Source organism: Patiria miniata, unplaced genomic scaffold (genome assembly GCF_015706575.1).
Source record: "Patiria miniata isolate m_02_andy unplaced genomic scaffold, ASM1570657v1 HiC_scaffold_28, whole genome shotgun sequence".
Lineage (NCBI taxonomy): Eukaryota > Metazoa > Echinodermata > Asteroidea > Valvatida > Asterinidae > Patiria > Patiria miniata.
Window position 1 is genome coordinate 8,593,054 of NW_024037067.1, and position 144,179 is coordinate 8,737,232.

At 41.1% G+C, this 144,179-nt stretch overlaps 4 protein-coding genes across 6 annotated transcripts; 2 read left to right on the forward strand and 2 right to left on the reverse strand.

Moving 5' to 3' along the window:
• Positions 1-2,300: 2,300 nt before the first annotated feature.
• On the reverse strand, positions 2,301-25,997 carry LOC119734815 (lipase maturation factor 1-like). The gene is made up of 11 exons (XM_038208385.1): positions 25,635-25,997; positions 23,070-23,382; positions 22,040-22,050; positions 20,644-20,792; positions 18,733-18,798; positions 17,785-17,955; positions 17,259-17,442; positions 15,975-16,128; positions 15,608-15,791; positions 4,106-4,218; positions 2,301-2,800 (listed from the first exon to the last, which is right to left on the reverse strand). Exons 1-11 carry the CDS (start codon positions 25,966-25,968, stop codon positions 2,578-2,580), a joined length of 1,902 nt encoding a protein of 633 aa, XP_038064313.1. The 5' UTR covers positions 25,969-25,997; the 3' UTR covers positions 2,301-2,577.
• Positions 25,857-44,697, forward strand: LOC119734816 (indoleamine 2,3-dioxygenase 2-like). Of its 3 annotated transcripts, none has more exons than XM_038208388.1 (13): positions 25,857-25,902; positions 27,989-28,084; positions 29,628-29,747; positions 32,288-32,421; positions 33,847-33,967; positions 38,336-38,432; positions 38,979-39,030; positions 39,761-39,836; positions 40,761-40,842; positions 41,629-41,721; positions 42,265-42,361; positions 42,697-42,776; positions 43,947-44,697. In XM_038208388.1, exons 3-13 carry the CDS (start codon positions 29,628-29,630, stop codon positions 44,024-44,026), a joined length of 1,032 nt encoding a protein of 343 aa, XP_038064316.1. In that variant the 5' UTR covers positions 25,857-25,902; positions 27,989-28,084; the 3' UTR covers positions 44,027-44,697. The 3 variants fall into 3 exon arrangements, with proteins under 3 accessions (XP_038064316.1, XP_038064314.1, XP_038064315.1); XM_038208386.1 differs by lacking the exon at positions 25,857-25,902 and adding an exon at positions 26,079-26,221; XM_038208387.1 differs by lacking the exons at positions 25,857-25,902; positions 41,629-41,721 and adding an exon at positions 26,079-26,221.
• A 4,655-nt stretch (positions 44,698-49,352) lies between these two features.
• On the forward strand, positions 49,353-79,553 carry LOC119734845 (serine/threonine-protein phosphatase PP1-beta-like). Its single transcript, XM_038208426.1, is given in 9 exon segments — positions 49,353-49,966; positions 53,408-53,492; positions 53,495-53,612; positions 65,982-66,089; positions 70,840-70,928; positions 74,087-74,235; positions 75,154-75,267; positions 77,554-77,697; positions 78,966-79,553. Coding segments are annotated over 9 exon segments (912 nt in total). The 5' UTR covers positions 49,353-49,900; the 3' UTR covers positions 79,005-79,553.
• Positions 79,554-97,316: 17,763 nt separating this feature from the next.
• On the reverse strand, positions 97,317-105,564 carry LOC119734812 (centromere protein P-like). Its single transcript, XM_038208383.1, has 8 exons — positions 105,394-105,564; positions 103,705-103,908; positions 102,864-102,927; positions 102,503-102,658; positions 101,095-101,316; positions 100,066-100,145; positions 99,021-99,112; positions 97,317-97,873 (listed from the first exon to the last, which is right to left on the reverse strand). Exons 1-8 carry the CDS (start codon positions 105,447-105,449, stop codon positions 97,755-97,757), a joined length of 993 nt encoding a protein of 330 aa, XP_038064311.1. The 5' UTR covers positions 105,450-105,564; the 3' UTR covers positions 97,317-97,754.
• Between the last annotated feature and the right edge of the window lie 38,615 nt (positions 105,565-144,179).

Consider the following 144,179-nt stretch of genomic DNA (forward strand, 5'->3'; position numbering starts at 1 on the left):
TGTTGTTGATCTTATCCTAAAAAAAAATCAGGTTGTCAAAAGTGATTTGCAAAATCATTAGTTTGTAATACATATAAACAAATTATCTATTTTGGTGTTCAGTTATTCGCATGTAACGTTTCCTATGTTTTGTATTATTTTTTATACGAAAAGTTTTATGCATGAAAGTTTATTTATAAGAAAATCAACAAACTATATTTTTCTTGTAATTTACCAAATCAGTATTTATTTTTGTATGATCGAACTAAACAAAACCAAAAAGATCTTTACTCATAATTTGTTTTTTAGTACTAGGTTCTAAATTAAAGTAAAACATTTACAAAGGGCAACTTTGAGTTTTGAGGGAAATGATCACATTAATGAGAAAAAAAATTAACAGACATAAAATGAAAGTTATGGAAGAAAGTAAAGTACTTCTATTGCAAACTTCTTTTTTGATAAAACAAAACACAGATCCTAAAAATAACCCTTGACCTTTAAACTGAACATCTCAGAATAGGATAAAAACACAACTAGGGTCACAACTTTCTAAACGTTTCTCAAAACAAAACGAATGTAAACTGTGTTTAAGTACTTTCATTAAGTAATTTAGCATGTTAAACCTTGCCATATTATGTTACTTCCAAAGTTATAACTTGTTCAGTATTTCAGAGTTTTGAAAAGTTCTTCAAATAAAAAAATATAACCTTTACTTCAAAGGAGAATATTGTTTTAATAACTGAATAAGGGAATAAATATGTGCTTGGCCCGGCTAGGGGCCTGAACGCGGTTTGGCTCGAGTGGCTTCGAGCCACTCTCCGTGAACAGGGCCCTAGCACGTTTTAAACGTACTTATTAAATACCGGCCAAGCACACATTTATTCCAATTGATAAATACCGTTTGGTCAAAAAGTCAAAACGTGTTGAAAATTCACAGATTTCCAACGATATTGTTTGACAATTTTATTTCAGGTTTTATGAAACACCCTCTGGCAATATCTATGGTATGTGCCTTGCATGCGTAATACTAAAAGTCCCCTTATTCGGAAATTGGCGCGTGCACTGCGCGTACTGTGCGATCTGGCGCTGGATGCAGCGGTGTTTTATCGGCTGTTAAAAACCACACACGTGACGGGCTCTCGACCAATAGGAATGGGTAAACTGTCTTGGGTATTTATGAATACTTTTTGTCCCGCAACATGGCAACCTTTATATAAAATAATGATGTCAAAGGTCACATTCCAAGGTAAAAGGTCATCTGATATGTAAAATAGGCTGAACATGTAAAATTGGTCTTATTTGAAAAGTTGAAGTCCAATTGGAACCAAACTTGGGTCCTAGATGCAACATGGGAACCTTCACATGATAATGATGTCAAAGGTCACACACCAAGGTCAAAGGTCACTCGGTAAAGAAAATTGCGAAAGCAGGCGAGACGCGCGGTTTAACCGCCTTGTTTAAGGTTGTCTCAACTTTACAAAGCGTGATAACAGAAAATAGAAACCAATTGTACCTCTTTGAGGCATGGGACTATTTACCTGACAACATAAGTTTTAAAATACATAAAGGGCATGCATCATATTATAATCTATGGTGATAAGTTGTCGCAACTTGCAATTTCAGCACAGTTTGGTTTAAAGAAAATTAAAGTCGTTTTTACCTCTGAGGCATGGTGACTATCTACTGGACCGAAAAAAAAAAGAATCAAAACTGAAGAAATTAAAAAAAGCCTTCTTTGCATGATACAGCCAACAGAACTAAACTTTGCACATACACATCTAAACTTTCATTTGGAATTTTACACTTTGAACTGTAAACTTCAGAACTTTAATATTCACACTAGAAAGCAGTGACTTTTTACCAAACTGAACCCGAACCCAAACTTGAGAGTTGACTTGCAGTTCTATCACATAGTTAAAGCCACCCCAAGATCAACCTTGCGATCGGCATCAGTTGGCACTTAAACAAACATCAACAGTCGCAAGAGTAGAACAAATAGAATCAATCGCATTCGACCTGTGTAAAGTTATGACGTCTTTTCTGCATGAAGATTCTTATTACATTGTGTAGCCTATCAGGGTGCAGCAAAAATGGCTGAATGAATAGATGTCGCCGTGGAAGGTCGTTTGATTGTTATCAACACACTTAAACGCCATTGTTAAAGAAGTCACATGCCTGTCTATGCCGTGGAATCATCGTCGCGTCGTGGGTGACATGAGCATGGCTGCACTTATTTTGTGTCGAGATGCCGCCTGTTCCATAAGAATTACACGATTTCTAAGTTTTGTGACATGAGTATTACTTTTCCGCTTGATGCCAACGGTTCTGTCATGGCGCAAGCAAATCGCAGGTCGACCTCGGGGCGGCTTAAGGTAAACTTTTGGTCAAAGAAATAAGAAACTTGAGGCCACTTCCAAAATCCTGTGTCTAGAGCTATTGTCTAGGTCCTGATGACAATAGATGAAGCCTTAGCTCAGGAAGACTGCTTCAGACAGGGTCTAACCCATCTGCCTTTATCTACGGCAACCCAGGGAAGCTACTGGAATGCACCCATCACATGACCTATACTTTGAATATGACCTTTGACATCTGACCTTTTTACCCCGACCTTCCCTTTTTAGCCCTCCTCTGCTCTCGTAGTTTCCTTTTTGCATACTTAGGCAGGTCCCAGCTTTGGCTCCGGATGTAACTCTCCAGGCTCTCCAGCGAGACCGGTGGGAGGTAGCTCTTCAGGAACTTCCTGGTCCACCAAGCGCCCTCCTGTGACTGCTTGCTGCCAATTTTGGTGTACTGGTAACGATAGTGCAGAGCTCGAACGAACCTGATGTGAATTGACATATTACAAGAACAATGAATTGAATGTCTGCATTACTGATTATACCTTGGACTGAAAAATAAAAAAATATAATAATTTATACATTTATACTGTGCAAATTCCATAAGAATATGATCAAATGCGCATCACAATTATTATCCCTGTTCATCAGGAATGAGACCCTGCAGCAGCTCGAGATCCGCGCAATATGGTCTCTACCTTCACAGGTACCCATTTATACACCTGGGTGGAGAGCAATCGTAGTAAAGTGCCTTGCCCAAGCGCACAAGCACCATGTTCCCCGTCAGGGTTCGAGCCCATGTACCACGGCACATGAGTCAAACATAGTAACCATTGGACCACAGCACCCCACAAAATAAAACCTAGTAGAGCTGCACACGATTTCACGAAGCGCTGCGACGCGTCGCAACCCGAGCTACGACGTGTAACACGTCGCAACTCATCGTATAATCCAGTTCACGAAACGTCCAATGTGTTTATCGCGTCGTAAGTTCCTTGACAATGGCTTAAAACACGTCGCAAGTTACGACGTGTCTAGTGGTCATTGCAAAATAAGAAGAGTCCTTTTCTTGGCCAGTTTTATGGCATAAAAAATACATAAACGAGACTTTAATACCAAGACAATGCTAAGTTGTAAATAGAAAATGCATTGAATAATTATGAATTAGCCTGGAATATTGCAGTTGAAATTTCAAAGTAGCTATACAGTCCACTGAGAGCTTGTTTTACTTTAGAAATTGCATTATAGATCCGCCATTTTGTTTTACGTTTTAACAATATTTCAAGAGGAGATCCAACGACTCTTTGGTGAATATCAGACAACTATTAACTGTACGCTGAATAAATACATAAAACAAAACACCAAGTTGTGCTATAAATACTCCTATGACGCGTCGCATTTACGACGTGTTTTGTGAAATGAATCGCAGGATGCGTCGCAGCTGCGAGGCATCGTAGGGATACGACGCGTCGCAGCGCTGCGATGCATCGTAAGTAACGATAAGTTTCATGAAATCAGGTGCTGGTTCCAGAACACACAAATTTCTATTCAATTGATTTAGAATGGCTATTCACTCTTTTCATGCATCTGGTATCTTGGCTGGATTAAACCCATTACTGGTAATCCTAAGCGATAGCACTGCCCGGCTCTTTTCACCAGCCAACAGCCAGGCAAAATCACAAGTGACAGTCAATCAGTCTGTCAGTGAGACAGGAACTGCGTGTCCAAAAAATAAATTAAATATAAAGTGCCTTTTCTTGCAGTGAACTGTCGAGAGCAGGCAAACCAACCTTGGCGGGTTGCCGTTCTGGAATGGGTTGTGAGCTATCAATGATGTCATCCCTTCATCGTTGTACAGGAACTTCCCAGCAAGGTGCACCAACCATGGATTGGACTCGTAACTCTGGTATGCAAGTAAAAAGAAATTAAGTTTACAATTGCACCATGTGACAAGTCTCTTTGTGAGTTTGTGGGGTTCTGAAAAGAACCGGGGGAAACTCAACATTTCGGGCAGTATGTTCTGCCCATCGTCAGGAGACTCCTGCTGATTGGCAGAGCATATACTGTCTAAAAATTTGAATTCTCCCGGTTCTTTTCCTAACCTCACAAACTCACAACGAGATTTGTAACATGGTGCAACTATAAACTTGATCTTATTGGGTGCGTCCGAGTAGCTCACCCGGATCGACTCGGGTAAAGGCAGACGGGTTAGCGACGACACCTGTGCTAATCGAACTCTCAAATGCGAACCATCATGATCTTCAAGTGACGTCTCACACTCTAACAAAACATGAAAAAGCAGGAGAAAAGGATTGGTGTACACTGGCTAGAAAACTATGACAGTACCAGACAACAAGCTAAAGATAGCTACATTATAATCCTTTTTCGGACTGAGTCTTACTTTCAGATTTACTGCTTTTCCGTCAATCGCAAAAAGTTTGGGCTCGAATTATAGCCTCTAAAGCCACAATGAGATCAATAATATTGTTTTACATCTCAAATAAAATTGATTTTTAGGTCCACTAGATCTTTTTTTCTGCTGTCTGGCTGCCATATTAGTCCATTTCTTGGAATGAACAATACATGCGTGTGACATATGTCCACCACTGAGTCTGTTCCACAATCAGGGTCTGTGGTGGCTGACCCGGGTGAACCCCGAGAAAGCAACAGAGCTAATCGAACGGCACGGGGCTAACCCGAGTCGACCCGGGTGAGCTATCGAACGCACCCACTGCTATCTTCGCCAAGGAAACCTTCACATCTTACATGAGTATAAAAAGATTTAAAAATGAGAATTTGAGGGGAAAACCTCCAAAAACGGTTCATCTGAATACAAATTCAGCCTTTTCCATTTGACTTGTGACTGACTGGACACCTTATCTGCTTGAGGCAACATACGTCGGTTTATATTTGAACAGATCATTCCAATGTTATTGGTTTGAACGTGCGACTACTGGAAATTCTTTGAACAATTTCAGACCCAACGTCTTTTTTAGAGTATGTGACCAGGCCCAAGCTTCAGCTTGAACTCTCCTAATAGAATTTGTCAGAAGTGAAGGTGGACAACCCAGAGCGGTTAGGAAAACTCCAAATGGATGGCTGCAAGGCAGACAAAGCCATTATATATTGAAGGTACACATTCATGTTTATACCTCAGCCTTTCAGATTTTGTCTGATTTCAAGTTGATTACATATTTCTTTTATAATAATTCTTAGTTGTTACCATGGTTTCATGTACCCTGCGTACATTTGTACAAATGTTCTGTTGTCTTTTAAATTATGGATTGTGCAATTTTGTTCAACTGGAGTGAAATACCCCACTAATTTGTTTTCATTTTTTTATAAGATTTTAGGCTTTCCTGACGATGACTAGAGCAGGCTAGTCGAAACGTTGAGACCACAGACAAGTTAGTTTAGAACTTGAAGCGGGACTGTTCTTATCAGAACTAAAAGCTACTTAGCGAAAGTTGATAATAAGCAGGACAAGTTATTTTCAAAACTAAATATGGCCGTGTCCGAAACGGGCTTCCAGAGCTACGGCTACGTCTATTGTCAGCGCATCCCAGCTTATTTTCATTGGGCGTGGACCTAGACCTAGCTCTAGACAGTTGATTCGGTTGTGTCAGCCTTTGCAGGTGATGGTGTATTATAGCGTGTGGTGGCTATATAGCTTGGCATTTGGGATGGGTATGCAGATCCCCGACGTCGGGGGGGGGGGGGGGGGGGGGGGGGGGGGGGTATTACTAATAAGGGCTGCCTTACAATAGATATTTTTTGCTTCATGGTTTCATGAAACTGTCCAAGTCTTCTTGTATATTTGACATGTTGCTTATTTAAGCAAGGACAGTTGGTCGGTATTCGGTATTGTTTGAAGTTGAATTTGAAAAACAAAATACCCCAGTACAGTATTGCGTTAATGTTGGTATTATTCTTATGCTCAAACCTAATTTGTTTATTGAGTGAGATCTAACCCTGACCATCTCGGCCATTACAAGTGATTTCTAACTAAATTAATTAAACATAAGAAAACACCACCTACTGGTAGTTTAGTGTCAGTGGTGTTCCTGCATTTCTGACATATTTGAGGTGTTCTCATTTTGACAGTTTATCATAAATATGTATTTGTTTATTCTTAAATTTAACTGGGCAGCCCATTCAGTGGAATCCACTGGTCTCCCATGGGGCCCAGTAAAGAGAAGACAATGTGAAGAAAGTACAGTTTAAGAGGTGGGAGGGAAAACCCCAGAAGAATATTCCCGGGAAGACCCACGGAATCAGGCAGGGACTGAAAGCCCAATCCACATGTCTACGTCACACATCTTACCTGTAGGGCAATCTACTTATTTCCGAAGACTGGCAGGTATTCATGCTAAGAGTTTACACAATAGTGCCCTCTGGCGTCCTACCCATAATGCCCCATGGCATGTGTGCCTCATGAGCATCCTCTTTTATCTTAGCGGCAGGTCGGGTTGGATGTATAATCACTTGTAGTATTATTCATTTTTGTACTACCCTTTATTGTTCAAGAGAAGTTTTTGATTATGAGAGAAGTTAGTAGTTGAGTTGTAGTGTTGTATAAGTTTCTTCGTGTGTTTTTCTGACATTATTTCATGAAAATGAAGCTTTTAGAGAAAGAAATCTCCCTCGGGGCAGACCAAGTTCTCGGGAGACTCTGCCGGTAGCGCTGAGCAGCTACCGCACAAGCAGTCTCAAAGAATAACCGAACAGGGGCGTACCAACAAGGTTATTAAAAAAAATACACTCCTGTGCCTGAGCCAAACCTACAAAGGGTCAGCAGGGTATTGACACAGCCTTGCCCCCCCCCCCCCCCAGTACAGTGGTGAACACCGCAGGGTGCCGGGATGGACTTTTGTACCGGCTAACGGACCGGGCAGCGTTCACCCAACCCATGGGGCTTGAGGTGCTGTCAGCCATGTATGACATTAGCAATGCAGAGCGGCCGCATGGGGGAACCTCGGACCGGCTGGCTCTATAACATCTCGCTCTGAGGGACCTGGTCTGTTCTCGACACCGGATTTTACCCGTTGTTCGGGGGTCCTGGTACCCCAGTTTTTATCAGAATTTTCATTCTTCGTGAAAGAAGAGTACGAAGTAAGAACTGTAAGGTGGGTCGACAATCACGCTGTTCTTCTTCAAGTTCGGACAAGTCGTCAGACTGATCCCACCTGGGCAAATGCTACAGGGGTGAGGACTCGTTCTCTACAGCCGATTTTATGCAAGCCTTCCAATTGTTTTGGCTTCATTGTTGGCCCTATCTGCTACCTGCCAGACAGGCACTATTGGTGGTGCGTCTGAAGTGGCGAGCCACGCTTTGTAGCTCTCAATCATTGGCCACAATTGGGTGGCTCAAGGACAAAGGGAGATACCGCACACGGTTAGCTGTGCTCTGGTGTCTCCTCCTGCATTGAACTTACACCTGTCTATGTCTATTGTCTTCAAGGGGGTTGCTCAACCACTGACCCGTGGCCCTGCGCATTGGGGTGGTTCATCTGATGACGATGAGGAGGTGGCCCAAATGCAGCGGCTGTCCATTGCAGAAACAGATTCCGTTTGGTGCGAAGAGACATGATATGGTTGTTACAGCCACCCTCATGTTCAACGCGACCCTCGCATTGGGGTGGTTCATCTGAAACAGAACTACGCTTGGTGTAAAGGGACATAATTCGGGTATAACAACTACCCTCTGCTGTTAAACCCAGCCTGAACATAAATTCTTCAAGCGTAGGAGGGATTCAACAACAAAAATAACATGTTCCCGATCCTTCCTTCAGATCAGGTGTGTGTGGATTGCTTTCTCAAGATTATGTTTACTGACAAATGGCAACCATTCGCCAAGAGAGAACGTGATTATTATCATTTCCCCTCTGCTGATTTTGATAATTTTTTTGCCATGCCTTCCCAATCCGACACAGCGAAAGACAAGCTAGCAGCGGATAAGGTAACCACAGCACCAAAGCGGCCATTCGCAGATAAGACTCGGGGCAAGCTTGAGGACACTCTAAAAAAAGTGGACTCTGCCTCCTGCCACGGCGTCGGGTCTTTTTCTTGCTCCTCCTCATGGAGTATTTAGTCTCAGGTTGTGAGGATGACTCAGCAGTTCCGGCGGACATGTTGACCCCCGTTTTCACTGCCTAGACCACAGTCTTCACTTAGTGCTCGATCAGTTTATTACAAGTGTCGATCCTGACGACCTCGGCCCACCAGGGTAATGTGCTGGATGCGATGCTTCTCCCATCACAGGGCACCTGCAAGAGATTCGAGACCCTCCCTCAAACGGGCAAGGATATTTTTTAGGGCGAATTTGAGGATTAAAATTGCAAGCTGAGGCAAAGCGGTTGAAGATTACTGAGAAGATCAATCTCAAGAAGCTGCCAACCCCCACAGCCAAGGTAGTGCAGGGTAAGAAAAAATCGTCATTTGTTATTACCCGTTGCAAACTGCTGAAGTCTAACCGTGGTAGTTTTCGTGGCCACACCGACATGTCTGGTGCATGTGCCCCATAGACTCGATCTTTCACCGGACAACAACGGCCCCATCCTGGCTGTGGTTTCCAAACGCCTGCTCCCTGTTATCCCGGAGGCTGGCATAAATGACTTGCCCAACTCGTGGCAAACTCCCACCATCGGAACAATACCGTCCCACCAAAGAAGGCGCTGCTCCATTGAGGAGGAGATCTGCTGCCTCCTTAAAAAAAAAAGGGGCAGTACACATATTTCCCTTGTGGAAACGCAATCAGGGTTTATGACGACCTTCTTCTTGGTGCCCAAGAAGGACACCAGCGTATGGCACCTCATCCTAAACTTAAAGCCCCAGAACAGATTTATTCGTCCGAAACACTTCCATATGGATGCACTCAAGATTATCCTCGAGTCAATCCACACGCCAGCATGGTGGGCCAGACTAGCCCTATAAAGCACTGAGAATTCCTCTGGTTCCAATACAAAGATATCCATTACAAATTCACGGTGCTCCCATTTGGCCTTTCCAAATCACCCTGGGTCTTTACCCGGGTAATGAAGGCGTTGGGGCTGTGATGCGGGGATGGGGAGTGATCATGTACCCTGACGATTGGATCGTCTTGGGTCAATCTCGGGAGACCACAAATGTGGCGCTTGACCTCACATGGCACCTCACATCGGACCTCGGATTAATTATCAACACCGAGAAGGGACAAAATTCCATACTCGGCCATCCCAATTCTCACCAAATTTTGAATCCCCGACAGGTTTAAAAAGTGGCGAAATTTATGTCAAGTAGGTTTATTCCAAAGTTGATGGAAGGGGTAAATCGCTGTAGTATCCCCACCCTGATACTGTTAGTATTATGGATTTTGTTTGCTATATGCAGGAAGAGCGTATTGGAAGATCAATAGCTGGGTTCGTTTCAACTACCTTCCACCTTATTATACTGGATGACTGAGAACATTGTTATACATAAATAGAACAGTATCTTGTGATCAAAGTATATAAGGGCTGGTGGAAGCTGCACAAATCATTCTGACAACATGTCTGAGCAAACTTAAAGATTAATTCGACTAGCGAGAGAGGTGCTGGCAAACTCCGCTGCCACCATTGAATTTTGCAAGGAACGGGCACTGATTGCTGCCACCCCTATGTCAAGGCCATTTTAATTTCCCTCGTGAGGGATACTAAAGTTCAATCTAATCTAATCTAATCTAATTTGTAGGGTATGCCGTAAGCTGTTGATTTGGTCCGCCAGAGCGGACTTGGTCGACGGCTTTTCCTAGTGATGCAATAGACGATCTTGCAGCAAACGGGCCCACAATTGCACAAATCAGCGTGGCAGCTGGTTTGCTGGTAGCCATATGTCACTTGACAAGATATTGGTTTTGACCACCTACTGCTGGGCCGCAACGGATGTCCAACATCGCAGCCATGCAGGAATTGAGCTACAACGGTGGCACTAGTAGTGAAACTGTTGTGGACTAGTTCACGTATTGCCGCGAAGTATGTCTCCATGCGATCCAGCAGGACACATCAAAGCAAATCCGCAGTCCAAACAAGACAGTAGAGCTTGACAAATTCAAATTTGGTCAACGAAAGTACAACCGTGGCCGTCTCGTCGAGAGTAAGTGGGTCCTAGGGGTATTTACCGTGAGACAAAGGAAGCCTTCTTTATAGAGGTGGCTAATCGAGATTCCGCAACCCTTGTTCCTCTTATCAAGGAATATGTGGCGGCAGGATCTACGATCTTGACGCATTGCTGGAAAGCGTATTGCCGCGAAGTATGTCTCCATGCGATGCAGCACACATCAAAGCAAATCCACAGCCCAGACAAGACAGTAGAGCTTGACAAATTCAAATTTGGTCGACGCAAGTACAACCGTGGCAGTCTCGTCGAGGGTAAGTGGGTCCTAGGGGGTATTTACCGTGAGCAAAAGAAACCTTCTTTATTGAGGTGGCTAATCAAGGTTTCACAACCCTTGTTCCTCTTATCAAGAAATATGTGGCGGCGGGAACTATGATCTTGACGGATTGCTGGAAAGCGTATTGCCGTGAAGTATGTCTCCATGGGATCCAGCAGCACACTTCAAAGCAAATCTGCAGCCCTGACAAGACAGTAGAACTTGACAAATTCAAATTTGGTCGACGAAAGTACAACCGTGGCCGTCTCGTCGAGGGTAAGTGGGTCCTAGGGGGTATTTACCGTGAGACAAAGGAAACCTTCTTTATAGAGGTGACTAGTTGAGATTCTGCAACCCTTGTTCCTTTTATCAAGGAATATGTGGCCGCGGGATCTACAATCTTGACGGATTGCTGGAAAGCATATGACTGCGTCGATAAAGAAGGATTCTAGCATTTCACAGTAAACCACTCCTTCAACTTCGTGGACCCAGAGACCGAAGCCCACCAATCAAAACTTCAAGTGCCAGTGGTGGCAGGTCAAGCAAAGTTTGCCGAGCACACACACAAGATCGAGCGTGAGCTTTGGCTTCTACCTGGCAGAATACAGGTGGCGCCAGAAGAACAAGGGGCGCGACGCCTTCGAGCAGATCCTCAGCGACATCGTATGGCTCTACAAGCCACCATTGAGGATACAACCCCTTCGAATAGATCCTCAGCAACATCGTGTGGCTCTACAAGCCACCAATGAGGATGTAAATGCTCCCCTTGCTCAAAGAGCAAATTCCAACTTGCTCAATGGCCTACTGCTTCGGCAGAAAAGCCAAACAATAAATAAAGGAAGGATTTGGTTCCCTTATCCCGAGTGCCAGACTCTAAAAAGGGGGGGGGGGTGGAATAATAAAATCTTAAGCCTGTGTATACAAGCGCTGCGCAGGCCCATTGTCAATGGTTTGGAATAAGCCACCAGAGCAACTTACAAGTGTAGTCCATTTTATGAATGAGAAACGTATTTAAATTGTTTAATCTTATTTAGAAATTGCCGACTTTTCCCGGAGCTTTTCTAGTCAAGATCTTAAGGTGTGTATTCCAAGAAACAAGTGCAACGTACAGTGGAGCCAATTAAGTGGTGCTTTTGGCTGTGATCTGGATGATATGTTCATGAATTCTCTGCCAGGAATCCAGACCAAAGCACCACGGCAACAGCATATTCGTATAATCATGATTTAGGAATTCATTCACCAATTCCAAACCAATATTGCCAAAGTGGCAAAGTGTGTTTGTTCATACTTGCGTGTTTCTATGTGTGTACATATTTGTATGTCTTTATATTCATCTATCTGTACATTAAACATGTTTTTTCTTATTAACGTAATTACATGTACTTGTCAGTTGCTTAACTTTGTTTTAATCATTGGTCGTTGATTACATTAAACTTAACAATTTTTTTAATGTGACTCAATTCTTTAATTTATTCTTTAGTTTACGGTTATGTTTAAATTGTTTGGTACCATTATTTGGTACAATTAGGCACGAACCATTAATCATTAACGCATTGGTATGTATTAAATGTATCAGCATCGTCATCATTGTTTGACTGTACCACAGGCGACCACAAATTTCTTCCAACGACTATGTTCACTGGCAAGGTTGACAAGTTGCCTTGGTTGGAGCAGAGATGAAATGAATGTATAAATATTTGTCTATACAATTTATGTAAAGACAAATATTTCTATAAAAAACTTTTAATGAATTCAATGAAAAATAGATGTTGAATCAATAATTGAACCCCCCCCTCCCCCAAAAAAAATATTGGACATGATATTTATTCCAAAACTGGGAGGTGTTAATCCGCCAGTGGCTAAGGATGGCTGATTCATTACCCTTATGTTTACTGCATCGTGGATAGCTACATGGGTTCAAATCCTGACTGTGGGAACATGGTGCTTGTGCTCTTAAGCAAGGCACTTTACCATTATTGCTTCGTCCTTCGGATGGGACGTGAAGCTGTAGGACCTGTGTGTTGTGTAATGCACGTTAAAGAACCCAGTAACACTTATTGCTAAGAGAATGGGTTTACCCCGGTGTTTCTGGCAGTGGCTGCAATATGCACCGCAGCACCTTGTAAACCCTTATAAGGTGCTACATAATGGGTCTTATATTTCTAATAGACTTCATTTACCTGTCTTTAATAATAGACATAATTTCCAGCGCCTTGAGTACCTAAAATTTGTTGGTAGATATGTGCGCTGTATAAGATTCCGGTATTATTATTATTATTATATAGATGGCATACACCTTCACATCTGGAATATTTCCATAGCTCTGTGTAAAGTATACATATGCAAAAAAAATATGACTTTCAGAATGGTGATTGTGTCCTTGGGCAAGACACTTTAATACAATTTTTTATATTACACTGTGTAAAGTGCAAATGTGAGCAATGAATAATAATTTATTTTAATGTTAATACAGCGCTTTCCATCGTGTCAACAATCTCAAAGCGCTTTACAATTATTCCCCCGTTCATAAGGCCATGAGACCACGCGGCAGCCAATATCAGCGCACATTCAGACCTCTACCCTCACAGGTACCCATTCATACTCCTGGGTGAATATCAGACATTACCAAGATGAGCTGAAAAAGGCAGCAAGCTTCAAATCACTGACGGGACAATCAAAGCATTCACTGCTGCTCAGAATAAATGACGGACAAAGGATTAAAAAGAAGAGGTATATATGAATGAGAGTAAAAGTCCTCACAAAAGATGACAAGAAGATAAAACAATAAACATGGATGTAATGGTGTCCTTGACCCTAAGAACTAACCCTACCAGGAAGGAGACACAGCAACTGGAAGGGTGTGCCGTTCACCCGCAATTTAAGGGGACTTCCATACCCAGCGGGCACATAACTTCACAGGTCACCATGTCCCAACCAGATCTAACCTACAGTAAACGCCATGACCTCGAGGAGACACATGAACAAGCTGGGGAAAAGGACTAGTGTACAACGGCTAGATAACTATTGACAGTACCAGACAACAAGCTAAACATAGCTATAAATTAGTCGATAGGTGTTGATGCACACGACACTTGAAGGCCACTAACTCACTAAATGGCCTCCAAAGCCACTGAAGGCCGGTTCATACTCAGTGCGAAAGCGAATGCGAATGCAAAATTTTGCACTGCGATTTCGCAAAAGTTGAGCACATCTCACAGCCGGCATATTTTGCAGCCTACATTTCACGACGTCAAACACAAATTTCCTGAGACTCTCTAAATTTCCTGAGACATAACCTCATAGTTCGCAACTTTAAACAACTGGCTTACAAGTCTCTTGTATGACCACTAATGCAATATGGTTCCGTTGTTCGGTACAAAAAAATCTCATCAGTCAACTGGAAAGACCCGGTAGTGCTGCGCTGTGCAGCGAGATTTGTCTCAAATTGTTTTCACACCTCAAGTGTCAGAACAATGCTTTAAATCTCTTCTGTGGCAAATTCTTGAGGAAAGGCGCAGCATTGCTAGACTAACCGTATTCTACAAAATTACTCACGGCCTGGTTGCCGTTAACATGCCATACAAATCCAAAAATCTAGATGTCCCCACTCATACAGAAAAACTCATATGCATACAAGAGCCCATCTTGTATTAACAGAGATTACCGTCGGATGTCTTTCTTCCCCTGCATCGCTACTCAATGAAATCAACTCCTCATTCCACACTAGAAGCACATCATTAGAAGTACAAACCTATCCTATTGAATAGTCCCGTAACGTCCAACTAGTTTTTTACTGTGCACACTCCATTCACATGCTGCTCACACAACAATGTGTCTCAGTCTTCAAAGTGTTCGAAATTGGCGCATAAATTGGAAGAAGAAGGCCTGAATGGCAGATAAGCCATAAAACCGATGAATCAATGAATGATCATCAGGAAAAATACCATATCAACAAGAATGTCAGCTTATTTGCAGAGCTGATCTGCTTGTCCACAAAAACAATCCCAAATACACATTTCTTTTCTGAGGGTTGCAGATGCCGAAACAGAAAAGGCAGGTTTTTCTTTAATCACTTCATCGAGATTATTTTTGCCGAAAATTTTGATATTCACAAAAGGCAAAATTTTCCAGCCAACTTCTGATATACAGCCAAACGCCACAAATACTGATTCGCAGGAGTCATTGCAACAGTATTTGTACGATATTTCTTGCCGAAAACTCATATATTTAAATACTCCAGGTGCGCACTGCAGCGTAAATTGTACGACAATAGGCTGTGCACAATGGCCAATTCAAGATCAACACACTGTCCGCCTCCACAGAGTTTGTGTGTGTGTACAAAAGGCACGAGGGATTAGCGTGTTTAGACGTCACCCGGACGCGAGTCGAGGCAATCTTGACGTCTTAACCCGTCAGCCGTGCCTGTGTATAAAAACAGCCAGGGCGTGTTATCACGTCTTCCAATGCGAACTGGTTAAAACAATAATCAAAAGGTCTAGGAGAACAAAATAAATTTACCGAAGAGTATACACAGCATATCTTAAAGTATCATTAAAAAAAGCTGGGAAATTACGGCAAAAACTACAAGCAAAAGCCTCTGCAATTGACTCCATGCACTGAGTACCCCCTCAACGGTAATAAAGAGAGAGTTGGGGGAGACCACTGGAAGTGGAAGATAAATTCAAATGCATTGCTGACGCCACATGAGGCTTCCACGAAACAGTCACAGCTTTGCCAACATTCAGCATAAAGTGAGTCGTGCGTACTTCGCGCCATAGCACGTGAACAAGTTTGCGCATGCGGCGCGTGCAACTCCCACCGGGGCTCTCGAAAGTGTTCGCAAAGTGTCACCTAGTGTTCATGCACAGAGTCCACTGCAGGGGTTGATACAAGGACTAAAACCTACCTGGAAGGCAGCGAACCACATGAGCCAGTCCAGCCGATAGTGATAAGGTGATATCAGGCAGGGTCTACGAGTCACGTTCCCCGGCTTGCATATAAACTCATACTCCAGCCAGACAGCGCTAGGGTCCTTGGGATTGGTTGCATACGTCCCCTCAAATATGACCTCAGTTCTTTCTTTGGTGATACTGAGGGGGAGAAGGGGGGGGGGTAAAATACAACTTCAGGGTTTGAATAACTGGAGTGATGTGGTAGGGACCAGTGTTTAAGTCACAAGTACAATTGGTCAATGTTTCTGTTCAATTCTGTTATCTCTCTGATGGCATGTTTCATTTCACAGAAGTCTAATTCTGTGCGAGATGGCAACTAACCTTCCGAAAGCTCCGTAGGTGTTGACAAGTCTCAATGGATCAAAGGACGTGTTCATGGCTTGTCTCGTGGACAGTAGGTTGGAGACTACAGGGATGCTCAGGTAAGCTATCAGCAAGGCTAGGCTTATATGAAGAACTCGACGCACATAAACACCTATGACGTAAACATATATGTGATGCTAAATGGGTCGTTTGTCGGGAACTTTCATTTGGAGATTCAGGCCAAAATAGGGCCACTTCATCACATCACTTCATCACATCTATTGGTGTTCCGACTTCCATAATTTTTAAACTAAAGATGGTATCAGCATGAGGTTTTCACAGCAGTGATGCTGAGATTGTGCTATTTTCAAATCTGTAAAAATAAATTGACCAGGGTCGACAAACAACTCATTTAGCTTGATCGCATCACATATGGTACAACAAAATTTGGTTGCCTTTGACTCGTTAACTTGGGGAGCACCTTCAATCTGCATCACCTGATGCATGGTTTCACTGCATACAAAAACAGGGTGTCCCCCCACCCCCCCAAAAAAATAATACCTCAAACCAACCTCTTTTTCACAGCCTTAAAAAAAAATACATCACCAATCTTGATACATATTTGACAAGTTTATTTCATTAGCTTTTCAACAACGAAGAAATCCTCTCAATTGGACAACTATTTATTGAGTTATGGCAAATTCAAAAAGTGCCGCTTTTTAATTTTGTCCACGGTGACTGATGCTTGACTGCTGCAATGAGAACAAGGGCCAAAACTTGCATCCGTGAAAGAGGCAACCATTAGTAGGGGGCAGAGCAGAACAATAACCATCTAAGATGGTAACAAAATAGTCCTTCCCAAAAAGAGGAATGAACAATATTGCAAAAAGTTAAAAAAAAAAAAAAAAAAAGTAAGAATGAAAGATTATATTTACTTTTTGCAATCGATTACAAACCTATGAACGGGTACGAGCCAGCTAGACTGGTTCCCTGACCTTACAATTCCCCAATGTATGTAAACTGCTCTGTTTCTTCTTATATGGAGTCAGGGAACCAGACTACAGGAAAATGATCGTTTTTCTTGGTTTTTATAGCATTTTCGAACCCAAAACCTCAAGAAAGTCAGTGTAACTATATTTGCTATATATATTTCCAACCCCCCAATTCCATCCATTTCTGAAAATTACAGCCAAAGCAAATGATGTATATTCCCTTTAATATTTTACACAGGTGCAAAATACGCCAGTAGAACTTGATCTGTGCTTGAAATCTTGTCTATCATGTGACAATCATGTGACCTACCAATTGTAGCCTGGGGTCCAGTCCCATCCCTGTCCTCTCTCTGTATCTGTCTCACAGTTGCCTTGGCCCCACTTAGCCACCCAGGGAAGAGCCAGGCTAGGCTCCTGTCATCAAAGCAGCATAGGCTGGGCAGTATGGTCAACCAGTTCAGAAAGCTCAGGTTACCGCTGATGATGAGTACCACCTAGAGGGGTTGAATTTTTCATTTTTTAATTATATACAGGGTGAGACAACGAAAGCAAAACCCAAATATTGGGCGATTGTTTTAGGGAAGTTCTGCATGTAGCTTTTTCAAAATGTAGGATATGAAAGCCCAATTCTCAAGCTTTCTTTTAGAACAAGAATCATTCAAATCACTCATGTACTTTTCAAGTTACAGCATTTTAAACACAACCACCATTTTAAGGTTCTGCCCACGGATCAAAAAAGTCACAAATGACAAATGATCTACTCTACCTTTCATCCCATAATTCAATATCTTTTTATGTAATCATGATATGAAATGTAACAGGGATTTTTGACATACCTGAAAGAAAATTTGAATTCCTCCTGCTAGCAGCATCGTCGGTCGCCATGGTATCAGGATAAAAATGGGCACAACCAACTCCACAAAGTGATTGGACAATGTCTCAAACTTGTGCATAGCTTCTGGAGTCTGATGTAGGTAGTAACTGATGGGGTTGGGAACAGGCTGGGTCTGAAAGAAAAATTCATGAAGTTTTCCGACTTTTAAAAAAAAAATTCAATAGAAGTTGCCTGCAACAAGGCTGAAAGCCACTCATGGTAATGGGCTGCAAAAAAAGACAGGCAACAAGGTTTGCTGGCTCCTGTACCACAAAAATAAAACTCGAACAGTGCGTTACAGGTATGTGCTACACATGACCTAATCCTCTTCAATGAAGAACCACAACCTTAAGTTTCGGGTGACTAGCAATATACCTAAAAATTGTTTTACTAAATACAGTCGGCCATTGTTTTCAATAATATCTGTGCCGTATTTACAGTTGTTATTTCTTACAGATCAAACAATCGTATTAGTTCGTTATTGAAAAGTGAGGTCAGAGACCAAGTCAAAGTTCAATCAGTTGAACTCTGTCGAGACATCACCAGTGTCTCTCAGCAACCAGACGCTTAATAGTGACAACTATAAACTGCATGTAAGATGATTGCACATCCATTTTTCAGATTATAAATCGGCTTTGAAAGTACACGTAGTCTGATGTTCTTTGATAGAGAGTAGAAAAAGTATGAGAGAAAACCACACAATTTACAAAGTCTTAACATGAAAGTGACAATGCATTGAACTTTGCCAAGTTGTGTATGTGTCGTCTATCCTAACTGAGCTCGTGATGGATGCAAGGGCTTCATAAAGTTAACCCCTTGATGGTTAAACATTGCCATATGTCTTTGCCAAATTTGCCGAATAACAAATGTTTCAATGAGCATTTCTTTTTGATTGGCATGCTTTCCATACCTCGTAGTGATAATTCATGCAGGTCAAGTCTCGCCAACATTGATCCCCTCGGATTTTGATCAATCCCTGGAAACAAGCAGAAATAAAAAGAGAAATAAAACAACTCCAAAATACTTGTTCAAGATATAGTCTTTATGAGAACAGATTTCACAATTCCTCTTATTTTATCCCCGTAACAGGGGCCATTTGTAAGTCAGCAAAGCTTCTCTGTACAATTCTACTTGGAAAGGAGTAAAAATTTCTAATCCGAATATGTTGGTAAAAGACACAGTGTTTTGGAATTTCGTGTACATGTAATTTTAAAATAAACTTTTCACCATAAGTTGATCAACAAATGCACTCAATGATGCATAAAAAGCTTTTTTTCACACCTTGTCAAAATGTGAACTAAAATTTAGGCAGTATCCTGAAACCAGTGTGTTTCATCATACATCAATGATGGTGTTTGTTATTGCAAATATTTTTTAAAAGGCCGAGAAAGATTTCTAATTTTTGTTTATACCCGCAAATTTTTTTCTGCAAGGCTCTAGCGTCGGCGTACCGCCATTCATTTGTATACCATTTTAAAGCTTGGAATCTTAAATTTATCCCTGGCGAGTATTGGTTTGTTATTTAAAAGAGTTTTCAAATTATTCGTGTTCAAATAAAGGCATGTCTAAAACAAACTCAACCGATTTTAAGGAAAATCGATGATGTGGTACATCAGATGCAAACTCAAGTCAACAAGCTGAGGAAATAACCAAAAAAAGCAGTTTATTTATTAAGAACACATTTGAACTTGAAAGGAAGAACAATATTGTGAATATATTTAGGGTGTAGTCTACGTGGATCGAAAAGAAAAGGAAACACAGAAAGTAAAAGGCAACAAGATTGTCACATCATGAACATGATGAAGCATTTCCACATTAGAATAAATGCACATGATTGATTTCCCTTGAAATCGGTTGAGTTTGTTTTTGACATGCCTTTTTACGAACACGAATAATTTCAAAACCCTTTTGAAAATCAAACCAAAACTAACCAGGGATAAAGTTAAGATTCCAAGCTTTAAAATGATATTAAAATAATGGCGGTACATGTTTCCGCAGCGACGCTAGAGCCTCAAAAAAAATGTTGCAGGTATTTTGGGACGCGCTGTATGTCAGAAGACAAAAGAAGCACAAAGACTGATCAAACATAATGACCAAGCACTATCAATTTGAGCTGTTGCATGCACTTCAGACAAATCATCGCAGAGCTGACATACCGACAAATAAGTGAAAACCCTCTTCGAGTAATTCGCGTTTGAAGTTGGACTTTTTTCTGGGCGTCGTATTTTACCCTTAATGTTTCGATAACAACCCTTTTGGTATATGTTCGAAATAAAATATGAAACGTAGTATCCCTCAGGTTTCTTATTTAATCAGAGAAGTTGAGCAATATGTTTTTATTTGATCGTAAACGTATTTGTCAGTTTGTCAAATTACAAAATCTGTAATAGCTGATTGTTCTTCACACTGTTTGTATGCTACTCGTCAGTTTGTGGAATCGTGCGCGCGCTGTAAACAGCGCGTGCGCAATCCGACAAACTGACAAATAACATTCGTTGGAACTTTGAACGCACACCTTACATTAGATGGTAACCAGTGAAATTCCGTATTGGTCACCATGTCAAATTATGGATGTTGTTGTTATGACTGATTCGCCGCAGGGGGGCTTCGAATTTCAAAATCCAGACAAGAATGAAGAATTTTGGCATAAATACTTGAAAGACCAACCTATAAAACCACAAAAACGACAAAATCTAAAAATCTCCAAATGATCGATTCGCCGGTTTTTCAGCTCTGCGACGAAATATGGTAAATGATTATAAGAACCATATGGTAAATGGTTAGTAACTGTATGTTTTTGTTTATCAAAAAATCAACTCACTGCTCCAATCATGATTCTGAAGATGAGCCACCTGTAGCCCCACAGGGTGACCCAGGGGGTGGGGGTGCGTCGGGGGTACTGGCGCAGGCTGAGCAAGGGACACATGAAGATGGCCAGGAAGCCAGTCTCAAGGAGCTGAGATTCCCAACCTGACCCAGGGAGGAAACACAAACATCTATGATTCAGCGTGGCAGGCAAAATTCTGTGACACGGGAGGGGGGGGGGGGGGGGGGGGTCAACACCACCACATTACACTAGGGGGTGTTGTTCATGATAAAGAGCTACATCTTATGTATACCCGGTACTTGCGTAACCTTACATCAAGATGGAACATTTAAAGCTTCTTTAAAAATAATCCCGGTTTTTCAGTGCCATTGAATACATTCTGGTTGTTGGGAAGTTCGAAAAATACCTCAAATCCACATTTTTTGTTTCTCATGTCAAGAAAGTGGGGGGGGGGGGGATGATCCAATAGCCCATCCCCCTTTTTCAAAAAGTGGGGAGGATATATAACCCCTTTTCCCCCTCCCCCGGGATTTAAGCCCCTGACGACATTCTTGTTGGTTTTCAAGATCATATAAAAACTTGTTGGGCGAGTGTGCCTCACCTAAAAGTGGAGTTTCATTCTTTTATAGGAACGGGGCCCGTAACTGCACAATCACCCAGTCAACTACTTGTGGTATGTTTTGATCAAATCTCCTGTAAGTGGCGTGTTCACAGAAATTTCTGTCAAGTTTCCAGTGTCTGATTATATTAGTATTCTGAGCTACCGGTATGGTCACTGCTATGCAAGGATATCCCCTATTGAGAATGGGTCAATTGCACCAAGGGTCTAATGCAAAAATAGCAGTCACTCATGCTTGTGTCCCTGAGCAACAGACTTGACTGCAATCGCAAAGAGAGTTTATAATTCACTTCTCCTTTCAGCTTTTACTGTCTGTATATGAAGATTCATTTAGAAAAATGTGATGTATCCATTTGAAAAATGGGAAATCTCGTTGATTTTGAAATAAAAACAGTGTCACAGTTTTCTTCTAAACTTAACTTTTCGCCTTAGTAACTTATTCAGTTGTATTTAACTACATTAAACCTGTCGACAGGTTTTGGGGTGCCAGGGGTGGGTGGGATTCTAAAAGGCAATAAAATGACGTTTATCGCAGTTTTGAAATAAACTCTTCATATGTTTAAATGTAAAAGGGTACTTAGGCCTAATTGGTATTTGAAATGGTTCATGACAGAAATTTGAATTCAAATGAATAAGAGATTAAAAATTATTCGATTGTCTTTTTTCTTTTTGATGCCCCAAAAGGTACCAAGCTCTGTTATCAGTGTACAATATGTTACTACCTTTTGAAAATAGTTTAACAGCATTCGCGGGGAAATCCTGAAATCTTACCGAATGAATACCTGAAAAATAAAAAAATAAAAACAAATGAAACATATAAAATTTGCATAAAAATGAAAAATATAATATTTGCATGAAAATATAAAAGTTACAAAATTAATTATTTGATCTCTTCAAACAATTTAAATATCACAAAATAACACTTCCAAACTTTGTCAACCCTGGCTGGATGTAATAAGGCAAAGTAAAAAAAAAAAAACGGTTAAAGCAAATGCATCTAAAACTGTTCATTGTAGACCAATGCAACTCTAAATGACACTGTAAATATGTTCAGTTCTCTTGTCCAACTTGTCTTTCATTTTAAAAGTGTCTTTGAATAGTGGAAACGCCAACGGTTGCAGGAAATTTTTAAATGGCGGCCATCTTGAAAAAAATAAACAATAAAAAATACAAGCCCCTCTTCCTCCTTTTTGTCAAAAACCCGGACGAGAAACATGTTTGTTTTTTTATTCGGCCTAAACTCCATTTGCAAACATCCAAAAATGAAACTGTCAAAATATCATGATATATCCTACTTGGCTGTATAAATATATGTAAACAATGCATCCTGTGAAATCATTGTTATCAGTATGCTGTCGTTTTTGAGAAAGGAGGAATTACCATCATTCAATGCTATGGTTAGGACCATTTCCAACGGAAACCGATGCTTTGCGATGAGAAAAATGAAGATGCATTTTCACATTTTCCTCCAAAAGCATAAAATCTACTGAACTGAAATTTCAACAGGTTGTTTCTTATGAAAACCTGCTTCAGATTTATTGTATTGTTGTTCTCGGAATCGCCAATAACACAATTTTTGCAAATGGTGTCAATTACCTTCAATGCTAAAAATTAATGCCAAATGAATTTTGATTGGTAAAGAATGAAGTACTTGGTGAATTAAAATATGTACTCAAAATATTGAAAGATAAAAAAAATTAAAAACAATTTGCACATCTCATGGTAATATTTCGATAAATACCAAAATTGCAGCTTCACATCTTTGGATTTTTAAAATTAAATTTTGGAACTTGGTCTTTACCATCTCTGTCCGACGCTGACCAGGGAGTGATAAAGGAGCCACAGCATCACCATGACGACCATGTTAGCACTTCCGAGTACGAGTACGAATCCAGACAGTGCAACACCAGCATACGCCAATGCGTCCAGCCAGTAATCAACAGCGCCCTCAACGTCCACGAACCACAGAATGGTCGGAGCGAAGGAGAGGGCTTGGACATTGACTTCCCCGCCGACATAGTTCTTGATGCGGTCGAGGTAGAGACGTGTCGGAAGGAGTCCATCTCGGCCCATGAGCTGCTTGTTTTGGTGCAAGGCAACGAGGAATGCAGTAACTTCATGCAGTAAAAAGGAAGAACGGGGGCTTTGATTTTAAATCTTGAATTGGGAAATGTTACAATGGCTAAATGAATGGTACAGAGAATGTTCATCTTATGTAAAATTCAAAAGTGCCCAAGTATCGCTGTTTCAAAAATTTTCATTCCCCGCTGGCAACATTTCTATTTTCTAAGGTTTTTTCCCCATCCCCCCAAAAAAGAATATTTTTCTTTTATTATTTTAACATGTCTCAAACATTTTATTGCAGAGTATTACATTTTCTTTTTCAGATTTTGGTTCCGGAGGATTTTTTTTTTTAAGGGACAAATAGCCTATACTGTCTTTAGTCCAAAATTGTAAAATGGTCTGATTCCCATCTTGTGAATACGAAGTTACAACGATAATGTTTGCATGGAGCCAGACTAAAATTTGTCACCGGAAAATGTCTAAGTACCAGGGATGTGATTGGTCTTTGACAAAAAAACCTGAAAACTTTATGCATGAAGTGCAAACTCCGGCGAGCGCGAAGCGCAAAGCCATTATGGCGTGGGGTCCGGGGCCCGCTTAAGGGCCCCGAAAAATTTTTGATTTTAGATGCTCTGTGGTGCAATCTGAGGCAATTACTGGGCACTTTCCTCTGAAATTCTGAAGCAGAAATTGTTTTAATTTTATGAAGAATTTTCCTTTATTTGTTAAAATGTACTCTTGTTCTAATAAAGTTTTTTCTGTACTCAAAGTTGAGAACCATGCTGTTCTCCCCAGGATTTTTTTCAAACCTGTGGGGGAATTTTTGTTGTGATACAACCATGGAGGAAGGAATTAACATGATACAACCACCTGCAAAGCCACGGCGTGGGTTCGGGGCCCGCTTAAGGGCCCCGAAAAATTTTGAACTTTAGAAGCTTTCTGGTGCATTTTAGAGCATTTCAGAGGAGATCTTGTAATATTTTTGTAAAAAAAAAAATCAAAATTGTAAACTTAAATCACTTCTGCTTCCGATAACATGCCTTTCAAAATAGCGTCGGTAGTATTGTTCGAAAAAAAATATTTCACCATTTCTATAATTTGTAGTAAAGCAAGGAATCGTTTATATTTCATGTATTTTGTGCCTGGATTATTCTCATTTGCGCCACGAAAATTATCAAGACTAGCCATCAAAAGTGATTAAAACTTGCCTCACCTAATAAAAAATATATTTGAGGTGGGTCATTCCACAATTATGCTTAACGTACATCACGGCCGCTAGCGCCGCAAACATTCAGTCTGGCCGGCCGTACATCGCGCCGTACACACGGCCTGCCCGGCGCAGTATCACTATCAGTGTGCATTGCTGCACGGCCCATCCCACGTGGCCGAAAATTCTGCAGGACTGCAGAAACACGCTACGATGTTTCTCCACAGGTTCGAGTTTTGCAATCTCATCATTTCAATGGAAAATACATACACAGAAAATGAAGATCACGTTCTGTGAATTAATTTGCAGAAATCCTCTTTTTCCATCGATGGTTGTTTGGTATTGTTACTATTTTTACGATCCAACTTCGGCCGATTACGCACGGAAAACGAACCTGTGAGTACTTGCAGTAGTCACTGGTTCCGGTCCTTCATCATAGCATTGATTCTGTTAGCACGCGAAGGGTACCATGGGTGTACCATGCTGCACTCGTCTGCACACCTGACCAGCGCAACACGTGCATCTCAAGTACCGACACAGGAACTAGACCTACATAACTACAACCTCGGCCCAGAGCGAAAAATCACATAATCTTACTAATGGCAATGCTTGGTCTTCAACTTCGTTCTCACATTGGGTGTTCAATATGTGCGTGCGGCATACATATATCGATCAACGAAGTTTATGTCCGTAAGTAAATTTCGGATATTTCGGCAAGCAAAACTCATTATGAATAATTAATTAGCACATTTTACCCCCCTATTTTCTCAACGGATTCACATGATTCACGTTGGTGGACTTTTGAGGCCCAAAAAACCAGATTTCCGGAAAAAAATGGAGAAATCACATCCCTGAAGTACCAAAAAACCCAGTAACTCTGCATGTTCAGTGCATATCCAGCAAGCTAAACATTTGGTTTGCGGTCTCCGGCTAAATATCCACTGCCAAAAAAAGTAAGGAAAATAAAACACTAAAAAAAGTTAATTGCAATGCAAAGATAACGTAAGCCCGCCTACACCGATGTTTGCACGGTTCCCAGACTGCGCTATACGTACTATTGCATTTATAGCAAATTAGAAGGGTGCCCTGACTCACGATAAATAAACGCGAGTGATCGTAGAAAAACGATGCGAGTTAACCAGTACGAGTTAGGCTCCAAATCCACACTCTGTCCACGATCTTTGGACGCATTTGGTCCATCAGTGTCCGAATGGTCCTTTGGTCTCGAGTCGGGCTCTGTAACTTCACCACCGGAGGACCCAGCAGGTTGTTTTCTCTTACGAATTCCAGATGTTTCGTGGTCCATGGCGGCTGCCATCTTTGATTGATCCGATGGTTGACACGTGAGGGCGCACTTTATTGTGTACGTGAGAAACGGGGTGTTGGCACACGTGAGCAGACGACATCGACGTAGGAAACTAAAATTCATTTGTTTACACAAATGCAATAAACGATAAGTGATAGGCCTGCTGCCGTGCTGCAGAGCTGGTTGGATAAATCTTAAAGGGTTGGCTTCGAATGCGGAACACAAGTCTGTGGGCCTAGCTGAAGCTTTGACTTGAGATGGATGTAGCGCCGCTACAGAATCAGGATGTCGAAAAACTGAATTGCAAGGTTTGGTTCCTTGTCTTCGTGACTACGCTGTGTCACCCAAATTAGGCTTTATGAATGAAAACCCACTGGTAAGACCAACTTTGACGATATTGTGTAGCCATGGTAGCAAATCTTTCCTCCATGTGTAATTTGCTAAAACTTTGTATCTATTTCTGTCATGATGTAGGGGCTTATTCTGTATTCATACTCGCTTATTTGTTTTTTTGGTACAGTCGTTTTCCTAGTTCCGGATTTTTCCTAGTTCCGGATCGCTTCAAATAAAAACCTACCTCTTTTGGATTAGTCTCCAATAAAACAAATTCTGACGGAGTGCATTTTGAAAAGGAATATGTAAGCTTCTTGATACCCAAAGATCGTTTTCGATAAAATCCTTAGAAAAGGAATTTTGGCCAGATTTCCGACTCGCACTTCAACATGTTTGGACGGTTTAAAGAAAATCACGGCAGCTGCGAATCGACGATAAATTTTCACCTAGGTGTATCGCTCGTACCGTGTGGTTTCGAATATTTTTTCCATTCACTACAATCGTATAAACTCTTCCATCGAATGTTTGTTCAATCAAAATAAGTTGTAGCGTCTCTAATATTTGAAAATTTGCAAACGAATGACCGTATGCTTTTGCCTAGTTCCGGATCGCGCGTGCACTTACGACCCAACTACACGCGCGTTAATCGATTTTGTGTGACGTATTCTGTGCCGTGTGCAAGGTTTTCGGTCCGTGCGTGAGTTCGTGCCGTTGCGCTGCAGACAAAAGTTTCAACATTATTTACGTTAATTCTCTTTTGAAAATTTGCTGGAATTCTCTTCAATTAACTATTTTTGGAAAATTAAATAATACTTTATCAGAAAATGTGCTTGATTTGGGGTGGTTCTGGCTGAAAACTTGATTTTCTCGCGTGATTTTTTTTTTGCGCGAATCAGTTTTTGATCGATTCGGAACTGATTGAACCGATCCGGAACTAGGAAAAGCGGCATCGGGACTTTTGACGTCGTAAAGTCACAATAAAAAGAGCTTAAATTTTTAAAATTATTTTGTAGTATCTCCATCACTCAAGGTAAACTTTTAAACCAATGTCACTTGAATTCGTGGAGTAGTTGAGCCGAAAGCAGCCTGAATGATGTTTGCTATCCGGAACTAGGAAAATGACTGTAGTCCGAGTAACTTGGACCCAATTTATCGCCTTTTTTAACATTTGGACATGGTCTGGCGATAGTCAGACCATGTCCTAGCTCTACTGAGTGGAGCGCTGAATTACGGGTACCCCTCCATACTAGTATGGAGGGGTACCCGTAATTCAGCGCTCCACTCAGTAGAGCTAACCATGTCCAAATGTTAAAAAAGGCGATAAGTTGGGTCCAAGTTACTCGGACTAGTTTTTTGGTACCTACTCTAACCGTAAATGTGGCGTCAATTACAACGCCACTTCCAGCATGTCCAGAGTCGTGTAAAAACGCTCAAAATATTTACGAGACACGTCATTTCTCCAGTATTTAAATTACTTACAAATGAAGCTTTCACTTTCAGTAAATTTACGCGAGCGTAGGATCTGGCCCATAATAATTTAAGCCACCAAATGGAAGAAATAAATTAAATGAGAAATCTGATCTCCTATTAAATTGATTAATAAATTTTTTTTTTTTTCGGACATGCAACTTTTCCTCAGATCAGTTGATTTCCTTTGTTTTTCATTTCACACTTATGCCATTAAAAATTGAAGAACATTGTACAAAGTCTTGTAAAACTTGGACATTCCTCTCTTGTGTTGGTTACATTTCAGTTCATTTCTGAATTTTATATGTCATCACTTTTTTTGTCTTAAAATTCTCCCAATTAGCGGAAACTCCCAGATTACTTTGATCCATGGTGGAAAATAGCCACAAGACTTCCGCAACTTGTTGAAGACGGGACGCTCCGAGATGAAGTTCACAAGGTAATCCAACTTATAATAATTCCAGGAATCTCTGTGTGTCTCTGTGTCTCTGTGTCGTTTATCTCCAGAAATGGGCACTGTATGAAGTTGAAAATCAGCAGGTGTATTGCTCAGCACTCCAGAATGTGCAGTGTCAAGTTTGAAGTTGTTTGGATGAGCGGTTCTTAAAGAAGCTGCTAAAAAAAGCAGTATGTTTGGAGGCCTTCTCCATACAAAGTAACAGACCGTGCCATGCATGGCTGCACATTTTGAATGGGCGCTGCACTGTACGCCACCCCACGGGTACGGGTAAACATGGTTAAAACATGTGCAATTGGTGGTTGGCTGTATGGGCTCGACCATTTCTTGAAGGGGGAAGAAATCCCTCAAAGTGGGTTGAAATCCCTCAAATGTCAAACAAAAATGTGAAATTTACCAGAATTTCGTTCACCAGGGTCACTGGAGTCTCGCACTTGGCCGTCTCTTGCTGTCAACTGAGGGTGCTTTAATTCTCTTGACCAACTACAGCGCGGCTTTCATTCCGAGAGTGTTTCCGTGCCTCGCGCGATGAAATGAAAGCGACGCTGTAGTTGGTCCAGAGAATGAAAGCGCCCTCGGTCGACTGCAAACGATGAGAGACAGCCGAGTGCGAGACTCCTGTAATCCTGGTGAACGAAATTCTGGTAAATTTCCCATTTTTGTTTGACATTTGAGGGATTTCAACCCACCCTAGAGGTACCTATCCACATCAAGATAATACTTGTGAAATGTTGAGGCTGAACATTTCGTGACGGGAGAGTTTGGAGGTTTGAAAAATTTGAGAATTTTCTGCTACAGCAACTTCAATTGGTCTTTTTGTAAGAATTGTAAAAACCTTACAGTTCTGGAAGTAATTTGTAAACAGTGCGCCCTCCTATTGTGTCTGCCATTTATCTCCAAAAAGTCTCCTTTATTTCCCTATTAAGATTTGGGAAGGCTTTTAGCAAAAAAATTCTTGGGAGCAAAGTTGTAATTTTTTAGAAATAAATGGATTTGTGGGTTAGTATTTTACAGCAAATATTGTTACACTGACTTGTTTGAAGTTTTGTGTTCGCAGATGCTGGAAAAACCAAGAAAAACAATCATGTTCCTGTAGTCTGGTCTCCCTGACCCCACTTAAGATGAAACAGAACAATTTATATACGTCAGGGAATTGTAAGTGCAGGGAACCAGTCTAGCTGGCTTGTACCCGTTCATAGGTGTATAATCGATTGCAAGCAAAATGCGGACTAAATAAATATGGTAAATTGGGGCAGTATTTGAAAAAGGCCAGTTTTTCCAACGCTGGTCGGCCGACCAGCGTTGGAAATTCATACCACTTTGCTTGATAATGACAGCACACCAGGTGCCATGATTTTACAGGATGCTTAAGACTGTCAATAATAGGCCAGTAAGGTATTCCATAATAGTTTGGTAGTTTTGTTTTTTGATGTTTGCAGATGTTGTATATATTCCCTTTAAGAGTTGACAATTACACGTTGCCAATTTCCATTGCACTTACAAGTATTTTTCTTGGTGCATGTAGATGCCATTTCTGGATTACCGGCAACTGAACGGCGAGCCAGAATGGCGTCTTGCTCACCGTGTGCTTGGTTTCACAACACAGTGTTACGTCTGGACGGCTGGAGAAAAACACATTCCTCAGGTCAGTAGCAGTCATGGCAGTGTGATAGTCGAGGCACTTGCGATAGATCACAAGACATCACAAACCAATCACAACCAAAGAGCTATATTCAATTACTAGAGCGCTAACGCCTTATTCCCGGAGATACTTTGACGCCATCCTGCGCGCAGACATTTTTAATTCATGTGCGTGTTCGTAGAACATCATTATGAAATAAGATGGAATGAATTTTAAATCTTGTACTCTAAATGCAACGCGCAAATACAACACACGGAAACTACGTAAGCATGTTTTCTACGCAAAACTCACCTGCAGCACGAATATGCGGGCTTTCGTTTGCGTTTTTCGTTGTTTGCGCAGAGCAAAATGAAACGCTCATGTGCTGATCATGCGTTTTCGGGTACATTCTTTGAAACCCTCAGGATCACTAATGGATACCCCAAGAAGTTCAAAACCACTTGATGCCCTTTTTTTTTTCTGACCCTTTTATGGGCGGGGCCATGACTTTAAAAAGTGGGGGCTTGGTGCGCAAAAAAATGACTTCGATAATTTCACTTTCTTTTTAGCATTTGGACAGCTCACCCAAGTGCTACATCACAAGAAAAAAAAAATTCCAGAATTTTGCCTCTTCGGGGGTGGGGCCACATTTTATAAAAGCGGGGGCAAATTTCAGTAACAGAAAAGCGAGCTTTAAAGGGAATATACAACATTTGCAAACATCGAAAAAAAAAACTACCAAGTTTTTGCGAAATACCTTAATAGGATGTTGGTAAATGACAGCCTGAAGCATCCTGTAAAATTATGGCACCTGGTATACTGTCATTTTCAAGAAAAGTGGTATTTTTGTATCAATTTCCAACGCTGATCGGCCGATCAGCGTTGGAAACAACTGGCTTTTTTTCAAATACTGGCCCCAATTGACCATTGCACTTGTTTGCAATCGATTACAAACCTATGAACGGGTACGAGCCAGCTAGACTGGTTCCCTGACCTTACAATTCCCCAATGTATGTAAACTGCTCTGTTTCTTCTTATATGGAGTCAGGGAACCAGACTACAGGAAAATGATCGTTTTTCTTGGTTTTTATAGCATTTTCGAACCCAAAACCTCCAAAAAGTCAGTGCAACTATATTTGCTTTATATTTCCAACCCCCCAATTCCATCCATTTCTGAAAATTACAGCAAAAGCAAATGATGTATATTCCCTTTAAAGGAAACTCTTTTGATTTATTTTTGTTTCCATTCAGTACAGTAAACCGGGTGGACAGAATGTTTGATTGTCAAATCATTAAAAAAAAGTTCCCCTTTGGGGGTGTCGCACTTTTTCCATAAAAAGGGGGCATATTCCAAAAGTGGGCTTGCGGAAGCCCATATGCATTTCAGGTATACATGTACATTCTTTGAAACTCTCAGGATCACCTATGGACACCTCAAAAAGTCTATTTACAAAGGGTAAAGCATGAATGGCTTTTTATTAAAACGAAAATACACTGGAATTGGCGTAAAGCATGACTAGTGTAAATGTCAGTCGGTCCCATTCCTATTAGGTTGGGGATGTGTGTAGCAGCAGCATGAACTTTGCTATTTGTTAAGGTTCAGTACAGAATGCTAGCAACGTCAATGGAACTTTAAAATGAAAAAAATAAAACCTTCAGGGGAATGATCGAATAAAAAGTGCCTACAATTCCTGGGAGGCAGAAACAACATTGCCACCATTGTCATGGCCGAGGTACATTGCTTTTGGGTCAAGCATCCACAATGGCATAACTCCACTGGTGCCACAATGTTGTTCAAGTTCAAAATATCATGGACATGTCCTGATTTTAGATAGTTTGAGAGAAATTTCGATTTTGCACTGCCTGAAGATGTAGAAAAACACATCCTCTGTATTGTTTATGCATATTCGTTTTAATACCAGTATACTGCGTCATCAAACCGGAAGTTAGATGTTTCATACACAAAACATTATTATTTCAATATTTTTAGAAGTTCTTTTCCTTTCATGACAAACACATGAACTACATGTAAACCAATATATCATTTGTAACTGCTGATGTCATCCAACCTGACATAACATGAACAAGTAAATATAATGTATATTGAAACTCATGGCGGCTGTGGGATTAAATAATGTCTATGCTCCGTATACATGTATATGGAATTCGGCCGATTCACAATGCAGTGCGCCACCAAGAGTTTGCCACGGAGAGTTCGTTTTTCAAGGTCACTGTCGGCAAAACATGGCCCATTTGAACGAGTGTCAGTAGAAAACTTGAGCTAATTTGTTATAGATTAGGGCAAAGCGTTCTGCCGCCTTACAAAAACTCCATATTGATAAAACGAAAAGAAAAGGGCAAACAGATACTCGAATCATACGCTTACGAACTTTCTGGCTGGAAAAACTAACAATTTCAAATGTCCCGCGCTGCGAATTTGTCGACCATCTCCCACAATGCACTGGGAAAAATGAACTCTCTGTGGCAAACTCTTGGTGGCGCATTGCATTGTGAATCGCCTGAATTCACTCTCCCTTGTGTTATTCGCACAATTTCTGTCACAGACTCTCCCAAAGAATCTGGCTGTCCCATACTGGGAGGTCTCCAAACTTCTTGGTATTACGCCAAGCTTGTGCCAGCTCATTGCCGCGCTGGATAACTGGGTGCTTGTCGACCCTGAAGGCCCCGTAGCCTTAGAGTGAGTCATTATTAAATCCAAAATGATTTATTGATTTTTCTTATTGATTTTGAGTTTGACTGATCCATTCGTCATTGAATTTTAAAAAAACACCTCAATTTATCGATTGATTCTCACCGACACCACAAACTGACACTCGGTGGTGTGTGAGTGCGCGGGACGCGCGTGTACAATTTTGGTTTTCACGAACTGACACTCAAGCACCACATGCCTCATCACCCCATACATATTCGTTTTCAAGAACTGAAACTCGTCTTATTTTCACCATTAATTAACAATCCCCATCCAGTCAAATTCTAACGTTTGTTGGAATCTGTTGGAGTGAGTACTGCACTAGTAAACTGATTATGCTTTTACACAGGGTTAAGGCATACCACAAAAACAGTTTACCATATGGTGTCGGAATTTGCAAGGATGAGGAAGGTTCCTAGTGGTGTTAGAGTTTACATTTTTCTGTAACCCCACAAGTTCATGGATGGAGTAAATTCATGAGAAAAGCTTTCTAAGCATATTTCTCCGAATTGTATTTCTGCCAGATGCTTGCATTTCAGCTTGGGAAAACCAAAATCATTCTATTGCACGTCAGTGTTCTTTTTAAATCAAATGCAGTTACATAAAACGAATATTGAGTGGCATTAAATTGTGAAATGGGAGGAATATTATCACTCGGCAAAATCTGGACTTTTCCATTTCACTCGGCTTCGCCTCGTAAAATAGAAAAGGCGAGATTTTACCTTGCGAAAATATGATAATATTCCTCCCATTCCACTCTGAGCCACTCCAATATTTGTATTTACATAGTGAACCCCATGCATCCAAGGGCGGATCCAGAACACAATTTGGGGGGGGGCTAAAAAAAATTTTGGTTCCCCCCAAAAGTGGGTCAAAAAAATTACGGCGTGGGGTTCGGGGCCCGCTTAAGGGCCCCGAAAAAATTTTGGATTCTAGATGTTCTGTGGTGTGATCTGAGGCGATTTCTGACCACTTTAACCAATGTTTTTTTTGAGGAAAAGATGGTGGTGTACTCATTGCCTGCCTTTATTGCGATGTCAAAAAGTGGGTCAAAAAAATTACGGCGTGGGGTTCGGGGCCCGCTTAAGGGCCCCGAAAATTTTTTGGATTCTAGATGCTCTGTGGTGCGATCTGAGGCAATTTCTGACCACTTTAACCAATGTGTTTTTTTTGAGGAAAAGATGGTGGTGTACTCATTGCCTGCCGTTATTGCGATGTCACATAAAAAAAAAAAAAATTGATTTCGTTTTGGGGGGGGGCCATGGCCCCCTTTGGCCCCCCCCCCCCCTGGATCCGCCCTTGCATGCATCCAGTGTGACCTTGTTTTATCAGGGGGGAGAATCAGTAAGAGACCTATGTGTTATAAATAAAGACATTGACCCGTTGATTTGATTTGATTTGATTTGATTTCAGTAATTTGAGGACCGTCCTCAATATGGTGGGTGGAGATGACGAGTCGTGGTTCTTCATGGTGAGTGGTCAGATCGAGATGGACTGTGGGGCTGCATTGTGCGGCATCGTTGAAGCTCAACAGGTAAGAAGGTTTATCCCCAAAAGGGATTAAGCTTAAAGGGATTAACAGGGCCTGAAATTGGGCTTAAAGCCCTCCGCAAACAAGAGCTACGTTCTGAGCAAAAAGTCTTTCGAGGCCGTTTGCTCAGCATGTAGATAACACAATATCCCCTTGTGCTGTGAATTTTTTGCCGAATTTTCTGCCTCGCGAGGCCGTGAGGCAAATATCTATCCTGTTTGATTTATTTCGCTTTGCGAGGCGAAGAACTCACCGTGTGCGGTCAGCCTGAGCTGCATGTTGAGCTAAAATGATTGACAAGCCAATGAAAGCAAGTTCTCTTTACACCTGATTTTAAGATATTTCTGTGCAAATCTAGAAAGCCTGCTGGGGTTTGTCCCCATTTTTAAATCACGTGACCGACAAACAAGAATAATGTGCTTTCATTGGCTAGTCAATCTTTTTGGCTCAGCACGTAGCTCAGGTTGACCGCGCACGGTGAGTTCTTCGCCTCGCAAGACGAAATCAATCAATCAGGATAATTCTTTGCCTCACGGCCCCGCGAGGCAGAAAAGTCGGCAAAAATTGACCACGCACGGTGATATTGTGTTAGCTACGTGCTGAGCAAACGCCCATGAATGACTTTTTGCTTAGCTCTTGTGTTTCAACACAAGAGCTCTAAAACTAATTGACCAAATATTGAAATAAATTCACAGAAACATAAATCTTTAATTAATACTTTTAATTACCCTGTCTGTATTTCAAATTTAAAGCTATAGTCCATTATTTGCAGCCATCTGAAAAGTAACTGGCGTAATTATTGTTGAAAAACATACTTGGTTGAAAGATAGTAAGGGGACTAAACTCCCTGTGAAATTATTCTTTCTGGCAAGCTGTCATTTTGAAGTAATCAACGAAAGAAGGCATTTCCAACGGTGATTCTTAAGAAGCACCGTAGGAAAATTTAAATTAGTAGTTCGTTTTGTTATTCAGCGCAGCGCGCACAAGTATTGGAACGACGCACACGCGCGCGCGCGGTTGTTATAATTCGTCGGATCAGTGCGCGACGTCGCGTATAGCTGTAATTCAAAACAATTCAAAACATGATTCAGTAACTTTTGATTTGAAATTGAGATCTTAGAATGCTGTTTTTCTCGGAATGTACAGCTGAAGCTTAGCTGAAACTTCATCAGGTTAGTTGCTCAGTATCCTTCATTAGATTTTGAACTCTTTTGTTGCTTCAAACGAACAAAATGCACAAATTACAAATGATGGACTATAGCTTTAATACACCATAGAAGTGATGTTTCCAAACACATATGGCCGTACGTAGCGATAGAAATAGTGCCTGCTTTTTCATCAATTTTTCATTTGTCGAAAAAGGAAATATCGGCATTCTTCACGTTCTGAGCAATGAAATACAGTTCGCTACAAAGTACTGAACTATTTTTAGTCTTATTTATTCTCAATTTCTGAGAAATTTCAACTTGAAAAATGTTTACTTAAAATGCCCATGCAAATCCTATGGTAAAAACGGCAGACCAGACATTGTTTGAACAGATGGCTATGGGAGATGACCCCGCATGACGTCACACTTCTACGGCGTATAGCCCCTGTACCTTCATTCAACATTATTAAACACAGCGGTTTGCTTGAATCTAAACTCAAATAGGGACATTGCAGCATTGATGTGAAAAACCTCAAATTCAATATGGTGAGTTGCGTCAGCTTGTATCTCCCACACATGTACTGTAGGTACATGTATGCTCAGTGTACATATTTACATACATGTGGTTGCTATGTACCAGTACAATTTTTATTCATACATTGTCATATGCACAAGCCTATGTAGTGTACCATGTACAAACAGTAATCTCTATGGATGACAATGGACCGATCCAGTAAGCCCAGCCCACTGCGCACTGGGCAAATTAACACGTGCTCCTCTCCAATGCCAGACTGCATCTTCCTACCGCGCTCATCATACACGCGTGCACGCATGTCAGACTTTTGTGCACGCACGTCGGACATAAATCACGACTGTGATTGGTCAGAACACCACGGGGCGGTGCTTACTGGATCGGTCCATTACATGGCTAGCCAAATCACCTTGACGGGTTTCCAAAAGAATTGTTTTGGTTCCCGTGCGTGGTTCATGATTCGGAGCGAGCTGTGTCGGAATTGACTGCGGCTTGCCATAACTGGATTGGGCGGCTGCCATAGGTACATGTGTAATTGCCAGCCGTCATTCTGGGTCGTAATGAAAATCAAACCACTGTACAGGTGCGCGCAGTGCATCAGTGTATTTAAAACCGCGAATGGGCATGAGTGGGACCGGACGTACATCTACTGTGCCGACAGTGATTGTGTAACTTGCGGTACGAGATTCTGGCGAAAAAGTGACGTAGAATTTTTCATCGGCAGTACAGTGTGAAATCAAGGGAAAGTGTGGCCTAGTGGTTACAGGGTTCGTTACTCATGATCAGAGGCTCAGGGGTTCGAATCCAGCTGCTGGCCATAGGTTGTGTCCTTGGGCAAGCCAAGATTCTGGCGAAAAAGTGACATAGAATTTTTCATCGGCATACAGTGTGAAATCAAGGGAAAGTGTGGCCTAGTGGTTACAGGGTTCGTGACTCATGATCAGAGGGTCAGGGGTTCGAATCCAGCTGCTGGCCATAGGTTGTGTCCTTGGGCAAGCCAAGATTCTGGCGAAAAAGTGACATAGAATTTTTCATCGGCAGTACAGTTTGAAATCAAGGGAAAGTGTGGCCTAGTGGTTACAGGGTTCGTGACTCATGATCAGAGGCTCAGGGGTTCGAATCCAGCTGCTGGCCATAGGTTGTGTCCTTGGGCAAGCCAAAATTCTGGCGAAAAAGTGACATAGAATTTTTCATCGGCATACAGTGTGAAATCAAGGGAAAGTGTGGCCTAGTGGTTACAGGGTTCGTGACTCATGATCAGAGGGTCAGGGGTTCGAATCCAGCTGCTGGCCATAGGTTGTGTCCTTGGGCAAGCCACTTCATCCCCACTTGATTCTCTCCACCCAGGAGTGTAAGTGTGTACCAGCATTAGCTGGGGAGTAACCTGCGATGGACTAGCATCCCATCCAGGGGGAATAGAAATATGCTCAGTTGTTTCATGCCACTGAAACCGGAGATAAACGTTGGCCTGAAGGGCCACATTGCTTTGGGGCAGACTTTTCTTCTACAGCGTGAAACCGTGGGGGAATTCCTCCATGGTGAAACCAAAACAGGCACAGGTGGTTCCTCTCGACATCAGAGTAGTGTAATGAACTGTTGCGGTCAAGGACTTAACTTATTTTACGCGAGTGGGCTAGCTTGGCTGAACAATCTCGGGAGGATGACAACACTAAAGTAAAGCTGCGGAATTGAAGTCAAAGAAAGAAATAAACAAGGAGACGGGCTGATGATTCATTGATCAAAAGGTTATGGTCATGTTCCATCCACAACAAATAAATCAGTTCACAACTAAACTGTTTTAAGCTAGGCTAACTTACACAGAGAATGAATAATGGCGATGTAGACGATAGTAACGTTATAAATTTTGATGTTGCTTCATTGACGGCCAAACTCAATTTGCCAAATTTTCGGCGGGAGCCTAATATTTGGCCAATTTGCAGTATGTGCGCACAAGGTCCCTGGGGATCCAGGGTCGGGCACGCACAGCGCATCGTGCACTACGCGATGCTGTTTGACCAACTCACGTGCTGGACAGCGCCTTCAGTGGCCAAACCGTCACAGTATAAGTTTAGCCACCTGCTCCTGCTTATTTCGATCCCTGGATTAGGTTGGCTAATGCATATTAACCCTTTAAAGTGACTACCTCTTCCAGAGAAAATGGGAAGAACGTTTCTGTAAAGCGACTATAAGGCCAAAAAAAAAAGTCTCCGGTATCTGGTATGCGCGCGCGTTGCCGTAGCCATGCACGTCGGCAAAATGAAAAAGGTTTTTTTTCAATGAAAGATGATGTCTCAAAACCGCCAAACTCACTGGTTTGACTGGAATCCTGCTGCCGCACAATTTTAACGTGTTTTTAGATTGGGTTATGGTCGAGAATAAGCTTTATGTGGCCGCTACATGGACTCCCATATATTTGCACTAAGTTTAGTCGGGCACCATTTGCAGTCATCAGCCGACATTTGAAGCAAAAAAATCAGGTAAAAAAAAAAAAAGCCGCGTCGCCGCACCACTTTTTGGGCAAGTTCCATACCAGAAACCGGACACATTTTTTATTTTGGCCTAAACTATAAGTTAAAAAGAAAAATTGGGAAGACCGTTCCGGTAAAGTGACTTACCACATTACATGACAACAAAATTAATACTTGGTGGTTTGGGGGTTTTTCTATTTTGTTTTTTTTGCTCTCCTGAATAGGCTGTTAAAGATCTGGATGTCAACACGTACATAGCAGCACTGGAGAAGGTAGAGAAAGCCGTCAGGAAAATGAAAGAAACTCTGAGCAGAATGAGAGGTATGTCACTACTATGTCACTACTTGTGAAAGTGTTTGTACCATTTTTGAAATTAGTCACTCGCATTGTTGTGTGTGTTATATTTGAATGCGGCTTGGTTTATTTCTTAATATTAATTTGCTGGTCTCAGACGGGAAAGCCTATGGTCCTCTTTATTCCTGACTGTCTCACTGACTAGGCCCTTTCTAGATGCCGTGCTACTGCCGCGCCGAACTTAATTAAAATGAGTGCGGCAATAGCTCGTCTACAGCACGGCAGTTACTCTAAACGTCAAACGTAATAGTCAAACCTTAATGCATCTGGAGGAACTGGCCAGGTTAAAGCAGTTCAAGCAGTTCAGCGAACATTTAGCGCGATCAAAATATTCACGCCAATTTCACTCCGCGTGATGCAGACGCGAAAGAGGGTATTGTGAGCATGCGCATTCCTAAAATGTTTGCCCCAACTTCGAATTGAGTCGAGTTCGGCACGACAATGGCACGGCGTTTAGAACAGTTCAGCAGTGTGTGTTGCGTCATTGTTTTTTTTACTATTGTTTTGTTGCAGAAAGGAGTCGGCCATGGATGTTCTATAATGTTTTACGTCCCTTTGTGGCAGGGTAAGAACATGTCAGAAGAAAGTCGCATTCCAATTTTTAAAATTATCTTAAGTTTGGCTGCCTTTTAGTAGAACATTGACGTTCTCATTCAGTGCTCTTCCTTTTACCACTTTGGATGCATCATTTTTTAATTTTTTTTTTAAGCCATGTTTGGCTCTTAACCCACAGCCTAGTGAGGCAAGTTTATGATCTTTGTTGTATCAACCAATCTGAAGCTAGTGCAGCAATTGAAATTAAAGAAATCAGACACAACAAAGACTTGGAGTCTAACTTTGTGAATCGTGACTCGGACTTGGATTTGACCTGCTTAACTCTGGACTCAGACTTTGGAGAGGTGACTTGGACTAGGACTTGACCTTGGTTACTTTTGACTCGACCTTTGTTACTCGTGACCCGACCTTTGTTACTCATGACTCGACCTTTGTTACTCGTGACTCAGACTCAGACTTGACCAGCATGACTCAGGACTCGGACTTGACCTTTGTGACTCGGGACTCGGATTCGGGAGAGGTAACTCGTGTCTCGGACGCAGACTCGACGTTTGGTGACTGGAACACAAGTCGGACTGTTACCCTGCGCAGCGAAAATGGGCCGTAATAGTGATTGAGTGTCTGTCCACAAGGTGGTCACAGACATCCCGTAACCCAATGCCAGCCTTATGGCCAAACCATGCCGATAACAAAAGGTTGTAGAGCCTCAATCATAAAGACTAAAACTGGTCTTGTTGTAGATGGGACAGCCCAGCATTTAAGGCCAAAGGATGGAAGGGGCTCATCTATGAAGGTGTCAGCCCAGAACCACTTTGTGTAAGTACCATGGAATACATAGTTGCATTGGAAAAGTTTTTGGTATTTTTCAAGGGCCAATGTCTCAAAACTGTCTGAAGTACTTGAAGCAGGAAAATGCACACTAAATTGCCACACAAGAAATCCAACTCTGAAGCTTCTCTGTTGTCTTTCTCTTTTGCTCTGATTGATGTGTGGCCATTACAAATTTGGCTTTGTGTTCTTGAGCAAGATATTTTAATGCAACTGCCTCGCTTCACCAAGGAGCGTAATATAAGCTATCATGGCTATAGTTTAGGGCATCTCAGGTTTTGGACAGGTTAATACCCACAATTACCCACAAGGAAGATAATTTAGTTTGGTATCAAGAACTTGCAAGTCTACCTGGTATATCATAGCATTTAGTCAAGTCCCACGCACCTATACCCGGACCATCCGGACACGTAACGCACTCCGGATGCTGGCACGTAAAAAGGCTAGCACGAGCGGTGAAGCCGCGAGGGCCTTTACTATCTCGTGGAACTAATCACTTATTCACGTAATATAAATCGAGCAATATAAACCAATCATTTAACGGTGGTTTGCGGTTACCAGCAACAGCACCCGCGCCATGGCGCGCGTGTTGTCTGGCGCCAGACGACGGCTGATATACGTTAGTAATTCTGCATTCTTATTGGTCAATTCACAACGGTAATGCATTATGCATGTCTACCAAATCGGTAGACAAATGTAAAGAAAAACATAAGCGTTCTCCGCGCGATGGTAAAGGCCCTCGCGGCTTTGCCGCTCGTGCTAGTCTCTTAACGTGCCAGCATCCGGGGTGCGTCACGTGTGCGGGTAGGCGCGTGGGATTTGACTGAAGGCTAGGTATATCATGGTCCCAACAAATTCTTGGAAAGGGATTATGGTTGATTCAAAACTGCTTTTTGTTCCCCTCCCATTTAGTATGGTGGGGGCAGTGCTGCTCAGAGTGCTACATTGCCCTGTATTGATGCAGGGTTAGGTATCCTCCACCAACCAGAGGAAGGTATGTATGATTTGCATTAATAACGAGCAAACCCGACGCGAAACTGACCAGACCCGAAACCAACCTTGGATCAGATCAGGTGAGTTTTTCGAACATTTCAGACGGGTTTGGTTGGTTTCGGTTTTGCGTTTGCAATTTTTGGGTAAGGTCGGGTTGGGTTTATGCCATGTTGTGAAAACCCAAAAAAAACTGGGGGAAAAAATGAAACAGTTCTGAAATTCACATGGTGCAATATTATTGTAGAGTCAATGTGTCCGGTACGACTAACGTCAACCCACAGTGCGATGGCGACGCAGGTAAGTTCAGGCACAAAAAGCGGACACAGAACAGTTGCCAAAGCCAGGTATTCAGGGCTTTTTTGGGTCGGTTCAGTTTCGGGTCGGGTCGGTTTGCTTTAAAAAAAAAATTTATTGGGTCGGGTTGGTTTGGATTTGGGTAGTTGAGATCGGTTTTGGTTTGGATCGTTTTAGCTTGGTCAACCCAACCTCCAAAAAATCCAAAGACTGAATTTAAAATTTAAATTTTAGGTAAGGTAATGTTTTGGTAAGTATACTCTTACCAATAAAGTTAACCTAAAAGGATATCAAATAGTTTTCATGCACAAAATTTGCTCCTGAGAAAAACTCATTGCATAGACCCTTTAGACCACAAATACAAGAGATCAAATATGAGAAAATGTCACATTTTGGTTCCCAAACCATTTCTTCCTGGCTCCCCTTACTAAAAGACAGGTTTATGACCTGTGCTTCTTAAAATGTCCACTATTTTTCTGTCTTTTTTTGGCAGAGAAAGTCTGTACCAACTTTCAGAGCCAGATGTTGCCCTTGCACCGTGATTTAATCAAAGCATTGGCCGATGGACCCTCAGTTCGGCACTTTGGTAAGCAAATAGTTAAACTGTTTACAGGGCGAGTCAAACAGAAAGAGACCTGGATTAAAGAAGCATGTTCTTCCACGCATCTGAAAAAAGAATTACTGAAATTGATCTGTGCTATCAGAAGTTATGTATGTTTACTAAAAGATCCTATTTTTATAGCTGTCCGTGGAATGCCATTGGAAGCTAGTGATTATTTTCAAAAAGCTTTCTTGGATATTACCAGGTACTTAAATAATACCCCGTGCAATAGGTGTCATATTTGAAGAAATCAAGAAAATGTAGGTGATTTCAAATGATCAGTCAATTGACTGATTTATGGAAATAGAGAGTGCTATTGACAAACTGATGCTTCGTGATCACAAGGTTGTTCATGATTGTTCACATTCTTTCTCGAAAATTGTAATATCCACTGAGCTGAAACTTCAGCAGGTTAGGTTTTAAACATTCTTCTTTGGATTTTGAGTGGTGTTATTATTGGAAACGAACAAAACGCATGAAAAGCAAACGATCCTAGATGCTTTTAATCTTTGTCTGTTCTAATTGCAGCAACTTTTTCCAAGAATTCCCGAGCACTTCGAGTCTACAATGCATGTCTACAGGCAGTTGCTGACTACCGTACTTTTCATCTTACTATTGTTACACAGTAAGAAATGATCATTGTTTTTTGTTTTCCCTTCAGAACCCCCACTTATATCATGTGAAGGATTGATGAAAGAATGTTTTTGCTCAATTTTGTTGAAGACGAAAAGTGACAAACTTGTATAGAAGCTCCTACCAGAGCTTAAAAAATCAAATTGTGTTTGGAAGGGTTTAAAACATTTTGAGAAACTCTTGGAAGTTACCACTGAAATTGAGAAATTCTTGAAAAACTGAGAAAATCTTGGAAACTTCTTCACTTCAGAAAGTGTAGTTTAACTTTCGGAGACTAGATTAGTTCACCTAAATGTTTATGAAATAATTATGTTTCTGTTTCTGTAGGTACATTATTATCCCGTCGCGTCAGAAAGACACAGATAAGAAGTATTCCCGCCAGGCAGGTTTAGGTACCGGAGGAACAGGTAATTCTGGCCCCTTTTTACATTTGCTATGGGATATTCAATGGGTTTTAACAATAAAAGCTCATATTGCCTTCCCTGAATGCTGAGCACGGGAGAAAGGTGGAATACTCCCCCCCCCCCTCTCTGGATTGCTTGTCTGGGTGTGAAGTTGAATAGGCAACTGAATAATCATTCAGTCACTGCATGCTGTAGAAAATATTATTAAGTAAGGAAGTGTAAGTAGAATCACCAAAATAAACTTTACAAAAAATAAACTAATAAAAATGTACTCAAATATGGGAACAAATATATTACACGACTGGTATTAAAGATTTATGCAAATTAGGCATATTTCCACTAAAAACCCAGTTTGGTAACCATCATTTTCTGATTCAGCACCCCGAAATGAGGTAACATAGCTACGTTACCAACTTCTGCTCGAAAGTGCCTCTTCATGTAACATTTTTTGAAATATCGCCTAGGTAGTCTATATATATATAATCTTCAAAATTAGTCAATGTTTGCCACGTTAATTTGACCGATCATTAAGGCAAATGCATAAAGATGTTACATAACGAAGCACACAAAGAATATAAAGAAAAGAACAGTTTTTTTCCCCCAGGCAAACACTTTGTTACACTCTTCATTGTGAATTCCTTCTATCAACTGTTATTTACCATAGGATAAGTGAGGGCCACATTTGTGAGGCGCTCTGGCAAAATGAGACAGAATTGGGCAGAGGTCGAAATGAGGATTTGTGGGTATTAGGAACGAGAATACAATCCTCCTTACAATACTGTTTGTTGCATTCCAATTGGACATTCCATTGACAAGTTATGGCTGTTCAATTTCACATTAATCGACAAGTCCAAAAAGTATAATACTGAGAAAAAAAGGCCTTTAAAATATCAAGCTTTGTATTTGTGAAAGTGAAAGATACTAATTGTTTTCTTTAAAAAAAAAAATGAAGTTATTCCATGTTTTAAACTATTCTTTAAAAGATGGGTAGTAAATATATCAAAGATGACAAATATCAATAAATCTGAAAACCGAAAAACAAATATCACCGCTATTTTGTTTTTGCATTTTTTCTCCACTGAGGACTCTGTCCAGTTCCATCTCAATTTGCCAGAACGCCTTGCATTTCCTCTTTGAAAATGGTCACTAGTTTAATGACTCTTTTTTTTCCAGGGTTCATGATGTATCTGAAATCGTTGAGGAACTCTGTGGTGAATGCTTTCCACCAGAATGATGACGGAACAGAAGTTTGACGAACATATGCCCAGCTTTTTCCCAAACCCTGGTGATGAGCCAACAAAATTCATGATATGAATTTTAAAGTACTACAGCCAGACTAGAGTAATCGTGTATCAAGATCAGTACAGCTAAATTTTGTTTTAATTTTATGTTTTTCAGTACTTCTCGTGCAAAGCAGCTCTATGTATATTGAACCTAAATGCAGTATTCTTTTTAAGTTGAACAAAGAAATTCACTTGAGCGGGGTTCGAACCTGTGACCTCCGGATTGCTGTTCCGGTACTCTACCAACTGAGCTATCCAGCCCTATGTTGCCAGTTCCCCATTTTGTCAATGTCTTTGTTTAAGGGGAGTCAGTCGGAAGTCATATTCCTGCGTATGCCACGCAGCCAGGGATCATTCCCAAAGGCAAGATGCTAGCATCATTAGCAATGCTACAAAGTTTGTTTTTCTTACAAACTTTCCTGAATCCTCTAAAATCCACCACTGGATTTTCAAGGGTCACGTCAGCAGGCTACATAATGTTTGCTAGTTGTATTAAAAAGGATACTATTACAGCAGTGTGGTTGCGAAGGGTGATTTCTAAAGGTTACGTAACACTTTATTTTGAATGAAACTACATGCACACAGACATGTTCACGTTGGCTTGCGAAATCATTGAAAATTAATTTCTCCTGTTTGGAAGACCGTATCATCATGCAACTTTCAGGGTTATTTCCCTTATAATGATCCAGCTATGTGCTAAAAATCGTTGTGATATGTTCATTACTTTTCATTGAAATTGGAAAAATAGGCCTTTCTACGTGCATTTTTAAAAGTTGTATTACTGGTGTTTGCAATATCTGTCAATCTTTTCAAGCCTCACGAATAATAATAAGGTTCCTATCCATTATGGTGTGCAGTAAAAATTTGCATAAAAGCCTCCTTCATGAGTTATTAATTAATAAATATCACCCATTTTGCCAGCTTCCATTGGTCGATACCGAGACCCATGCCGAGTGACACTAATGAATATGCTAAATATGCGCTTCTCCATTGTGTTGCCGGGCCGAAATCGGTCAACCATAGCGCCTACAGCGCTATAGGATCTTTGCTGAAAACCGTGCAAGTGGGTTTGGTCGGCAAAAAATCCTAGTCGAAATTTTCCTTGGAGATGGTTCAAGGTGTTACACTAGCATTTGCAACAACAGATTAAGCTGAAATTTGGAATATACTTAGATGATGTAAGTGTTCAACTACTTGTGAAATAACAACTTTCGTAAATTCCTAGAAATTGATATAAAAACATAGATTTTGGGACGTTTTCGAACAATTTCTTCCCAACTTGAAGGTCAGCTTTACCAGTAACCAGTATGGAGGTTTCGGCATCGATGATGGTGATGTATTTCACTGACATGAAGTTTAGAATTTCTTCTACCTTTACAATTAACATTTCAATCATACTGAGCATATTTTTTGAAAAACACAAGTTCAAAAGGCTATGTTTTTTTGGGTTCATGAATTTCACTGTTCTGTTACTCGGTATTTAATCGGAACAGCTTTCCTTAACAACCGGCACGCTTTGGCGTTTGCAACCACACGGCTGATTATGTGCAGTGTTCTAAACAGTGGCAATTGTTATATATGAATCTATCAATATTAATGTCTTGTTTACATATCTGTTCGTGATTTTGTTTCAGCTGTGTATATTTTGCATTGTTAGATTAACCCAGTTGCTGCATTTTTGTTTCAATAGGTATCAAGTGAAGTTTTGTAATTTTCCAGCTATATATACATTTTCTAGATATATATTTTATTACACATGTATGAGCTAAATTTGGTACGCAACTTTTGACTAATTCAGCATTTTCAGTCACCGAACTTTGTAAAAGTTAAGGATCCTAGTAAGATTAAGGATTTTAGTATGCAAATAATATTGTTCCACTTTAGATCCACTTTAGGTCCACTTCTGATGCTGGGCGTAAAAATTGCTTAACCTTGCTCATGCAGTATATAAAGCACATATTTTCATTAGAGCTGGACTTTTTAATTTTTAATTGTTATTCAAATCTTTGTTAATGATGCAGCTGATAAGGCGAATTGTAAATACCTCAAATATGTCGATGACTTAACATTCGCCGAAAATAGGAACGTTTCTCTCAGTTGTTTGATTCAAAATGACTTAGATGAATTGGTTGAATGGTCAAACATTAATCATGTTAAACTCAATCCCTCAAAGTGTCAGGCTCTACAAGTGTGTTTCAAGAAAAACCCTCCTTTGGTTTGTGATCTTACAATTGAAGGTGAACCTTTGACTCTTGTCCATGAAGCCAAAATTCTTGGCCTCTGGCTTCACAATGACCTAAAATGGAACTCGCATATTTATCACACCCTTAAAAAAGCTAACATGAAGTTATTCATGTTGAGGACCCTGAAGAAGTTTGGTTTTTCCTCAAAAGAACTGTGTATTGTATACAAAGGCCATGTCAGACCAATTCTTGAATATGCCAATGTTGTATGGCACTCGGGTATTACTAAAAAACAATCTGACGACATTGAGCAAATCCAAAAGAGGGTTTGTAGAATAGTTCAAGGTAACAATTACACCTCATACCCAGAATCACTGGCAGCATGTGAACTAGACTCTCTGGCTGATAGGAGAAGAGATCAGCACTGTGTGAATTTTGCCCTAGGCTTGGTACATAACATCCGTACAGATTCAATTATGCCTCCTATCAGACAGGAGAGTCATGGGAGAACCCTTCGTAATAGCCATAATTTTTCATCCTTGTCAACTCGAACCAGTCGCTTTCATCCCCATCCCCTTTTTTACTAGAATTTTAAACAATTAAGCCAGATGGAATTTACCTGTTGGGGAGGGGGGGAGTGATGGTATTTAACTTAATCATGTCTGTGTCTTCGGTTTGTATGAGTTTTGTGAATGAGTATTTCTTTACTCTTTTATTAATTAAATAATTAATTAATTAATTTTTTTGTTACAGTTTTTTAATGTACATCTACTCTCAATTTATATGTTAAAGTTTTAATTGTTATGATCACATGCAATTTGACCTTTGGGTCACGATTTGTGGTTTTTAATAAAATAATAATAATATAATAAATTAATTATGAACATGATACAATGAAGATGCGTGCAGACCTAAATGCTGATTTGCGTGTGGGGCAGTTTGTGTATACCAAGTGGCTTTTTGCAATTTGTACTTTATTAGGCTGAGAACAAAATTGATGTCAGTGATAGCAAGGCAATTGTTGAGTACTGTGTTATGTATCATTACTGTTTTCCAGTACCTAATGGTGTTGCTGCATACACCATCCTAATAAACCTCTAGACAGTATTGGTAGTTGTTTCATTTTTACAGTACAAGTATTACCATGTCTGTTGAGAGTTTTAAAAGGAATTTGTGGTTGTGCAAAGAGTGCAGTGTAATTCCAGTCAAGTTCATGAAGGCGAAATCCGATAAATGTGAGAGCACTCTTGATGTACACAGGGTGTCCGAGGGAATCGTTGAGTCAAACTGGTTTGATTTTATGTCTCAATTTTATTTCTCAATATTTGGAAATATCTTTAAAGTAAGGCAAAAAAAAATATCGGTCTCTGGTCAGACCGAAGTTTCGGAATTGATGCGGCGACGCGTTTTTTTTTTCAATTGTACATACAAGGTAGGTACTATTTTGCTTTTTTGTGTCCTCATTATGCATTGGTGTCCTCCAACATTTGCCTTGGTGCCCTTTATGATTTGCCTTGGTGCAGTTTCCCCATTCCTTGGTGCTCCTTGGTGCAAAAATTTGAGAAGGTGTGGCAATAGAGGGCGCTGTTGTAGCTTCCGTGTTAATTTGAAGAAAAAAAAAAGGTTGATGCGCATGATTAAAATCGACACGCGCGCTGACCAGAGACCGAGTATTTTTTTTTGGCCTAATAATGATTTAAAAGTGCTATATAAGAAATCATTATTATTATTATTGTATTTATTATTAAAATTATTATAAAGTTCATTTGAAAACAGCAAATTAAAAAAAATACAATATTAATAGTGAAAATCTCATAATATCTTGAAATTAAGGTTTCATTTGAAGGTCCCATAATACTCATACATTGTACCAGGTTATTGTTTGGAATCCCAAGGGCAAAGTCTTATGTAGTCAAATTTAATGCGGGTTTCAATTTTTTCAAAATGATAAGTCTTATCATAATTTCGCATTGTTACTGGTAGCAAAAGTAGCTTTTTTGGCTTCATTCCAAACGTTTGGCAGGTTTTCTGCAACTTTTGGAATTAGGACTTCTGTGGATGGAGAACGCTTTGTCAATTGATGACGATGATGATCTGTCCCTGATGAATTCATAAGTTATTTTAAGGCCAGTTAGGATTGTTATTTATTTTAATATTCGCAAAACTTTTGGTCATTCATGAATCCACCACTGACTGGTATTTTTTTTTCAGGTCTAAATTGGACTTTGTCTTGAACATTTATAATTAACACTAAACATGGAACAACCACAAATAAAAACAGCCCATCACATCACCTTCGAATAATTAATAATATTTGGAAGAAACTTTAAATATTGGTTTTAAAATGAAGATCATGTAAAATATCCCCCCCCCCTAATCAGCCCCCCTCCTCATTGAGCCTAGTCTGAGTATCACCTGTGGATTTAGTCTGAGTATCACCCGTTATCCACAGAGCAAGACTCCTGTATAACGTCTGATATGTCTAGACATGCAGATGTATGCAAGCCGCGTGCCAGCCAATCGGAGTCGACTTACTAAATCATGACATCATTTCATTCCTAAATCAGGACTAAATGGTTTGATTGGTCAATTTGAACAGCCGGGCGCATTATCGGGTAATTAACATGATACAGAGCTCGTGACGCAGGTTTTTTTAATCCATTGTCTATGACGCGCAACGGGTGAATGACCAAAGACCCGATATATAAAAAGCGCCCGCTGATTGGTCAAAATTTAGGGGGTCAAGAGGCAGGGTCTTGCCTAATTAATCAGCGAATCTGCTCACATATCATAGACCCATGGTGAATGCATATGGGTCTATTACATTGAGCCCCCCCCCCCCCCCCCCCCCCCCCCAAAAAGAAAACACCCAACAAACAAAATGGATGTAAAGAATGTTTAGTTGTGGTTTTTTAGTTGTGATATTGTACTAAATATTCCCCGAATTCTTTCCGACTTTGGCACCGAATTTCCCCTCCCGGCCCCGCCCCCTCCCGGCCTCCTCTTTCGACGCGCGCCATCTGCCGTGCCGCGGCCGGACGGAAAGGGGCGGGGACCAATGAAAATGTTATGCCAATGCATGTCGGTCAGTACAGTGTGGCGATATGGCGCTCCGTACATACTGCACTGCATGCAGTACATATGTACGTAGACCATCGAAAAGGTGGCTACCGTAGAAACGGCTGCGAGCTACACCTAAAATATGTGCACGAATTTCGTCTTTTTTGGAGTACGTGTGCACAGCAAAAGTCAACTGTCTACGAGACTAAACCTGCAGGGATTCTTTGTGGTTGGAATGACTAGCTGTCGTTCGTGGCTTAGGTGGATTTGAGGTCGTTCTTTTTGGTTGCTACGGTCGGCTGGCTGTGTCGTCTGCTGCGCTGGCGGCCATCGTGTTCGTATGTCATACAAACCGTACACAACCTAACGCAACCGGCCGTGGAGTTGGTGTTTATCTTTCACACTGATCAGTACTGAATTGCAACTGCAAGTTTATTTATGAGGAGGACGACAACAATGTGTCAAGAATTAGGCCCACTAGGGAGCAAGATTTGTTTTCTTCAAGAAACTTAATCCTCTCAATTTCAGCGGCCTACATTTTCAATAGAATTTATCGTCTGACACTGTTCTGTCAAATTTGCAATTGCAGTCAACAAGAACAATGCATAAATCTGACCTGAATTTAGACCGAGTTATAGAACAGCTACTGCAAACCACAGGGAAGCAGGTAAGACGTGTGTTTTGCAATTGCAGTCCCTTTTTTTTTCCTTTTTGTTCTATTAACATGATTAAATAGTTTTTAATAAACTTTATTTTCCTTCAGATATTTTGGAAAAAATGTTGCAACCTGACGCAAACCTACGCTACGGCAGTGACTGTCAATATGTTGAGGCTTGGCCAGTGACATCCTGAAGACCTTGACAAAGTGCATCTTACGAAATCAGTAACGCACTTTTGCCATGTAGGCCTAACCTCAATCCTCCAAATCTTCCACTTCGGCAAAGAGGATTTTGAAGGATTTAGAGCGGTTAGGGACGTGGCATCAATAACAACGCCATGCGTAACTGTGTAATGAAAACCTTCGACGTGTTCAAATTTTCTACATGAATATCATTTGTCCTAGTACGATTCTTACACGTGAAGAATACAGTGAATATTCCTATCGTAACAGTTGGCATTCCAAATAAATTTGGGATTTTTTGGAGGGAGAATTATGGAGGAGGGTCCGAACGTTTGCAACTTTTCATGATCACGCTGGTACCCTGAAATGGTACGCTGGTAGCTGTACGCTCAAAATGATAGAAGTCTGCCGAGTACCCGTTAGGGGAAAAGTTCCGTACTCGATCGTCAATTTATCTGCTGCCAAACATATTAATTGTCACCTCACCTTGTCATTTGAACCAAGAGAAATCCAGGAAGCTGTGTAAAGGTGAAAAAATTTACTCAAAATGTGTTTTTAGAGCACATTTTGGATGCATACGTCGTGCAGATCTAACTTGAAGCAGCCGGTCAAAACTGATTGTAGTGGCTAAAAGACAGCGGTACGTTATACGCATGACATCAACAACCATGACGTCGCATGAGCCTGCCAATGATAGTGCAATACGTCGTTATGAATATTTATTTTCTCATGAATATTTAGTTTATTTCAATGGATACTTCAAATACGTCCAAAGATTGATTATTGCAACAGCGATCGTGCGCGGCCTAGCGGTTAAGAGTCTCGTGTATCAAGCAAGCGTCAGAGGTTCGAATCTCGATGAAGTAACTGACTGATTAATAAACAGAAATTAAGGAAAGGAGAGGGTGATAGTAGAGGAGGGAAAGTGGAGGAATAACCATAAAAGATGTAACTTTTGGCGCTAGAAAATTAATTGAAAAAAGTGGCGATCGAGTACGGAACTTTTTCCCCTGTTAAGTGTTAGCTCTGTAGAACACTGAAGAACGCATGCGCGCATAGGATTAGACGGTTCACCCGAACAATCGATGGCTGTTCCATGTCGTATCGGAATCAATGTGACGATCTAGGTTATTGACGACACATTCACAGATTTAGATGTGATCATGTACAAGTTTATGCGTCTATCAAATGTTCCCCCCCCCCCAAAAAAAAATATGGAACCCAATGTGGCAAAATGATGTCAAGCCCCCCCCCCCCCCCCCCACCACAATCCACTTCTCGAATGTTTTACTGCCACCCAAAAAATCTCCAGAAAAAATGGCTTACTCACCCCCACCCCCCCCCCCCCACTCCACCCCTCCTAAGGGCCTATTATGTAAACCCATGAACAATTTCTGAATATGCCACTAGTGACCCAATCAGCTAACGGGTACCATTGCTTTTAATTTATAATATTAAAGGAGAAGGGTTTTTTTCTGAAAAAAAAGTGCCCAAAACTGTGCAATTCTAATTTCATACACAAAAAAATTAGCAACTCAGCTATAAATTAAATAATTTTATTGTTAATTAACCCTAACCGACTTGCATCCTTCAAAATCCTCTTTTCCAAAGTGCAGGAATTTGGAGGATTGAGGTTACATGGCAAAAGTGCATTACTGATTTCGTAGGATGAACTTTGTCAAGGTCTTGGGCCGGACCTTGTGTTGTTTTTGCTCAGCCATGCATAAATATAGGCCTGGATTATGCTTGAAATCCTCCGTACTGCTCCAGGATGTCACTGGCCAAGCCTCAACATAATTATTGACAGTCACTGCCGCAGGATTTTGCAGGATTCAGGCAGTGGTCACCCCTCCACGGACCATACTCAAGAAATAATGGAGGAATTTGCAGGATTGAGGCTATATGCTATTTTTCCATGAGGCCAATTGGAGGATTTTGCAGGATTGAGGCTACAAAAAGGCCTAGGGGGTTAAGGTTTTAATGTTTGTACAAATCTGTGTAATTTGTTTAAGTTTTGTTGGAAAGAGTACAGAAATTGCAAACATTCTGTCCAGCTTTCAGGCGAAACAAGAAACAGTTTACAGTCTTCCTTCCGTTAGACACAGGGCCCCAAACTGCTGTCATAATATTCATGTCGTGGCTGTTCCATGATGCACGCACTTGATTAATCTCAAGGGTCTATCTAATGGTTGTCTGGGGATGAGTGAAGGATTTTGTTTAATATACGAATGGTGCTAGACTGATGGTGATTTCTCAGTGGGGGCTATTAATATTAAGTCGAGCAGGTGATGGTACAGCGTTGTGCATGTAGATCTTTTGGCCTGTTCTTCCCCTGACTACATGTGACGGAATCCTGGGCTCACAATATATTTGCTTCCGTCATTGGCAGTTGTGCGTTAACAAGCCCCACTGCGGGTAGCCAAGGCTATGTGTGTCATTAAGAGAGCATACACCCATTTCCTCACTAATAACTTTTCTGATTGTAATGTGTTTCACTGAGAGCCGTCAATTAAGATGTCAGGATGATTGTGGATGTGATCCAGAATGATGATAATGATATTTTTTCATTGTTGGTTGACGATAATTTTGTCATTTTTAAAAGAGCCAAGAAAAAAAATACCTGAATTTTCATTCAAAATTTTCACTGTATTTAAATAAAATTTATTTCCTTTTTTTTTTGGTGTAAGATTGTCAGCAGTGCAGTCTTGCCGCGTAGTGCAGCAGACCCGAATAAACAGCACAGCAAATGCAGAATAAGGAATGCATGCAAAAAGAACTACAAATTAAGAATATTAATTATTAATCGACCATTACCCCCTCCCTACCAGTATGTTTACTGGAGATAAAAAAAAATTATAGAAAAAAAATAGAAATTATCAAACTATCCCACCCTATTTTTTTCACTATAATAGAAAATCCAACATTTTGTTTTCTGCGTTTAAATTCATTGATTAATTAGTCACCGCTAATAAATGGAATCATTTTATGTTGTTTTTATTTATTTGATAAATTTGGGTTTTTTTGGTCATGCATTTTTTTTGTATTATTTTTGAGCGGAGAGTAGCAGTGGGGTTCATTTCAAAAGTTTTTGCATTTCTTGCCTAACACTTTATTTGCTTTTATTTTTTTTTATTTATTAATTTTTTTAATCAGTGCTTATCCTTATATTTGACCTGATTTTCTTTACCGAGGCCCTTTACATGTATTACAGTTTCAAAAATACACACACTCGCACTCATCACGGACTCTTTTTCTTTCATCGGTCAGGTCCAACTTCCAGAGAACCAAATCCGACAGCTATGCCAGCTGTCAAGGGAGAAGTTCCTGGAGGAGCCCATGTTGCTGGAACTGGAAGCCCCGTCAACATTGTAGGGGACATTCACGGCCAGTTTATGGACCTGATCCGGCATTTTGAAACGCTAGGATACCCCCCTGAGAGTAACTACCTGTTCCTGGGTGACTACGTTGACAGGTTAGTGTGTGAACAGATAAAACAAAATCGGGTTTTGTGCAAAAGTAAATTGGGGGGGGGGGGGGCTAAACGTCCTTACTCGCAACTTAGAAGCTGAATTGCGAAGGACGCGGCTACAATGAAGTCGAGCCAAAGGCATGTAAAGGCGTCTTAGGCTGCCGCATACGACCCATGTCTGACCGCGGAGCACAGCCAGAGATCGAAAGTGTTCATTTTTGCAGAGGGAGGAAACCGGAGAGCCCAGAGAAAAACCGTCTAACTCACATATGGCCCGAGCTGGGAATCGAACCCCGGCCACAGTGGTGAGAGGCGAGCACTTTACGCACTAACCACCAATGCCACCCTAAAGCAATGCTAATTTACAGAAGTGCGACTTTGTCACTTGACAATGTCGCGTGGTTTCAAACATTGAAATATACACAAGTCACTGACCGTGTTTACATTCACGTGACAAACTCATGCGACTTACCGCACGATTTAAAAAAAAATCAAATTCAAAGTGATGTTATCACGCCGCTCATAACGTCACGTCACATATTTTCACTGGATACTGTGCCTGAACTGACTGGTTGTAAAAGATGGACGATCGATTTTTTTTTTTCTGAATATGAGTCACGATGAGATTTAAAGCAGCTTGTCAAATTGCTGCTTGCTCACTTGAAACTTTCCCGAAACTGTTTCCCCATTTTCGAGCAGCTCTATGGTTAGGGTATGAAAGTCGCCCAGTTATGATCTTTTACAGTATCACGTTCTCATCCATGACCACCTTGAAGAAAATGAGGCATATGTGTATGAGGTAGCCATGTTTGTGAATGTCAAAAAAAAAGGCCACATTAGTAATATGACATTTTCTTTGTGAGCTTATTTCAAAAATCGCAAAACAAACTGCGTATTTGTGGACACACGTGCACTTGCAACACTGCTGCGCAACAGAGTCATGTCATGAACATTGTACAAAAATGTTCTCCAATTGCCTGTTGGGAGGCCTATACAACCTGTATCTTACATAAGTGGGATACATTTACATGCACATGTAGCATCCTTGGCCTGCTGTCTTAAGCCCATGCATTAATTATCTTGCTGCAGTACACCACTTTGCATAATTAATGAACGGAAACAGATCTCGTTAGATGCTTGTTAATGCATTGTTAGTTTGGCATTTTAATTTAAATGCCTGCGTGTGTAGGAATCAATTGACAGAATAAAAATAAGATTTTTTTTTTTTTTAAATACATGTACAAGTTGTAGGAACCCTAATGGTTTCAAATTTGTCTCTGTTTCATATGTTAGTTATTTTGTGTGGAGTTCATTGCTTTTATTGGTAATGAAGGATTTTTGCAAGATTAAGAAATTAATCCTGATGGTTTGAGAATTTAAGCCATGCCTGCATTACAGTCCTGCTTGACCTCTATTTTACATGCAAACATTTCATAATAAACGTCACTACTTTTATTGCATTTGCATAGTTTATATTTAACGACCATGCATAAGGCCTCTTTACATGATGTGTAGTGTAATGCAGATGTGAAGCGAATTTGTAGAAAAAAGCTGCATAATTTGCCTTGGGTTGAATTGTGTTCAACTTTTGCTTGCGAATTAGTCGCATGAAAATTCGACATGCCTTCACAAATTAACGTTTGTGTGCATATTTTCGCTGAGTAGAACCAACCTTTGCACTGCATTGAGCAAATTTCATCTACAAAATAACAGGCAGGTTAACAATATTACATGTAGATTTCAAAGTTCGAAATTCAAAGAAAATGTACAGTAATGCTGTGGTCGAACTTGAAGCACCCCCCCCCCCTTCCAAATCAGAGAAGCTCTAAAGCGATGTACGTATAATTGCTGAATTTGTAAATTAACATTACTGTGTAAAGGCTGATGCATACTCAGCGAGATAGCAAAGACACGGACACGAATTTGTGAAGTCATGGCAAGTATTTGTGCAGCGAATTGGCCGAAGTTGAACACATTTAAACTTTTGGCAAATTTCGCAGCAAGTGCTTCTCAATCTGAACATCAAATTCATTTCACGTACATATGGCATTAAAGTACATGTATGAATCAATCCTAATGGAAGCTGACAACATTTTGAAATAATATTAATCATATTCAACCATAGACATTGTACATGTATGTACGATGTTACTTTTTGAAGGAGAAATTATTTTGATTGTGAACAGTACATGTCATAGTGTAAAGCTAAAGGTATTTGAAGAAGTATAGCGGGTAGAACTGAGACATTTTCAGGTCAGGCGTTTACAATATCCGACTGTAGAGTCAATCAATTTCCCACTGTCTGTGCTCCCTTGCAATGACCACGGAGCAGCACAGCTGCTGCCCAGAGGCTTTCGCTGGTTAAACAAAGTACCACGCTATACGGGCCGGCAATCAAGGCTCCGCAGGAATGGAAAGTGTATTCGTAACCTAGTTCATGTTGTAAATGGGTCCGAATTGAATGAATTGGTTCTCCATTGATATAGTGTGCGGCCGTCAAGCGATTGGCAAACGAGCCTCTGGATTGCCTTCTCATTAACATAATGTTCAAGAAATGTACATGTATTTTTTTCACCCATTTTTTTTATATACCGGGTACCTAATATCATTGGATTAAAGCTATGCCCTTCCAAATTGCTGTAGATTAGTGTCACTTGGCATCACTGTTTTTTGCTGTAAAGCATTGCAACATGGTGAAGGGGATTTCCATTTTCTAGAAATTGACAAGAAACACTCTTGCACAAATGTCAAATACTCTATGTACATGTACTGGTACGTTATACATGTACATGTACGTATATTTTCTTCATTGAACATGTCATACCTTTGTGAAAGATTTGAAGTAATTTAAGGCAGACGTTTGAAAAGTGTCTGCTTCACTCCAGTAGTATAAATAAACATTTTCCCTTACACTAAAAATTTGAGGTCGTCAGATTTAAACCGGTAATGTCTTTGTGTGGGCATCAGGTGCCTTCGGCATTACGTTCAATTCACACCAAATGGTCTCCTCCAGCTCTCAATTAAAAGTGATATGGGTACTTGAGTTTGTTTCTGCATTGAATAGGGGACGTTGAACAATAGTATACAAATAATGAATGTTAATATGCATGCGATGGTGAGAATATTTTCATGAGTTGAAAGATTTAATGTTCCATTCAACGAGGCGAAGCCGAGTTGAATGGAACATTCCATCTTTTGACAAATGAAAATATTCTCACCATTGCACGAATGCAAAACATTCATTATTTGTTTTATATCACATCCAAGTAGATCTTTGTCATTCAATTGGAGGATGAAACTTTAAGAACAAACAAAAGTCACAAAATTGTATCATATCCACCTTGTTCAAGGCAAACAAAGGTTTAAAAGTCAAATCATTGACAATAATGAAAATTAACGTTGTAAGTTCTTCAAACAATGCAAAAAACTAAAACATCAAGGCAACTGCATCAACTTCAAAGGCAAGTTTTGTACTGCTATAACGCATATTATGGGCTAAATAGTGCAAAGATTGTACAGGGCCGGGCCGCTGCGCATCTTAGCGTGCGCGCGGCATGCAATGCACGGTGAATGGAACCAAAAATGTACGGTTATGACGTAGACGCGCAATGGTTCGATTAATTAATGTCGCGTGATCTACAATCCTCCAATCAAATGACAAAGATTTACTTGGGTGTTATATAAAAGGACAATAGGGTCCCCAATTCCCGGGAGGTCCCTAATTTTGATTTGTGTACAAAACATATGGGAGGTCTTCCTAAAAAGTTAAAGTACAACCAAAAGAGGGACAATAGGGGGTCCTCGATTGCAGGCAAATATACTGCTACGTGTACATGTTGGAGTTTAGCATTGAAATATTAACATTACATGTCAAAAAATATTGTCAAGTATTTTGAAACTTTCTCTTTGTTAGGGAGGGGTCTTTAGATTTTCCATTTATACAATTATTGAAGAAAAATAATAAAAATTTTGTTTATCTTTCTACTGCTCTAGTCCTGACTCGTATGTGTTTTTCCTGACCATTTTTCAGGTAATTTATCTATTTATTTTAAATTGATCCTTACATAGTCCTTTTGTTTAAATATACATTCTACTGTTATTTTTCCCTTTTAGATGATTGGCGAATTCTCTCGAAACAGAGGGATTTTTTTTTTAAATACTGCAGCATAGAGCATTTAGGGCGACAGTCAAACAGTGTACATGGTGTGTGTGTGTGCATGTTCTTCTAAATTCTCACAAAAGCAATTTGTTTTTCTAGATATTAATTGTCGCACACGATCAAAAATAATTTCCATTCCCAAGTTTTCCAATTACAGAATCGCCCCGCTGTGTTTATTCCTCCAAGGTAACACAGAGAATGTCTGGAATTTCCCAACGTGCAAGTCCAACAGTCCTCTTCTTAATAGCAGGGGTCTGTCTTGTGTTAACGCCCAGTATTCCTGGATTCATTGATTGGACTACCTGGTGGGTGTGCGTGTCTGATGGGCTGCTGCACTGGACTTGCCAAAGTCTCTTGTGCTTACTACTTGTAAAATTTGATCATAACATGCACTGTGCTAGCCCCATGATCTGAGCTAGTTTCACAGTGATAAATTGAAGTGTTAAAGCTACAGTCCATCATTTGCAGCTATCTAAAAAGTAACTGACGTAATTATTGTTGAAAAACATACTTGGTCGAAAGACATGAAAGGGAACTAAGCTCCCTGTGAAATTATTCTTTCTGGCATGCTGTCATTTTGAAGAATCAACGAAAGAAGGCCTTTCCAACGGTGGACATTTCTGTTAGTAGTTTGTTTTCTTTATTCGGCGAAGTGCGCGCAAGCGTTGACACGACGCACACGTGCGCGTGGTTGCTATAATTCGTCGGTTCAGTGCACAACATGGCGTAGCTGCAATCGGCTCAGTGAGAACGTGTCTCTGACGCTGAATTCAGGCCCAATCCAAAACATGATTCAGCAACTTTTGATTTGACATCGAGATCCTAGAATGTTGATTTTCTCGAAATATACAGCTGAAGCTGAGCTGAAACTTCATCAGGTTAGTTGTTCAGCACCCTTCTTTAGATTTTGAGTACTTTTGTTGCTTCAAACGAACAAAATGCACAAATTACAAATGATGGACTGTACCTTTAAGCATAATTTGCAAGAAAAAAAACTGTATGTGGTCAGCACATTTAATCTCTACCAGCAACTGCATGAAATGTACAAGGTACAGTAAGTGATGAAGGCCCCTGAACATCAAACAGGTGCGAATGCACAATAGGTTCTAGCCATCTTGCATGAAAGTCTTGCATGAAATCTACCAAAATGATCCCTGCCAGAGCTTAAAAATGTGATACCGATTGCACATATGGAACACCATACCTTAGATTTAGAGATTTATAGCTTTGTGATAAATACCATGAGACTATAACATTACTGCACATATTTTGCCTCCATTTACAACATGTGCAGACTTTTCATAAACATCTTTCCGAATTGTTACAAACTTTTTGTGAAGTATTGAATTTATTTTGTTTGCTTTTCTTGAAAATTAAAGTTAGGTACATGTACATGTAGTTACATTTTATGGGAAACTTAGGGGGCTTATTTTGGTCAATTTTCAGGGAGAGAAATATGCAAAATAGACTTGCATGCGCATCGATTGACACAAAATCGGTGTGCAGAAAACCCGGCAAGAGTGTACATGCATTTTATGACGACGGTATGGCTTTTGGTCAATTAATTCGAGCATGCCCATCGATAGAAACAAAATCTGTGTTACGAAAACCGTCGGCAAGAGTGTATTTTATGATGACGGCACTTTGTCAATTAGTCAATTATATTTGGTCAATTTTGGGGGGCAGACACACACAGACAGACAGACCAACCACCAAGTGACATGTAGAAGCCCCTGCCAGAGCTTCAATGTTTTGGACCCCAGTCTTTATTTCACTATTATTTATTTGTTTATCTTTTTCATTTTTTTAAGTTGATCAAAGAAATTGACTGGAGCTGGGTTTGAACCTGTGACCTCCAGGAAACCGCCAACTAGGGCTAGATAGCTAAGTTGGTAGAGCACCAGAACGGCAATTCGGAATTCGCAGGTTCAATTCATGCTCCAGTCAATTTCTTCGTTCAATTTTTAAAAAAAAAAACTGTTTAATTTGTTTTGAGTGAATGTCAATGTTAAATATTAATTTGATCTCATATTCGGCTTACCCTTTAGACTCCTTTGATGTTCTGATCCCTTAAATTTGTATGTGATGCGTAAAGATCTTTTGCTTTTTGTAGAACATAATTACAAACATACACTTGCGCTTGATTGATATTCCACTGAGCCAAGACATATTGATTTAGTTTCCAAAGAGGAAATTTACGGATCAACTCTTTGGTGCTGATGCAATCATGCAAGCTTTCCATTAGTCATGCACCTCACGCCTTGCGTTTTCAACCGATTTGGACATCAAGCCTGAGAAAATGTTATCAAAATCCAGACTTTGTCTTCGAGTCCTCAAACCTTGGGTCGAGTTTGAGTCTAAGTCCAGAGTCATTTAGGTCGAGCTTGAGTATTGAGTCGCGAATGCCGAGTCTGAGTGAGTTGTTAGTCCCGAGTCTTTTAGGTCGAGTCCAAGTTTGAGTAATGAGTCATGAAAGCCGAGTCTGAGTCTATGTCCCGAGTCATTTAGGTCAAGTCTGAGTTTGAGTATTGAGTCACGAATGCCGAGTCTGAGTGAGTTGTTAGTCCCGAGTCATTTAGGTCGAGTCCGAGTTTGAGTAATGAGTCTTGAAAGCCGAGTCTGAGTCTACATGTATGTCCTGAGTCATTTAGGTCGAGTCCGAGTTTGAGGTCGAGTCACAAGTCACGAGCCGCTAAAATGTATGGATATCAAACCTGACACAAATAACTCATTGATCAGTGGACTGGTAAAATATAGGGAATGTAGAGAATGGTATAGTAGCCGCTTGGGGCATATTGATTTGCAGTGCTTGTGCAACTAAGGAATAAGGTGCATGTTACAATTAAATCAATGAAATAGCTGTTATTAATTAATGTTAATATGCAAACAAAATTGAAAAATTCCACATTTTTCAATTTTAATAGGAACATACGGTATTTGTCATTTTGCCATTGGGGTTGAGTTTGAGCCACTCCATCCAGTCCGAATCCCAAGTCTGAATATGTAATGTCGAGTCTGAGTCATTGTTAATTGTGGCTCGAGTCCGAGTCTGAGTTGCTAAAAATGTGACTCAAGTCGGATTTGATTTGCATCAGGAATCAAAATCTTATAGGCCTAATATTAGTGTCTGTTTGGCTTACATGTACCGTAGGTCCCATTTTTGAAAAACGTATGGGAAAATTTGTGAACACCTTTTAAAAAAAAAAAATTATTTGTATTAGTTGTTTTTTTTGGTGTCACGCCAAATGTAGAACACATGCTGGATAATTCCTCAGTCCTCTACTTCACAAGGAATTTTTTTTTTTAAAGTGTTTTCAGGGTTCTGACTTGTTAATAAATAAAATATCCTCCCATTCATGTAAAATCTCCTCCACTGGGCATATCTGAGCCTGATACATGTACCATATTAATATCCTTGGTCCTACTGTAAGATATTAATATAAACGGCAGGGTGCAGACAAGCCATGCATGAAGTTATTTCATATTGGGCTTAATGATCCCAACATGTGGCCTTAATTTGTCACACATGTACAAACGAGCATCTGCAGTGGTACAAATGGTCTGTGGATGAGGGAGGATCCTCTTATTATGCATGTATGTATGGAACACTGTTGTGTAGTTGATACCTGATTTAATACTTGTTCGCACTGTTAAATATCAGAGGTCACAGGTTCAAACCCCGCTCTGTTTCTTTCAACTTCGAAAAACAGATTTATTAGTATAATGCACCTTTTCAGTTTCAATTTGTGATTTATTCAATAAGTTGTAATAAGAAGGCCATTTGGAGTGATCCTCGTTTGCTATTTCCCGGGTTTGCGGCATCGCTAATGTTGCTAGCATTGTAAATTTGAGCGCGTTCCCTGGCTGCATGTCATATTACGGGTAAAAGACACTGACAAATTTTGGATTCGCCAACATAGGGCTGGATAGCTCAGTTGGTAGAGCACCGGAACGGCAATCCGGAGGTTGTATGTTCAAACCCCGACCCGGTCAAATTTATTTTTCAACTGTGAGAGAAAAAAATATTATATTGCAAGTCAGATGCTCGATAGTATTATTTCTTTTCAACCAAAATACATAAGAGTAGGTTCTTTCATAATATTTTGGCAGTTTCATTTTCGAATGTTTACAAATGGTAAAAAATATGGTAGCTTAAAAAATATAAAAAAAATAAACCTTTGCAATACCGGCTTACAATTGCTGCCAATTGCCTTTGATTAATATTAATTTTTTTTATCAGTTTGTGAATTTCATTTTTGAACGAGGAGGCTCAACTCAAAAATTCTTTCTTTTTTTTTTCCTTTTTTTTTTGGCTTGCATATTTCAAGCTGCAAAGTCGGAAGGAATCATCTGTGATTAAAATTGCAGGTTGCCATGGTTACTATCATCCAAGTAGCCCTCATCATCTGCATGGCATGCTGAATCTGCAATCATGCACCAACCATCTTTAATTTGTCAAGTTTGACTAATTTTTTTTTTTGCTGAGATCCCCCCCCCCCCCTAATTGTATCCTTGAAATTCTAAATCCAAGTGATGGAGACTGCATTGAATTTAGCCAAACGCTTACAAAATAGCTGAGCCATGGACTTAAGTGTTAACGCTATTTGAGGTCCCAAAGGCATCCTTGAGATAGGCTGGTACCCTTCATGTGTCATTCATTATACATTCATTTATGGCATGTGGGGCCGCTGGGAGCCCTGCCAGTCTTTGAGGGTGGCCTGCACTTTAGATAGTACATGATGTATTTAATACTAATAGCTACTGGTACGGTAGATTAAACATTTTTTGGTGCACTTGTTTATGCACATGAGGCTTGGTGTGGAAACAACAGCCGTCACGTCACGGTGTCACCATAGAGGAAGTCTTGCTTACATTGTATAAATGGAAGGCGAAGGCATCACCTGTAGAAAGTGCAGTTGTACCTGTACTTCATAGAGAAAATTAATGGAATTATATTATAAATAAATGCACTGTACATACATGTACATCATACCGTTACATGTAACGTTCATTGTTGCAAGTGGTAAGCATCATGTTTTAGCGCAAAGTGTTATTCTGACATTCTCTGTAAATTTTTATACATGTTCCATTTTCAATTCAATTTCAAGTTCAATGACAGTTTGACTTTATTATCCGGGAAAACGTTAAAAATTACAAATGAATATTACACATAAAAACACAATACCAGTACTTCACTAAAAGAAAGATATAAAAATATATTATTAAAATTCATATTTTTATATCTTTGGCTTTACGGTAATTAATCTTTCGCTATTTGCGAGTTAGCCAAGCCCCTTAGACAATCTTGTATGGAATCTTGTAGGCCTAGGTTAAGTTTTGTTTGTCTCAGATTTTTGCGCGTTCCGCGTCCCGCGTCCATTTGCATCATGTACCAATTGGACAATATTTCACAATTCTACCGCGATAGGTCAATTATCAGCATCCAGACTCCAACCAGTCCTAAACAGTGTTTACCTCAGAAGCGCACATTTATTCCCTTTAATATTAAAAACGATCAGATGCTAACAAACATATTATAAAATATTAAAATTGAAATGAATCATTATGTAGGTTTTATTTTAATTCTGTATTTCCTGATTAGAAACATGAACAAATTTTGTGTCAAATTATTCACGCACTTGCACGTGTATGGGAAGACAGGTTGCCTACAACCAGTAAATCTTACAAATTGATTGCACGTTGTACAGACATCCATGCAGTAACCCCCTTTGGGAATGCACCACAATGTCAATTTGATCTCAAGAATCGGAGTTGAGGCAAATTATACATTGTACCTTGGCCTGATTGCATCTTGGCCCACAAATCAAGCTCAGCCATTATTTGCATACATGTAGGCCTAGTTTGAGAGAAAAAAAATGCAGCACGGATCGTCGTATTTTAATGATTGATTGCGACATTTGTCAGAACGGTTGATATTAAAAAAGGCCACCATCCAAATGAAAGCGCAAATATTCATTTTCAGTTTTCACGTCTCTTGAGAGCAATGTACATGTACATAGATGTGCGTAGTATTAAAAGTGTTTTACCTAAAGTAAACACATGAAGGGTCACCGAAGCACTCAATTGGCATTAGACACATATATGTACCGTACATGGACATTTTCGTAAAGCTTCCATGCAGTTTGAAATTTTTAATTAAAATGCGTGCGTCACTAAGATCAGGAAAGCTGGGCTACTTGTACAGACATGTACATGGATTATATGTGTTTGTATGCTGAAGGCTTCTCAGGTTGAGTCCCTATCCCCATACTGTGCAAACAAAGTTAATGAACAATTGGCGTTTTTTTAACAGGTTTTGCCACATCCTTGGTTGAAAAGTACATATTGATAAGATGTATTTTTTATTTTATTTTATTTTTTTTGAGTTGGAGAAATTATGTAAATATTAGTATTGGGTTGTGCCTCTTCCGTGGACGTTGTTTTATAAGCACTGTGTACTCAGTGCTGTCAAAAAGCTTTTGAGAAAAAAAATTCGAAAACTTATTAGAGGATTTGATCTCATGGCCTCTTACTTGACATCAATGCATACAAATATTTACATAGCCACCGTCAACCAAGATACATGTAACCAGTGTTGCTGTTGGCCTTTTCGACCAAAAGAAATCGCAGTAAAGGATTTTTGTGAAGCACACAGTGGGATGAGTTAATGTTCATTTCTGTGGGTAACAGCCATTGATCTCCGTTAGTAAGACTGGATAGGACACAGCACCCTCCATCTTGTGCACGTACACGTAGTCATCAGTGAGGGTTTGAAAGTTTGAAACGCGTTTGTCACACACATACCATGCAGCACGCGCACGTCACGCATGCGTGGTCGCAAACGTTAAACCTGCACTGTACTACCCAGCTGTTTGTGTCCGCGTTTTCTGAATCTTCACTGCGCGCAAGTATAGGCATGTCCTATCCAGTCTTACTAATGGAGATCAATGGGTACAGCACAGAAAAGATTGGCTGGAGTCTATGGGTTCCGTGCACAAGTACCCCCTCAGTGATCAGAAAGGGAGAGTTGGGGAAGACCACTGGGAGGGACATTCGTACGCATTGCTGACGGCGCCTGCCGCTCACGCAAACAAGCTATGACTTTGTGCACATTCAGAATAAATTGAGACGTGCGTACTTATACATACCGTGCGCGAACCAGCATGCGTACGCGGTGTGTCCCATCCACTGGGCGCTCGAAAGTGGTCCAAAAAGCGCCCTCTCTGTTCGTGCATGGAGCCATTGTAGTGGACTTTTTACAATCACAAACAGATGTATGTTATGAACATGTACATGTAACAGATGTATTCAATTTCATGGCCACCTGCAAGCCTTAAAGGGGCACTAGGTCCTAAAATCCCAAAAAAATTCCATGTTTTGGATTGTTTACTTATCCTATTTCAAACATCTGGTTGAAAGGAAACCAACCTAATGTCTTACCGTTCCCCAAAAAAGACGGGGAAAAAACGGTTGTTTACATCGGACACGACGGAGTACGAATACGTTTTTCCTGTCGTTCTCAGTCAGTGTACGATATGTGTGTCGGTTAGAATGTACGTACCCCTACAGTGCACACTAATCTCTATTGTACTGCTCGCGAACAGCGGTGACCAATCATCAATGCACGAAATGTGGTTTCTTACACGTCCGCAAAAGGCGAACACTTTACGGATGAAATCACAACTAGCACCCAAACAGCTCGACTTTTTGGGGTCGCAAAAGTGGACCCCGAAAGTCGTTCTCGCAGGCATAATACAGGAATAACACAAAAATGCCCAGCTTTTAAATGATAGTTGTGTGGATGTCTGTATCCTACTTCTAAATGTTCTTTCCGATTAACAACTTTTCATTCAAAGCGCGTTTTGTAGCCCAATTGGGCTGTTCCAGGACGCAGTGTCCCTTTAACTGATTGTGCATTAAGAATGATTAAAGGCTTCTTCCCAAGTTCCCATATCTTATAGAATTGTCATTTTCTTGTAGTTTCCCCCCTCCTTTTTTAATTTGTCTGTCTTAACCTAATTATCCAGCCAGCCGCTCCCCGGCATCACATGACAATAAATCAACAAAAACGGGTCCTTCACCATACGCTCCCACTTACTCGTAAATCGTAATGCCCTTGGGTTATTCATCTCAGCGATACGATCATTTACAAGCAAACCTGCCAATTTTTAATCATCTTGAAAATTCTCAATGTTTTTTTGTTTGTTCCACAGAGGCAAGCAATCGCTGGAGACGATCTGCCTAATGCTGGCATACAAATTGAAGTATCCCAGCAACTTCTTCCTCTTGCGTGGGAACCACGAATGTGCCAGCATAAACAGGTATGTGGTCGAGCAGGTTTATTAAAAAAAATGTGCCTGGGCGTTGGCGCTAAAGAATGCCTTGATTTTTATGACCAAGAATGTGTTGACGGGAGTGGGTAATTTTATGTTCTCACTGTGTATTTACATAAGGACAATTCCACGGTTACTCACGTTACATTTTTGATGTACTTTTGAGTTTCCTTGGGCTGTAATTACCTTACTGAAAAGGTTTAATAACTGTTATCCCCATGGTAGATAGAGTAGAACTAGACCTACCTAAGCACCAAAGATGACATCCAGAAAAATGTGTTATGTATGATAAACAAGATGCACAAATCGGTTACTCACGAAAATGTAACGTGAGTAACCGATTTTGTGCATCTTGTTTATCATACATGTACATAACACATTTTTCTGGATGTCATCTTTGGTGCTTAGGTAGGTCTAGGTCTACTCTATCTACCATGGGGATAACAGTTATTAAACCTTTTCAGTAAGGTAATTACAGCCCAAGGAAACTCAAAAGTACATCAAAAATGTAACGTGAGTAACTGTGGAATTGCCCATAAGGTGTTTCATGGTAATATGCGCCATCTTGTTCACGGGGCAAAAAAAAACCACGCGTTTCTAGACGCGGGCGCATTTTGGAATGACCACATCATGACTTGGAAGCGCCAAAGTTTTCCAATGACGATGCGTACACAGCAACGCGTGTAAAATTGCCCCGTCGGCAAGATGCCGCATATTACTGTGAAACACCTATTTATTGTCTGTTCAAATTTTTTTTCGTAATGCAGGGAACTATTTGTTTCAATCTGATGAATTTTTAATATTTTTTGGTATTACTTTGTAAATATTTTATTGACGCTTTACCTCTGTGCCATGCAGTTGTGTAGGATTTTAAATTCCAATAAATTGTATTTTTTATGGAAGTCTGTCGTCAAAGTACCTTCTGTTGTTATTCAAACATTAGAACTCTGTAAGTACGGGTAGAATACAAGGATATTTGTAAACAAGGAGATGAAAAGGTTTTTTTTTAGTAACCCAATAGGTTACCTGTGGGAATAAAAGCCAATATTTATTAACCCTAACAGAACTCAATCCATCAAACCCCAACGGCATGTTTTGTTGGAATCTGTCAGGATGGGTACAGTACCCCTAAATTGACAGTCTTTTACATTGGGTTGGCACACCTCCAGAATCAAAAGTCAGAAATATGTGTGTGCAGTTTCCCACATGGTGTTGGAATTTGCCGGGATGGGTATGGCTCCTACTAAATCATTCTAGGGAGTTAGGGTTACAAATACAGTTTTGTGCATTAGCTGCGCAGAAAAACAAAAATTATTTAATAGTTTAAACCTTTAAAAAATAAATTTAAAAATATAAGCAACTCGTCAAGGTAGTTGTCCTAATGGCAATCAAATTGCTATTGAAAAGCCTGTACTTAATCTCATTTCAGAAAGCAAGGCTTAATTTTGTCAGCTGTCTTGCAAAGAACAGACAGCCACGCACGATTCTTGCTCCATGACCTGACGCAGGCTAGAGAGCAAACCATTAGGCCACGCTCGGCCGCGTCTTTCACACTCAGTGTGTTTACGCACCCACTCAGCAGCGCCTGCTTGACCCGGTTGGGGTCACCTGAAGGCAACGAGGCCTGGATGACTAATTGGTCATCGCTGTAATGTGACATCTCGCGGAGTCACAGAGACTAATTAGTCACCATTGCAGTGTGGTGTCATGTGATCTCAACCCTTTGAATCAAGGTTGCTCTTGCAGAAATTAAAGGGAATATACAACATTTGCAAACATCGAAAAATAAAACTACCAAGTTTTTATGAAATACCTTAATAGGATGTTGGTAAATAACAGTCTAAAGCATCCTGTAAACTTATGGCACCTGGTGTGAAGTCATTTTCAAGAAAATGGTATTTTTGTAAAAATTTCCAGCAGTGGTCGGCCGACCACCGTTGGGAAACCTAACTATATTTCAACTACTGCTCCAAATTCACCATTAATTCAGTCCAATTTTGTTCGCTATTGGTTACATGTTCATGAACGGGTGCAGGCCAGCTAGACTGGTACCCTTACCTTACAATTTTCCGGCATCTGTAAATTGATCCATTTTATATTTAGTGGAGTCAGGGAACCAGACTACTTGAACAGTTTTGTTTTTCTTGGTTTTTCCAGCATTTTCGAACACAAAACTTCAAACATGTCAGTGTAACAATATTTGATCTATTATACTAACCCCTCAAATAGTTCATTTCTGAAACAAAAAGGCGGTATTATTTGCATTTATGATCCCAAAGTAACCTAGCGAATTGTTATCAAAAACTTAATTGGATTAAAGATTGTACTGTAGGCACTAAACACACGGTGAAATTATTCCATCTGGCTTTAATAATACTGTCATTCAAAGGCAATTTTTAAAAATAAAATCTGATTTCCAACGATCAGTCGATTGACTGATCGTTGGAAATAAAGAGTAATATTTAAAAAATCATGTTTCGTGATCAAAAGGTTGTGCATGGTTTTTCACATGATGCCATATGCCTTTAAAAAGAATGAATAAATAAATTTGCAGCTGAATTTTGTATTAGGTAAATTCAATTCGGGCGATTCACAATGCAGTGCGCCACCAAGTGTTTGCCACGGAGAGTTCGTTTTTTCAAGTTTACGGTCGACAAAACATGGCCCATTTGAACGAGTGTCAGTAGAAAACTTGAGCTAATTTGTTATAGATTGGGGCAAAGCGTTCTGCCGCCTTACAAAAAAAAATCCATATTGATAAAACGAAAAGATAAGGGCAAACAGATACTCGAATCATATGCTTACGAACTTTCTGGCTGGAAAACTAACGATTTTAAATGTCCCGCGCTGCGAATTTGTCGACCATCTCCCACACTGCACTGGGAAAAATGAACTCTCCTTGGCAAACTCTTGGTGGCGCACTGCATTGTGAATCGCCCGAATTTCACACACCATCTTTGAGATGCGTTCTATTGTCCTTCTACATGTCCTTCTTAAAAATAATAAATGCTTGTGCCTACATTTATTTAGCATATAAAAATGTCCTGTCTGTCACGTCACGTCTGTGACAACATTAATGAGCCTGGTGTTTCCAGTTCTACGGTATGTTTTGAATTACTAAGTAAAGTGTTCACTAATTATTGGCTTAAAAGTGATTAACTTTACAAGAAAAAAAACCATTAAATTTCCTATTTCCCAAACAGATCATAGCTTTTTCCAATAAAAGTTGTTTTCAAAATATGGAGTGTAATTTCCGTCCCGTCTGTCACGCTGATTTTACTTCATCACTATACAGCCACTGAATCTTCAAGTTTCATGAATTGTTTTTTAATTTGAAATATAGAGTGTTTACTTTGACTTCTAACCTAGATGGTTACACCTTACATATTGGTTGTGGCAGGCCTTTGGGGAAAAAAAGGGTGAAAATCTGTCCCGTCTGTCACTCCGGAATGGACCGATCCAGTAAGCACCGCCCCATTGTATTCTGACCAATCACAGCCGTGATTTATGTCCGACATGCGTGCACAAAAGTCCGACATGCGTGCACGCGCGCGTATGCGCGCAGTAGGAAAATGCAGTGTGGCATTGGAGAGAAGCACGTGTTAATTCGCCCACGTGCGCACTGGGCGGGGCTTACTGGATCGGTCCATTGGCCGTACTTTATTTTGTTAATGTGAGTGCACAAGGGGTTTACTCATGAGTAGCCCTCAAAGATGGCAGCAGTGCAAACAATCTATGTACATAATATGACATTTCGTCACCGTTTTCACGAAGAGCCACATACAATTTTTTCGATTTTGATTTTTTTTTCAATATTTCGCATTAAAACAATGTACTTAACCATTTTGACATGTTTCTGTAAGCAAAACATCATTAATTTCTAAGTTACATTAATGTTGCAAGGGGCAGAAATCTCGATAAATGCATTTTGCATTTTCACGAAGAGCCCCAAACATTTTGGCCCTTTGAACGCGTATAAAACCCATTGCACGGAAATACGTAAAAGTAGGTCAAATGAGATTTGCATTTTCACGAAGAGCCACATATCTTTGTTACATTTTCAGCTGTGCGCGTACTCACGCGCCTATGGAAATACACGTTGAACAGAAAGGGCCAATATGTCGGAAACCTGAATTTGCGTTTTCACGAAGAGCCACATATCTTTACTAATTAATTTTCACTAATTAACTGCTGTATTAAGTCTTATTACCGGGTTCATGAAAAACAAACTTCAGCTCTCGTAGAATCGTGTGATGGTTTTCTTGCTGCACAAAGTTGTTGCGAAGTAGTTTTTCTTGAAGTTTTAAAATATGAGAAACTTCTTTTGCGATTATCTCAAAAACACTTTTCTTCAAAATCAACATAATATATAGTACGTGGCTGTTCGTGAAAATGGTGACGATTAGTGTGAAGATTTACATACATGAAATAACCTTAGAACAGTCCTGAAGCATCCAATTAAGGAGAGTCGGGGTTAATGGTTTACAGAAATAGAAGAGAAGGTCGACAATGGTACTGAAATAATAATGAATACCTGACAAATAAATATTTTTGAGGATTTGTGTTATTCCGTTATTTATAAAGACAGAAAGGCTATATTCAGTAACTTTAGTCATAGACTCATCCGATATGATAATGTCCCATTGACGTGAATGCAAATGTCTTTTGGCCACCTTAGGGAAAGTTTTCTCTTGATTTTAACCTTTGATTTTTTATTTCTTCTGAACCCTTGCTACAGAATATACGGTTTTTATGATGAATGCAAACGCAGGTACAACATCAAGCTGTGGAAGACTTTCACAGACTGCTTCAACTGTTTGCCAATCGGTAAGGTCAAGCGTTAAAGAGAAGAATGAACATCAGTGAATATCATTTGACTTTGCTTTGGGTCACGTGATGTTCAATCACGTGACTGACTTTTCTTGGTGATTTTTTTTTTTTTTTTGTAGTTGGGCATACAAGAGTTGTACATGCTTGCAGTCCAACATTTTCAAAATCTTGCTAAAAAAATCCAACCGTTTATTTTCCTAGTTTGCTTGAATATTTCAGCAGTTAAAGACATCTTTGGGTGGTACATGTACTAGAATATTGACAAAGTCATAACATTGCATTGCTAATCATTGACTCCAAGATCTAAATTGCCCGATTATCCTTGTGGGAGTGAAAAGCCTATCAGAAGCAGATTTTGTGTCACTTACGATGGTTAAAGAAAACAATCTTTCCGACCCTCCTCCTGGCCGAAGTATCCCCTGGGTAAAAGGCCAGTGCTGTCACAGAAATCCAGACTGGTTCCCGCCTCTGTTGTTATTCAAAGTCAGAATGATAATGTAGCCTGGTAGGGATCAAGAACCAGTTTACCAAACTGAGTACGTGCATTTAGATTATACATGTACATGTATAAATGATTAACAAGGGTTTGAATGGGTGAAGTGCAAGTGTCATTACCGAGCGTGGCCACTTGATATGGATATTTACCCAGGATCTTGGGAATTAGGGCCAGGCTGGGACAGGCCCTGGGGAAAGGTTCACCAAATCTTCGGATTTTGAGTACACCCAAAAGAATGGATTGCAAATATGAAAAATGTTAATTGTGAGTCGCACACATTTTGGCTATCCTGATACATTATCCTGAAATTTTGGGGCATTTTTCTGTGGTCATCTTGGGATTTTCAAATTTGATGTGTGGCCACGCTAGTGTGGACGCCCAGGAACTTCTGATATCTCCTTATCTCATTCCCAGTTGAACATATTTCAAACTCCAGTGAATTTCACAGCACTGTATGGTTTTTGATGTCATATTCACTGTGCTTTTTCTTTCGCGTGAACTATGAGCCAGCCTTTAGTTTGTAGAAATATGATTTACATTTGTTTTTCCTCGCGCTCTCTCTCTCTCTCTCTGTACTTCTCTTCTTTACTCTCTATTGTAGCCCACCCAATCATCTGTTCATTGTGTTTTGCAATTTATCAGGAAAATTAAGGGGCCAACAAAATTTGAAGTGGGACAACAGAGATATTGAATTTTGGTCAGCGTGTGGGTGTTTGTCAATTTGATGCATTCACATCTTCACCTCTGCGGAGATACAAAAATGAAATAAAAAACAAACGATACTGCGATACGTGCGTGGTCCAGTTTGTCTTCTTTCGAAATTGAACCCTCGGGAGCAACAAAAGCAATTTCTGTAGTTGTAATCAATTCCCAGCGGCGGAGGTTTGCTCAGTAACAAGCATCCCGAGGGGTGAGAATGGCAACTAGAAATAGAGCGAATCAGAAATAGCTCAATTGGTCTGACATTTGAGCGCTCAACCACTGACATTCCTTCTAGCAGGGAGAATGTGTACAGTTGTATATAATTGACCTATCGCGGTAGAATTGCGTTAGAATCGCGTCAACGCAGCTTGTCAAATATTGTCCAATTACATCATATACAAATGGACGCGGAACGCACAAAATCTGAGACAAACAAAACTTAGTGTACAAAAACTCCATAGGGTTGTCTAAGGGGCATGGCTAACTCGCAAACGGCAATCGGTCAATTGCTCAGAGAATGTAAATCAGATTTTTTATTTCTAGGTTTGCACAAGTACCCCCTCAATGGTTACAAAGGAAGAGACCACTGGGAGGGACATTCAAACGCGTTACTGAGGACGCCTGACATTCACGCAAGGACGTAATTGCTTTGTGCACATTCAGAATACAATTAGTCGTGCATACATGTACTTCGCGCTATACATGTGTACATGTACGTGGCAAACCAGTATGTACGTGTTCTACATAACCCCCGAGGACAGACACACAAAGGGAGAACAACGGATCCTTTCAGTCCTCGGGAGTTGGGTCTTTTGTTCAAAATGGTCCTCTGTAGTAGGTTCGTGTGCTTAGTCTATGGGAGAGTGTAATATTACAGGGACAATGGGAAACACAAAGCATTGTCCTCAGGAGTATAGTAAAACAAGAGTGTATGCGTACGTGTGTCCTGTCCACGGGGCTCTTCAAAGGGTCAAAAAGTGTGCTCTCTTGGTCACGCACGGAAACCATAGGGCCTGTGCCAAAGATTGTATTACATTTGACACTAAACATTTTAGTACATGTACATTAAAATCCTCCAATGCAAACATACCAGTACAGTTTGTCCAGAGTTGCCATTTCAGTCAAAATCAGTCAAATGACTGTTTTCAACAGTTAAGACCTCCCAGCCTGCATAAAGCAGGATCGACCGACTGTTTGTCTAACTTGTTAAACCTATGCTTTGACTGTAGTTGATTGATAAGGCAGCCGTGCCCAACCACTTGCCTGCTTTTTGTCAGTTGACTGAATTTGACTAGTCACAGTGCTTGCATGAAATATGATCTGACTGTTGGTGACCAGCATGTGTAAAAGGCATGGCAGGGGAAGAGGATTAATTTTTTGACTGTCTGTGACAGTTTCAACAGCAGGAGGGTTAGGGGTAGATTTATTTGTTTTTACACGAGATAACTTCCTTCAATTTATAACTTTCACATACATGACAGCCAAGTACACGTATACATGTACATGTACATGTATGTACCGGTACATGTATTCACTCTCACCTAGCTTTGTACAACACTCATTTAGATACATGATGAGAACGTGTGTAGCCACTCTTGCTTCAAATTCTCTGCAAGTTTTCCCCTTTTGGGATATTGTTAGACCTTGGTCACAAAATGCTGCTATGGACTCTGTGCAGTTAGTGGCATGGGAGGTACACACCACGGGCGCATACTGGTTCATGCACGTATAGGAAAAAGTACTCACAACTTACTTTATACTGAATGTACGCTGACCCAAGTGAGCCTCAGATGCCGATGGTAATGCGTTTGGAAAGTCTGCTCCAGTGGTCTCCCCCAACTCTCTCATTAAAACCCTTGATACTTGTGCGCAGGAGTTCATGCTCTTTTTCTTGCACATGTACAGTGCCTTTGACAAATTGACTAAATGGTCTTGTTTCCTGTCTCTGTTCTCACAGCGGCTTTGGTGGAAGGCACAATATTCTGTATGCATGGCGGGTTATCTCCGGACCTGTCTACTGTGGACCAGCTCAGGCACATCAATCGACCCCTAGACATTCCTGACCACGGCCTGGTGTGTGATCTACTATGGGCTGATCCCGATGACGTAAGTGCAGGGATTATCTTCAGTCTAAGCATTTCCCTCCCCCAGCCCCCTTGGGATTTGTGCTCTAAAATAAAGTATGTTTTTTGCTTAATTTTTTTATTTTTCTGTCAAAGTTTTTTATATTTCACAAGTTCCTCATTCAAACATTGCAAAGTAATCTGGGGAGATCCCCTTTATCCTGGGTTGAACCATTGACCCTAAAAATCCTAGCCAAACACCAGCCCTCTGACAAGAACCGCATGTTTATGTAGTAAAATCCTTATAGTGTGTCTAGCCGGCTGGCCTGGCATGGAGTGGATAATCAGTCACCATGTCGGCAAACACAAGTTAAAGCTGTGTGCAGTCCTCTGACCACTTTAACACATCAAATTGATAGTATACCTGGTAGCGTGGATTTGGACCCTATTCCCTTTTCAAAGTGTACTGTAGTTTACATTATGTCTGCGGAACTGTGTGTGAAAAAAGCAATAGCGTGCTACGTGTTGTCAGCGTGCTAGACTCATACCAGCTCATACTCGATCAAATGTAAGTTTTCTGCATACACTCACCACATTCAAATTGTACGGTGAACGATAGTTGAAAAGCTAAGTCTACTTGTATGCAAGTCTCGGATCATTGTGTATGTGTTGCTTCATGGCGATCGTCATGCTACCACAACATTTTTGTATGTATATGTGCTGTATGTTCATTGTCTACATATGTAAAGTAACATGTGTGTGGCATTGTATCATGAGTACATGTACATGTATTTAGGCCTTTGGTGTATTGCGAAAGTGTCAATTTGTTCTGGCCTTGGAACAAAACCCACTGGCATCCCTTGTGATTGCATCCATAAAGCTTCCTGACCTCAAATCAGAATTTCTTAGAAATAAAATGCAGAGGAAAACTAATGAGAGTTCTTGTTTTTTATGTTTACAGGATATCACAGGCTGGGGGGAGAATGATCGCGGTGTATCCTACACGTTCGGTGGTGATGTGGTGCGACACTTCCTGAAGAGGAACGATCTCAGCCTTATAGTCCGGGCTCACCAGGTCAGAATCAGACATCTCTCTGCAAGGCTGAATCCTTGAAATTCCTTTTAAAGCTGGATTTATATATGAGGCAATTGGCAAAAAAACTAGCAAAATTGTTAGATTTTGAGAAAATGGCCTCTAAATTCTAGATGTTTCTGTATGAGAGCCTTTTGGACTTAAATCTTTATCAGCTCTATGTTTTGGAGGTTGGGTGAAAGGAATCAAGAATTACGTCTCTCGCTGTCATACGGGTAAAAAAACTTGGAGAATTACCGACAAGTTTGGACTCTAGCAGATCATATAGCATAGCATCACATAACGTTGTCGGAGAGAAATCGCAAACAACTGTTTCCTTTTATTGTTCTTCAAATGTTTTGCACATATTGTAACTCGTGGCACATTTTTAGGATTAGCCAGCATAAAGCAATAGTCAAACACCAGCTGGAACTTGAAGAAAATTTAAAGGAGAAACAACTTTACATTTCTCATCTATTTTATTGAATCTGGACGATAGCACATGTTGTGGGTTGGTTTGGATTTCATGGCCAACATACCTATCTTCCAGAGCTCCCATATCCTGAAATTTCAGAGTCTGGTACATCTTTGATGGCATTAATACACACAGTACCAATTTGGATTTTGGAGGTGGGTAACCAGTTTGCCATGAAGCACTTCATCAATCCAATTTTCATATGTGATGGATCGGTACCCTCCCCCCTCCCCAGATCGGTACCATCCCCCCTCCCCCCAGATCGGTACCATCCCCCCCCCCCCCCCCCAGATCGGTACCATCCCCCCTCCCCCAGATCAGTACCATCCCCACTCCCCCCAGATCAGTACCATCCCCCCTCCCCCCAGATCAGTACCATCCCCCCTCCCCCCAGATCAGTACCATCCCCCTTCCCCCCAGATCAGTACCATCCCCCCTCCCCCCAGATCAGTACCATCCCCCCTCCCCCCAGATCAGTACCATCCCCCCTCCCCCCCAGATCAGTACCATCCCCACTCCCCCCAGATCGGTACCATCCCCCCCTCCCCCCAGATCGGTACCATCCCCACTCCCCCCAGATCGGTACCATCCCCACTCCCCCCAGATCGGTACCATCCCCACTCCCCCCAGATCAGTACCATCCTCCCTCCCCCCAGATCGGTACCATCCCCGCTCCCCCCAGATCGGTACCATCCCCACTCCCCCCAGATCGGTACCATTCCAACTCCCCCCAGATCGGTACCATCCCCACTCCCCCCAGATCGGTACCATCCCCACTCCCCCAGATCGGTACTATCCCCCCTCCCCCAGATCAGTACCATCCCCACTCCCCCAGATCGGTACCATCCCCACTCCCCCCAGATCGGTACCATCCCCACTCCCCCCAGATCGGTACCATCCCCACTCCCCCCAGATCGGTACCATCCCCGCTCCCCCCAGATCGGTACCATCCCCGCTCCCCCCAGATCGGTACCATCCCCACTCCCCCCAGATCGGTACCATCCCCACTCCCCCCAGATCGGTACCATTCCCACTCCCCCAGATCGGTACCATCCCCCCTCCCCCAGATCAGTACCATCCCCACTCCCCCCAGATCGGTACCATCCCCACTCCCCCCAGATCGGTACCATCCCCACTCCCCCCAGATCGGTACCATCCCCACTCCCCCCAGATCAGTACCATCCCCACTCCCCCGAGATCGGTACCATCCCCACTCCCCCCAGATCAGTACCATCCCCACTCCCCCCAGATCGGTACCATCCCCACTCCCCCCAGATCGGTACTATCCCCCCTCCCCCAGATCAGTACCATCCCCACTCCCCCCAGATCGGTACCATCCCCACTCCCCCCAGATCGGTACCATCCCCACTCCCCCCAGATCGGTACCATCCCCACTCCCCCCAGATCGGTACCATCCCCACTCCCCCCAGATCGGTACCATCCCCACTCCCCCCAGATCGGTACCATCCCCACTCCCCCCAGATCGGTACCATCCCCGCTCCCCCCAGATCGGTACCATCCCCCCTCCCCCCAGATCAGTACCATCCCCCCTCCCCCCAGATCGGTACCATCCCCCCTCCCCCCAGATCAGTACCATCCTCCCTCCCCCAGATCAGTACCATCCCCACTCCCCCCAGATCGGTACCATCCCCCCTCCCCCCAGATCGGTACCATCCCCCCTCCCCCAGATCAGTACCATCCCCACTCCCTCCACCCACCTCCCTCACATGTGGTAACAACATCTAAGATGAGCACGGACATTTCCATTCATACAAGTTGTCATCCAATCTGTTTTTCTCTCTCTCCCTTCCCAGGTTGTTGAAGACGGGTACCAGTTTTTCCAGAAGAGGAACCTAGTGACGTTGTTCAGTGCCCCCAACTACTGCGGTGAGTTTGACAACGCGGCCGGCGTCATGATAGTCACGGAGGACCTCACGTGCTCCTTCTCCATACTGCCGGTGAGTTCAAAAACTCTCACAATACTGTCAGGTTCTTTGCTCATCCAGGGCCCAGCCTATGGGCTCTGCGCGCAAACAAAGAGGGAGCTTTTCGGCCACTTTCGAGAACCCAGTGGACGGGGCACACCGCGTGCACTTACTTTTCGGCATGGGTGTGGTGTGAAATAATAATATAATAATAATAATCATAGTGCTTATATGGCGCTTTCCATCGTATCAGCAATCTCAAAGCGCTTTACAATTATTACCCTGTTCATCAGGCCATGGGACCACGCGGCAGCCGATATCAGCGCTCAGTCGGTCTTCGACCATCACGGGTTCCCATTTATACTCCTGGGTGGAGAGAGGCAATTGTAATTGAGTATCTTACCCAAGGGCACAAACACCATGTTCCTGGCAGGATTCGAGCCCACGCACCATCGTGCGTGAGTCAAACACTTCTCACACGGCTAAATTTTGAATGTGCGCTAAGCCATAGCGTTTTCGAGTGAACGTCAAGCGTCATCAGTAATGTGTTCGAATGTCTCTCCCAGTGGTCTCCCCCAACTCTCCCTTTCTTACCGTTGAGGGGGTACTTGTGCACGGAGCCCATAATCCTCTTTGTACCTGACTCACTGTCGCTTGTGAAGTAGAGTTGTATAAGTCTCACCTTGGCCCCCAAAAATTTAACTCCAATGACTACCTTAACCCTTGCTGTGATTTTTTTTGTGCTGGAGACTTATACATGTAGTTTGAACATAGAAAGAAAACATTAAAATTTTTGCTTATAAATATGGAAAGTTGCATTGATAAGCATAAGAACCAAAAAGGCACTTAAACACTCTCTAACATGTTGACTGCTGACTATGGATATAGTTGTGACAGGCATACAAGATGTTGCCACTACGAGTACATGTATACTCGTAGTATTAAGTAAAGGCTTTTGTACTGTAAACTGAATATAACTGGCGTCTTTGAAAATGCAACAAATTAGCTGCTGGCAGTTTGAGATCAAAATTCTATTGAATGGTTATGTTTAAATTATCAAATTATTGTTTTTTTATTAAGTACCACATACATGCGCATGCATACATGTACATCGATCACTTGGCAAAGGGGCGCTTCCTGTAAAAGTTTCATCGGCAGTCAACGTGTTAACTGACATTACAAAACTTGACTGGTGTTACACAATTGCACTTCCAGATTCAAGAAGCGAGAGAAAAAAAAACATGTCATTGCATGCTGCCTTTAATGCTTTTGGGTGTAATTTGTTTTTCTCCTTTTCACAGCCCGAAAGCAAGAAGGAGATAGCCAGCAAGAAGAAATAACAAGATGTTGTAGAGAATGGAGATTATAGAATGCTCACCTTGGTCAAAACACATTGCAACAGAGTCAACTTGGTCAACAGAGGGAGTCCTGTTACTGTTCGCCTTATGGATTTCACCAATCAGGCAAGGTTTCACTAGGGAATATGGGAAGAGAGTTGGCATCAGCCCAACCAAAGTAAAAATGTTACAGCTTCAGTGTTTCCATAAAAAAAAAACTAACTAATTGAAATGTGAAGGGAAAAAATGACCAATTGTGACTAGGAAGATAGAAATACACATGGAGCCTTTTTTTTTCATTTGTACTTTTCAGATATTTGACAATGAGTACTCTTTGAGGTAAATTTTCTTCAGTTTTTCAACAACTGCCAAAAAGTCTCAGAGGCTGGGTTTTTTTTTAGCCAAATGCTTTAAAGTTGCTCTCCTTTGCCTTCTCTACAAACTCCTTTTTTGTCTCCTTACAAATTTTCAATTTGTATGTTTTATTTTTCCCCTCCTGCTGTTTGAACAGTCACAGACAGTCAAAAAATCAATCCTCTTCCCTGCCATGCCTTTTACACAGGCTAGTCACCAACAGTCAGATCATATTTCAAGCAAGTACTGTGACTAGTCAAATTCAGTCAACAGACAGAAGCAGGCAAGTGGTAAGCACAGCTGGCTTATCAATCACCTACAGTCAAAGCATAGCTGTATCAAGCTACTAAACAGTCACAGCCAGTTAATCCTGCTTTATGTAGGCTGGGAGCTCTGAACTGTTGAAAACAGTCACTTGATTGATTTTGACTGAAAGGACAACTTGGCACAGAATGTATGTTTGCATAGGAGGGTAAAATGAAAAGAGAATTTTCCTAATTTTTTTTTAAAAATCTATTTGGTGTCCAAAACTCTTTGAAAAAAAGGCTTTTATTATTAAATTGCTTTTGCACCTTTCACACACAAAGAGATCTGTCTGAATAATTGTTGGGGTGCAACTTATTCGAAATTTGCAAAAGTAATTATTCAATTACTAACTGTGGATTTTTGTTTGATCTCTCGTTCCAATGTGAATTGTATTGCTAGAAAAAAAGAAGCAAAAAAATATACATTTTGGAGTGTGAAACTAAAAAAAAATACTGGGAGAGCAACTTTAAAACAAACGTAAATGATGGTATACAAATAAAGAATGTTTATGAGTGCAATGGTAAGAATAATGTCATGAGGTGACAGATGGAATGTTATCCATCTGTCACCGAATGAAATTATTCTTTCCATTGCACGAATGTGAAACATTCCTTATCTGTTTTATACAATACCTGAGTAAATCCTCGTCATCTGATTGGTCAGAGCGACCAATCATGTGACCATGCAATGGAAGTTCTATTTACTGTGGAATAGAACGGCTGGGCCGTGGGTTGGGACGAAGATTTCAAAGACGTGATCAACGACCCACGAATCAGATGACAGGGATATATTCAGGCATTGTATAATATTCATACACATATGGGGTTTTTGAAACCTTTGCTTAGTCTTCGGCTTCGGTTTTGCCTTCGACTTCTGAATCACTGAGAGGCTACTAAACAAAAATATTGCAACTTTTGGCTTCATGTCAACCGACTGAATGTTCCTGAAGCATAATAGGCGCCAAAACGTAGCTGGAGTTCCCGAAGTTGGGGGCCTAAAACCTCTTTACGCCGAAGACGAAGCCAAAGCCAGTCATTTCGAAAACGCTGATAGTTCTTGCTTGAGCTTGTAAAGTCCTGCCCAGCTATTGTAATCACTCAAATATACACAACTCAAAAAAAAAAATCAACTTGCCGCACCTCAACTCACAAAGTCAATAACAGAGCAGAAAAAAAATCTATACATGTATATTGACCAAATATTGTAAATACGAGTTATTGCGCAAAAGGTTGTTGACATTTCTCTGAAGTTCGAGTTTAATTATTAGATCAACTTTTTTTTTAAGCTGATTAAGGATGTTACACATAAAGCCAGTACTTTTTAGAATTGTTCCAGTTTTTCTGTAAAAGTATTTAATTAATTTGTTTTTCTCCAGTGTTGAACATGTATGAGTACTAACTTCCTTGGCCTAGTTCTTGGTAATCCAGTAAATCCACATTCCTTATCCCTGAAGTTTGCACTGGCTAACGTACACAGGAATAGGATTTTTCCGGATTTTTTCCCGGACTTTTTTCCGGAAACCTAAATCTGAAGTTTTCATTATTTTTGGGTCAAAAGTTTCTACGAAAGAATTGGCAGTTTATTTGGAGTGCCTCTGTATGCAAATATGCACGCAGGTAGCTAGAGACCCTCTGTTACACCAGGGCTCCGCTAAATATGTTTTGTGGAATTTGATTTTCATTTTTTTTTTTGATTTTTAATTTCAATTTACAATAAGTATTATAATTTTTCCTGCCGCCTAAAACACTCGATCCCATCTCTAATTGTATTCATAAATTAGACAGAAGGCCAGTACTTCAAAACATTTTCAAATTGTATCATATAAAAAGGTACTACTCTAAAAACTAATGTGAAGTATTCAATGATGCCACTGTAAGATAAATGCGTTTAAAAAACTGCCACCCTACAAGCTTCCAACCGTCCATATTTATGCCTTGTTTTACAAAGCCTTGAAGTAGACCGCTGGGTTTTCAACGGCCAAGTTCATGGGGCTGCTTAGGACAGAAATATGCTAAGGAATGGTTCAGCTGGAATGGGTCAGCAGTCAGCAGCCAAGACGCCATGCGTGTTCTTGGCTGATTCTATTGAGAACCGTAATTTCCTGTTACAGCCGCGTAAGATCATTTGCAATTACCCTCAAAAGTACATACCCATTTAATGACGGAAACATTGCGCAAAGTGAAGACAGGACTGGTATCAAATACCTTGTTCTGCCTGAAATGGTCTAATTTCGAAGAAATCTACTAACATTGAAATGTTTAAGTGAAATAATATTTGTAATGCTTATATAGCGCTTTCCATCAACAATCTCAAAGGGCTTTACAATTATTCCCCGTTCATCAGGCCATGGGACCACGCGGCAGCCAATATCAGCGCACATTCAGACCTCTACCCTCACAGGTACCCATTTATTCTCCTGGGTGGAGAGAGGCAATTGTAGTTAACTGTCTTGCCCAAGGGCACAAACCTCATGTTCCTGGCAGGGTTTGAACCCACACACCATTGTACATGAGTCAAACACCTGGACCAAGGCATTCTACAATATAGTGTCAGATAATATGGAAATTTGAGCCATTTTGTTACTTTGGGGAAAAAAAAGCAAAAACAAAGCACAAAAAAGCAAATGATCTTATGCACCTTTAAGCATTATGATTTTTGGCTTATTTATAGCAGCCCGCAAATTTTGCCCGTGTCTCACACAAAAAGCAACTGGTCTTTGGAAGATACACAATGTGCATGTACTGTCTGGCTATTGTGTGGAGGTTTTTTTTTTTTGCCTTCTAAAGAATCAAACATAATTTCTTAATTGAGTATACCGGTGTCACGGTCTCACTTCTCCGGCGTGCTAGCTTCTCCGGGTTGATTCGGCGGATAATTGAGCACGTTACAGTGCACGTTACTTGAGTACGATTCATGCTCATGTGTCCGCTGTGCTTACTTTTCCTCGGGCTGTTTTCTGAAGTCTACCAAGCCCATTAATAACACAGTGGGGGATCCTCAAGAATGTGTTATGTAACACTTCCTGTGGGTCAAGTCATTCCATGGTCTTGCAAGCATTCTGATTTGCGTTCCCAGCGTCATGCATGTGTGTGTTCATGGAGGAATAATTAAGAACGAACTCCTTGGTCCGTGTTCCTTGCTCGTTCGTGGTCCATTTTGTCCTTATTTTTGCCACCACGGCTTAAAATAAATGTGCATTTCAAGTCTTTAATATTGGGAGTTAATAGTGCGCGCCACGAAAATTCTATGCATACAAATATCTTAAGATCTTACGTACACAAGTACAGCCCCGAAGAACTCAGCACACTAATACAGTGACGAAAATGTACACTACTGCGCAATTTTGTGCATGCGTGTTGAAGCGAAATTTCCCTTTTGGAGAAGCTAGCACGCCGGAGAAGTGAGACCGTGACACCGGTAGTTCTTGAAATACAATAGGAAAAAGAAAAAAAATATGTGGAAACATGACTTTTATGCACAATTTCAGCACAAATTGTACGGTGTCATCCACTGATAATGCACAATATCTAGATTTTACCACATGTGTTGGTAGCATAATACAGTACATATGTACAGTCTTCAGAAAGATTCTTCAAATTTAACTGAAAAGAATCTAAAAATTTAAGTACCCGAAAGAAAGAAGCAAGTTGTAACATGTATGAAAAAAATATTGTAAAAAAAAAAAAAACACTTGTTTTTAAAAACTTCTGTATAAAATAGTTTTCACATCTCTAACTTGTAAGATTTTGTTTGTTTGTTCCGTGCAATAGTAATGATTGAAACTTCACCAAAATAACATTGTTTTATGTATATTTGTAGAAAACTTTAATCCTTGAAATACGAATTCCTGTTATTATTTGGACACTGCTCTTAGCTTTACAGCTCAAATGAGTAATGCATCTCAAGTCGTTTTGTTTTTTTAATCTGTTACAAATTTACTTATTTTGTTTGTTATTTGGAGCCTATTATGAAATATGCGTTTTCTCGCTTAGAGGTTTTATTTAGAACAAAATTTTTAAGGAGTATGTTGTAAAATTTATTTTCTTACAGACATTTCTGCTTACATATCTGTTATGTACTAAGCTATAAATTAGAATGTAGTATGTAGACATATTAAGGATGTGACGTTTACACGTTTAAACGTTTAAACAAACAAAAATTCTAAATCCATTTACAAGTTTTCTAAACGTGTAAACGAAACCTGAATTATACACACAAAAAATGGGACCTACATGTACATGTACATGTACGTTCACACGATACACAGCACAAATAATTAACGACTATTGCAAACCTATTTACTTTACAACACCTTAGAAGCACTGCAGTACTTGATTGCATTTGAGGTACACGCAGTGAAGTTTTGACTTTGTCAATGACTGCCTGCTATTTATGTCAGTCATTGTTGATTTATCGTGTTGAACACGCCTATCTGCAGACATAATGGGCAGGCGGCGGCCTTTTGCCAAATGGCTAAACGTTTAAACGGTTTTTAAATTATTTGCTAAACATTTACGAAATGAAACGCAAAGTCACATCCTTCAGGCATATACAGCCAGAGTCATTAGTGGAAAAGGGAAGGGGCCTCATGCGATAGACTGATTTATTATGATAAACATTCGTGCACAAAAGTCTGACATGCATGCATGCGTGTACGACATGCGTGCATGCGCGTACGACATGAGTGCATGCGCGTACGACATGCGTGCATGCGTGTACGACATGAGTGCATGCGCGTACGACATGTATGACTGAAAAATGCAGTGTAGGACCGGAGAGGCGTGCGTGATCATTGCCAATGAGCGCTTTGGTTGGGGCCCATTGTGTAGGTCTATTTAATAGCCATCGCTCTGCCAGCAAGTTGTAAACTTGTCTTTTTTTCAGTCATATTGTGCCTTCTTTGTTAATGTGATAATTACAAAGAAATGGATCTTAACGGAAAAGTTATCTATGGTAGTGGCTGTACATGTAAATGTACACCTATTACTTGGGTTAAGTTCAGATGTGATCTGACTGTATTTCTGAAAATAAGTCTGTGTTGTTGAATCTAAATGGTCTGGAAACCAGTCTGCCTGCCTAGTCTCAGATGAAACAACCACCATAGTCTGGTGACCTTAGTCTGGTCACTATAGTCTGGTGACCTGACCTCGACAGGCAGTACCTTGCCTTTCCTCTTGCATTTCCTTAGTCGTTATATGCCTTGATGATTTTTCTGTGTTGTCTAAAGCTCTCGAAGATGCACACACACGCAAACCATTGCCTGTGTGTTTGCATGTGAATATTTTAATTAAGTTGACCCCTGCATCCGAGGTCAATGAGGATGTTCTCTGACTCGCAGACAGGTTGAGGCAGTGTTGGGACTGTAGCCACCATGACCTCAAAGGTAGACTGGTTCCTGGGCTAAGGTAGCATACTTTCTGTAATAATCCTGATAGCCTTAAACAAAGCAAGACTAGCGAATCCTAGGAGAGCTGGTCCCAGAGTGCACAAAAGTCCGTTCAATGGATTCCGAATGGCTATTCACTGGAAGTCATTTCATGCATCTGGTCTACACAGTGGGCCGGATCTAGCCCATTCATTGGCGTTACGGGGTAATCCTATATGATAGCACTGCCCGGCTCTCCCACAAATCTACAATCAGTCTAAGTCACATGAGAAAGTTGGTCGGTCCGTGATATTAGGTACAAAGAGAGACCGACACTCTGGGACCAGCCACAAAAAAAAAAGGATTTTGAAATCAATTAACATTTAATTTAAATAAAATACAGTACTTTAGTGTTTGCTATAGTTGGCGTTGGCCTCACCTTGTGTTGGCAGTTATTTTATTGTGACATAAAATGTAAAATTAGAATGATGAGGTTGGACTTGTACATACATGAGATTATTTATGTCACTGTTGACGGGTTGATTGCAATTTGTAAAAATTTTAGAACGATTTGACAGGTTTTTTCCTTAAATGTTTGTTTTTCTTCTGTGAAGGGAGGCATGAATTGTCAGAGATGCAGAATAAGCAATGTTGGGTTTTTCCCTTCAATGTGTTTATGGTGGTGAAACAGCGTGGAACATGCTAAGTCCTTATTTGTTTTGAAATAAATGTGCACTTAGAGACACAGGGCACAAATGAAATAACTGAACATTTGTAGGGTTAACTGTACTTTACTCGCCAAGATCCTTGGGGAAATCGACTGTACAGGACATGAATCTTTGTCTATAACTATGAAAAATGTCAACTCTAATGATTTAATTGGACGTAAATACTGCATGATAATTTGACTTTTTTTGTTGGGGGGGGGGGGGTTCTTGGACCTTTCGTATACAGCTTTATAGCTTTTGGCTTATTACTATTATTTTAAACTGTCATTTCCATTCTCATCCTAGTCTTGGTTCTAAGATGCCCTTAGCGGTGCGATGTTACAGCGCAGTACAGTACCGACTGTCGTGAATTACCCCGCAAAGAACTTCATGCACCAAGTTCTCAACTCTTAAGAAACAAACTTATACCTTATAAGGTATAAAACTACAAGTTGATATTTGTTTAATGGTAAAGTTAATGTGGTGAACCTTAATGGACATCACTATATCAGATGTGCTTTGAAGTTACCACCAAAAAAAAGACAGGAAATTGTATTCAGTTCAACATTTTCCTTCAGAAAATAAATACAACTGTTTGTGTCATTTCGTACATGTTGGGATTAAAGTTTTCATAAAAATTTAACTCTAATGTGAAATCCTAAAAGGATACATCAATTTAATGTACATGTATTGCAATAAAATAAAATGCATAATTTGCTGGTATACTTTTCATGTAACGAAATATATTGAAAAAAAATAACAACAACACCGCTGTAATTACTAGAAATTTTAACAATTTTGCAACAAATGTTCACGTTAGTAACCCCTGTAAAGTGATCTTTACTGAATTCACTGAATTGACTGTTCCTGTATTTTGTATTTCACTGATATCTTTAGGCCGTACTTGCCACGTTTGATGTGTTGACAGCGTAAAAAAAAAGAAGAATAAATCTCTAGATTTAGCTGAATTGTTTCTTTTTGCATCGGTTTCTTTCGGACATCTTTTTGGTTGTAGTAAAACATGTTTTATTTTCAGCAAATTGGTTAAAAAAAAAAAGCATCAAGACTTACACCGACATTGAGCCCTTCCATTGAAATACTCTAATAATAGCGCACGCCCTTGCGCTCATGTGCCCACTGCCCGCTGGTCGCGTCAAATTTCATTATAAATTTCAATAGCTGGTTTGCACTGAGGCTGAGGTTTACTCTATAGCATTTGCGCTAATTTCTCTTTAAGGGAGGGAATGATACTTGCGGAGTCATAATGCCATTGATTTAATGGTGGGGGGGGGGTGTTAATAATGTCCCTGCCCCCTCCAAAAATTATAAATCGAGAATATGCTGGAAAAGTACAGGGATTTCGGGGACAAATGTTCAGAACAAATCTCTAGAAAAACATCCTGGCGACGCCCATGACACTATAGCCACAAAAAAACGCAACTTTATTGTAAAACAATGAAATGTAATAATGAAGTCAGGATTACAGGAGACCGTGTTTATAACTTTGTCAAATTCAACTTGTTTTCTTTCCAAAGAGGGCGCGCTACACTAATAGCGGTCACCATGCACCTTTGTGTCAAACGGAGAAAAAAATGCGTAAATTAATTCCACATCCATTGAGAACCTGCCTGCCTTTTACATCACACTCTTTTGGGCGGACGATAACTCAAGGAATGCCTGTTGTATTTAATTAAAAACCTCGTCTAATGATTGGTAAGGATAAGTAACAAAGTGAGTATATTAAATTTCAAGAGAAGTGGTCAAGCAATAAAAGTCGGGGCGCGTGGCGGCGCGACCAGTGTTTATGTAGCGCGCCTTCTTTTTGTGGGGTAAATTAGATTGTTTTTAAGTTTCCTGATGAAATTGTGTAAGTTCGTTTAAGACATCAGGACAAATCCATATGCAACGCAACATGTATTTCTTGCGTTATTGTGTCCGCGACGAGTATAATTATCGTGACCGACTTCAATTGGGATTGCATTTTTCGTAGCTAATACACTGCATTGTTTTGCTTATATTCTATTATTTGATCATTTCTCTTGACATTCAACACCGTACCCTCTCCTGCCCATCCTAGGGTCAATTTTGGACCACTTTTATTTCAAGTGACTTGCATACCAATACCCTGGTATTCCGATATTTTCTGCAAATCCAATTTGTTTAGTTGACAGAAATGTCTTGAGTTTAATACCTTAACAAAATACATGTAACTAGCCTTATCAGATTTCTTTTTAGCCAAACATTTTACATTCAACTGATTCAACAGTTTGTCTCTATATCAGCTTTTATATTGGCAGAAAGCATTAAACATTTTGAGTTTTCCATAACAAAAAATAAATGTTTTTAACTTTTTACCAAAGCATCATCCTAATTGTACAATCAGTGATAACTTGATCGGTGTTAATGTTTAGATAACATTCTCCGAAAGAATCAAAATGACAAATGCTTCTTGAAACTGTCGCTTCAGATTGCAGCTCGTATGAACCCCCCCCCCCCCACCCTCCCCCCCCCCCAAAAAAAAACCCCCAAATGGTCAAAATATTCTACATGGACTTTTTATTGAAAAGGAATTCAAAATGAAACGTGAAATTTGAAACTATATTCAATTTCAACCAAAAATTCAGAAGCTTTTAGACAATTTCAAGTATAATGTGTGTTTTGGAGAAGGCAAACATTAAGGCAAAAAGATCAGAGTGGGACTCGAACCTGGGTCGCCAGATTGGGAGTCCTGCGCTGGTCCACAACAGCCTAACCGCGCTCATGCATTTATCAGGTTCTGCTTAATTATAACTGAAAGATAGGCTTATCGTGGCTTTTCACGTTGACGCCCATACACGCTTAGACGTAACACACAGTCTGATGATGCAAATCACTCGTTTGATTTTGGTTGTAGATGTTTGTGTTGATCTAAATTTGATTAGAAAAGGGTAAAGGGTGTTAACTTAACTAAAAATCGTGAAATTCCACGAAATAAAACAGGTACAATCCGTGGTTTCAGTACGAAACACACGTGTTCAACGGATGCAGGGAAGCCCATTTCTTTTGTTAATTTCCTTTGTTGAATCTGGCGTTAACAATAAAATGTTTCCATTGAGGCGAAAGGATTAAACGCCGCGATCTTTTTTCACGCTTGAGTACCTCTGAATGGGGAATATTGAAGCGGAAAATCACGAAATACAGCACTTAGACAGCGTTTTAGGCCACATAATGATACTTTTTGAAGAGGAAATTGCATACTGAAAACAACTATAGTTTCAAAATGCAAAAATTCGCCGTATTTAAAAAGTCGGGGTAAAATTTTTGGAAAAATTTGGCCCAAACTTTCCTCCTTCCAACGTAGGTGGCGCTACATATATTTCATTCGTGCACCCGTATCCAGCGCGCGCTAAGTTGGTTAGCGCATTAGCAAGAGCGTGTGTGTACGGCAGTTGGGAGGGTATTGGTCATGTTGGTGGTTGGGCTGGCTTGATTTTTGTTTACATTTATGATTTTAAATCATAAATGTATACAAATCGCTGATTTATAGCCCTGTTCAAAAATGTTTCCCCAAGGACTTCCAATGAATATCTTATATCGGCAGAAAGCATTAAACATTTTGAGTTTTCCGTTTCAAAAATTAATGTTTTTAAATGTTTACCAAAGTATCATCCCAAGTGTACAATCAGTGATAACTTGATCGGTGTTAATGTTTAGATAACATTCTCCAGTCAAAAGAATTAAAATGACAGATGCTTTGGAAATTTCTTGAAAACTGTCGCTTCAGATTGCAGCTTGTATGAGACCCCCTACACCTCCCCCCCCCAAAAAAAAAAAAATTGGTCCAAATAATCTACATGGACTTATTACTGAAAATGAATTGAAAATGAAACATGAAATTTGAGTGTTTTTATTCAAGTATATTCAAATTCAACAAAAAATTCAGAAGCTTTTAGACATTTTCAAGTGTAAAGTGTGTTTGGAGAAGGCAAAAATTAAGGCAAAATGAACGGAGTAGGACTCGAACCAGGGTCGCCAGATTAGGAGTCCTGCGCTGGTCCACAACAGCATAACCGCGCTCATGCATTTATCAGGTTCTGCTTAATTATAACTGTAAGATAGGCTTATCGTGGCTTTTCACGTTGACGCCCATACACGCTTAGACGTAATAAACAGTCTGATGATGTAAAGCACTCGTTTGATTTTGGTTGTAGATGTTTGTGTTGATCTAAATTTGATTGAAAAAGGGTAAAGGGTGTTAACTTAACTAAAATTTGTGAAATTCCACGAAATAAAACAGGTACAATCCGTGGTTTCAGTACGAAACACACGTGTTCAACGGATGCAGGGAAGCCCATTTCTTTTGTTAATTTCCTTTGTTGAATCTGGCGTTAACAATAAAATGTTTCCATTGAGGCGAAAGGATTAAACGCCGCAATCTTTTTTCACGCTTGAGTACCTCTGAATGGGGAATATTGAAGCGGAAAATCACGAAATACAGCACTTAGACAGCGTTTTAGGCCACATAATGATACTTTTTGAAGAGGAAATTGCATACTGAAAACAACTATAGTTTCAAAATGCAAAAATTCGCCGTATTTAAAAAGTCGGGGTAAAATTTTTGGAAAAATTTGGCCCAAACTTTCCTCCTTCCAACGTAGGTGGCGCTACATATATTTCATTCGTGCACCCGTATCCAGCGCGCGCTAAGTTGGTTAGCGCATTAGCAAGAGCGTGTGTGTACGGCAGTTGGGAGGGTATTGGTCATGTTGGTGGTTGGGCTGGCTTGATTTTTGTTTACATTTATGATTTTAAATCATAAATGTATACAAATCGCTGATTTATAGCCCTGTTCAAAAATGTTTCCCCAAGGACTTCCAATGAATATCTTATATCGGCAGAAAGCATTAAACATTTTGAGTTTTCCGTTTCAAAAATTAATGTTTTTAAATGTTTACCAAAGTATCATCCCAAGTGTACAATCAGTGATAACTTGATCGGTGTTAATGTTTAGATAACATTCTCCAGTCAAAAGAATTAAAATGACAGATGCTTTGGAAATTTCTTGAAAACTGTCGCTTCAGATTGCAGCTTGTATGAGACCCCCTACACCTCCCCCCCCCCAAAAAAAAAAAATTGGTCCAAATAATCTACATGGACTTATTACTGAAAATGAATTGAAAATGAAACATGAAATTTGAGTGTTTTTATTCAAGTATATTCAAATTCAACAAAAAATTCAGAAGCTTTTAGACATTTTCAAGTGTAAAGTGTGTTTGGAGAAGGCAAAAATTAAGGCAAAATGAACGGAGTAGGACTCGAACCAGGGTCGCCAGATTAGGAGTCCTGCGCTGGTCCACAACAGCATAACCGCGCTCATGCATTTATCAGGTTCTGCTTAATTATAACTGTAAGATAGGCTTATCGTGGCTTTTCACGTTGACGCCCATACACGCTTAGACGTAATAAACAGTCTGATGATGTAAAGCACTCGTTTGATTTTGGTTGTAGATGTTTGTGTTGATCTAAATTTGATTGAAAAAGGGTAAAGGGTGTTAACTTAACTAAAATTTGTGAAATTCCACGAAATAAAACAGGTACAATCCGTGGTTTCAGTACGAAACACACGTGTTCAACGGATGCAGGGAAGCCCATTTCTTTTGTTAATTTCCTTTGTTGAATCTGGCGTTAACAATAAAATGTTTCCATTGAGGCGAAAGGATTAAACGCCGCAATCTTTTTTCACGCTTGAGTGCCTCTGAATGGGGAATATTGAAGCGGAAAATCACGAAATACAGCACTAAGGCAGCATTTTAGGCCACATAATGATACTTTTTGCAGAGGATATTGCATACTGAAAACAACTATAGTTTCAAAATTCAAAAAATCGCCGTATTTAAAAAGTCGAGGTAAAATTTTTGAAAAAATTTGGCCCAAACTTTCCTCCTTCCAACGTAGGCGGCGCTATATATATTTCATTATCGCGCCGTATCCAGTGCGCTACTACTAGCGCATTAGCAAGAGCGTGTGTGTACGGCAGTTGGGAGGGGATTGGTCATGTTGGTGGGGCTGGCTTGATTTTTGTTTACATTTATGATTTTAAATAATAAAATGTATACAAATCGCTGATTTATAGCCCTGTTCAAAAATGTTTCCCCATGACTCCCAATAAATATTGTTGCGTGTTTCAATTCCCTCCCCCATCCAAGCCGGCACTCGCGACGCGACCCACGGGCTGTCTTTTTAAAATTAATTAATTCAATTTAAATCTTATTCGTTAGTGTAGTAAACCTCATACCTATTTTGTTACAATAATATGATGTTTTCCTGTCTATTCCCACCCCTGCAAATAAATAATTGCGTCCCCCTAGCTGCCTCTTGCTTCATGCCTTGGCCCTTGGCTAAATTATAAGCCTTTGAAACCCCTTGTGGTTTTTTTGGTCAATTTGGGCCAAAAAATGAAATCGCTTCAAATAGGCGGGAAAGATGCCAAAAGAACACTCAAACACATTCCACTGCGATTTCTGGACTGATAAGCTTTTAAAAAAATGACATTGTGACAAAAGTTTGCGCTGAAATTAGTCAAATAAATTATGGTACTGTTTTTCAGTATACCGCTAGGGGCGACAATTATTGGTCGCCTCTAGCACAAGTTCCTCTGTGGGCAATCAATATTGGTCGACTCCAGCGGTACAAGCGTTATACCGCTAGGGGCGACAATAACGGTCGCCCCCAGCGGTACTCGCGTTAATATATACCGCTAGGGGCGACAATAATGGTCGCCCCCAGCGGTACGCGCGTTAATATATACCGCTAGGGGCGACAACAACGGTCGCCCGCAGCCGTACAAGCGTTAATATATACCGCTAAGGGCGATCAATATCTGTCGCCCCCAGCGGTATACCGCTAGGGGCGACAATATCGGTCGCCCGCAGCCGTACAAGCGTTAATATATACCGCTAGGAGCGGAAATAACGGTCGCCCCCAGCGGTACTCGCGTTAATATATACCGCTAGGGGCGACAATAATGGTCGCCCCCAGCGGTACTCGCGTTAATATATACCGCTGGGGGCGACAATAATGGTCGCCCACAGCGGTACGCGCGTTAATATATACCGCTAGGGGCGATCAATATCTGTCACCCCCAGCGGTATACCGCTAGGGGCGACAATATCGGTCGCCCGCAGCTGTACAAGCGTTAATATATACCGCTAGGGGCGATCAATATCGGTCGCCCCCAGCGGTATACCGCTAGGGGCGACAAAGGGCGCCCCAAGCGGTACAAGCGTTATACCGCTAGGGGCGACAATAATGGTCGCCCCCAGCGGTTCGCGCGTAGTATATACCGCTAGGGGCGACAATAATGGTCGCCCCAAGCGGTACGCGCGTTAATATATACCGCTACGGGCGATAAATAACCGTCGCCCCTAGCGGAAGTTCCTTTAGGGGCGACTGCTATTCATCGCCCCTTGCGGTATACAAAAAAAAAATAAAAGCCGCGTCGCCGCACCACTTTGTGGGCAACCTCCATACCAGAAACCGGAGACTTTATTTTTTTGGCCTTACACATGGGGAAGGAATACACGCCTGTTTTATTCTGCTAAAGTTGACTTTTATTCGGATTGCATTTTTGTCGCCGACCTCACTCTATTGTTTTAGTTGTAGACCGATTCAACTTATTCTTAACATTTCTTTACAAAAATAATGTGATGCGCGGATAGGCCTATAGATCGGGCGGCTAGCGCGTGCACTGAGAAAAATAATTATAAATTGCGCCACGGCGCTAACCAACGGCACGTGCGAGAATGAAATATATATAGCGCCACCTACGTTGGAAAGAGGAAAGTTTTTGCAAAAATTTTCCAAAAATGTTACCTCGACTTTTTAAATACGGCGAATTTTTGCATTTTAAAACTATAGGTGTATTCAGTATGCAATTTCCTATGCAAAAAGTATCATTATGTGGCCTAAAACGCTGTCTAAGCGCTGTATTTCGTGATTTTCCGCTTCAATATTCCCCATTCAGAGGCACTCAAGCGTGAAAAAAGATCGCGGCGTTTAATCCTTTCGCCTCAATGGAAACATTTTATTGTTAACGCAAGATTCAACAAAGGAAATTAACAAAAGAAATGGGCTTCCCTGCATCCGTTGAACACGTGTGTTTCGTGTCGAAAACACTTATTGAATCTGTTTTGAGTGTGTAGAATTTCATGATTTTAATTCAATTTACACCCTTCACCCTTTTCCAAATCAAATGTCGATCACCCAAACAGCTAAACCCAAAATCAAACGAGTGATTTGCATCATCAGACTGTGTGTTACGTCTAAGCGTGCATGGGCGCCAACGTAAAAAGCCACGATAAGTCTATCTCCCAGTTATAATTAAGCAGAACCTAGTAAACATTTGAACGCGTTGGTGCCGTTGTGGATCGGCGCAGCACTCCCAACCAGGCGACCCAGGTTCGAGTCCCCCCTCGTTACTTTTAGGGGTTTGTATTTTTTGCCTTCCCAAAAATAATCTTTAAATGCTTTTTAAACATTCAACCATATCATGGAGGAAGGTATAGACAAATCAAACAGGACAATTAAATAAGATGAATTTAGAGTATTTTCAGTTGATTTAGACATAAAACGGCGTCCGAAACATTCAAGCCATAAATTATGCCAAATTAAACATGCTTGTTTATGGTTATTAAGCCATATCAATAGATGTTCTTAATCATGCTAACAATTTGTTGTTTTTGTTGTTGTTCAGTTGAAGATCTCGGACATCAATACAGAATTGCAATAAGTATTTCTCACACTACCAACATTCTATTTGATTTGTTTTACCTTGATCCTATTGACCCATCCCAACTTAATCCCCTGTAAAATATATGACACATTAGTTTATTTAAAACCAACACACACACACAAATGAAAACTTTCAAACTTTGGAATAAACTTCCCTTTCGACTATTTTGTTTATTATTATATTGCAAAGATCTATCAAAAGTTACTACCATTATAATTACCAGATATCCTGTATGTACAGACATAATTCACCACAATGATACCTTGATAACATTTTTTTTTAAAATCCTGCCAAGTACAATGGAGAGCTTGGTTTCGGGAACTTAACAAAAATTGTATACATAAAGGTCCATTGTTTTAAAGTAGATAATGAAGAACAGAAAGTTGATGTCACCTTTCGATGTTAACAAAATGGTGCCGTTTAACTTCAAAACTGAACCCTCTCTAACTCTTTTTTGTCCTTAGCAAATTAATTATGACAGATTGTGTTATATTTTATTGTAAAAGCTGACAATAGAGTAGAGTATGTGAACATTTCATTCAGGAAATTTAATTAAACTTCTTAGATGAAAAGGGACACTTTACAGGGGATTTGGATGACACATCGGCCAGGGTAGCAGCTAATTTACATTATGTACAGTATTTTCAAGCATTTGATGTTCATTTTATTTACATAAAACTTTAAAGGTAATTTACAACAAATTGTAACTATCAAATTATTATGAAATACCTTATTTGACTGTAAGAGAATAATAGTCTCAATCATCCTGTGAAATCATGGCACCTGGTGTGCTGTCATTTTCAAGAAAAGTGGACATTTTGTATCAATTTCCATCGATGGTCAGTCGACCATTGTTTGAAATAAACATTTTTTTTTCTTCAAATTCTGCCTCCAATTTACCAAATTTAGTTATTCCCATAGAGCTATATTAAATTACTACAGCGCTAACTCCTCATTCTTGCGCGCAGAGACACTTTGAAGCCGTCCTGGGTGCAGACATTTTGAATTCATGTGCGTGTTTGTAGAACATAATGAAATTAGATGGATTGAATTTTGAAAGTGTACTCTACATGCAACGCGCAATAAGTAGAACATGCGTAAACAACTTAAGCGCTCCAAGACAGTTCAAAAAAACGTCACGGCAAAAAGCATCTGCAGTGAATACGCACGAGTGTTGCGCTGTTTGCGTAGGGCAAAATGACACGCTCATTTGCTGATCGAGCGTTTCGGTTTTGGGCGTATCGGCTTTGATAACGCACCGACATGGAATACAAACGCAGATATGCAAATAGACGTACAAAAGCCGTACAAAATTTCCAGTAGTCCATAGGTTTGTGCACAAACATGGATGCGCCCATCAGGCATTACTTTGTACATCGAGTTAGCGTTCTAGTAATTTAATATAGCTCTATGGTTATTCCACATTTTGTTTGCAATTGATTACACATACATGAATGAGTGCAAGCCAGAAAGTCTGGTACCCTAACCTGAAAAACCTTTTAACACAAAAATTTAAACAGGCCAGTGTGACAATATCTGCTATACAATACCAAACCCCAAACCCACCCACTTCTGAAAATTACAGCAGAAGCAAATATACCTTTAAGGCACTGCAAATTAGAAAAAAACACCAAGAATTACCTAGACCAGAATGTGGACAACACATTATCGGCGTCAATACAATTGTTTGTAACAGACAAAACTACCAAAATGAAGTCATAATCTTAGACATTTAGGCTATCGGCTTCAGTCAAAAAATTGGGCCACCGGTATCAAATGATCGAAAGGAGCAATGCTCAAAGCGATTTCGGCAAGGTATGCCCATCTAGAGATGGAAAATGTGTGATAGCTTTGCAGTGTGAGCGGTGGCAGTTTTTTGGGTGTCATCACTTTTACATTTAAAAAAAAAAATTTTGTTACCGGATTAATTATATGTGGTAACAAGCATGTTTTTTTTGCCACCATTTTTGTTTATAAAGTGATAGCACCCAAAAAAGCTGCCACCGCTGCAATGCTATCACATATTTTCCAACTACAGGGGTGCATACCTTGCTTAAAAATCACAATGAGCATTATTCCCCTTATTGATACCGACCAAACCCCCAGGCTGATGGCCTAATTGATATGACAGGGAGTTTATATGAAGGGGGGGGGGTGGAGTTGAGTGAAGGGTCCGGGGGTATCCCCCTGAACATTTCTGAATCTACGGTGCTTTCTCCTTGCATTCTAAGGCAATTTCAGAATAGATTTAGGAACTTTAGCATTCCATTAATTGGCCCCATTTTACTACAGTGGAACGTCGCTATACAGAACACCGCTATACCGAAGATTCGGCTATACCGAACATCGTCCTTGGCTCCCGATTTTTGTGTACAAAACAAACCGAACATTGTTGTCGAAAACTGTCCACAGATGAGCGACAAGTGGCTATTATTTCCCCACAGCATAGAAGGGGAAAGCCACCCATCGATGTAGGTAGTAAGCTCAAAAACTCTGTAATTACATCATTCAATAGTCAGCACATGTTCGAAGTCGTCTTTCAGTAACTACCGGGGCGTGCAGGGTGAAGTTATGAAGGGCGCCATTTATTGAGTACCGGAGCATCAACAGCTTAAAATCGCTATACCGAACGATCACTATTACGACATTTTCGGTGGGTCCTGCAATGTTCGTTATAGCGGCGTTCCACTGTATCATGACATTAGCGGCTGAACGAGGGGGCTGCAATCCCCTTAACCCACCCTCTAGATCTGCCACTCTTGTGGAACAAATATGTTGGGCAGCTGCACAATAAACTTCTATTTTTTTTTAAAACAAAACTTGGCGCAGCTGCGCAACAATTGGACAAGGATTGTAACAGCTTTTGAAACGGCTGTTTGGGTACGCCTGCAGTTTTGAAAATACACTTGTCCAACTTTTTGTCCAAAATCGCATGGCAACTGTGAAAAGAATCTTAAGCTATAAAATGTGACGTAAGCGAAGTTTTCCACCGTGCGTTAAGTTTTGTGAAATCCGCTGCCGCACCCTGAGTGGGAAGGTAGGCACTTCTGCGTACTTCTGTCGATGTTTGTCCATGTCTCCAAACACACAAGAACAGGTCGACCTGGAACTTGTGTTATTACCAAGATGTAGCAGTCTATCGTTCTGGCAAGGTCTCTGAAGCATTTTATCGCTGCTGTCTGTAGACACAGAGTGTGTATGCCTCGCTACGTTGTCACTGCTGTCTGTAGACACAGAGTGTGGAGGCCTCGTTACGTTGTCACTGCCTGGATGAAACTGTCTATGGTCCTCTCGATGCCAAGTCTTTCTAGCATTTGCTGGAACTTCTCTGGTGCCGAACTCAGGACTTTCTGCTCATCTAACTGCCGAACTACAGAAAAAAAGGGGGGGGGGGAAGCTAGCATTTTAGTATTGATTTCTTTGCTATGATAAAAAAATTTGAGTATCAAATTCACATGAGGGCCTCAACACCACCAGTTGATAAAGACACCGTGATGGTGTCACTAGCTCCTGATACGAGCTCTGTAACTCAAGTCCCAAAAAGGTGTCTTCTATTTACTTGACATAATAATGGGACTGGAAACGAACTTTCATGCTCGAATATCAATTGTTTGTTGAAAAATGCAACCATTAAACAACAGCTTTGTGCAAATTTGTTGAATACTATTAACCTTCCTATGCGAACATGCGTCCTGTGCCAAGTTGTCCTTTCAGTCAAAATCAGTCAAGTGACTGTTTTTAACATTTTAAGAGCTCCCAGCCTACATAAAGCAGGATTGACTGGCTGTGACTGTTTATTTAACTTGACACAGCTATGCTTTGACTGTAGGTGATTGATAAGACAGCTGTGTCCACCAGTTTCCTGCTTTTGTCTGTTGACTGATTTTGACTAGCCAGAGTGCTGAATTGAAATGTGATCTCACTAGTGGTGACTAGCCTGTATAAAAGGCATGGCAGGGGAAATGGATGGACTTTTAGACTGTCTGTGACTGTTCAAACAGTAGAAGGGTTAAAAAAAGCAAATAATTTTTGAAAACATTTTAAGGTAAGAGTAAGTTTGCAGTTGCACCATGTGACATGAAATTTCTGCTGTGAGTTTGTAAGGTTCTGAAAATAAGTACTGGAAACTCATCATTTTAACTCTAACCCTGCTGAATCTAACAGGATCCAACTATATCCTATACCCGTTGGAGCCTGTTGGGTTGAGCAGTAAACCCCTTGTACAAATGTACATATTCAGAGTCAGACTCTATTGGGTACTGATAAATAATGCCAAGTTGGACTCTGTTGGATCTAGCAGACAACTGAAAACTAGGCACAGTTGGATTCTGTTGGATTGAGCAGGAAGTAACCGTTGGACCGTGTTGGATTTATCAGGGTAGTCCTGAGGAATCCTTAGGGCGTTCATTAACAACTTGAACAAATCAGGTGCACTGAAAATCAGGTGCAGGGATATTTTATAGGCTTCTCTGGCACACCAGGACCAATCCAAGAACCCACTCTGAGCTTGTGCTTACTTTGCTTGGAGGACGAGACTTGGAGTGATATCTCTTGATCTGCTCTCCCAGTAGAAGACAAACTGATGTTCCACGTAACGATGTACTGAACACTGACGGAAAACAAGACGACAGCAAACAAGTTGGGAAATTGAGGCAAGAACAGTTTCTGCAAGTCTACTTTGGTGTGCAAAAGTGTCTACATTTTATTTTTAAACCACTCAGTGATAAAAAAAACCACATGGAATGAGTGATTGAGCCAAATCGTTGTGTGCCAAGGTAAAGTATGTTAGTAGCCCAGGCACGCAAAAATCACTTTTTGAGATAATCAAGTTTATAGGTTTTCGTGCTCCCTTTTTTAAATTCAAAATCACACAAGGCTGAAATTTGAACAAATGAAATTTGTTAATAATTCGAATAATACTTGTGCACTTTTATTTCAAAATATTACTAAATTTTAAAGTTATTTGCATTTGTATGGTAACAACCTTTTGTATGGAACTCCTCCAGCCTTAAATGTGCGCCTAAGCGGCTTGTCAAATTGCAACGACCCTCTGCCGGGAATAAACTTTGCTTTACCTACCCACTTCAGTGGGACGTTAGTGCACTGGGAACATGTTTTGTATCATCCTTATTCCAGGGAAAAATAATGAAAACCTCTTCCATCTTTCAGTTAATTTCATCAGAATGACTTAGTCCCATGAGGCAAAATGTATACCAAAATGAAAGATGTTGCAATGCTTTATTGATTACCCAAAATTTGACCTTTTGACCCATTTTTTGCCCTCACAACATTCTTCCAAGCCCCTGACGAAATATAGTTTCCATACTTTTTGGCAATACAGGGCTGTGCACTCATTGTTTTATGATTGCTTAATAACAAACCTGTGGATCAGGTCATTAAAAAATGCATAAATGCGATATAAATTTTCAGACATACTTTTTAGATATAATTTTTGAAAGAGCAACTTTTTTTGTTAGTGCCAAAATGCAAGTCTCAGGCTCAAATAAAATTTGTTTTCTTCAATTTTTGCAACTAATTTTAGAAAAGCCTTGTGTGACCTACCTGCCCTGAGATGGTCTGCCAAACTTCATGATAGGACCAAAGGAACCTTGCGGTAACGTCACAACCTCTGGGTACTGCGTCTGTGAATGGGAGACAAAAATATGGATGTGTGAACAAATAATGACATAGATGAATTTCAAACTAGCATCAAAATTGATAGCCAAAGCATGGGCGTCGCAAGGGGGAGGGGAGGGGGGTGTGTGCTTTTGTAACAAAAAACTACAGCAAATTTCTTTTAAGGAGCATCCCAATCCATGGCAAGCACTACCAAACTACTATGAGAGGTGAGGTATGCTGGAGTTTCTCTGGTCTGAGTGCCAATGTTCCCATGTTCCAATGTTCCCAAGGCTTGATTTGATACATCTTGCTGATAGTGCCCTCTACCATCAAGGTGGCTTCACCGAGCTTGTCAGACACTAGTCTTAGTCAAGGCATTCGACGATCGACAGGTGGCCATGAACAACAGTAGCCGTATGCTATGCACTCACACATACTGCACGAAGTGCTAACAGCGACCTTACGCAGCTAGGCTACAAAGCAAATCAGCTGGTGCTGAACGAACGCCTTTGAACATCCGTAAGCCTTGACTTATACAGCGACGACCCCGTATGTGAATAAAGATGAGATTATTATTCAGTACTTGGTCGTGGATACTCATATTTTACATGGACAGAGAGCTGGATAGTGTGGCTACATTCTCCAAAAAGTTGGGAGTCCACAGACCAAATATATCTTGATATAAACCCAGGGACAAAATAACGAAAATTGCCAAGGAAAAGATCCTTCAGCACCACCTGATCCAAGACATTTGTTCAGCACCACCTGATTTGCATATTATATCCTAGCCGCATGAGGTTGCTGTTTGCGCTTCGTACAGTACGTGTGACTGTATAGCGTGCGGCTACTGTTTTGTCGGACTCTATCGTCGAACGCCTTGACCAAGGCTAGTCAGACACCAGCTTCATTTACACAATTCGATAACATAATCCAAATCTAGTCTTGAGACGAGTTTATGTTACAGCCGTTTACCTTGAAATGCTCAAAGGCCTTTTGTCGACCGACGAACCGTTGTGCGTACTGGCCGTACCCCCTCAGGAATGGCTGCAGGGCGCGATCCCGCTCAGCATCTCGGACGAACCCTTTCAGTTCCCACGATGCTCTGTCGTCAATCTGGATCGCTAGCGTTGTCACCCGGGACCTGGTGTCCTGGTTGCTGCCAGAAGGAAAATGCTTTTTCTCTGAGTCTTTAAGCTGCCGATACAAAAATATAAAAATGAAAGGTTGGTTAATTCTTTATTTAAATGCAAAGAAATTTGACGATGTTGAAATGTGTCAAACATTTTGCAGGTTCAGAGCGTGAATACTTGCTGTGACAATTCAAATATAGGCTTTTGCTCAAAGTACGTACAAGCCTGATTATGGAACGAGAAAATGTCAGGGATGGTGTATTGAGTTGGAGTAGGTGTGTAGGGTCTTGTCTTTCTAAAGAGCACGGTTAACTGGAGAAAAGTAGTAAGAAAAGTAATTTGCGCAAGTGCAGGAAACCTCTACACTAGTACAGAGCGTTACTCTGCAGAAAACTTAATGCGCACTAATGGCACTTTCACTGTAGCCAAGCCTTGCAATCAAATGGTACACATTGATGCGACTGATTTACAACCACAACTTTGTGAGCATAAAGTGTGCTTGGTTTACACAAGTGAAATCACCAGTTCTATATGTCCAGTCACAAGTAACAGATGACAAACAACGGAACGCTTTTTATCACAGTTCATTTGTGACTTGACTCGAGATTGAATGACTTGCAACGGACTTGCAATGGACTTGCGTGGACTTGCGTCAGACATGACAGACTTGTGATGGACTTGTGATGGACTTGTGACGGGCACGTGATGGACATGTGATGGACATGTGATGGACTTGTGATGGACATGTGATGGACTTGTGATGGACTTTGACAGACTCGAGATGGACTTGTGATGGAGTTGTGATGAGCTTGTGATGGACTTTTGACGGACATTTGATGGACATGTGATGGATTTGAGATAGACTTCTGATGGATTTGTGAAGGATTTGTGATGGACTTTTGACGGACTTGTGATGGACTTGTGATGGACTTTTGACGGACTTGTGATGGACTTGTGATGCACTTTTGACTGACTTGTGATGGACTTGAGATAGACTTGTCCTGGACTTATGACAGAATTGTGATGGGCTTGTGATGGACTTGTGATGAAGTTTTGACGGACTTGTGATGGACTTAAGATGGACTTGAGATGGACTTGTTTGATTTGTGATGGACTTTTGATGGACTAGGGATAGACTAGAGATGGACTTGTTATGGACTTGAGATGGACTTGTTATGGATTTGTGATGGACTTTTTTGATGGACTAGAGATAGACCTGTGACGGGCTCAACTACACCACTGGTACCCACCGCTCGTTCCTGCACTCCAAACTCAACCTGGAAGCTCAGCCCAGAGCACTGGCCCTGCAGACAGTGTTGCCTGGTAGTCCGCCCTGCTTCCTGCTTGACAATCCTCACTGTGGCGTCCGTGTACTGGATACCGGTGAAGGTAGCTTGGAGTTTCAACTGAACAAACAGGAAAGGAAATACAGACGAAAAGGAATTTTTTTTTTCTCTTAACATTCTTGATCTAATTCCAGCTGTTGAAAATGCTGTCTGTTTACCTCAATACGCAGTGAATTTGTAAATAGAGAGCACAAAGAAGATTGAAGAGTTTTTCTTATCTTTTTGTGGTATCCTTTCGTCTTATCCTTTCATTAAAGAAACTTACATGATCTTGTGTAGCCTGATCGGTACCAATGCTTGAAGAATTCTTGCCAAGTTGAAGTGATGACCTAAAGGAAATAAAGAGATGGATGAAAAAGGAGAAACTTTTAATACAGAATTTAGTCATAAGATGGAATTTGCGTCGGGATGTTGTGAATTCAATATATTTTATAAACACTGTATACTCAGTGTTGCCCCTGAGTGATTGTGAGAAAAAATCACTATGGCTGGACTCGAGCCCACGACTCCTGCTTTCTAGCGCAGACGTCTTACCAGTTACCACTCAACCACTGAGCTTGCCGGGGTCGGTTGGCTGGTTCGAATCTGATATAGCAGCGGGTACCGCAATGAAACTATTTATAAGATGGAACTTACATCTGGGTGATGTTAATTCAATATTGGGTTTTGCCCGAGTGATTGTGAGAAAATAATCACCTGGGTGGGACTCGACCCATAACCTCCTGCTTACTAGCCAGGCCCGGATTATCCAATAGGCACAGTTGGCACTGTGCCTAGGGCCTACGAAACACCTAATCCAGGCCTGTTACTAGCGCAGACGTCTTACCACTCGACCACTGAGCTTGCATGGGTTGTGGGTTCGAGTCCCACCTGAGTGATTTTGTATACAGTGTTTATAAAGTACGTCGGTAAAGGGCAAAACCCAAATTGAATACAGAGTTTAGTATTCACATTAATCATTCTGATGGGTGGTACAGCCTGTCACTTTGAAAATCAGCTTGAAAACTCGCATTGTAGCAACTATTTGCAAACACCTAAAACAGTTTATCTAAACATTCAATTACACATCTCAAAAAATCAAAACTAGGTAGAATCGGAACTCTTACTGTATCCTATCCAAGGACTTCATCTTGATCTGCAGCAGTTTCTGCTCGTCTGCTTCCACCTGCTCTTCCAATGATGCCACCTCCTCCCTCAGGCGTTCTATCTGTGCAGTGTATCTCTCCTTGGTGTCTTTGACCATGGTCATGGTGGCCAGGCAGTCGTCCAGTTGATCGCCGTGGTCCACGTCATTCTCATCATTGTTGAATCTGGGGGAAGGTTAGAGAAATATGGGCACATTTGGTTTGAAAAACTTTCGTTTTTTGAAACTAATGAAAGATCCCTGAAACAAACCCTTACACAATGGAACAGCAATATATACTGGGTGATTGGCCAACTTTCGAAGTGGATTGAGCAGAATTTTACATGGTATTACACTCGCGTAAATTCACAGGAAGCCTAACAAGTAAGTGATTTACCTAGTATGGGCAAAATTATACGTGGTTATATGTAGCGGATCAAAAGACATAACGATTTCGCTTGTATTTATGCGAGGGAAGCGCGTGGCATTGTATACAATGCCACGTTCACAGGTCTACCTCTTTATAGGGTATAATTATAGGCTAATCAGAAAGTGCTACCTTTTTCAGATGTCTAAATTTTCGTGAAATTTCATGTTGAAATTTTTTTATGTAAATGTGTGCAAATGAATCTGGAAATTTCACGAATAATTGGCCACATGGGGCTAGTGCGAGGCTAGCTTGAGTAACTCCAGCTAACAAGCTCATCAGGAATTTGAGCTTGTTATTAAGCTGGAGTTACTCAAGCTAGTGCGAGGCTAGCTCTACTGAGTGGAGCGTTGAATTACGGGTACCTCTCCATATGGAGGGGTACCCGTAATTCAACGCTCCACTCAGTAGAGCTAGTGCGAGGCCATGATTAGAATAGGGCAAAAGAGCAGGGGGCTAAAGTAGGAGGTTGTGCCATGGACTGAGATTAAAGAATTTTTCCATTTTTGACCATATATGTGAGGGCATACCCACTTTGGAAAAATTCGGCTATCCGGTCACCACTTTTTTCAATTAATTTTCTAGCGCCAAAAGTTACCTCTTTTATGGTTATTCCCTCCACTTTCCCTCCTCTACTCTCACCCCCTCCTTTCCTTAATTTCTATTTATCAATCAGTCACTCACTTCATCGAGATTCGAACCTCGGACGCTTGCTTGATACATGAGTCTCTTAATCGCTAGGCCGCGCACGATCGCTGTTGCAATGATCAATCTTTGGACGTATTTGAAGTATCCATTGAAATAAACTAAATATTCATGAGAAAATAAATATTCATAATGACGTATTGCACTATCATTGGCCGGCTCATGCGACATCTCATGCGACGTCATGGTTATCGATGTCATGCGTATAACGTACCGCTGTTCCAGACACTTCAATCAGTTTTGACCGGCTGCTTCAACTCAGATCTGCACTACATGTGCATGCAAAATGTGCTCCAAAAACACATTTTTACCAATTTTTTTTCGCATGTCCACTCTTTCCTGGATTCCTCTTGGTTGAAATCACAAGGTGAGGTGAAAATTTGGATGTTTGGCGGCAGGTAAGTGGCGATCGGTTGGCCGAATTTTCCCCCCACGGAGGAAGTAAAATCTTCCCACGAATTAATGTGTGGCATGTTGCACTTATTTCGTGAAAAAATTAAGAAAGTATTTCATCCATTTTCTGGGTATTGCATCACTCACCCCTGCAGAGCTTGATTAACCACCTCAAAAATATCAGCATCAGATGAAGCTGCCATGATCCGCAGAATGCAGTTCAATCTGGGATAAAAACATAAAGAGTTAGGCCTAACTTCTTTTTGACACAACCGATTTTAGCGCTTGCACAAATACTAACTAAAAATGGTCTCTTGAGGGCGCACTATAAAGCGACCGCACATTATACTTTTTACTTTTGTCGACGTTGCTCAAATTTTCGAGCGTTTGAAATAAAGTTATGAATATGATAAGTGTATCGATACAAAAGTTTCATGCAATATTCTTTTTATTTCCTTCCCAACATTTTAATAGCTTGAGTATGATAAGAATTTTTCTGGCATGAAATGTAGGACTTCACCATCTGCTCCGCAGACTAGTCCAATGAGGACAATCAAGGATTGGAACAGTCTCCCACCTAGTCTCACTGAAACTGGGAAAATAATCACGCTCAGGTTACAGGTGAACTTTTCAAAAATTCAAATTGTTTAGAAAATATGCCCAGCACGCTCTAAACTATAACCGAACAGGTTGATATGATGTTTCCTGATGGTTGCCTTGCCAGCAATACTGTTCACATTCAGAAGGTATGTCGCATTGCCCATCATCAAACAAAGCTAGCAATAAAAATGTCCCAAACGAAATAAAACCCCGGACAAAGCAACCCACTTCCCTTCCAGAACTTAAGTTCACAAAACATAAAGTCATAAATGCTGGAGCGTTTAGTCGTATAAACATCTCAAATATGACCATAAAAGTAAGGCATTTATGTGATTCAGTTCGCTTCCCGCCGTTGTACGTCACAGTCCGTAATATTAAATACTCATTATCAGTTTCATGTTACTATGGCAACTCGTCAACCCGAAACCAAAACGCACCATTTCACCACCCAACCTTTTTTCTTCTTCCCTCTCAAACAAACCCCTCGCCCAGCTACTAGAATTTCCTCTGTCGTTTGCCGCCGATTCCACTGTTTATTTATTGTGGTTGGACGTCTAATGGCCGTTATGGAGTATCGTTGACTTACGCTGGGTGATTCACGGGCTTTTCATCTTTAATTTCCCAACTTCAAGAGCGGGTTTTTTTTCTTCTCATGTCATTCTTATCCTCCGTGCAATGTTTTGAAATATGGGGTTAACCACGGTCGTGTAAATAACGTAGTGTTGAGCGGTTGTCGTATGGTGGTCCTCGTGTTGATCTTTTCATTAAATCAGAAATATCATGACTTTGGTTTTTGGATGAAAAGTGGAGCAACTATTTGGCTGGGACAAATAAACAAATTTGACCAGATGCACACGATTTTTGTCCTGGCCGGACATAACAGGACACAAAGAAGCGCCGATTGATGGTATTTCACGAACTTTCTGAAACTCTTAACATTTTCAAGTCCTAATATTATGCATTGCGCATAAAATTATATCACCTCCCCACGCAACCCCCCCCCCCCCCAAAAAATCTTTTCGAAAAGAATCACTAATTCGATTTTGGTGTAAATTGTAAATTTCAACTTTAATTCAGGTGTGTAAATTTTGTTACAAATGGTAATGACGGTAAGTAGTTTGTAGGCCGCTTTGTATACTAAGATTTTTAATTTGAATTTCGGATTTTTTAAGTTTATGACTTTTGGAGTTCTAATCTCAATTGGGAATTTCAATTTGAAGCTGAAATCTGAAGTTCTGAGCTGTAACCTCACAATATGGGTATTGTTTGCAAAGGGCGGGTACAAAGTGGGATGTGGTCCAGTGGTTACGGTGTTCGACTCGTGTGACGTGGTTCGAATCCTGACGGGGAACATGGTCCTTGTGCTCCTGAGCTGATTTTGTCCTGGACAGGACTAAAAAGAAGAGCCGACTGATGGTATTTCACGAATTTTCTGAAAGTCTTAACATTTTTAAGTCCTAATATTATACATTGCACTTAAAATTCTATCTTTCTCTTGAGCAAGGCACTTTACCATTATTGCTTCGTCCTTCGGATGGGACGTTAAGCCGTAGGTCCCGTGTGTTGTGTTATGCACCCAGTAACACTTATCGCTAAGAGAAGGGGTTTGCCCCGGTGTTTCTGGCAGTGGCTGCAATATGCGCCGCAGCATCTTGTATACCCTTTATAAAATTAAAAGGTGCTACATAATGGGTCTCATATTTCCCATAAACTTCATTTACCTGTCTTTAAAAAAATACATTACCGGCGCCCGAGTACCTAATTGTATACGTGCGCTATATAAGACTTCGGTATATTATTATTGAACGAGCGTACAGAAGTTTAAATCAGATGTTCATTAAACGGTTACAACTGAAGTCTCTTTCGCTTTAGGAAAAAAGATGTCTGGTTTTCAGCCACTTCAATTCACGAGACCCGAATTATACCTCAGCTATAAGTGACACATCCACATGGTTTGCCCATATCTGACTGTCATCGGCCAAAATATTTCTGACACGGTATCAGCTGGAATGATCTAGTCCCATAATCAATAATTTCCTGCTCGTGTTCCAATGGCATCCGCAGAGGAAGCATCGTGACACGGTCTGGCTTAGCCACAGTGTCGAGAATTCCACTACAGTATGGGCGGGGGAAGAAAAGGGAGGAAGGGGGACACCGGGAACCACCTCCAGGCAACGAATGATGTCATCTTCCCCAAGATGTTTAGCTAGTACTGGAGAGGATTTTTTAACCGCGCGCGGGCGGGGCCCAGGGGAGACGCGCACACTTTCAACACCGCTGAACTTGAGTCAACAGACACGGGGCTGGGTATTGCGAGGGGTGTCCTGACCGACTGGGCTGGGCCCGTGGGCTGTTACGATGCGAAACACCGCGTACGCCGTGGGCTCATCTCCCCTGCGACTCCCCGCGGCTCGGATTTCTTCCGCCCCGTAATTTCTGCCGATTTCCTCTGCCGGGCTCTGGCTTACTGAGTGATAACCCGCCGGCAAGTTTGTCATCACCTGAAGCTCTGCTCGACTAAAAAAAAAATTGAGTTTGAGGATTGGAAATTTGTTTCATGGTTCGTTCTTCGCCAGGAGAATAATCATACGAAGAGAGAAATTAAGCCACAGATTTTGGCCCAAAGAGGGCAGATTTGGAACATTAGACGGATAAGCCTAGCTGACGAGTCGATAAATGTTTTAAAATGCTCCGATAAGTCTGAAGGATCAAAAGATTGGTCCGGGCAGGTCAAAGATGATGAAATATAAAAATATTGACCTCAGTGACCACTTTAGACAGGGTTTAAGGTGCAATTTTAACATACGACGGGAAAAAAAGCTGTAGTTCGAAAATTTTAAGGTGAATGAAACACCAGCATATTGATGTTTTGCGGAGAAAACAAAGTCTCGTAGATGCAAACCTCTTTCAAGGTTCCTAAAGTGAAAAGCTGCAAGAGAATGTTTAAGGGATTAAAGCTTTGCTCGACAAGTTGTGTGGTACATTGAAGAACTTTTCCCATTATAAGTTGAAGTAACCTCAAAATGCCTAAATTTAGTATTCTCGTTTTTGACACGTGTCCCTCACTTCCCTAACACCAGACAGTGCGACTTGATGTTTTCCTATTGTGTTGTGTCTACATTTATGTCTCATCAACAACGAGAAAGGAAAGCAGACTGTTTTTCCTTCCTACGTTATCCCCAAACAGTTCATTTATAGGATGCCTACAGTCAAAGGAGTTGTAAAACAAGAGAGGTACAAGAAGTGAAAATTGCCCAAATTATGGACAGCTGTCTTACGAGGAGCCACGGGAGGGGAAGGAGTTAGGGGGAGGGGCGGGTAACCAAACCTTGAAAGCATCTGCCATCTTGGGACACCAAGTATCCGTTCCTTAATGCTCCGCATACAGTTCGGGTAAGGGGAAACAGACGTGGCAGCGTGTGACATTATGGCAATATAACCATAGAGCTAGGACCCAGCTCTATGATATAACCATAGAGCAAGCTCTATTACATAACATAGCCAGAGAAGGGAATAAGCCTGTCGTGGCTGATATTGGCATATCGGTTAAGTCGGTGAGGAACGGTAACAGCGCCCTCTTTAATGCTATGATGGCAGTCAAAAAGTTTTGTGGTATCTATCACACTGACTTCAATAAATCTTTGTAGAAAAAAAAAGACCGTCCGCAAATTGCATTTAGATTTTGGAGTACACAATTCGAACAGAATCGTCAATATACATTTTTGCACTTTGGGATCAGCTTTACTAGGCCTTGTATTGTTACAATCGTGACTGAACCTCCAACATTCTGGCAAGTGACGAAGACACCTTGGGGAATATGGCGCATAACCCTCTGCTGTACGAAGATGCCACAATGTGAAATGTGTTAATCAGAGAGATAATTGACTGTTCTTTCAGTATGCAAGTTAAGCCCTGTCACACCCAACTATAGCATCAAAAGTCCGGTCTGCTACTTGTCCCTTCTTCTATCTTGATAAAATCCCACCACAGCGGGCTTTTAATTTATTAGGACTGGACCTGGCATCATCCCAAGAACCTCTTCCTTTTAGACGGTCTGTTGCTTCTCTTAGCCTGTTCTGTAGATATTATAATGGTGCCAGGTCTCTCCCTTGTTGTCCCTTCTGTTCGCACCTTCACTCGCAGCACACGTTGTGCAATCTCCTCTCGTCCCTTCACTGTATCTGTGAGATGTTCTTCTGGCTTTTCCCTCGTACTGCTGCACTTTGGAACTTCGTACCTGAATCCTGTTTTCCAACAACTTATACTGAATTCCTGTTCAAAAGAAATGTGATTAGATATCTTCTCTTTCTGTACCTTTGTTTTCTGTCCTTGCCTTTGTAGCCATCACCTTGACTGACCCACTACTGGCCTTGTGATGGGCGATTTTTATACCACTATTAAAACAAACATAGTCGAGACTGTCCCAACCATAGTTGGGTCTATCCTATAGTTGGGTATCCTAGCTATCCTAGCTATATTTGGGAATGTCCTTATAGATAGGACTGTCCCAACCAACCAACTTTAGTTGGGACTATCCCAACTCTGGGACTGTTTCAGCTATAGTTGGGTCTGGCCTAGCTATAGTTGGACTTGTTCCAACTACAGTCGGGACTGTCCCATCTATAGTTGGGGCTTTTGCAGTAGTTGGGGCGTAACAGCCCTACACCGATCAGGTCCTTCAAGAAATAGTGGCCAAAGATGATTGGTCCCGACAATCACAATGTAGTTATGACTGATTAGCGCCGGTGGACTAATACGGGTGGTCCGTCTGTAATAGAGCTGTATGTGCATCATATACCTACATGACGATGAGTAATTACATTTATTTTATTAATGTCCCGACCACAGCCATGTCAGATATGTCATTTTTTCCTTTTACCGAGACCGAAGCCACAATTTTTATTTGGCCAATGATGTTATGATAGGCCAACGGCTCAAAGTCCCTCCGACAACAGGTGCAGAGAAGTGATGAATATCCTCGCACTTTGTGGGCTGCATACCCTCGCCCTGTCACTCCAAAACTCTACCACTTGACCGAGAAGAATCCATCAACTTTTTGTGAATATTTTTACAGTTTTGATTTTAGTCCCCACACCCCCGCCTACTGTTTGAAGCCCTCGTGTAGTAAGTAAAGTGGTGTTGAAAGAGCAAACGCACGACCGGACAAGAGCGGTGTGAGCCCCCACGAGCTTTCAGAAACAACCATGGGTGGCGGGTCCCGAGTCCTCGGAGTTGGGGAAATTGTATACATTTCACGAGCCCTGGAAATATCGAGAAGCCAACGATAATTTGATATTTTTCTCTCTCGGGTTGAAGTGTCACTGTATCATTAGCAGAGTGACACAGTGGAGTATAAACCTAACCAGGGGAAAACCACTCAACCGCAACGGAGAGGTCCCGAGTAGCGGACCACACATGAAATCATTACGGGGCAATCGCGCTGAAATTACGGGGGGAGGTTTCGTTTTCTTTTGCCCTTGACGGATGGCACGCCGGTCGTGTGGCGTGCCCATGGACAACTTGTCAGATTCATTTAGCAGCTGTCAAATGATTCAGAAGGAGAATTAGAAGAAAGAACGACGACAAAACCCCAAAATGATTCTCGGGAACATAAAAGGTGAAACATGGTCTGTGAATTCCGGTCGGGAACAGGTACCTTCAGGGTGGCCGTGCTGTCTTCCCCAAACTTCATACTTCAAATTTTGACAAAATAAAATGTTAGTTTATTATGCACAAGGGGATTATCATTCACAAGCCCCGACAGAAATATCACGTGACTTGGGTGCGGTTCGAACCAGGGACAATTATTATTGCACCCTGCCTACCCTGCTTTTTTTTTCTGGAAACTTTGTTCGAGTTTGGACGGTTGGTGGCGCAGATGGTGGAAATATTTGGGGAATAGTGCCTTTGATGATACAAGCCTGGCATTTGGCACACAGAGTATATCTCACAAAAGATATCTGGATATATGGCCATCGCAGATTTGTCCTTTGAAGAAATATAGGCAGAATAACAAGCAATTTTCAAAATGGCTGCCATTGCTTGTTATTCTATCTATAGTTTTTTTCCAAAGGACAAATCTGCGGGGGCCCTATTGCCAAATATCTTTCTCATGACATACTCTGACTCTGTGCCAAATGCCATGCTTGTATCATCAAAGGCACAATTCCATCACCTATCTGCCGTACTAGGTCGTCACCCGTGTACCGCAAGTCCATCACCTATAATTCTGCCTAGCCTAGACCTATAATGGGAAGACGGTTTACAATTTTAAAACTTGATTGTTGTCATTACCATTATAAGGTTATCATAAATGCGTAAAATTATTTTTTATTGAGGATCGTCCAAGTATTACAACTTTCTTGAGTTGTGTGAGTAAGATTTTGACATCGTTCGAGATTTCACGAGGACCAATGAATCAGTTTAAAGTATAAAAGTAAGTAGAAACATAGGAAACAGCATGAAATTGGGAAGTCACAAAATGCGGAATTTCCAAGCACTACAATGCAGTGTTTTTAAGTAGTTTTAAAAATGGGAAAATCAACTAATCCGAAGAAAAGTTGCCTGAAAAAAAAAATCATTTTTCTTTAAATATGACTTAAAAATGAACAAAAAACACAAAGGGTGAATTATGAACTTTGGCTGCTGTGAACTTTATACACATTAAACTTGACTCCAGAAAACGCAAAACCACAAACAAACCATTACTCTTAAATGAAATCATCTCACCACCACAAAAAAGTCGCAATGAAACAAATTAGAGAAATTTGGTTGGGAGTGGTGTAAGCCAGAAGGAATGAAGGAGCGGTTTTCGGATGAGAAGTTTCTTGCGGAGACGGCCCCGTAAATCACGTAAGGACCGAGACACGCCGGTCTACTTACCGGGGAGCCGAGGCAGACAAGTCCCCGTCAACTGACCCGGCACTGAGCCGGTCTGTCCCCGCACGCCCGCACCCTCGTGCCCGCTACCAACTCCCCGCGGGGCAATTAACAACAGTGTATCGCTTCGGATTACATCCCGAAATTCAACAATAAAAAAAAAGCAAGACCAAAATCCCGTGGAGAACGAAAGTTGCAATTTGGAGCCAAGCAGATACCTTATAGCTGATTTTCCAAGAAAAGTCGGTAAGTGGCATTTCTAGACTAAAGATATCGTGTTTTTGTTTGAATAAACAAAAAAGATATCCGGACAGTTGCAACTATATTTATGCAGCATGTCAAGGACAATGTTTTAAAGCTGCATGCTTATTGACAGTAATGCACATACATGTATTTTAATATTTACCACACAAAACACGCATACATACTTGTTCCGTAAGGGACCGCACACCTGATAAGCGATAGGTATTGTGGAGACCAAAGATGCTGCATGCGACTAGTAATAAGTCCCCAAAACTCGGTCCAAATTTCCCTTACAAAAAAGTCCCCACTAACGCATACCTATTGTGGACATTCCTTTGTTTTCGTGTAGTTAAGAAAAACGGAGAAAAAAACCTACGTTTTACTCCCACTGTCAACACTCTTTCAACCCAAATTTCAATTATGGTTCCCTTGACAGTTCCTCTTCATTTTGCGACTGATAAACCTAACCCCAAATTTCCTCTAAACCTGTTTTCCAGAGAGGGGGAAACCTGGTGTGGACGTGTGCAAGTCCACAAAACGTTAACGCTTCCTGCATCCTGTGGACCTCTTTTGTTCACAGGTCCACACAAAAGAGTTTGCAATGTTAGAGCATACATGTTGGGTGGTTGAGTTTGACTATACTACCGAGGACCCATTCTGTTCCTTTCTTTTGTTTCAGGTCCTCGTTTTTGTGTTGTCCCAGTCAATCCTTTATTCACAGTCATCGGTCATAAAAGAAAAACCCCACCCCCTACCACACATGCAAACTTCTTCTAGCTATAATCCTTTTCTTAATTTTATGTTCATACTTTTTTTTTTTTAAAGCCTCAAAGCCAGGCAGCTCAAAGAAAGAGAAAACTTTGAAAAACATCGGAACAAAAAGACCAAAGAAAGAAATGAAAGTTGTTTCATGAATTCCGCTATATAAAATTTCAGTAAAGCACAGGCGTTTCAACAAGCGCGAATTTTACCTTGAAACTTGACTAGTCATCCCGGGTAAGTTTACAAAAAAGGATTAGATTACAAGTTATTGCAAAATCGGCTTAGCAGTCACCCGTTTACCATGGTGTAGGCCTACGTGTATCTATGGTTGAAGAATGGAGCAAGAAACAGAAGCCGGCGCATCAGTTGTTGCAACATCATTTTAACATTTTCCACATCTGAATAATCCCACCTTTTGTTTATCTGACATGTCTTTTTGTTCTGGGAGTTTTCCTACAAGAGTATCGATTATTTGATGGTTGAAATTGAAACGAACCGAAGTTTTGTCTTATGGGTTCTGCGGTCGCTCATTACAGCGCCTGCATGACTGGTCTCCGTAATGACGCGTATTAGCACTCCACTCGATCGTGGGTATTTCTGCAACTGAAATAAAATGTTACAGAAATTCTTAAAACTTTCGAGAAGTGATCAACAAAGGGCGCACCAGTATTCTTTTACAGGAGCAAACCCTCACTTGTCAAGGCAATTGAAAAGGGGGCCATGGACGCTTATTTCTTGAGGAAATTGTAATTTATCAACAAGTCATTCATTGCATTCACAACTTACAATCTCCTTTCTCCCTCGGCCTAAAGAATGCACTTTCGCAAAATTGCCTTCAACTTAAAAAAAACCTCTGCCTATACTGTAAATTGTGCCAACTCATATGCGGACCGCAATTTATCCAAATCGAGTTTAAGTGCAGCAAATCCTACATATATAGACTTGGGTTGATACCCTAAGCATCCACGTGCATCTCTTCATACAATAGGGGGCTAAATTGTATCTTTCACTACTGCCCTAACCGCCATATCCCCGCTTTGCGATGGCGCGAGTGCCAAGCTACATGCTCAATAACTGATCGAATTACCGCTGGTAACCCGAGCCGGCTCCGCAGCTACTCGATTTCTGTTCTCTTTCTTTTGAAGGGGAAAAAGCCTGTTCCCTTCAGATGGTACACCTTTACGTCTGCCCTTTGCAACCCGATCTATTTATATGGGGTTTAGTTTCGCATTACAATTAATAACTTCCCGGTGGATACACTGGAAAGGGGCTTCGACTATTGGGCGGATTCTAGGGATCAAGGAGTATTTTCTTTTCCAATTTTCGAGACGGGGAAGCAATCCGCTGGTGAGGTCATGGCGCAATCCACCTGGTGAGGTCATGGCGCATGTCCGATTTGAATTCCTTAAACCATGTTTAAACTGATACAAATCAGTAGATGGAGAGAACGACGGACGGACGGACAGACGGATGGAAGGGACATTATTGTAAGTGCTGACAAAGAGAAGAAAAAGGATGGAGGGGACGACTAGGAAAGAACATTATGATGTTGGAAGGTGGTTCGCCATCCAACAGTTCTAACCTTTTACCTGTGTTCCTAACCTTCTTAACCTTTGACCTGTGAATGATCTTTCTTAAAGAAAACAAGCTCGCGTTCCCTTCAAACTATAGTGGCAGGGAAAATTAAGGCAGGGGTATCACAGTTAAGGCGTATACCTTCACGGCAGGGCAAAACTCATAAAAAAACATGAAATTAATAAGACCTCTACAAAAACCGACAACGGCAACTGAATTTCCAACTGAGTTTTAATTATGAACCAAAACATAAAATAATTATATGCCAAACAAATCTGCATATATCGTCACCGACACCACGAAGTGACCTTAACCCCCGCGAAGTGGAAAATGTGTGTTTCGAGATACAAGCGATTTAAGTTGGTGATGTTTTGAAACGGTGATCTGAACATGGTATTAGCCTCAAAATTCATATTTTTTTACATTGTCTGAAAGCTGGGATCTTGAATGTCACGTTTATGTATGATTTTTATAGAAAACAAATAATATTAATGAGTTATCAACTAATTAACCTCAAGGTCACTTCGTAAAAACTCTAAAATCAGAATACGCGCTGTTCGAGTTTTCACGAAGTGACGCTAACCGTGTGTATTAGCTAATGGATTAGCGCTACTTCGTGATGACGCTAGAAGTGAGTCGCGCGTATCACGTGACATTTGTGTTACTTCGTGAAAACGCAAAACCCGTTTTTGACGCGTAGTGTGCAGGCAGTTTACATGCAAAAGAATGGTATAGTACACTTCGTGAAAACGCATTTTCTGGTTTTGACCTATTAAGTTGTAAACGTTCATTAATGTTAATGAATGTTTTGACAAAACTAATTAACTATGTGTTTAGTAACTTCTTGAGGTGATAGATTATGTGTAATTAATCACAAGTCAGGAAAAAAATCGAAATCGTAAACTATTGATTTTTTGATGTTAGTGTCACTTCGTGGTGACGGTGACGATATGTTTGCGCGTAGCAACTACTTCGTCAAACGCAGCAAAAAAAAAAACAACACATCATGGCCCAGTGGTTACGGTGTTCGACTCGTGCCGTGGTACATGGATTCAAAAACCTGATGGGGAACATGATGCTTGTGTTCTTGGGCAAGACACTTTACTACGATTGCCTCTCTCCATACATCCAGTAGTATAAATGGGTACCTGTGAAGGTAGAGACCAGATTGTGCTGACAATAAAGCGCTATATAAGCACCATGTGATCATTATTATCACAAAATAGTCATTCGATAACCACGAGGTTGCCCAACAGGTAACATTATTATTAATATGCATTAGGCTTTTTTATATTTCCGAAGTTACGGGAGTGCCCCTCCCCAGCAACCCCTCTGAAGAATTAAAGAAGAACAAAAACAGGATAACAGGAAATTAAAAAGAAGGGACTGGCAAAAGTCCTAGCTTATAGCTGACCCGTGTTCCCCAGACAAACCTGAGGGTAATTTACAGTGTAACATTGCTGAAAGGTTTTACGGTCGCAGTCAACATCGGGCTAACACTAAACATATACCCACAAATGTCCCCTCATGACAGGTCCATAGGGGTACACATCGGAAACAAACCCGAAGCCTTTTGTGTATTGATTGCGATCGATTCAAATAAATCTGAGGTGATCCAGACGGGCGGTCTGACATGGGGCTGCGTACCAGGCGTGCACCGGCTGTGAGTCGACGGGGCCTGGCCACCTCGATGCCCCACGAGATATCACCTGTTGGGCACGCTAAAGCAGAGTCCACTCGTAATGTGGACCAAACCACCAAAAACTCTAGGACTGCTGACACATTAACATTGTAAATCTCGGGATCTCCCTCCGTGGATTTAGAATCAAATGGAGCATCACAGGGTTCCTTCCGGTAACTTTTTTTTGGCAGGTAACCGGAAAGATATAAATATTAAGGACATCAATTAAATTTGAAACATGAATCAAAATTGCATACGCAAACAGTCGTTGGTAAAAGATCTAAAACAGTATATACACCTGTAGTTAAAATTTAAAATTGTACAACCATTTTAATCAACGCCCTATGTCAACTTCGGGCTAGTCAGTGCTTAAAAGATACATACAAGTTGGAAAAATATCATTCCAGAGAGTTAGAAATCTGTTAAAACAATGTTCCTTCCATGCCCACCCAGACAGTGACATAATCTGCAGTGCTGTCTCGTGAGTCCATCCCAAGTCCATCACAAATCCGGTCACAAGTAGATCACATCAAGTCCTTTTACAAGTCCAGTCACAATTAACAGGGGATGAAGAATAACAAACATTCTGAAGAGCTTGTGACTTGACTGAGACTAGATAACTTGTCGATTGTGGCGGACTTTTGAGGTCGTTTAAGGTCTTGTGGCGGACTTGTGAGGACTTGTGGCGGACTTGCGAGGTTTTGTTAGGTCTTGTGATGGCGGACTTGTGAGGACTTCTGAGGACTTGTGGCGGACTTGTGAGGTCTTGTTAGGCCTTGTGATGGACTCTTATGAGGTATTGTTAGGCCTTGTGATGGCGGACTTGTGTGGATTTGTGAGGATTTTTGAGGTCTTGTGAGGCCTTGTGGTGGACTTGTCAGGACTTGTGAGGCCTTGTGGCGGACTTGTGACAGTTGTGAGGACTTGTGATGGTCTTGCAAGGTCTTATGAGGTCTTGTGATGCCTTGTGGCGGACTAGTGAGACCTTGTGGTGGACTTGTCAGGACTTACTTGTGAGGACTTGTGATGGACCTGACTATAATTATACAACACCGCGTTTTTGCACAAGTTCACCGTGTTACCAAACATTTGATAAAGCCTCTTTAGTGTAAATATTATGTCGAAAAAGCTCTAAGAGATATAATACAGATTGAGAAACATGGCTTGAGTTACGAGACCGTGGCCCGCACGTATTTATACTATGCCTCATCTAGACAAATAAGTAATATATCAACAGTTTAATGTCAAATAAATCGTCCTCGGGAAATGTGAAAAATGCGCGCGAACAGACACTGCGCCGGGGGTCAAAATGGCGACTGGTTGCCAGGGCGTGTCGACGACAGAAATATTCTCGCACCATTTTTTGTTGTATTATATATTTCACAGTTTGGGCTATGCTGTGCGTATACGTGCAGAAGACCACGCTGTACCATCACTCATCGAATCGTATTACAATACGGTAAATCAAAATGCCTTGAAGGAACATGGACTCGTTGTGAATTCCGGAGGGAGACATTTTATTTTTCTGGTTGTACTTGAGAGAGCAGACGCAGACGCATGTCTGACGCGAGTCTCTGCTCCTCACCCGAGCAGGAACATTTTTGGAAACAGGTTTTGCTTTAGGGGGGTGTCTGCTCCCGGTATACCTTGAGAGGCGGGTCTATGGGTAAACTATAGGGAGGAAAGAAATGATGAGGGGTCTTTAGAATAGCAGGGAGGATGAGAAGACTAGAGGCCTAGGGGAAAGGATGGGTTATTTGGCGTGACAGGAACCTGGCAGTCGTACACATTATTTTGTAAAAATTAGACGAATAATTGTGATGGGGTTTCTTATGGGAGCGGTACACTCTACAAAGTCTCGGGTCAGACTTGATCAGGAAATCGGGTCATATTTGATCTAATACTTTCCAGGGTCAAAATGACACTTTTCCCGGTCAAAATTACACAAAATGACAGTTCTCTTGGAACCCTTTGCAAAAGTGTCATACTGACCCGGAAGAATGTCATTTTGATCCTGAAATATATCAGGTCGAATAGGACACGGGTCAAGTTTGATCCGGGACTTTTTAGAGTGTATTGTATGGTTGCAGACCAGTCAATACACTGCCATAGATCCCAATCGGTTCATCGAGATCTCGCGCCGAAACAGAGTTGACCAGGCGGTTTTATTTTCCACTTGAAGAAAGGCAAAGACCAGAGAGTGTTCAATTTGTCGGAGCGAAATCAGGACGCGGTACTTTTCCCGACGAAAAGTACAAGAAACTCCCCGAGAATTGCGGCGGTTTTCGTCGTCTGCCGGCGGCACTTCCACCGTGACGGGCCGGGTAATGTACCGGGAGATCCTGAGGCGACACCAGGCCCCTCCGCGGCCGCTGCACGGTCTAGATCCCTCGGACCCCTATCCATCACGACTTCTCAGATGCGCGGTCTTTGCAAAGGAACAACCGTGAAACCACCGAACTCTTGTGCTGTTCACCCTATAGCGAGAGATTTCTTTTTCTGTAAAGGTTAAGGGTAGAGGCCCTTGTGAAGAATGTAATCCACACTTTGCCCCGGGCAAGATGTATAAAGGAGGATTTTGCTCTCTCTCAAGACTTCGTGACTGAAGCGTCCTTTCATTATTACGATCCTCGTATAAAGTTGGGTGGCGCCCTTTGATACCATTTAATTCGCGACGAGACCGCAGAGAATTATGGGATAAATAGGGGCGGGATTTAATTGCAGGTCAAGGGTCAAGATGGTTTTATCCTTTGACGAGTGACACAGAAAACCGGGTGCCTGCTGATATCGAATGGATTTACTTCTAAGATATTCCGGAAACTAAAACAAACCTCTTGAACATCAGTTTGTCAGTTGCGTCTAGCTTCTGAAGTAAGGAGTACTCACCTGCTGAAACTATCGCATAGCAAGCAGGTGGCAAATTAGATAATTAAAATTCTACGGAAAAGTTCCTGGAGTTTTCAGAACAAAACCAACATTATTTCCAGCTGCCACGGTACGGTCTTCATCATGCATCATGCGCGCCGGGGTAAAATTCGATTCAACAAAATCTAATTCACATTAACTCTCCAAGGGATGGGTCATAAATTATCCCAAATTCAAAACGCTTAGCACCTCCGACTGCAGCAAAGTGGAACATTAAAGAAACGACCACATTGGTGTCCATTTATTTAAGAAACACAGTTTTCATTCAAGAAGTAATAACACAGTTGGGAGTGAAGTGGTTCCGCGATCGCCAAACGAGGAAAACAAATGACGGTAAATCCGCGGGAGGGGAAAAAAGCCGCGTTTTTTTTTACTCCAAACGACCGAATCCCCGAGCTTTTCATTTGGCGCGTTTATATTATGTCCGGTCACGCTGGTTTTCGACAGGTTGCACCCCCACTGCTCCTGAAAGTGGTCGTTTTTGTTTATTTTTGGATTTTTAAAAAAAATACTTTATTCTTTCTTGTTAAGTTCTGTGTCAGGTTCATGGAATGATTTGTGTTGGTTGATGTAAGCGCTCATGCTGTGGGGTGCAGGGGACGTATAACGATGCTTTGGGTTCGGAACAGAGAAGCACTTGTACATTTTTCCCTTCAACATCAAATAAAGATTTTCAAAATGTTGATGCAATTGCCAGATGCGCAATGTTTGTCTTTACAAGTTTAGTGTTTTGGAGTAAAAATACCCTTAACATAGCAGGGGCGGATCCAGGGATTTTTGCAGGGGGGGGGGGGGAGGGGTTTCATCAGCCACAAAATCATGCTGAAATATAGACAATTTTTTTTCTCCGGACACTTGGCCTCCGTAAAATCAATAGGTGGGTAGGTGTGGGGCCCTATGATGTTTTAAAATGGATGGATTTGGGGGTATTTTACAGCAAAGATTGTTACACTGACCTGTTCCAAGTTTTGTGTTCATAGATGCTGGAAAAACCAGGACAAAAAATGCAGTTCTTGTAGTTTTGTTCCCTGACTCTATAGTACTTCAGACGAAACGAAGCAATTTATAGACGTCAGGGAACTCTCAGGTCAGGGAACCAGACTAGCTGGCTTGCACCCGCTCAAGGATGTGTAACAGAGTGCAAACAAAATGTGGACTAACTACATTTTGTAAATTGGGGCAGTATTTGAACAAAGTAAGATTTTTCCTACGATAGTCGGCCGACCACAGTTGGAAATTGATACAAAAATTCCACATTTCCTGAAAATGACAGCACACCAGGTGCCGTGATTTCACAAGATGCTTGAGGCTATTATTCACTTACAGTCAAGTAAGGTATTTCAGAATAATTCGGTATTTTTTTTTAATGTTTGCAAATGTTGTATATTACCTTTAAGTACGGAGAAAGTCTCTCATAAAGTAACTCGGCCACACCTGGACCCCAGGCAGGCAGCATAAAATTTACCAGGCGTCATCAAGAAGAAAGAAAGAAAAATGATTAAGACATATTTCTCGCACGGGGACATAATCTAAACAAGAGCTAGGGATATCATACATGTCATCGGCATTCGATTAATCGCAATAATTCTGGCCTCGATTCCGCCGCTGCAAGCCGCTCTAGAATTATAATCGAGAGCGCGCCGGGGTCCCGAGGCCCCGCAGTGACTGCTAGGGCCTGCGCCTAGGGCAGATCGGGGGCCCGTCGATGAAACGATTATGAGTGACGCTTCCTCCCCCTAGGGAATCGATTCTCTCCCCTGGGGGGAATCGATACTATCGCAGGGTCGTAATTACACGGACTCCCCGGCTGGGTATACGGGGGGGGGGGGGGGGGGGGGGGTTACATGCGTGTAAATGACTGACAACGCAGCGAAGGTAAAAAGAAAGACTTGTTCTAATTCATTTCAGAGATCGTCAAGTGCCTTGTCAGAGCTATGGGGCTCTCGCACCCAAGGCGTTGTTTTTCGCGCTGATTTTGGATTTTTACAATTCTCTGTATCTCAGTCTTTTTACAATAAAAAGAAGTTCAAAGTTCTTCCCCTGTCAAGGGCCTCCAAAACGCAGACGATTCTGTTGTCATTTTTAAGTCTTTTAAAAAGCCTCACCAAGTTGCGTAACTGCGGTCCGATTTTGCCAGGGGCATGCACTTGGTGGGCCTCGTCTGGGTTTTTGACGATAGAAGTCTCATTTTTGCGTTCCCAATTAAAATCTGAGCGGGGAAGGGAAGAGACCATGGGGGTGGTTGGCCTCGCTTCAATTAAGGTAAAATTTAGATATTTTGACTACTTGGCAAGACGTCGAGCATCAATATTGCCAAAAGAGTGCGGGCTATTCTGCCGAGATTTGACCAGCTAAGATGACGGATTTTTTCCACCGAAATGCACCCGAACATAACAAGGATCATAGCAGTTTCGTGTCCCGTTGAAATCTCATAATCCCGTTGAAATCTCTCGGTCTCGTACATTGGCGCATTTTAATCGCATGTAATAGTTTACAAAGTGGGCAAGGGAAAAGAGGCAAAAACGAGAGGCAGGATTAGTTCAATGGCCGGCAGGACATCGAATAACCCGACTTCAAACCCAAGTTCCCCTCACGGGAACGCAAGAACTCCACAAATCAACGGCAAGTTGAAGTATGACCCATACACGAAAAAGACATTTTCATTAGAATAAAATAGCTGTTATAATCGGCGAAGAAAGCCGGGTAATTATCGGTACTTATTATAGATTTAAAGGGGATATTTTATGGGGTTCGTTCTTTTTCCCCCTCTCCCTCAAGAGCCTTGGACGGTCACGGTACGGGTGCTGAGTTACGGGATTATGTTCCTGAACCGAGTCAGGCGCCGGCTTACCTGCGGTGCAGCGCTGCGTCTCAACCCCTCGGTCGTCTGGTACAGACCCGCCTTGCCAAAAAAGCTATGAATTCAAGCGGCGGAATTTTTTTCTGGGCTGTGAATTATCGATTTACGAACTGATGATGTTACGATGCGACGAATGGCGGTCTGGGCTTACCCAGGAATTCGGTAAAATAAAAGTCGCCAAGGTCCTATGCATTGTGAGCCAAATGGGAACTGGACAAAGTATGTCTACGCCACTGTCATTTGGTATTCAATATGATGAACTGACTTTGTTTAATTCATTTTTGGAAACAAAACCAGGCAAATCCGATAAGACTTAACCACAAGAAACAAAGGGCTGTGCAGTCCAATTTTTGAAAACAAAAGGGGCAAATTCTATAATCTCGTACTATGGTGAAAGCAACTCTGAATTTTGTTTCCAACAGAGCTCGAACAATTTTATCAAATCACGTTGATTATCAATTCTTCACGTTACTTCACAACTAACCCGCTACGCGCGCGTGCATGTGCAAAACGACCGTGATACGCGACGTGACCGTGACGCGTGAATGACGTGTAACGCAAAACGAGGCCGACAAATAACACGACCAAGGTCACGATGAAATCAGGCATCACGCAACAACTCTAAAGTCCTGCAGGTGATTTGGTCAAGGCGGATCACAGACCACTTCAGTTCAAGAGCGATTTGCAGCACATGGACGAATCGAGCGATCTGTGGAGGAGCGCAGTCCAGTCCCTAAATTCCCATATCGGGAAAAATACTGAAAATCTCACAGGTGATCAAGACATACGATCAATTTTAAGCTTGATTTACCCTTTTTCACTGTACTTTTTTTTTTGGGGGGGGGGGGGGAAGGGGTTTTTACCAATGACTTTGGAGTGGTTTTTCTTAAAAGCAGTCTTGAAGCCGATTGCCATTTTGAAAAATGATCGTTCCACTCCGATCCACTGGAAAAGACAGCGAATTTCGGGTCCGTTACATCCCAAATTTCACAGAAATACAAGCTCAAGTCCTTTTTTGAATTGGAACCCTTCTTTTCTACAAACCCTCAAGTGCTGGGAACCACAAAACTCTCAATAAAGAGAAGAAATGACAGTATACAAATCGTGATTTAGCCGGCGTACGCGTAAGCAACTTTGGGCCTATTAATGCACTATGGTCTGCAACCCTCTGACCCTTGAGCCTAAGTCCAGAAGCGCCCCCAAGCGGCCAAACCAACAATCTGGGTCGCAAGTCATTTTCAGTCCCGCTGCTCGCTCATCAAAACTGAGTTCCTTGCCAATAAAGTTGCCGGGGTATCGCCTTACCAAAATATGAAATGAATACATCTGCGCAAGATGTCGTGTCGATATGCGCCGCCTCGCCGAGCCGATACGTGTCGGGATTGTCACGTTGCCGGACCGTGTGCCGTGAATCAACAACGACTCGGTGTCAGTGAGCCATGTCAAAGTTCAGCGTTAAAGAGGTTAATATCTTTCTGTCTGATTTTTTTTTCAGCAGAAATGAGGTCTCACTTTATTTTCCTTGTCTTTTTTTTTAGGACGAATCTTTTCATATGGGTTTTGTTCGCATTGGCTCATTCTAATTGTGGTGTCCTATTTTGATGACTACATTCCTCCGTTGACCGTTTTCAGCAATCGGCTAAAAACGGGTCTTATTTTATAAGACGGCTAAATTTCCTTGTAAATTGTTTTGTTTACTGCATAAATTTATACTTGATTTGCTAATATACCTTACGGATACAAGCTTCAGCATTTACAATTTTTTCTGGCCATTTATATCTTATTATTGACTTGGATAGTATGGGTTTTACTTGCTACAGCTATAGCGAGGTCACTATTGAATATGACCACACAATTTAGTGTTTTCTGACATGGTTCCATTGAGTTATCCCACAAAATTATGCGCACAGAAAACTTGATTGTGGGTTTAGTTGGGGACAATGAGCAACAATGCATCGAACTACAATGCCAAGCAGCTGCGGAAGAACACAGAGACAACGATGATGGTGTAGCCTAGTAGCTGGCTATGGAACGAAAACCCACACAATCACCGACAGACGGGGTATAAGTGAATCCACACCGGCTGGGATTCGAACACGGGTCAGGTGGTAAGCGAGGGCAACACCACATGCACCAACCTGACCGCCTGGTATATCCTTTGCAGTGAGCCACATCTATAACCCGATCAGTTGTTTCTGTACCAAACCAGAAAACACCATCACCTTTCATCCAAAAATTCCGTTTGGCCTAAAATGAGACAGAAGCGAGTATGCTGCAATTTTATTGGCGGGTGAACGCGGGAAAGACGGGAAACTACGGGGGAAAGGGTACAGGAAAAGGGAAACTTTAGGATGTTTTACAAAGAAATACCAGATACCACAGATCTAATAAGGGTTTAACAATGGGTTTACACGGTACAATGAGACTAGGGGTATGCATGGCAAGATTTTCTTGAAACCTATAAGAACTGTTGGGGAATCAAGATGTAAAAATCTTTCTGTTCCCCCCCCCCCAACTCCCTAGCATGATTTACTAGGAACCATACCCATCCTGGCAAATTCCAACACCATATGGGAAACTGCACACAGATAATTCTGACTTTGATTCTGGAGGTGTGCCAACACAATGTAAAGGACTGTCGGCCTTCAGGGGCACTGTACCCATCCTGACAGATTCCAACAAAACATGCTGTAGGGGTTTGATGGGTTGAGTTCTGTTAGACCTTTACATACACGTAACATACCATATTCGTTAAAGGAAGAGTTCGATAGCAATGGTTATTGTATGACTTGGATTGGCGTGAGTAAATTTTGTTGTGTATTCTTTATTGTTACTACAGATTATAATAACAAAGAGCAGCCTCCAAGATACCTCTACACGCACAACGTCTATGGGCAAAGTGTTGAGTACCGATGGCAAGGTCGTTCGGAATATTCCCACAACCCGAATACATACTCCGCCATCTCACGCAACGATGTAACTCGTAAATTACTGTAAGAAGCACCCATGACCATTTCACACTGCAGTTGAATTTATTATCATTCATGTCACAGCGTGACTATTACCGCCATAACTCAACGCGCGATGCAACCGGTGTAGCACCAGGTGGGGCTGCTTTCCAAGCATGTCACACTTTTTTATTCCCGGGAAAATTCTTCTAAGATTTTATGGTGGATATCGGCGACTCCGAGACACCATTTTGGCTCGCTGGAGGATTGGAAATCCCTGACTTGGCTCCGACGAATGTCTCCCATAAGATGCCTCGATACGTCATAATATTTCCCCGATTGTGATAAAATATGAGGTTTAGAATCGACAATGAAATACCATTGAGCATAATACATAGTCTTTTTTGTGCTTTCTAAAACGAAATTAAATATCCGACGTACTAAATCAAAACTCACTGATGCGCATTATCAAAAGTCATATCTTAAATTACAGTATGTTGTTAAAGGCATATTTAGGATCATTTTGCATTTCTCCCAAAAATTACCTATATCGAATTATTATCAAAAAGCTTACTTGGATTAGAGATCGTTGGCCTGCTCGTACTATACACAACCCGTGAATACTGGCATTTCGAAGAAATCAAGAAATTTAGGCCTAGGTGATTTCCAACGATCAGTCATTTGACTGATTTTTGGAAATAAACAGTGTTATTGACGGAATCGTGTTTCGCGATCAAAAGGTTGTGCATGGTTTTTCAGTTTTCTCGAAAAGACACTGAGCTGAAACTACAACAGGTTATGATGTGAACATTCTTCATTGAATTTTGAGTGGTGTTATTATTGGAAACGAACATAACGCATGAAAATCAAAACGATTATGGCCTATGCTTTTAAGAAGAAGGAGTTCAAGTTTAATGTTTAAATTTTGGATGAATGATTGAGAATTAAAGAAATAGTATTCCTGCTCCCCTTGACTTCGCACGATAAGGTCATCAAACTCACAAGTAATGTTAATTAAGTTCCCATTGATTCTACGTATTCGGCAATTGGTTGAAACTGACAGATATTTCAACTATACTATTTTCGATAACGGTATTTTCTGAAAAAGGTTCTAAAAGCCATCCAGTTAAAAAAAGAAGTCATTTTAATTACACCCCGTCGTTTCACGGCGTTTTGTAATTGCCGGCAGTTGCTAATAAATCTATCATTCTTCTCGTTATGGGTTCTTCAACCACTGTGACTGGTGTGAGAAATAAAAGTCCGAGAAACGAGGCCGAATGGGAAAGACGGATGGGCCGGGCAGAGGCCGCCGCGGGGCGGCAGCGGCATGGCCTCAGATCACGGTGACCGCAATTTTTCACACCCTTCCCTCGGACAACTTTTTTTTACCAAAGCGTTTCCCAGCTCAGACAGTTCCGAAATTACCACGTGAGAAGTAAAGCAAGGCGAGTTGTAAACCTGTCTGATCAAATTAGTCATTTTCTCTGTCGGCCGAGTGTTGGCCATGAATGTGGAGGAGAGATGGGATTTTTTTCCGGGGGGGGGTTGATTTGACCTATGAACTTCAATCGGCAAATCAGGGACTCGCTGCCGAGGGCATTGACCGAGGATTACACATCCCCAATGCAGTATCAGATCAACCTGTTTTATTATTTATTCGACCATAGTTACAAGGCATAATAAGCACAATTTAATTAATCAATTCAGAATGGATATTCTCTTGAACATATTTCTTGTTTCTGTGTATGGACCAGGATAGGGCCCATTTAGTGGCATCATATGAGGTGAGTAATCCTCCACAATAGCACTGCCCGGTTCGCAAGTGACAGTGAGTCGGTGACTCAGCAATGTACAACTATAGACTGCCCTCTAGTGGAACCAGCAAAACGTATAACATGAGCACATTTTTATGACTGCCGAAAACCAAATTAGAGGCCGATTCATTCATCTCAATTAAAAATTCTTTTGTCAGATCAAGGGTCACAAGAAGTTCACAACTAGTTTTTCTTCAAAGTTCAGGGTTCATATATCACCTGTACCAAAAGTTGGCCTTAAAAAGAAAGTCGCACGTGGCACAGGTGAAACCAAAAAAGCCCAATTGCCCCTCGGGCGGCGAGCATTCCGACTGACATCAAAGTCAGAAAATATCCGCCCGCATCAGGAGTGATGATTGAGGCGCGGTCCAGTTGTGGGTATCGGCCCAGACTGCCTTCAGGTGAAAATGTGACGGCAATTTCAGTGTCTTGGCTCTCACAACGTGTGACATTCTACTAGTCTAGAAACGGACAGTGTTCCCCAATCTTTTTGTAGTCAACTAGGCCTACACCTAAATGCACAGTAAGTTAAAATATTTTCACGGAGTTGGTCTGAAGAAAAAACATTTATATATCTTATATTTTAAAGGGAATAAACAACATTTGCAAACATCGAAAAATAAAACTACCAAGTTTTTACGAAATACCTTACTAGGATGTTGGTAAATGACAGTCTAAAGCATCCTGTAAAATTATGGCACCTGGTGTCAAGTCATTATCAAGAAAATGGTATTTTTGTATTCATTTAAAAACCTAACTATTTTTCAATTACTGCTCCAAATTTGCAATTTTTGCAGTTCAAATTTTGTTTGCTATTGGTTACATGTTCATGAACGGGTGCAGGCAAGCTAGACTGGTTCCCTTACCTTACAATTTTCCGACATCTATAAATTGATCCATTTTATCTTTAGTGAAGTCAGGGAACCAGAATAAACATTTTTGTTTTTCTTGGTTTTTCCAGCATTTTCGAACACAAAACTTCAAACATGTCAGTTAAACAATATTTGATCTATTATACTAAACCCTCAAATAGTTCATTTCTAAAAATTACAGCAAAAGCCAATGATGTACATTCCCTTTAACTGACCAAAAAAACTATGGTAATATCCTTACAGTTACAAACAAGGTAAGTGTTCTTTCAGCGAAACGAAAACAATTCACTTACATCCCTAGGAGAATTGTTTTCGTTTTGCTGAAAAAAAAAACTTACTTTTTTTGTGATCCGTGGACAGAACTTTAAAACAGTGTTTGTGTTCAAAAGCGAAGTGCATGTGTAATGTGAATGATTCTTGTATACTAAAAGAAAGCTTACTGACTGGGTTTTCATATCCCTAGATCTTGCAAGTGCTACAGGCAAAACTTGGTCCTGCCATTTGGCTGTTCCCCACCCCTGTAGTTCGTGGGTAAACTGTCTCATAAAATACATGGGCATTACACCTGGCATTGACTTTTAAACCCTTGAAAAAAAACACCTCAATTTTCAGGACTTAAAACAAGCATGGCAAGTATTTTATTGATAAATCAAACCGTTTTACAGTCGGAAATACCCGAGCATGTTCGGAAACGGATGATCCTGCCCGTATTGCTCACGTGCCGTGGCGGCTACCCTACCTAAGATTTGTCAGATAGAGTCAGAATCTGTTGGTCTCGGAGCCACACTACCTGGACATGAGCCTTTATTTTCACCTCTCATGCGTCGAGTATAGCTGCAGTACGGCGGAAGTGGCCATGCTGTAACTCGTCCAAACTTGAGGTTTTGGGTGGGACCAAAACCTTCCACCTAAGACCCTCCTTGGCACATTAGTGCCGATTAGCGGTGCCAATAACCACCAATTAATCACACTTTTCCCCTCAAACCGGAGAAGAAAAAATACACCCTGGGTTACTGAAGCTGTGATAAATACGGGGGTCAACATCAAACGGGAAGCCGTCCCCTGACCCGGTGGGCCGTGGCAAGGTGGCAGACTTGGCGTCGCTAGGAGCACGAGAGGTTTATGCTACAGCGGCCCCTGCAGCCAGCCCACACCTTCGGCTGATTCACGCTTCTGTGTTCAGCGTGCAATCTCAACGCCACTCCAGTGTTTATTTATGCGTAGAGGAATTAGATCTCTACTTTCGTTTTACGGAAGGACGGTTGAATCACTACAAAAGGGGGAGAAATCGAAAATTTTCAGTTCTTATACAAATAAAAAAAAGTCTCGGGGTGTTTCTGTGCAATATCCCTAAAAAATGTAAATCACTTTTTCACTACTCGGGTTATTTCGTTGTAAAAAAAGAGACAATATAATGGGCAAGCCTAGGAAAGCTGGTCCCAGAGTGCACACAATTGTATTCAATTGATTCAGAATGGCCATTCACTGGAGGTGTTTTCATGCATCTGGTCTACACAGTGGGCCGGCGTTACCCTTATTCATTGGCTTTACGGGGTAATCCTATACAATAGCACTGCTCGGCTCACAATTGGCAGGCAGTCAGTGAGGGATAGGTACAAAGAGAAACTACGGTGGCTCTCTGGCACCAGCAGAAATGATCAAATCCACAGGCAGTGTCATCAGCCCAATGACTTACTACCAATGAGGCTCTAAACGCACGAAACGTACATAAATTGCAGGAGTAAAAAAAAGCGGAACCCAAACCCCAAAAACTATATTTTATATTAAAAAAAATAGGTAGCAACAAAAATAAAAATGACTGCATGGAAAGCCAGTTTCATAAGCTACTTTTAGATGGAAAAAATTACTGATTGCTCAATCCGTTCAAAGAATATCACCATTTAGACGAAAAGACTCTAAAACCTGTCTCGTCCAAAAATGCGATTTCAAGAATCGCCGTCACAATTGTCTTCAAACATCACCAGCGATAAAACCTCACCAGCGATAAAACCTCAGATTAAAAGTTAAAAATAATTCAACAAAGTCCTTTTGAAGGCCCGTCTTTTAAAAAAAAGTGGATTTTATATATCATATTGTTTGCCTAACCAGGGTTGTTTATAAAGATATTGTGTGCTGCAGTTGTTGACAGTTGTTGAAACAAGTATTCTGTGTCATTTTCTTTGCAGTTCCAAACAGTCAAAACACACAATAAATTGCTTTTTTTTTGGACGAGACAGATTTTAGGGTCATTGCGTTTGAATGGTGATATTCTTTGAGCGGATTGAGCAATTTCAGTATTTTTTCATCCAAAAGTAGCTTATGAAATTGGCTTTCCAGTCATTATTATTTTTGGTGCTACATATTTTTTTAAATATGAAATATATTTTTTGGGGGGTTTCGGTTCCGCTTTTTTGACTAACCCTGTACGGTACTTCGTTTGTTTCAATGATCACATTCCCTTACACATTTTTAATCAAAAATCCCAAGACTCGTTTGGTCGATTAAAATACATTTCCGCAGAAACACTTTTATATTTTCACGTGGCCTTTACCGATGATTAAATCACCGACGTATCGGCTGTCTGATGACTGCGAATACGATCTGTGTTTTGGGCGCGCTAATCGCCCATGACACTGTTTATTTCTCGGCAGGGTTAGACTTCATTCAAGACGCCGAGGAGAAAAAAAATCGCGCGGTTAATTTTGATGGCTCCATACATCAACCAGCAGACAGAGTCATTTAAAAGTTACCATGCAGTAAGGCCTTCAAGAAATGCTGAATTATACGAGATTCACGGCCATTGTGACACCCAGATAGAAAACGAGGGCCAATTTCACGGAGAAGCACAGAAATTGGGTAGGCAAAAAAAAAAAAAAAAGGAAAAAAAAAAGGTTTTTCCGGCTATTTTAAAACGTTTCAAATTCACGAAATGTAACATTCAATTTCGTCCGAGAAAAATTGCACAAGCTTTTACCAAAACCAATACCATTAAGTTTGGTCACCCTCTATAGTCACCGGGTCGAAAATATTCGTCATTACAGATCAAATTCGTCTATAAACTGTTGTCGAATAGCCTTTAACCTATTGTAACATTTCGAATAACTAAAGTGATTAGGCCTATACAATTATTGAACAAAGAAATTGACTGGAGCAGGGTTTGAACCTGTGACCTCCGGAACATCGTACCTGTGCTCCACCAACTGAGCTATCCAGCCCTATGTTGGCGGTTCCCCAATGTGTCAATGTCTTCGTTCAAAATCAAGGGTTATAATCAGAAGCATGCATAAACCGCTATGTAGCCAGGTATCATGCCCAAATTCACGATACCAGCATCATTAGCAAAAACGAAAGCAACATTTCGAGTCAAGTTTAGACAGTAACCCATTTTTACTTGCGAATGGCGTATTTTGTCTTCTCACTCAGCAACTTGTACGGTAATTAAGGTCTTTCACAAGGCCACTATGGCGCTTGGTTTGAGTGATCTGAGCCGACTTGTATGGAGTCTACGTCCAATTAGAACAGCAACCGGCCAAGGTTAGCGCGGTTACGGGGCGATCAAACTTCCGGGCATGGTTTTTCGTTTGGCGCCAATTTGGGAGTAGGTTTACATTCAAACCGTTTGGCTCGGTATTGTTCGGTCTAATTTCCACACAGACGTACATCTGCAGTATCATTATTATTTATCCGTTCAAAAACAGATCTGTTCAGTCCGATTTATTTCCTTTTTTGATAACAGAACTCTGGGGAAAAGTTGTAATTATTTCTTGTATATAGCTCTTTTTTTTTTACACTAGTTTCGGATGTTAATATAAAATTGCGGTTATTGGTTAAATTTATGACGCCAACTCTTTTGATGCTTATCTCAATGGATTCAAAGTTGCAAGGGTTAATCCGATAAAAACCAATACATGATGAAAATGAAGAGGAAAAAAAATCGGAAATAATATTTCATTATGTCACTTCCGATGCCTTATTAAAGACGTTAACAGCTGTATAATGAAGGCCACTGATGCGACAATTGCCAGACATCTGTACATCAGTTGCCCCGTTTAAGTTATAGCAATAGGCGACCAAGTGTTGTCGGGAAGTACATTTTAAATACAGTTATTATATGAGGGATACGGGTTGATTTTTTTCGTTTAATAACATCGCGAGAGAGAAACAGAGGTTACAATTATTATTAAGGAGGAAATACAACATTTGCAAATTTCTTAAAACAAAACTACCAATTATTATGAAATGCCTTACTTGACTGTAATTGAATAATAGTCTTAAACATCCTGTGAAATCATGGCACCTGGTGTGCTGTCATTTTCAAGAAAAGTGGAATTTTTGTGTCAATTTCTATCGTTGGAAAAAACTGATTTTTCTTCTTCAAATATTGCCCAAATTTACCACATTCAGTTAGTCCACACTTTGTTTGCAATCAGTTATACACATCCGTGAACGAATGCAAGCCAGCTAGTCTGGTCCCTTGACCTGACAATTCCCCGACGAGTAGAAATTGTTCCGTTTCGTCTGAAGTAGGGTCAGGGAACCAGACTACAAGAGCAGCATTTTTATTCTTGGTTTTTCGAACATATATGAACACAAAACTTTAAACAAGTCAGCGTAACAATATTGCTACAAAATACTAACCCCCAAATCCGTCCATTTCTAAAATTTACAGCAAAAGCAAATATTGTATAATCCCCTTTTAAGTAAGATGTGCTTTGTTTTTAAGGCTTATTGGTGTAATTAAGTTCAAAAACTGACCGCAGCGTCATTCCAAATTATTCTGTTCCATATACAGTTGCCCACTCATGATTTTGAATGAATTGTATACTGTTATGGAATTAAAACACATAGCACATGGAATTTCACACGCAACCCCAGGAGTTTACCTATATGCGTTTGTCCGACTCAAAGTTAGGTCTTTGATCTTTAATAGCACTTTCAGTAATTTCATTCCGTGTAAATACGCATTTCATTCCATGTAAATACGCATTTTTCAATAAGTCTTGTTTAAAAAATAAAATAAAACAATTTCTTCTTTAGTCTCTGTGCTTTCTTCGTTTTGTTTCCAGTAGTGTTTGTGTCGCTTTTCATTTTTTCCCCATTTGCCTCATTGTGACTGGTATTTTGCTACGTGTTTTCGTCCGACATTTCTGTAGGAGTTTCGGCTTCTTGAATGCTTCCACGGCTTTCTAATTTCCCCCTGTTTGTGCTCGTCTATCTCACTAATCATTATTTTTTGAAGTTTGGAAAGAAATATCGACTGTCGTAAACTCATGCAGCGATATACCACACGAAGAGGCTTTAGGTAGTTCCTTTGAAAATCAACTCCGAAACGATGTCCCCGCAGAAGCAGCGAACTACCCGGTGTCCCCCCGCTCAACACGAACCGATTCCCCCAATGACATGCTCGCTGCATTTTCTCTTTATTCCTTAGGCTCAAGCCATCACATAAACATTTACAGATTGACATCAATATGACAATAGACAATGTGAAATCCATACAATTCCCAGTAAAAATTTTGAAGTGGGTGGATAAGCAGCGTAACTACAGGGTTACAGCACCAATTGTTCAAGGGGAGCAGTGAAGGTTTAAACCGATAGGGCCTATATTGTTTTTGTACAATTCAAATGTTAAATGGGGCACCCGGGGACACCGTCGGGAGTGTGTCCCAGTTGTTATAGTGTTCGTGACTCATGATCAGAGGGTCAGGGGTTCGAATCCAGCTGCTGGTCATTATGTCGTGTCCTTTGGGCAAGCCACTTCATCCCCACTTGCCTCTCTCCATCCAGGAGTGAAAATGGGTACCGGCATTAGCTGGTGAGTAAACTGCGATGGACTAGCATCCCATCCAGGGGGAATCGTTTCATGCTACTGAAACCGGAGATAAACGCCGGTCTGATGGGCCACTCGTGACAGACTTGACTTTACATGGGGGGGGGGGGTGCACGTTCCCCCCTGCCACCATACGCTACTGGGGTGGATTAACCTAAATCCAACGCAAGGATTGTTAGTCGGGTTTTAAGTTGGGGAGGTGGGATGCGGAGGCGGGAAAGCTTAAGCCGACGACGATTTACAATGTATAGACTCACCTGATGTTTGGGTGAAAAACAGATGTTCCATATTCTGACCAAATGGCTTAGGCCTATCTGTCCGAAAAAGAAAGAAAGAAAGACAGCTTCATTACATAAATCATGACAAACCACAAAAGCCACGAAACCAGATAGCATCCGTTCGGGATTCAAAACAGAGGCTATAAGCTTGGAAAACTTTTTAGTGGAAACTGTTCATGTAGAGGCGGTTGGTAGGGGTGGGGATGCGTAACATCACCGTCGCTGTAACAGGTAGTAGACCCGTCAAAAGGAAAACACTGGCCAAAAGTTTTGACTTTCATTTTTAAAAAAGTACCCAAAAAAATCTGGAGAGACGTTACAGGTCATTCCCTTATTTCAAAAAAGTTCAGATTTTTTTCGGTCACGGTGTCTCGAGACCGTACAACCGTAACGAAACAACCGGCGCCGGGGAAACTTGTATTTTTTACTCGGGTACTAGTCTAGAGACAGAGCCTGGCGAACGAACCGCATCCCCGGGCCATGCGCCAGCGGGATCCGTGCCGTCTCGCTTGATTCGCCGTGTTAGAAGAAAAACACTGGCTTGATTGGAACGGAACAGCCACAACACAGCTTTTTAGAGTTGTTTACGGGAAGTTTGTGGAAACTGGGACGACAACCATTCTGGGGTGAACTTTTTCATCTGGTTATTAAAACATGCACTCTTCATGGTGACTTCGCAGCACACATAAATGAATGGGCCTAATTCACGAGTTGGCCATATTGAATTGAAAGTGAGGTAAAAAGAGAGATAAAAGCAAGATGATTCCTAATTAATTCCAGTCTGCTTCAATGAATAATTTTAAATTTGTAATTTTAAAATTCCCTAATGTTTAAAGCCAGATTAAGAAAAGACAGTGAAATAAGGCTGCATTGTGCATGCCTGCATAAATAGTCTGGCGCCATCCCATTGAACAGTTAACACTTAATGAAATACGTTAAGGGAACTCGACAAAACTGGCCAACTCGTGAACAAGGCGCATAGTGGAACATGCTACAAAAGGAACTCATGAGCTAGTGCATGCTTGAAGAGCCAATCCAATGTAAATGTTCTTTGCAATCCTTGGAAATAGGGGGCCTATAAAATATACACCTTTCTACCCCGATTTTCGTTTTATCATTTTCAAGGGTATTTTGGTGGCTTTTTTGTTTTGTTTTTATGCTTATGCAAATTTCCGTATTCACGAGCAAAAGTGTCATGTCATTTCAGGCAGAAACCTCTATGTCAGAACAGCCATTTCAGCACCAAAAGTTGCCAAAATTTTGGACATTTTGCTGTCGTGAATTTTCTTTTCTTTGGTGATTCGTTCTTGCGTCAGTACATGGCAGTATTGCCAATGAGCAAACTTTTCTCACAAATAATTTCAATAAGCACATTTTTGGGTTCACATTTTGAACCCAAACTCCTAAACTGAACAGTGTCATCCTGAAATTAATGACATCACAGCAACGGCACCCTCAGTTGTCCGGAACACTTTTGAATGTTTAAAGAGGTACGCTTTTCAATAAAATTTACCAAAAAGGGATGTCAAATAGTTTTTATACATTTAAAAATAGGAGAAAGTAACTGCACAGAATAATTATGTTCTATTGCATGAACCCTTTAAATGGACTCTAACCGGACTCTAACCATCACACGTGACCTGTCTCCTAATTCTGTCCACTAAGACATGCGCAATACAACCAACGAGTCCGTAGTTTGTAGGGTCCAAATTTCAAACCACACCGGTCAGCTGGTGTCCTCTTTGTATTTGAAGTTGAACCACTGCAGCGGCGTAACTATAGGGCCAAACTTCTCGCTGGCACCTGGGGGCCGGTGCATCAATTTTTCAAGGGGGCACTGCACTACAGGCAAATGAAACGTATGATTTCAACAGTGCAGTATAGTTTTTTTGTTCAAATCAAGATGTCAAATGGGGGTGGGGGGGGGGGGGGGGGGCACGGAATCCCCTACAGGGGCACGTCGGCCCCCCCCTCCCGGTAGCGTATTTAATGTTACGCCAATCTTTCAATGACTGAGTCACGGTCCATGACTTAGAATGGCTGACTCACTTGTGATTTTCACTGGTCTGACACCAGCTTTGCGAAATCTGCCTAGATTCATTTATGTGATCTAGCATCCTACACCACATGTACATTAGTCTGGTGCCGCTTGTTTTGTGTACTTTCGTGATACATGCGTAGGCAGCGGATCCAAAACACAATTGTGGGAGGGGGCAAAAAATATTGGATTCTAGATGCTCTGTGGTGCGATCTGACCACTTTAACCATTTATTTTGAGGAAAAGATGGTGGTGTACGCAGTGACCGCCTTTATTGCGACGTCACTTAAAAAAATTGGGTTCGTTTAGTTCTTTTTTTTTGGGGGGGGGGGTTCGGGGTTTTTTTTTGGGGGGGGGGCCGCGGGGTGGCCCCCGTTGGCCCCCCCCCCCCTCCCCCGGATCCGACCTTGGGAAGTAAGTCAAGTCTCTGTGCGAAAGGCAAATAACGAGGACTTTTCATCACGTTAGCACTACAGCCAGGTATGCAACTGGGAAGTCACAAAAAAAGAGGAAATTCAAATCATTCCAAGACTTTGTAGGCCTACAGTGTTTTTCTATTTTCAATGGCACACATGGGAAGTAAAAAAAGAGGAAATCAGCTGATCCGAGGAAAAGTTGCATGCCTGTACAGCTTATTCTACGCACTTTTTAGCCATTAGAGTTTTGAATCAATTGAATACAGTGTTGCGCTCGGGGACACGCTTTGCTAGGCTCGCCTTGTCTTGTTTTTCGATTTCTTAAACTTTATGACATGGGACTCCGGTTCGAACCCCACATGGTTCTGCAGCTTCAATGAAAAGAAACCAACAAAAAACAAGGTCACACATACAGAAGTCTTGAAACACGTCTACGCCATAAACCGGCAGGCCCCTTCAAAGTTAACAAACAGCTGTGACTGTGACAATGGATGTCACGTGACATCTCCACATCCCCCCAAGTGTTTCTCTATACCAGAATGATTTACCTGCTCCAAAAAACACCTCAATCTCACTGACCAATATATTACGCCAATGTACCCCCCACCCAAGGAAAAGAAAAAGAAAATCTGCGAAATCGTTCGGTAATACTTCAGGGGGAAATTAGAACAATTTCCGGTCTAGGGTAATAATATGATACTTGCAGTTGCACATGAAGATGTAGGCTGAGTGAGGCGCTGGAAAACACCTGTTAGCGAGGCTCAGCGCCATGTGGGCAGAACATTAATGGCAAGTCACTGCTTCAGCAATTATTCAGCCAGTCATTATGCCCACATCTTGTTGTTTGTTCACCAACTTTTTTTGGCCTAGTTGCTAAAGACACGCGCGCTTTCGCCTCACCTTGCCCAGGTGCGGTTCTGGACCCGAAACCTTGGGGGAGGCTGGTTAAAAATGTGTAAAGTAATCACAATTTTGAATTCAACGAATGATTTGATATCCTAGTAGAAATTTCAAAAAAATAAAGTTCATTCAAATGTTTTCGACAACTTCGTTAATTTTTCTTTTGCCGTCTCCCCCCCCCTACTCAACAGCAACCTCTTTATCAAGTTAAAGCATGGATAATGACGGAGAATAGCCTAAAGCATGCTGTAACTTTAATAACGCTTTACCTTTGGCAAAAACACCTCAACATTCAGAAATTTCTGAGAAAAAAATTGTCTATTTTGAAATTTACATGTACTACATATCTAGCCATACAGGGGTTGAAGATGTTCAATGGAGGTTGGATGGGGCAACTGCAGCCCCCTCCCCTCCCCGCTAACAGTTGTGAAAAATTATTCTGGTGGAAAATGTTCACACATCTACTGATGAGCAGTACTGTTACTGTCATATTATGACACTGCAGCGTGCATGCACTGTGGTATGGTGAAACAAAACACTTCCCAAACGGTGTGCTACCTTGAGCTTTTAAGGTGCAGTGACATCATGGATCCATGGTGACATGATCCAAATGACACCCGCTTTCTCAAGCTCAAAATAATAACACTGGAAAGGGGAAATCCGGTCCATTTTACACCCGACACGGCTTCCACAGCCCGGCCCCGGTCCCCAATTCCCACAAGTTCTGCACCGAGCCCGCGGTCCCAACTGGCCCTAAAACCAGGTCATGAACTGCCATCAGTGTTTGTGGTCTCCGAGGAGTAAAGCGACGAAGGGCCGGGCGCACCGATCGCCTCTGGCGGAGCGAAGGCGAGGCAAGACGGTATGACCTGGTGACGAGTGCGCGCTAAAACCGTGACCAGGCCGTCTGTAAACTTCCGAAACACCATCCCCGTGTCGTCAAATATGATGACACCCGAATCGCAGCCTGTACTTTTTATCTCGGGGTTCAGAACTGGGGCAATCTTTTTTTGACGGAGTAAATGGGGAAAATTGTGCGAAAGGCCAAAGGGAAGAGGCGTGCTTGGTCGGCCGATTTCTTGACATCAAAGAGTTGTGTTCCAAGATCGCAAGAGGCCTGTATTCGATGGAACAGAATGCATCCGTAAATGTGTTTTAAACTCAAAGAAGGGTACAAAATGTGTGTGGATAAACATTTCAGACTAGCTGCAAGAAAATAAATCTCCCTGCGAGACGTTACTTCTCTCAGGAGAGACTGGTTCAATCTAGAGTCACTGTTCACAGGGTGGAATGATGGCTTATAACTATAAGGTGAAATCGGCACAATGTACGGGAGAAATGGAAATTGATGACAGAAAAAAAGTGCCTACCAAACGAGACTACGGGCAAGACGGGTGGACAGAGGGTAAATGGGACAGCTTGAAAAGCGTCTAACTCAGTGCACGGTGACCCACCACCACACTACGGCATAAGAACCACGATAAATTCACCAACATACACCCAATTCCACACTAAAAATCTTGATCTATTAAATTTATATTGACGATTTTCTTGAATGAGACGCTCTTATTTTCCCCATTGCCTTTTGTCATCAAGGACAGCCTCTCTCCAAATTGCCTGAAATCGACAACATTGTCCGATCCCGCTGCAACTGAAACAGGTGGCATTTTTCACCAGTTCGAGACCCCAGAATTGTCTGTCTCCCCGAGTCTGCCGAGCGTGAAAGGCTAGGTGCCTCGTGGGTGGGACACGGCTCTCAGAACGGAGACGGTTTAATGCAACAAGCGAATGATTGATTCCGGTCAACCAATAATCTGAAGTTTGTACAATAGTGTAAACAATTTATTCCAAGGGATGTCCCGACCTCCAATATTTATCAAATTTTGCTTTTTATGCATCCAAAGAAAAGGCATTTAATAGTGGATATTGATGAAGTTTACGAATTTGTATATTCTATACAAACAAACTTTTACATTTCATAAGCTGGAATTAGTGCGTCGAGATGATATGTAGGCCTATTCAATAGTAGGTTTTTTTTGCCCTTCACCGACGTATAAACACTGCGAGTCCCAACCGAATTTTTTTTCTCACTTTCACTGGAGGGATGGGGGAGGGGGGGGGGGGGGGGGGGGTAACACACTAAGTATACAGTGTTTATACGTCGGTGAAGGGCATAACCTATAATATTGATTTACATCACCCCGACGTAAATTCCACGTTATGAATGGGTTATGGCGGTACCCGCTGCTACATCAGATTCGAACCAGCCAACCGATCCCGTTAGCTCGGTGGTCGAGTGGTAAGACGTCTGCACTAAAAAGCAGGAGGTCGTGGGTTCGAGTCCCACCCGAGTAATTTCTTTTCACTTTCACTCTGGGGTAACACACTGAGCATCTTCAGTGTTTATACGTCGGTGAAGGGCTTTTACTTTTAGTTACGAATTAGGAAACAAATGAACAGTTTAAAACGTAAACTTTTTTATGTCGACATGAAAAACAAATTTACACTTACCTTAACTATACTATTTGCGAGAGAAAGGTCTTATTTGGCTCAAATAATCTCAAAGATAACTCTTTTGAAATCAAAACAAAAATCTGCACAGCAAACATTATTTCATATCAAGCTGACAACATCAAGGTGACAATTGAACAGTATAACACTAGTACGGGGATGAGGCAATCAATATCTCCGGCAATATTATAATACAACGTCACTTTGGTAGCGTATGGTTTATGTTCCAACCAAACATGATTAGCTACTGCGAGAACTACCGGAACTTCGCTGTTTGCTTTTAAAGGTAAACGAAGGGCAGAGTGATTGATTAATATCTTTGGACATAGCGCAGGTTTGATGGTTCAGAACAGGTACAGTCAACTCTATCAATAGATATCAGTGAAGTAAACATAGGTAAAACATGACTTTTCTCTCGCTCATCTTACAAAGTATGTATAGACCAATCTGGGCACGCTTCACCTCTATCACGATGGCCCCCTTTAATGGCGAAAGCATTGTGCTGGGACAAATTCTCTGTGCTAGCACAATGCCCTTGCCATTAAAAGAGCCGCCTACATGAGGGTCTATTGCATGTCTGTCAGGCCCGTATTATCCAATAGGCACAGTACCTATATCGGGCCTACGAAAAAATTGTGGGCCTACGAAACATACCACCAACATGCTTTTTGAGCTTGTGCTGGGGCCTAGTGCGGAATGGGGCCTACGAAACACTGGTACCTTGGGCCTACGGAACACTTAATCCGGCCCCGATGTCTGTTGTGTTACACGGTATAGTATCCCGAGCTGAGAAAACAAGGACAAACTAGTTTTTAAAAGGAGGAAACGCCAAATTAAAAACAAAACAAAACAGAAAAGCCAGAATATTCCGAATAATTATCTATTCCTCAAACTGTTTTAAAGATGTGTTCATAAGGACCTGCATTATTAACTGTATATACAGAGTTGTAAGTCGTTGCCGTTCAAGGTCATTGTATATAGAAATATCTTTGTTTTGTTTACTTTATTCAGCAAACTTTCTACAATACATATACAATCGAATTGTCCGTGAGATCAGAATTAGAAATTGTCAGGGAAAAGCCAAGATGCACCCAGTCAATTACGACATCATCTCCTGGCAGATGTCACTCCGGCTTCACAGCTACTTCCCACCACTGCGGGATCTCCGCTACCCAAATGAGCTTCCAAACCAGAACCAGCCCCCGTTTCCGGTGTACAATTAAAAATCCCCCGACTCCAAAACATCGTTATGGGACAATTTTCTCCGCGTGTTCAGCCCAACATCAGCCCAGGCCCAGCGCAGGTCCTGGATGATAACCGTGTGATACCGCGGGTCCTGGCGGCGTGTGAGGTGCCCTTGATAAACGTGGTGGCATTTGAGTCAATTTTTGGTAATTAGAAAGCTGACATACACGTGTCGTTAGTGTTTCGTTTCACTGCAGTGGAACGGACCAGGGTTAACTAAGCAAACATGGTTATTTAAGGAGGATGAGTCATGCACGGAGGCCCCAGAAGCTGAAAATCAAAACGAAAGTTGAGAACAGCATGAAGCTATTTAACCAGTTGTACATGAGTAAAGCACACGTCTGGATAGAGGATATTGCTAGATCCATGCCTGATGTCTGGTACTGGTATAACTTTAAGGTCACCGTATAATGAGTCCAACACATTTTCCTCATCCATGTGGTAGCCTACCCTAAAGGTCATCAATGGAGAACGGATAAAGAAACTGCTTGCCACCACGACGGTTGTACCAAGGTAGCATCAATGAAAATATGGCCGAAAAGTTATTGATAGAGCAACAGGATCTGTATAATGAGAATAGGGCCCAATCGCAAGAAGCTACATTACTCTTATTTTTTCGGTTTATTATCACCATTTAGCAGCTCAAAAGCTGAATTGCACAGTGATTTACAATAAAAAGTTAAATGAATTAAAAATAAACACATTTCACGAGAAATTAAAACTAATACAAAATCCACAACAACATTGCATTATTCTAAAAAAAAAAAAAACACGCTTGGATAATAGAAATTGGAAATTTATACATTTAAAACTCCTATGTTGAACTATTGATGAGTCTGGTGAGATAGGGTACCGGGTTATTTGTAAATCTCTTGGATGAACTGGGATACTCCTCAAGTGCTCTACTCGATCTAAGATTCATAGTGTGACAAGCAGTCAGTCTACATATTCCCGTGAACCAGAATGAATATAATATAGTATACCAGCATAAACCAACCAATACAGTTTAGATCACACTTTAATATGCAGTGATTATTTCACATACATTAATACGTTGGTGACTGAAAACTGCACACGTGTTTTAGCGCCAAAAAGCCCCGAACCGCCACCAAGGGGTTGGACCTGTACTAACGATTCCCATCGGATTACAATGACTATACCATGAATTGCTACCAAGTTTATCTTTGGCTCACGACCCAAGCGACCTGCGCCGTGTAATAGACTTCACATTAACCCAGTTCCTTCATATAATTTGACTCCGGGTCTGTAAAAACGCGGTTGCAGTTGGTCTACGTATAGGCAAGGGCTGCTTTTCCAGCACTTTACCAGATAGATAACGGTTTCCACACACACTCCCATATATTTGCCTGCTATCGGGGACCCCTTTTGTCCCTCTTTTGTTGGTACCCAAACTTTTTAGGAAGACCTCCCATATGTTTTGTACACGATTCCAAATTGAGGACCTTCGGGAATTGGGGACCCTATTACATTAACATTCAAGTTAGTTACCTCATTGTTGGTTAATTCGGGTAAAAATGTAACAATTATTATTGGAAAGAATTTGCCCAAAAGCGTCAGCAGTCGGTATGTTGGCCAACACTGGACAAAATACCAAACATTTGCTCAACTCTACGGACCCATGCTTTACAAAACCCGCTGTGAAATGCTGACAATAAAGTCGTTTCTTAAAAACGCAAGATTGCATGCTTCTTCGCCTATCAATGTTGTTGCCATTCCCATGTACAGGGAAACCCAAATGTCGGGACCATTGTTTTAGTGAAGCTCTGCATGTAGCACTTTCAAAATCTAGGATATGAAAGCCCATTTCATAAGCTTTCTTTTAGTACAAGAATCATTCAAATCACTCATGTACTTTTCAAGTCCACGGATCACAAAAAAGGTGTGCGTTCTTTCAGCAAAACGAAAACTATTCACACACACCCTGTGTTGGCCAGTATACTGCGAGTAAATTACAAAATAGCGTATCAAGCCTCCTTCAATCGAGCTAGTTTTAATGGACAAAAATACAATGTAGAGGTATTGACCTGTAGTGGCCGATACAAAGTTTTCCCTGCTTTAAGCTGGTTTTATGATACAGAGTTCTCTCTGGTCCTATATTTGGCTGTGGTAATTGTTGAAATCGGAAGTCGTTACGACGCCCCAAAGAGCCGGGGTCGGTTATTTCAGTAGGCGCCAAATGCGTATCCAGGGAAACGGGCCATTGGCAACGGCATGCGACGACAACGAGCCACCGTTATTACGACTGCTGACAGAGAGGAATCAGGTCCTTGTCTGTATTATGGGGCGACAATCGGGACCATCACGGACCCGCCAAATCATATATCACTTTACTCTATACTAAAGTATCGTGGAATTTCTGCGAGGTGTCCGATTGAGAGTCTATGATACTGCTCCAATAAAGTTTGGTCTGATTTAAGTACAGGTGCGAGTGGCGAGTCCGTAGCTCAAGAGAAAGGCTATGACCATAAAATTATGGTCCGAGTTGACAGTCTTCTAAGTTGAGAGTCTACTGTCTAGGTTGTTGAGAGCCTAAAA

Bases quoted from the DNA above. Each gene is read 5' to 3' on its own strand.
- LOC119734815 (XM_038208385.1), bottom strand. From the start codon at position 25,968: ATGAATTTTAGTTTCCTACGTCGATGTCGTCTGCTCACGTGTGCCAAC. The intron at 17,443-17,784 runs GTATGTCAAAAA...CAACCCCTCTAG, and splicing joins GAATTCAAATTTTCTTTCAG to GTGGTACTCATCATCAGCGG. The intron at 4,219-15,607 runs GTAGGTTTTAGT...CTTGCATACCAG, and splicing joins TGTGGTTCGCTGCCTTCCAG to AGTTACGAGTCCAATCCATG.
- LOC119734816 (XM_038208386.1), top strand. The intron at 28,085-29,627 runs GTAATCCAACTT...TGGTGCATGTAG, and splicing joins TCCGAGATGAAGTTCACAAG to ATGCCATTTCTGGATTACCG. The intron at 32,422-33,846 runs GTGAGTCATTAT...ATTTGATTTCAG, and splicing joins GAAGGCCCCGTAGCCTTAGA to TAATTTGAGGACCGTCCTCA.
- LOC119734812 (XM_038208383.1), bottom strand. From the start codon at position 105,449: ATGGCAGCTTCATCTGATGCTGATATTTTTGAGGTGGTTAATCAAGCT. The intron at 103,909-105,393 runs GTGAGTGATGCA...ACCTTCCCCCAG, and splicing joins GTTAATCAAGCTCTGCAGGG to ATTCAACAATGATGAGAATG. The intron at 101,317-102,502 runs GTGGGTACCAGT...TTGTATCGGCAG, and splicing joins TTGGAGTGCAGGAACGAGCG to CTTAAAGACTCAGAGAAAAA.